Source organism: Urocampus carinirostris, chromosome 9 (genome assembly GCF_059441175.1).
Source record: "Urocampus carinirostris isolate Australia breed hairy pipefish chromosome 9, RoL_Ucar_1.0, whole genome shotgun sequence".
In the NCBI taxonomy this organism is placed as follows: Eukaryota; Metazoa; Chordata; class Actinopteri; order Syngnathiformes; family Syngnathidae; genus Urocampus; species Urocampus carinirostris.
The window spans coordinates 12,141,945-12,286,123 of NC_142357.1; the positions used below are offsets into that span (position 1 = coordinate 12,141,945).

At 40.2% G+C, this 144,179-nt stretch overlaps 2 protein-coding genes across 2 annotated transcripts; one reads left to right on the forward strand and one right to left on the reverse strand.

Annotated features, from left to right (window-relative positions):
• Positions 1-12,293: 12,293 nt before the first annotated feature.
• Positions 12,294-108,796, reverse strand: LOC148359330 (complexin-2-like). Its single transcript, XM_088344557.1, has 4 exons — positions 108,516-108,796; positions 106,441-106,545; positions 31,697-31,872; positions 12,294-15,043 (listed from the first exon to the last, which is right to left on the reverse strand). The coding sequence occupies exons 2-4, from the start codon at positions 106,469-106,471 to the stop codon at positions 14,849-14,851; spliced, it is 402 nt and encodes a 133-aa protein (XP_088200683.1). The 5' UTR covers positions 106,472-106,545; positions 108,516-108,796; the 3' UTR covers positions 12,294-14,848.
• Positions 108,797-121,789: 12,993 nt separating this feature from the next.
• LOC148359331 (complement C1q tumor necrosis factor-related protein 3-like) lies at positions 121,790-126,206 on the forward strand. The gene is made up of 3 exons (XM_088343991.1): positions 121,790-122,727; positions 123,739-123,873; positions 125,935-126,206. The coding sequence occupies exons 1-3, from the start codon at positions 122,553-122,555 to the stop codon at positions 126,204-126,206; spliced, it is 582 nt and encodes a 193-aa protein (XP_088200117.1). The 5' UTR covers positions 121,790-122,552.
• Positions 126,207-144,179: the final 17,973 nt, after the last annotated feature.

Here is a 144,179-nt window from a genome sequence, read left to right on the forward strand (position 1 = left end):
AAAGAAAACTGTCGAGACGGCTGAAAAGGCAAACATTTCCCAAGCTGGCTTGGATCAATTTTGATCAACGTGTCAGAAGTTCGTTGCTAATTAGTCCATCAGTGAGTAGCAAGATGGCAGCTGTCAGCCATCATTGTGGGCTGGAAGCAAAGAGGGGGTCATAAAGTTTCTTCGCTCACTGTACTCTTGAGAGTCTAAAACCGGAAACATCCATGCTTCAAGTGCTCCATCACATGTGGACTTAGTTCGGATGGGTGGATTTCCTTCAACATTTAATCACGTTCACTCTGGCTTTCCCGTGGTGCATTTAGGTGCAATCAAGAGAATCTGATTGGGACGTACTGTATGGCATAGAAAAAAAATGTTTTTATGTTCCCATATGGGCCATTCTGTAGGCGTGTAAATGTAGCAAAGACGTGGGTGGAGGGATTTGAAAAAAAAAAGTGTTTTGGGTTGAATGTCTCCGCCGGCGGTAGTGCGGAGGCTGAAACGGCTGCTGTGATCAACACAGCTATGAGATACAACATGAGGGAAAGTGCAGCAAATTAGAAGAAGCTAAAAGAAAAGGTTTAAAATGCAAGTTTATAGCACTAATTACTATACACACACTTCAATACATTTAGGGCTTTCATTTTTATACATGTCTTTGTCGCTTTCCTGTATATTTGCCAATTTAATTAAAATTGACAGTTGCTTGACCGAATGTCACAATGCATTATTCTTCTGCACGAGGCACACAGAGTACACTCAATATATTTTGCGTTTTGTACTCTTTTAGCAAATAATCTGCCACAAATTTGTTTCATAAGACCCACTATAAGAGACCTCTACAGCTGTAATCAACCAAACATAGAGTTTCCCCTCTAGCGTTTTAATATTCATTTTGTATTTTAAATAGCTACTAATGTGTGCATCTGAAATAAAGGCACTTGATAAGAATTATGGATGTATTTTTCTTTTAAAGCATGTTTTAAAATAAATATTTTACGGTGACACCTTGGTACTTGAATGACTGTAATCAAAGAAGTCGGAACTGGAAATTCCCAAACACCCAAACACAATCGAACGCATTGCCTAGTTAGATGAGCATCAATTATGTACTCTTAGTCAGGTAGTATAATTTCAACAATATTTTGTTAAGAATTTACTGTTTTAACCACTTAACGTTTCAGTGGGCCGTCAGACTGTTAACAGACGAAGTTGTGTCTTGACAATGTCACCAGTCACTGAAATATGTCATATCACATATCATTGGAATGCTTAAACCTTTTGGGATTTATATGATGAAGATTTAAAAATATACTTTCAGACACATCATGATCAGTTTCAAACAAGATACTCAAAAACTACAAAGCTGGTATAACTCACCCGAAAGTGCTGGGAAATTATACTCATGACCCAATTCCCTGCAAATATAGTCTGGTTACATTCACTAGAGTCCAATGAATCAGGCCGTGTACAATATTAAAAAAAAAAAATCCGCCTAAATGAATTCCTGCTTCTTGGACAGCTTTTTCCATTGTCCTTAGCTTCTGACAGCCTATGAGGGCCTTTATTGAAATAAAACACGTCATGATCTACTTCAGCTTTAAAAATCTCTAGCCAATAGTGTCCTATTCATATGTTGATTGACACATTGGTAAGCCAAAGAAATTCACAATGTAATTTTATGAGCTGTACTGAATTCAGACCCGAAAATAAACGTGCCTAAATGCTTCCCAGAAACCATTTTTACGCTTGATTATCACGCACAAGTGTGCACAATCATGTATTGACTTCTGGAAAGAAAATTCAAACATTTACAACTCTTTCACAATGTCTAAAAATGGCCAGGGTAAAATACACTCATGAAAAGTTTTTTGGGGTTTCATAGGAGTGAACTGGTCATCTCCAAATTGCCACTTTTGGAAACGCGTAGACCTACGTTTAGAAAAATGTGTAAAATGCAAAGTCTAGTTTTTCAGATTGCTATCAAACTTGACAAGGTATAAGGTGAGGCTTTAAGCTATTGTCTCACCTCTTTTCGAGCTAAGATACCCATGCTATACTCAATTGTAGGAGTTTAATGTCATGGTTGCCATGGTGCCTGTGTGGGGCCAGCTTGTCCCGTTGTTTAATTTCGGTTTCCAGTTTCGTTCCCGTCTAGTTTGTCCTGTTTATTTTCGATATCCTGTTTCGATATCAATCAAGTCAAGTCAAGTCAAGTCATTTTTATTTGTATAGCCCTTAATCACAAAGAGTCTCAAAGGGCTGCACAGGTTATTGCACAGACTATTATTTCAGACTATTATTACACCATCCCCTGATCTGAAACCAACATGAAGGCAAGGAAAAACTCAAAAACCTCAACATGAGGAAAATGAAAAAAACTCGAGAAGGGACTGCACATGTGGTAATCCCCTTTTCAGGATGACCAGGCTGCAATGGATGTTGCAAGTACAAATAGTACAGAGATATTGTCAACAAAAATATAGGTTATTCATATGCTATAGAGTAGAAGTTTGTTTTAAGCTTAGATTTAAACATTTCCACTGAGGTTGCAGATCGGATCTCAGGGGGACAGCCACCATGTCGTGCATGTATAGATTTCAGCCCTTTAATATGTGATGTATTAACACTGTCTTTAGAAATTTCTTACTGTATGCATTGAATCTTCCTATTAAAGAAGACAATAAAGTCATGGGCTGAATGGGTAGAACTATCTGGGATAATCTGTTGCCCTGTAAGCGATGCTTCAGTGTCGAAAAGGATTTTGGGGTTGTTCTTTTGTGACGCAATCACCTTCGAGAGGTAGGCTGATTTTGCAGAGGAAAGGGCTGCTTTATACTTTAACAAGCTGTCACACCAGGTTTGATGGAAAACCTCAAGCTTGGTAGCGCGCCATTTTCTTTCAGATTTCCTGCATTCTTGTTTAAGTTTCAACCGTAAACCAAGGCGTGCGTCTTTTAGGTACTGAATCCAGGACACTAGTCAGGGTAGCATTAAACTTATTCATGAGTGAGTCAATGGAGCCTTTGTATGAAGGAAAGGACGCAACTGCTCCTGAAGAAGATCGCAGAGCTCAGAATCTGTGCCAGTGCTTATATTACGTCCGCTAAATCCTTCAGTTATTTTAGTACTACATTCAGCTAGCACCTCAAATGTAACTAAAACGGGATCAGAAATAACGGTAGTACACGGTATCACCGTCATGTTTGAGGTTGAAACTCCTCGAGTCAGAACCAATTTTAGCGTGTTTCCATCTTTATGAGTTGGCGAATCAACCAGTTGATTCAAACCAAATATATCAAATAGAGACCAAAACGCAACAGTAAGTGAACTGAGTGGGGAGTTCTTATGAATGTTAAAGTCCCCCATAATTATTATTTTGTGTGTTTAGGTTACCAGGTCAGACAAAAGTTCATAGAATTCATCTAAGAAGGCTGAGTATGGTCCTGGTGCGCGATAAATAGTTACTACATAAATTGACAATAGAGAGGACCGCATAACTAGAGCTTCGAATGCCTTATAATTATTACAGGTATGAGGAGTAAATTTTAGTGTTTTTTCATAAATTAGCGCAACACTGCCACCCTTCTTCAAAGAGCGTGCTACATGGCTGCTCACGTAGTCTTGAGGAGAAGCCTCATTTAACGGTAAAAACTCATCCGGTCTCAACCAGGTTTCAAACCTGTTTGTCCCGTCCTGTCCGGTATCGACCCCAGCCGTCCGATATCTGCTCGGGCAATTGATATCGATCTTGTTGGCCTCTGGCTACATATCATTCCACGACAGACTACTGCCGAACGTGCATGACTCCCCATTTCCCGTAAAATAAAAGGCTTGTGTAAGAAACATCACGCATTTGGGTCCTGATCCTGTTCCGGTTCATGACAATAAAACCATGTGAATATTCTGCAAATTTCAAAAATAAAATCAAAAAATTGTGAAGTGAAATGAAAAAAAACTTTAACACTACATAAATGATAAATTGTATATATTTTTATCTTGTCACTCCATGCATCCTTACAAATACATTTCATTTTATAAAAAATAATTATTTACTTAATTTATTATGAATTAATTGCTCAATGCTTTTCTGCTTGTGGTATTATTTTAAACAAATATTTTGTATTTCCACATGTCTTGGGAACCTCCTGCGTGGGTTCAAATCCAGCTCCAGACTTCCTGTGCGGAGTTTGTATGTTCTCCCCGTGCTTGTGCGGGTTTTCTCCGGGCACTCCAGTTTCCTCCCACATTCCAAAAACATGCATTTCAGGTGAATTGGCCGGTCCAAATTGTCCCTAGGTGTGAATGAACGAGTGAGTTGTCTGTCCTCGTGTGCCCTGCAATTGGCTGGCAACCAGTTCAGGGTGTCCCCTGCCCACTGCCGATGATTGCTGGGATGGGCTCCAGCACCCCTGCGACCCTACTGAGGAAAAGCGGTGTAGCTAATGAGATGAGATGAGACATCATTACTGTTCACAACTGTCATGATTACTGGTTTGGGGCACCTGCGGCTACCCGGTTAGCGCCAACAGCTCCCTGCCCCTTTTTACACCCCCTCGGCTCCCTGTCACCAGCGTCAGACCGTCCTGCAAACCTACGCTTTCAGCTAGGCAAGCTCTGTACCTTCTGACATTCTCCTGCCTGATACCTGTTGCCGACCTGTTTCCGGACCCGTTTCTTCCCTGCCCTTCCGTCCCGGCCATCGACCCGATTTGCCCTGTTTCCTGCCTGATAACTGTTGCCGACTTCTTTTCTGGACTCGTTAACCGCCCTTGCTCCCCCGTCTCGGCTATCGACCAGTTTTCCCCCTGCTTAACACTATCCTCGCTCGACACGGAAGTGCCACTTTTGCGTTCCTTTCATTAGCTACCTTTGTCCGACGATCATCGGATCGTGGAAGCAAATATTGCTCTCTTTCTCAATAAAACTGAGTAAAAACGAAGGCTATTGGGTCTTGTCTCCGTTTCTGGCTTGTGACAACAATAGATAAACAAAATAATCCAATGGACACTTGGTCAAACACTCACACACGATGTATTAGTCACGCGATTTATTTGATTGCTCCTGTGATTCTCAATCATGCTGACTCTCACCTTGCGTATTAACAATTTGACTTGACTGGAGTTTAGCACAGAAATGGAACATAGCCTCAGATCGCTAGGCGATAGTTAATTTGGTCGTAATCGTGGCACCAATGAATATTGATGAGGTTTAAGAATAGAACCCGGTTCCGAAAATGCATAGAGAAGTGCGCAGGAAACGTGGCATGGGGATTAAATGAGCTGAATGATGGATTATCATCTTCGTGGAGGGAAACATGATCATTTAAATGCATAGCAAGGTGAATGGGTCGCTGCAATTTAAATATGCAGGCTTATTATCCTCATGACCAGGGGCTATTTTAAGTTCAGAGCTTTGGCGGTGCTGAGGAGTGTCTTATCTCTCTACCTGTCCACCGACAACCACATACGTACATCTTTCAGTCATTAAAAATATCCATTTAGTAATTTAAGTAAGTAATTGATCATAAAATATTAAGTCAATAATATACCCCCGTGGTCTCAAACATAACCTGTTTTTTTCCCAAGATAATAGTAACTCAGTATCGTAAAAATCAGTATGTTAGGAAGAAAATGGACTGAACCATCTCAAGGCAGTGGAGTATTTCTGACGCTGTGTTGTTCACAATTTTGTTTAGCTCTCCCTTTTTTAATCTAGTGTCTCTCATCATATTTAAGCCTATCCTGTCTTTTATTAAAGAAAAGGGTTTATTAAAAATGCCATATTTTTTGGGGGTGCTTATATTGATTTGGGGGTGTTTACCAAAGACTGACTGGTTACGCCCCTATCGCTCATTACGATTTTTATCTAAAACATTTCATCACTAATAATGTCTTTTACTCAATTAAGTGTATTTTTATTATTGAATATTCAACTACTAGAGTGAATATGGTGTGAATAAAATATTAATTGAATACAGTACATGACTATGCTGGAACAATCTACAACTTTTTATGTAATTACAATCCAATATTTTACAACTTAATGGATTTCCATGACCTAAACAAATTCTAATATGCTGTAATATCATACATTTGATATAATTTCAGCCATCCATTTAATAATAATAATAAATGTCCATTGTCAAAAAATGTAACTATTTGTATGGTGAGTTGGATAAAAATTTGTGGAAGTGGCTTCTTCACTAATATTATTCAATATCAATCAAAACATAATGTTTAAATAAGTTGGGACCAATTACATAGAACTGTTAGGAAGTCATTCTGGATGAACTCCCCAACTATTTTTTTTAAAGGTAGATTTCAGCGGTCCCCAACGTGGTGCCCAGCTGAGAGACAGCTGAGGTGACAGTGGACCTGCACACCAGTGCTGGGTCATTGTTATTTTCCAGTAAAACGATTTAGTCTATTTAACCCTAATTCCAAGAATCAATCTGGTAATAACATAGTAAGAACATGGTAATAACATAACATGCTGTTTAGAAATGGATATCAAACTGAGTGCCCTTTGCACAAGTTGGTAACAAAAAGTAGCTCACAGGTTGAAAAAGCTTGAAGACCCCTGGTTTAGTGTGTAACATTTGACCACTAGATGGCACTGTATTGTCTAATGCGAACAAAAAACAGTGCCAAATGATCACCGCGTAGCAGCTAGAGGCCAGTCAAACATGGCGGCGACTACTCCACTATGTAAAATAATTACATGTTTCTTGACCTATGAATATTTATAAACATTAACATTGGTATGATAGTAATGGATTTTGGCTTATTATTCAAATTAATGTTGACTGAACTGAATGAAGGTTTATTGTTCCACTAAGAGGCACTAAATATTACACACTACCCCTTCAGCTTATAATATAAACTATTACTTTATATCATTAGTTTTTCAACCTGACTTGTTCCATTTATTTACCCGATGATAAGCGTCTTGTGACGATAGAGAAGTTTAACTTGCTTAAAGGAACTGTATGTATTATTTGACCATGCAACTGAAAACAAGTGCTATAAAGCACAAGGAAGAATTCAAACTTCGGATACTCACAGAGACCAAAACACATCATTCCACGTTTACCTTTCTTGACAAGTCTTTTTAAGGTGTTTGGGTATCTGTAAGTTATGTATTATCCAATGTTATGGAAACTAAATACAAAATTCTGAACCTTCGAGTATTTTAGAAATGCTTGTTTTTATGATTTTATGATAGTTCATGTATCAATATTGTTTTTTTTAACAGATGATTTTTATTCCCACTATAAAAAGCTAAATAAAACACACTATCCTTTTAACTAGCCTGATAAATATGTTAGAATTATAAATCACATTTTTGAGAGTTTATGATTTATTTGCAGTATCAAAGACCAATGTGTTACAGCAGGTTGATGAAAACCTCAAAATGGCGTCCCTTTGAGTAACTTTGACCATTCGCTTAAGACGCAGCCGGCATGAGAAAGAGAGGTACGCATCTGGCGACCTCCCCAAGGGAACCTTTTGAGTATTTATAGCCAAGCAAAACATCCCGTTGACTCGAGCGTTATCCTGACACAGGAACATCAAGAATTTATATTTCCCTTGCCTGATCGCGCTATACATAAATCATGTAGAATAATACATTATGCACCATGAAGGCCTGTGCACTGATGGCAATGGAGACAGTTTCCCTCAATGAGATCAAAGACACAACTTTGCCTTTTTGACACTTAGCCAATCTGAGTTTTTCTGTGAATGGCTTAGCATAGCACATTACTCTCACAAAACAATACAAGCGTGGTTTTGTACTGTACACAACTACCATGTACAAATACTTTAATTCCAATGAATAAACAATACGATTTTGTCACACTGATGTATTTTTTTAATTAATCAATACTAGACCCAACACAGGAAACTCACATTAGGATTGTAACTTGATCAAGTATATTCCGTTATTGTGATATCAAGACCGGCGAAATATTTCACTGACATGTCGAGAAAAACAAAAGCAGCACATTTAGGAAATATTTACGGTTAATCTAAATTAATATTTGAGCCACTGTGACATCTATCAAACAAAAATTTTAATCATACAAGCGAATACTTAAAAATGTTCTCGCTCAACCTTATCTTATTTGGTCACTCACTTCCACTCACTTACTTGATGATAATCAAGATGGCAGCACACACCAGTGCAGCAGCTATTGGCTCGCCGGCTAGTTTTATATTTTTTAACCTTTTGTATTTGTCTTACTTTTCCTTTCGGATACATGCCTGGCTAATAATGCCTACAGTCGCCAGGAACTTGTGATTAAGGACTGAAGCTGCATTAGGACTTTTTGGATGACGACTATGACACGCACGAAATCTCAAGGGGACTGTCGGATGGCCTCGGGATCTCCGTAGGTTGCCGGGTTGTGAAAAATTAGACTCCCCTGCAAAATCCAACCCCCTACGCGTAATTGCGCACAAAGCTTCTTAAGGCATATGGATTGGCATGATTAAAACACACAAAAAACGATCTATAATCATTTTAATTTTAAAAGTAATTAGACATGCAACCATCACCAACACCTACAACCAAAACACGCTAAATAATATTCACGATCACTACTAATTGTACACAAGTAAGCTTTATTTGGTGCACTGTAAGAGCTTTGTTGTAATCTATGTTTATTGTATGTAGTTATTTACTGATCGTTTTAACCAGTTGACCATTGGGAAAGTGACACCTGTCAAAATCAGACTCCCCCTAACTCCAGAGAGAAAAGTCTGAAACACTTCCAAATCACTGTGGGGACATATTGAAATTACAGAATGGTACCCTAGAAGTCACAAGTCTGTAGCTTGAACAGGGGTCGCTTTATTAGGGGGGGTGATATTTTGGCAACACTTGCCGAAATCGGACTCCCCCCTAACTTCTGAGAGAAAAGTATAAAAAGTTCAAAATAACTGGCTACTATAGTACACCAGATAAAGCCAACTTGTGTACAACTAGTTGTGATCGTGCTACAGATCCTTCAAAACTAGGACAGACAGGCTCAGAGACAGCTACTTCCCCAGGGCCATCACAACCCTAAACGAACGCTCAAAACTGTTAAAACAAATCTTGCGACAATTTGAGTTTATTTCTCTTTTTGTTGTTCCCCAAAAATCCTGGAGGAGTTTTAAAGAATCTACCGTTCTCGTGAGGCTCCGTAAGATTGTATTATTATTATAAATGGGGCAGTTTTTCTTAGCAATATGTTGTATTCATTTTTTTTTGGGCCTTTTCATTCAGATGATCTTTTTTCTTCAAAGTCTCTGTATTACATGTTTTTGTCATGATTGCCAAAATGAAGACACCTGGGGCTCACTTTTTCTTGGTTTGCCTGTGATGACCTGTGACCTACCCTTGGATTACCTGTGACGAGCCTTGGATGAATTTTTTTGTGTTGGGACTTCTGGAGCCGTCCCTTGAGGGGGGGTTCTGTCATAATTGCCAAAATGAAGACACCTGGGACGATCGTTTGGCGTGCAGCAGCGCGCTCTCTGATTGGCTGGCACTCCCCTCTTAAGCTGTCAGCACCTAGAGGGGAGTGTCAGACCGTACTTGTGTCTTTCTGCGTGTTTCGCCAGATTACCAGTACCAAAGACTTCTCCTGCTTGATTCCTGCCTGCCTCCTGTTTCGACCTGTTTCTGTCCCACGTTTACGATCTACTCTCCTGCCCTGGCCACCGACCAGCCCCCTAAGCTGGATTGATTCTGCCTACCTGTCACTGAACTGCCATTCCGTCCGACACTGCTGATGACTGACAAACACTGGCGTCCAAAGCAAGCTCTGACAACTCTTTAAAACGAACGCAATTGGGTCCGAGATTCCGTCCTGGTTCCTGACAGTTCTACCCTGGAGTGCCATGTCGAATCTTGTTGCACACAATATTTCACAACGATTATATTAATGACAGTAAAGACAATTGTAATTCATTTTTCCTCTTTGCAGATGTTGTCACTTGTCTTGATACTCCCACAGTTTTTCCACTACAACGACACGTTCTATTTTCTTTATTAGTACTCTGTCCCCCTTGGTTCCATGCTAGTTTGTTTTCTTAGCACGTCACATTCCAAGCACTCCTGTCTCTGCGCTCTTGTTTAGACATTGTACCGCCTGATAACCTTTTGGACTATCTACTTTGCTGCTTGGAATCGCGGCATCTCCAAACCTTTTCCATGGTTCTTTGTTAGCACTTTTTTGCCTCTGGTCCTCTGGTCACTCTTGTCTTGCTGCCTGCTTCCCATGTGATGAACACTGCCTTACTTAAGTACAGTGGAACCTCGGTTTTCCACCATAATCCGTTCCAGAACCCTGTTCGAAAACCGATTCGTTCGATCACCGAAAATCGTTTTTCCCATTAAAAGTAATGTAAAATCGTTTTAATCCGTTCTAACACCCTGAATGGTTACCATGAAGCTAAACCAGGCTAATCGTACGTTCGCGTTAGCGTAATCTTCCGTAACATGAACGTGTACAACTAAAAAAATCAGGTCGTTCACACGTCATTTAGCACCCGGGTCTCCACAAAAAGTGGTGAGCGGTTAAAGGATAAAGAAAAGAATTATGAATAGGATTTTTTACCTTTGTGTGGTCTGCAGAAGCCATGCTCTATTCCCTCGAAAGAAGGGAAACTCGCACACCTTCTTCATATTTTGCTATTATTTCTTTCTCAAATGCAATAGTTGTACGCACTACCCTTCCTTTTTCACCTGTAGCAACTTTGCTGCTTGCACCGACCTTCTTCGGAGGCATAATTAGGGGCTAAAACACTCCGTTCACCGATATCTAAAGCGAAAGCGAAAAGAAGTGCGCGCGCACGTCATAACAGTTCTTCACGAGGGTGGGGGCAATCTACACCCGTACGGGGCTCAGCATCGCACCCTAGCATACCGGCGTTCGAACTCCGATTTTTTGAACGAAAAGCGAAGCAAGATTTTCTCTTAATTTTTGGTCGAGAACCGATATGTTCGAACTGAGAGGCGTTCGAAAACCGAGGTTCCACTGTATTACTGTTTGATTGTACTATTCTGTGCTTCTGCATTGTACATCAAACAAGAAAGACAGAAATGCCTCTTTTAACCGCAGTGTGAAAAGACTTCAAAAATGTATCCTTACTCAGAAACATAGCGACATTATTGCATACCGTATCTGTAAGAAAAAAAATGCAGCAATATCAGGTACAAAAAAATGTTGCTGTGTTTTCCATGCCAAAGGCAAATGAATATTGAGCTCAATTTGAGTGTTTTGCAAAGTGCATGTGGAAGGCACGTAGAGGTTAGCGCCAGACTCCCCCGACTCGACTCAGCTAACAGAAATCTATTTAAACTTCACTTTACTGCCGGTAGAATTGAGTACTCTTAATGAGCTAGAGTGGACAACGGCAAGCCTTTGGAATCAGTCAGGAGTCCTAAAATTAGAAAAAAAAATCACCAGCAGTCAAACAAATTGCACCTGTACCCGAGAATGCTACAATGTGGTATGAGTAATGTGATTCCTTGAGTTCTGTCTGCTTAACTTCAAACACTAACTACGTTTGTTTGGGGGGGATAGTGAGACTTCAGCGTTGGAAATTTGCCTCATTATTTGTAAAAATAGTGGAATTTGTGTTCAAACTTCAAATGTGTTAACTTGTGTCTGATATAAAGTTCAGTAGTATTTTCATTTCATGATTGCGCATGTCTGTTACTGAAGTTAGGCGTTTTGGATTCCATTTTAGATTCCATTACAAATGTAGTCAATTGAGAATTACAGGGAATATTATTACATTAATATTACAAACTTGTTTTGCTGATCATTTGGTTGTTTAAAAAAAGGAAACAAACTATTATCTCCTGTGTAAACTGCACAATTCTTTCATTAAAAATATTAAGAAGTGGATTTTATTTTCTTGATTTGGGTTGGGGCTTTTCAGTAGGTTAGGGTGGATGGTCCTGAAATCCGATAAATTGAGAAACACTGATTTAAGCGCCAAAATATATTCAAGCAGGTTATTTACTTGGTAACAGTTTGTAAAAAAATGCGCCATGGAGTAAGACTTTGGGGAACTTTGTCTTAAATATACGGTAGGTACGAGTCATCTAGTTTTTGTTATGGTAATGTTTTTTTAATACTCATGTCCATTGATAATTAAAAGTTGTCTTGAGTAACATATTGTTTCCCCTCCTTTTCCTGGTCCTGCAAAAGTTTGTTTTGTGCGTGTTCTGGATCTTGTTAGGGGCAATATGTTCATGTGAGGACAGACAGCAAGAATACACACAGAAGTAGACAAAGCAAAAGGTTGTATGAAATCACTTTATTCTCAGAGTGTGCAGTGATTCCATTTTCATCTTGTATTTCTATTTTTTTATTTTTTTTGTTTGATGGTTTCCAGATTAAAATATTTGTCTTGAGAGGGCATGCAAGTGAGGCTAACAGAGCAGCTCTTAGGCGAAGGCGGTTAAAACACACGACGAGACACATCAAAACGCTTTATAGTCGCACCATCACACACCAAGGAGCATGCAGACGTCCAGGAAGAAGAGGAAGGAAGATGAGAAAACTTTGCAATAAAAAAGATCAAATTTTTGAGCATAAAACAGATATTAAAAAAAAAAATCATCTACCACTGGCTACCAAGAGGACAGGAACAGGACCAGCTAGGGACAACACAAAAGATTAGCACGCTAACTTTGGCATCCACGAGTACAGACCACAGAGGACTACAAACATCATTTACATTCAAGTTACATTAAATTAGTTTTAGTTTTTAAATAGCCTCTTTTACTATCAGTCCTACTTATTATTTTTTATGAGCAAAAAAAAAAAAGGCGTTTGTATAGTAGTAGTGGTCTGCCTTGAGAAATGGAAAAATATTAAACTCTGATGAGATAGTGGCAGCTTAATAATTCATACAAATTGGTCTGGGCCATATTCATAGCCTGGCAAAATTTTGTAGGGGCTGTAAACAATGATTGTGCAGGATTTCAGGGCCCCTGGAGATGTAAGTGACTTACGCTACTGAGGCTAGTAGAAGAAGTCTAGCGAAGGTACAAGCAACCTGAGATATGCAGAACAGAAGTAAAAAAGAATGTTGTATACTACTGCTTTCCACAACTTCTGCTTTTATGAGCGCCAATCTTTGGTTGAACTAAACAATGTTGTTTGCGTATCCGTGCTTCTGGTCGCTAATTAGCCTATGGCACTCTAAACAGAGGCTAGGCAGGGGGCTTTTTACCAGCATGATGAAATTGCTGGATGTTATTAATATGTTGCAGTCTACTGTGTTTGAGGCTTGTGAAAAACTGTGTATGCAACATTCAGGATATATGTAGCTCCTAACCTCTATGATTTGTTTCTAAAATAATTGCAGAGTCACATTCAAATACTGGAAATGCGTATGTGTCCTTTTTCATGGCTAACGGCAGTGTAGGTTTTGCCTAAAAAGACAGCTAAACGTTAGCGGAATGTCTGAGATAGCTGGAATGTTTCGAAAAGACGTCCTGGGAATGATGCAGATTTAAAAAAATAAATATCCGACAACCCTTCACTTTCCCATGTATAGAAATACATTAAGGTCTCATTTTTGTAACTAAACATGAACCAAACTTAGCACTGCTTTCTGAAATAGCTGGAATGTTTCAGATAGGGATGGAGCAATGACACATCTGGTACATCATCAACCTTTTCTGCATTTTCCCCAATCAACAATAACCTTGACAAGTAAATTGGCAGTGTTGACTGAAAAGTTTCAAAAATGGCATTGGGTCATAAACACACAAAATAAAACAAGGTATGCCCACATTTCGTGACCCTCACACTTTGTGTCATTTTCCTGGAACGAATACTGGACCAGATCTAAAACTTCTTTCCAGGTTTGATTTTTACTTGGAGAAACTGGACAAGAGACAAACTGAAACCGCAAAGTAATGCAAAAAACATCATCCCAAAGGTGGCGACCTCATAACTGAGTCGCATTAAATTTCTCTGTATTTTAAAAGATTGTGTGCAGTTTTTACATTTTCCAGATGAATGCTATAATTACGATGCGTTAAAAGAATGTGTTACAAAGACCGAGGAGCCTCCATCTTCAGCTAAACACGCAACAACAAAGATTGTTTGTCTTGACAGATTCTGCCACCCGGTAAAAATAAACACGAGGCGAGCGGATGGTGTTGATTAATATGGCGTTTGCAACCGTTTGTGAAGCATTTCCTATTTTCACGTTTCACTTCACAACCATAGAACCGAAACGAAACATTAGCAAAACTCGGCAGCCACAGGAGACAAACAAACTTGTGTCCTTTCAAGGACGCTCTTCCTGGTGTGGAAGAACATTCTACACAAAGTTAATTTAATCTGGATCAATTAACTCACAAAAAAACTGTTATTGCCTCAAATATTTTGCTCAGTGGTGACAACCACATCACGTCACAACATCTCACAGCATGCTAAAAATGTATCAAATGAAACAAAATCGCTTTAAAAAAATCAATTACTTGAATACCTGACAGGGATGTCCTGTTTTTCTTTGTAGATATCAAATATTAACACGAAAGAACAAAAAATTGTTTGGATTTTGTCTTCAAAGATAAAAATATGGCTTGTACTCATCTATCCATTTATATACGTCATATACATGTTTCATATATTTAAATAGAACTATTTGTTTAATGTCAGGTTATTTACAAATCAAAGTGGGCACAATGGAGGGAATTATGTCTTTTTCAAGGAATTATTAAGTGGCAGACATTGAATGAGCCTTTTTGTGGCCAACTTAATGTCAGGCCGCAGCAGTGGATGAGGAGCGCAGGAGTGACCAAGAATAGAGGAGTTGGTCTTTTGCAGAAAACTGTGTTACTTCTTGTTGAACATATCCATAAGTGGCGCCGGGATGAATTTCATCACCGTGTCTACGATGCTTTCCTCCTCTTCCTCTTCACCGCATCCGGTGGGTACCGCCTTCTTGGGGCGGGTCAGGCTGCCCTCCGAGGCCTGCTCCATGGCAGCAGCTGCCTCTGCCTCCTTCTCCTCCTTCTTCTTGATGCCATACTGCACAAAGTGAAAACAATAGTAATCAAATTAAAAACAGTGGGTGGCAATGAATGTGAATCAATGATTAAACTATAATGGCCAACATGGATAATTTTGGTAAGGGTGGAGATTTTCTAAAACTGCCATATATATATGTATATATATATATATATATATATATATATATATATATATATATATATATATATATATATATATATATATATATATATATATATATATATATATATATATATATATATATATATATATATATATGTATGTATATGTATGTATGTCTGGAGCTGTAAAAAATTAAAAGCCCTGTGTAAGCCATATGAGAAAGGAAATACATGATCTATCCGTCTATATTCATTGGAAATCGTAAAGAATGGGTCCAGTTTTTCCTACAGAAACCATACATCTCTACACCATCAAACATTTATAAAAAGGTACCAGGTAGCCATTGGGGAGCACCAAAGACCTGCTTTGGGTTCCAGATTAAGTTTTGAGGGTCAAGAAGTCCTAGTGTGTTGGCGATAGAAAGCATCTTCATCTGCCATTTGGTGCTTTTGTAGATCCAGAGCATTTAGTTGACATGATGGCTTTTAGAGAAACTTGAAAGTGTAAAAGATTTGTCCATATAAGGTCCATCAAGCTGCTTTACATATGTGTACAACTTAGTCACTTGGCAGAAAAGTGGCGGGGCAACTGTTTAGCCAATCACAATACAGAACACAATGCACAATGAAATTCCACTAAGTAGCAAAACCACGATAAGTAAACCATGATACAGCAAGGGATTACTGCACTTCCAAACAGTTGCTTGATGTAGCAGCGAGTAATAGAGATGCAATCTGAAGTTGCAAAAAAAAGTGATTTTGATGAATATAAATTTCACTCTGAAATTGTTCTGGGGTTAGTCCTTTAGTAAGCGTGCATTTGGACGTTTTTTTTCAGACTAAAAAAATTCAGCCATCCAATGAGAAGCACGCAGAGGGCCAGCAGGATGGTTGATCTTGAAGCAGAGATGCGGAAAATGGGATGAACTCCGTCGTGACCTCGTTGCGGCTTCCCCGTAATGGGATTCCAGGGCCAATAAATATCCCGGAGAAAGACCACCGGTTCTGCTGCGTAGATGAGCGGTAGCGCATTTTGTTTGTTTTCACAGACGGACCACGGGGTCGTCCGGGGATCGCTTAGACTAAATTTATTGCTGGGGAAAACAGCTCGTCAGCTCTTCTTCTGCCGTTTGCTCGCGATTCGTTGGAGTCCCCCAAGGCAAAACTGCGCAATCTCACAGCAATACAGCGCATAAATATGCTTTTTCCTTTCTGGTGCATGGAGTTTAACTTACAACACTAATAGGCTGGTGGACTCCCAATATCCTTGTTTTGTTTGTTTTTTATGATTTGTCCTTCCTTGTTATTGTATTTTATGATATGTCACTGTGGCTAAGATTTCTGTGCCGATATATGTAACTGAACCTCTATGACAATGTTTGCCAACCTTCCAAACTAAGCCACATTTTTTGCTTGTTCCTCATATGCACTTTTGAAGTGAAGTCACTTTTGAAGCACTAGACCTCTTTATGACATTGAATTTGAGGCTAAATCTTGTTTGTTCGGTTTTCACATTATTTAGGACAATTCAAGACGAGTCAACGGACCAGCATCTGGACCTGAAGCATGTCAACGCCTGCATCAACCATCCGGCAGAGATGGAAAGCTCCGTCCTTACTTTTATGGACTTTTTGGAGTATTTTACAGGCTTGAGGCGTCATTGCTGTCATGCATTTTCTGAACAAATTTCAACATATTACCTATTGTGTTTTTTTATTGATGTTCACTATGTTTTGTGTACTGTTACTCAAGGCTAAATCTATTGCACCCTGGTCATCCTGATCATCCTAGTCATCCAAACTTGTGAGGCCCCTTCTTAAGGTTTCTTATTTTCCTCATGCTGAGGTTTTGAGTTTTTCCTTGCCCGCATGTTGGTTTCAGATCAGGGAATGGTGTAATTGTAACCTGTGCAGTACCTTGAGGCATTTTGTGATTAAGGGCTGTACAAATAAATGTGACTTCTGTTGTTTTTATTTGTAAAATTAATTATGCAATGCCTGGAGACAAAAAAACGTCCTGGCCAGAAATGGAGAAGGAGATCTTGGGATGGTTTGAAACTCAGAGACAAAATGGATATGGAGTGTCTCAGCTACTTGGTCATTTGCAAGCTCTCAAGATTGCACTAACCAAGAAATATGACGGGTTCTCTGCTTCCACCAGTTGGTGTCCACGTGTTCTACTACAGTATGTATTGTATTACATGGCTATTTTAAAGCAGTTTTAGGTGGTATGCTTCTATGGGAAGTAATTTGTATCGAGTTACTTTGAGAGTAATGCGCTACTTTTGGTGCAGTAATCTGGGGGCTAACTGTAACCGATTACTATTTTTCAATAACCGGCCAAACACTGCACGTGACTGAGAGGCAACAGTAGCGAAATGAAACTTCGTTTTGTGTTTTTGCTCCTTTCACACCTCATCAAGTCCTACCTGACGGCAAACTTTCCACCTCCCCAAAATTGGTTTCTTGACAAGCGACAGTGTCTTTGAGGCTTCTCTTCACGGGTTTGAACTCCTCTGTTTTCTGCCACAATGTTTGCGCTTTTCGCCATCCGCCATCTGTTTCGCTCTACAGCTTTTCAGTGTTTCAAAGCGCAACAAAAGGCCCGAGGAGACGTTGACTGCGCTCAGTCGAGCCCCTGACATTGTTTTAGGGATGTCGCTTTCTCTTGCCTTTTACAAAACTCAACAAGGGGAACAACTGTGACTCGGCAGAGTGACAAAAAGTCAAGATGACTGTTGCACTTTTGTGTCTTCTATTTTTTCACTCACTGTTAATTGAGAATAAGTGTAAAATGGTATACAATTGGCATTTATTCAAATGGGAAATATTTCTATTTACCATATTTTCTCAATCAGAAATTACACTTCTTATGTTTTGAGAGCTGTGAAATAAGCCTTCATCTAATTCATCATATATTGGTAGAGAGATGGTAGAGAGAGAGCAATAATTAAACTGTTGGAGCCCTGCAACTGGTTGGCAACAAGTTCAGGGTGTCCCCTGCCCACTACCCGAAGGTAGCTGGGATGGGCTCCAGCACCCCTGGAACCCTACTGAGCATATGTGGTAGAGATAATGGATGGATGGATAAACTGTAGCACAGAAAAAATAGTTTTATTGTTTTAGCTTTTAAACGAAGTCTATGCGCTGCTCCTTTTGAATAAAAACAGCAATAGATAGGTAATTCTCTAAAATGAAAAATGTCCATGCAACGAGAAAATAGCGACTGCATGGCTTGAGTTGTAATATTTCCATGATGACAAGTGAGGCACAGCCTTTACACCAGGGTCGGGAACCTTTTTGACCCATATACTGTAGCCATAAGCTGTAGTCTATATATACAGATATATATATATATATATATATATATATATATATATATATATATATATATATATATATATATATATATATATATATATATATATATATATATATGTAACCGCGTTGTACGTGTCCCACCAAAGATCCACATTCACGCTGGACTGGATGATGAGGTTTTTATTATTACAGTTCTGCAAATGGATGAGTCACAACATTAGCTTTTTCTGCTGGGTTTGATCTCTTTGATCTCTTTGTAGTACTCTGGTAAAAACTGACAACAAAGCATATCAAAGAGCTTTCTTTTCACTTTACAGAAAATACATTTTAGAATATCACAATACATTTGTAAATCTTTGCATTTTAACAAGATACATTTAACAAGAGATCGTATAGTGGATTTTTAACGTTTACAATGAATTCAACATGTTTTTCTTTACTCTGAATTTTAACCAACATCATCCTTTTTTTATGTATATGAAAAATAGGAATAAAAACAATAATGAGTATAAAATGGGTACAATTTACCTGCAAATGGATGAGTCACAACATTAGCTTTTTCTGCTGGGTTTGATCTCTTTGATCTCTACAAGGGGAATTAATATTTAGTAAAACAGAAACAAAACGAAAATAAATCAAAACAGCTTGACAATATCAATCACATTACTATGCATGGTGAGAGATTTGTCAGCTGGGGTTATAATGTTTAAAATTAACTTATTTTGTGGAGCACCAAAAGATATGTCTTACCTTTGTAGTACTCTGGTAAAACTGACAACAAACCCCGCCTCCTGGTCACATGTTAGAAGCCAAAACCAAACCCCACCCCATACCAGCAGATGGCACTGTTGGACTCAGCATTGCAGTACATTTACCAAAAACTATACACATATTTTAGCAGGAATTTCAATAAAATAAAAGTTATTATTACACCCGTTACATACACCCCCCTGAAATTCTGCTAAATATGGGAGTGCTACACTAAACAGAAAAAAAAAAATCACAGCCAAAACGGCAAATACTGATGAAAAAGACACGAAAACTGGTACAGTATTACAAGGAACAAACTGAAGTGCATGTCAGTTCTAAAACTCTCCCAAAAAAGGAGTGTGAAAAGAAAGGAGGCGATCAAACTCCTATCTAAGCACAGACTCAAAGATGCCTGTTACATCTCTGAAATATCAAACATTGTTCCTGTAGTTGTAAGTGCTCACATAGGCACAATTCTTGTTTCTTACTCAAGCTTTGTTACTTAAACTGAAAGTGTATCTCTACTGAACTTAAATTAGGAACTAGCAGATATTGCAGACAGAGGATTGTCACCTACCAACTGGTCATTCATCTGACAAATTAGACGACTAGGAGGCCTGATGGACTGGCGGACCCTAAGACCATAACGGTCAGGTTGAGCACAATTAACCTGAGCTTGAAGGTCTGGGACAGTCAAGTCTAAACAGTCAGTATCAGGGGAGTCTGCGTCCGGATGGTCAGGGTTCAATGGGGTCTCGTCTGGGAGACCCATACCCAAAGGGATCATGTTTTCAGAGCACTGTGATGGGCTTTCCGTATTGTCACTTGAAGTATGGTCAACATCTTGTTCGGGGATGTGCTGACTTCCTCGACTGGATGTATCAACACTGCGAGAGTCGGACTGGGCATCAGATCTGCTGTCTAGTGAGTTATCCTCTACCTCTGGATGAACTTGCTCTTCACCTGCCTGTATCACCCAGTTTACTGTACGGACATCAGTGTCTTCAACCGCGTCAGGTAAATCAGGGCATACATCACTTCCATGCATAGCAGCGTCAGACTCTGAGTGTTCAGATTCGCTGGCCAGATCATCCTCTAAGGGCAAGAAGCTAACAGAGAGCAGCAAATTCCTGTGAACTACCTTTTCTTTGCCCGTCAGACAATCCTTGACTCTATAGACATTGAGATCAGGCTTGAGTGATATGACTTCATACGGGGTCGACTCCCACTTGTCTGCAACTTTGCGTTTCCCCGGGACACCTCTGTTGGCGATCAACACCCGGTCTCCCACGACGAGGGGTGATCCTTTGGCCCTACGGTTGTACAGCTTGGCATGACGAGTCTGTTCTCTGAGAGTATTCCTCTGTACAATCTGAGCAGCTTCATGTAGATCTTTCTTCAGATGGCGTACAAAGTCAGAGTAGCTGACAACAGCATCATTGGTATTAGCATGTTGAAACATGACATCGACAGGGAGACGAGGGATTCTACCAAACACTAGGTAAAACGGTGCAAACCCTGTTGTCTCATGCTCTGTGCAGTTATAGCAGAATGTGAGCTGCTGCAGCATTTGTGGCCACTTTGCTTTGGGCTGAGGGGGAAGGGTTCTGATCATATCTCCCAATGTTCGGTTAAATCGTTCTGCAATTCCATTTCCCATGGGGTGGTACGGAGTCGTATGGGATTTCTCCACCCCTGCCATCTCTAGAAGCTCTTTGATCAGTTTGCTCTCAAAATTAGCTCCCTGATCAGAGTGGATACGCCGTGGGAAACCATAGACAAGGAAGAAATCCTGCCACAGACGGCGAGCAACTTGTTTGGCGGTTTGATTCCTGCAAGGGAAGGCATGCGCCATCTTGGAGAAATGATCAGTTACGACCAGGACATCTACAGACTTGTTCTCTTGCTCAGCAGTCCAAAAGTCTATACAGACCAACTCCATAGGCTCAGAGGTGACTATGTTCTTGAGTGGTGCACGGTTGTGTGGTTCCGGTGTTTTCCCTACTACACAGCGCTGACAGGATTTAACATAATTCACAACATCACGTTCCATGCCATTCCAGAAGAATCTTTGCCTCACCAGAGACAAAGTACGGTTCTGGCCTTGGTGACCTGCTGAGTCATGTAAACCTTGAAGGACTTTCTGTTTCAATGAATCAGGCACCACAAACTGGAAGATTTTCTTGGCCATGTGAGGATCTTTCCTTATTTTGTAGAGCATGCCATTCTGTATGGTGAGTCTGCTCCAATGCTTCAGTAGTTTCATCACACTAGGCGACTCGACCGCTCTCTCACCCCTGGTAGGTCTCTTGTGTCTATGCACAAAGTACATGGTTCTGCTTATTGTGTTGTCCTGTTCTTGTAAACCAACTAGCTGACTCTGTGGGAGTGCTGTTGACTGATCTCCCTTCTGCAGAAGATTGAAGTTGGCATCTGTTCCCATCACTTGACCCACGCCACCAGTGGACTGAGCATTGAGGACAGCAGCAACTTCTTCTGATGTCACAGAACCATTGGAGCCTGATGGAATTGCCCTTTTTACTGACTCGTCTGATGTCCCAGCACTCTCGTCTACAACAGCGTGACAATTGTTGGATACTCTGAACACCTCTTGCACAGTACTGTTGTTCACCCCGTTGACTTGGTCCAAGAGCGAGGTATAGGGCTCGGTAACAAGGCGGTGACCCACACATGACCGTACAAATGGCTCACGGCTCAGAGCGTCGGCTACGATGTTCTTTGGGCCGGGAATGTACTTCAGGTCAAAATTGTATGCAGCTAGCTTCGCTACCCACCGCTGTTCACACGCATCAAGTCTTGGTTTGGTCAAAATGTATGTCAGTGGGTTATTGTCGGTCCACGTGGTAAAGTGTCTTCCTTTCAACCAATGGCTGAATTTATCACATACCGCCCATTTCAAGGCAAGAAATTCGAGCCTGTGTGCAGGGTAGTTGAGCTGGGAGCGAGAGAGCGTCTTACTTGCAAAGGCGACTGGTCTGGCTACTTTTCCACCAGGTGGCAGCTGTGACAGGACTGCTCCAATCCCATCAAAGGATGCGTCGACAGCCAGAATAAACGGCGCATCAAAATCTGGGTGGGCCAGAGTGACACCTGTCACGAGGTCGTGCTTCAGTGCTTCAAAGGCGTTCTGGCATGCATCGGACCAATCTGCAGGCGTCAGCTTCACTTGACCTTTCTTGCGGGCTCTCTTGCGCTTATGCTTGTCACCAGATTCAGATGTGAGCCTGAACAGAGGTTTTGCCTTCGCAGAACATGCTTCAATGAAGCTTTGGAAATACATCACCATGCCTAGAAAAGATCTGATTTTACTAGGGCATGGCGTCTTGCCATCCGACTCCATTAGATCAGCGACTTGTACGTCATTTATCGCTCTCACCTTCTCGGGGTCAGTCCGAATTCCATCCTCACTGATGACATGCCCAAGAAATTTCACAGTCCGTCTGAGGAAAAAACACTTTTTGGGTGCGAGCTTGAGGTTATGTTCCTTGAGGCGAGTAAACACCATCTGCAGGCGTTGGAGTGCAACTTCCTCTGTGGGGGCAAACACCATCAGATCGTCGAGGTAACATAATAGGCTCATGAAATTCTGATCACCAAATATCGACATCATCATCCTCATAAATGTTGCTGGGCTGTTGCAAAGTCCCTGAGGGAGCCGGTTGTACTCGTGAAGCCCGAATGGTGAGGAGAATGCCGTGTACTTTTTGTCGTCAGGGTGCAAGGGGACATTGTAGTAGCCTGACGTCAGATCCATTGTGGAGAAAAAGGCATTTCCCCCAAGTGCGGCCAAAGCATCAGCTTGATGCGGTAGTGGGTAGGCATCCTTTATGGTTCTTGCATTAAGCCTTCTGAAATCAGTACATACCCTTAGTTCTCCATTCCGCTTCCATATGAGAACAAGCGCAGATGCATAGTCGCTAGTCGACTTCTGAATAATTCCTTTCTCTTCCATCTCGTTCAGAGTTGTCCTCAGTTTTTCATACTGACTTGGTGGTATACGTCTGTAGGGTAGACGGAACGGCTTATCATCAACAAGGTGGATACGATGTACAAACTCTTTGGCCTCTCCACAGTCCATCTTATGGCGAGAAAAGATTGACTCGAATTGCTCGATGATATGAAGGAGCTTGTCTTTACACTGCAGCGAAACCTCACATGACTTCAGGTCAATGTCTTGCAGTCCCAGAGCTTCCAATGTACGCATCATGTCCTCTTCTGACCTGGGTCGGACCTCTTTGCTCTGTACACTCTGCACGTTGCACTTGACCTCCTCTGCATTGGGCAGGTCTTCCGCTGCGATACAAGGAGACACATCTGCAATTTTCCTGTTTCTCCTCAGCACCACAACTCTGTCCGTGGGATTAAAGACTTTAACAGGCACCCATCCATCTCCCCAGAGTGGAGTAACAACTCGTCCGACAAGGACTTGTCTGGGCCCAGCCTTTGATTGGGTTGGCTCAACGACCACTGTACTTCCCGCAGACGTCCCGGCCAACTCAGGTAACTTGCCCCAAATAACGTACTCGGTCCGTGGATTCAGCGTCACGCAACTCTTGATTTTTACTGTCCCTACCTTGTCTGGAATGCAATCACCTCTCCATCTCTCTGTGTTGGAAAGCATTGACAGGAATTGACTGTGGTTATCGGACAGACCGTTGTCAGGAGTGGAAACTAATCTCCAATAGCCATCAGTACTTTTCAATTGAGTCAAAATATATTTGATGGCATTGCTGCCAAGGATCATCTGTTCGGTCTGGCCTGGCACAACCATTACTGGTATTATCATTTGGCACCCGTAAACTGTGATGTGAATGTCGTACATATCTCTGGGAGAAACTTGGTGTCCACCGCAGCCTAAAATGACATAATCATCGGCCGTGTAACTCATCATATCAGGGAATTGCTGCAGGAGGGACTTAGCCGTGTCCTCACTTACTGTACAAGCCATCGACCCACTGTCCAACAGCGCTCTGAAAGTGGGGCCTTCTTGCACAAGTACAGGTGTGTAAAACAGTTCTTCAGTCTCCGCTATTCTCTGAAACCCCTGAAAGATCAGCTTCTTCGATGGAGGTATCTTGTTGCTATACATCTCATAAATTGATTTATTATCTTGCATGTCAGGCTTCACATTAGTGGTGGGAGGTATACTCAGTTGATCTGCACTGTTCTCCCCTAAGCGCAGATCAGTTAGTTTCCCTGAGGCAGCGGGACAACTTTCGTCACTGGACAATCACGTCGAGAATGCCCTGGGGCATGGCAGTGAAAGCAAAGGTTTTTGTCTCGGCAATGAGAGAGAGCACTGTGTTCGACCTCTTTGCAAATGATACATGGCTTGGCAGTGAAACCATTGATTCTGGCTCCAGGTCGCCTGGTTGGAGCTCCCCCTCTCTCTTGAAACTGGTTCGAGGTAACACGTATCAGAACTTTCTCCAACATACTAATAACGTCCGTTAGAGAGACATACTGTGGGCTCGAAGTCTGAGGTGGCTCGTGCACGAGGGTTGGACCATGGTTCACCTCAGCTTTGTGTACTGCAATTTCCGCTCTATTCGCAGGTTGTTGTAGGGAATTTGCTTTGTAGCTCTTCTCAGCGTGGTATTCATTCAGCACCTCTAGTACCTCACATGCTGACCACTTTTCGATGGTTTTTGATCTGTAAGTGAGTGCCAGTTCCTTGCATGGGCAGTTCCTAATAAACATGCGAGTAACCTCTATTTCAGGGTTGTCAAATGTTTTGCCCTGCTCACTCAAGCACTCAGAGGCAAGGTCAGCTGCTCTGTTTAGTCTCAGCCAGTAGTCATAGGGGTCTTCCTGGTCTTTGGGCAAAGTTGAATAAAAGTCAGCTAAAGGGACAGCAGAGTACTTGGTACAGCTAAAGTATTTCCTGAGAAGACTATAAATCATGTCAGGGCGGGTATAGACGTCTATATTACTGTTTCTAACGCCAAACCTAACTACATCTTTAGCTTTTCCTCTCAAATGTATAAGGATTTCCTCTGCTTGCTCTTCAAGTCTCACATTACTCCTTTTAATAAATGTCCTCATTAGATCTTCCCACTCATGTATTGTTATTGAGTCTGAGCCATCCCCAATAAATGACGGCGGTTCCTTAACCTTTCTCTGCGTAACCACCTGACTCAATCTGTTTGCTACATCTTGTGTGGCAGCAGCGTTAGGAGCTACTATAGTATGTGACTGAATATTTGAGAATATGCTATCAGCCAATTTATGTCCTATCTCCTGAATAATATTTTTCATCTGATCAGCTACACCCTCAGAAATGTCACTCGTGCTCTGATTAAACATGTTTCGAATATGTAAATGAGTCAAAATCACAAAATAAATCAGTAGCCTGAGTAACACGTCACTGTATAGCAATTTTAAATACTGTGAGCTGATGACTTCATGAAACGATGTGGCAGGTAGGACAGTCCTCGGTTCGGAGAGTTTGAATGAAGTCACGGGTCACGGCACCAATGTAACCGCGTTGTACGTGTCCCACCAAAGATCCACATTCACGCTGGACTGGATGATGAGGTTTTTATTATTACAGTTCTGCAAATGGATGAGTCACAACATTAGCTTTTTCTGCTGGGTTTGATCTCTTTGATCTCTTTGTAGTACTCTGGTAAAAACTGACAACAAAGCATATCAAAGAGCTTTCTTTTCACTTTACAGAAAATACATTTTAGAATATCACAATACATTTGTAAATCTTTGCATTTTAACAAGATACATTTAACAAGAGATCGTATAGTGGATTTTTAACGTTTACAATGAATTCAACATGTTTTTCTTTACTCTGAATTTTAACCAACATCATCCTTTTTTTATGTATATGAAAAATAGGAATAAAAACAATAATGAGTATAAAATGGGTACAATTTACCTGCAAATGGATGAGTCACAACATTAGCTTTTTCTGCTGGGTTTGATCTCTTTGATCTCTACAAGGGGAATTAATATTTAGTAAAACAGAAACAAAACGAAAATAAATCAAAACAGCTTGACAATATCAATCACATTACTATGCATGGTGAGAGATTTGTCAGCTGGGGTTATAATGTTTAAAATTAACTTATTTTGTGGAGCACCAAAAGATATGTCTTACCTTTGTAGTACTCTGGTAAAACTGACAACAAACCCCGCCTCCTGGTCACATGTTAGAAGCCAAAACCAAACCCCACCCCATACCAGCAGATGGCACTGTTGGACTCAGCATTGCAGTACATTTACCAAAAACTATACACATATTTTAGCAGGAATTTCAATAAAATAAAAGTTATTATTACACCCGTTACATATATATATATATTTATATAATGGGAGCCATACCATAGGGTCTATATCTTAAGACACATTTCAGCAAAACCGCCAATTTTGCTCGACAGACAAGTTTTAATTTTTCAGTGCATTTCTTTTCACTGTGTGACATTCGATGATTTTATCAAATGTATTAATGTCATGATTACTGATATGCATCACCTGTGCCCGCTCCTTTGGCGGCAACTGCCTCTGACTCTGCTTGGCTCTCTGTCCCTATTCAAACCAACTCTTTTCTGTCCGCTGTTGTCAGTCCGTCTGTGAACCTTAGTGAACACTAGGCAAGCCTTTTTCGATCCTGACTCCCACCTGTCTTTTGCTCCTGTCTGTCCCCCGGCTTCGACCCGTTTTTGATCCTGACCACGTCTACTCTCCCGTCCCGGCTTTCGACCTTTTTTGTCCCCGACCACGTTTTTGATCTCCTGTCCTGGCTACTGACCCGTTTTTCCGTTCCCAACACCGCCACGCTCAACACGGAAGATACACTTCCGCACTTGGAGCGACCTGCTTCCTGCGTCCAGCAACCACCGGATCGTGGGCGCGACCTTTTCTCTTTCATCCAGTAAAACTTGTGAGAAACGCAACGCAAGTGGGGCCTGTTTCCGTTCTGGTCCTGACAATTTCATAATAATAATGCCAAAGCCAGTGTCCCATATCAATAAATATACAGATTTATACTTGTTTCTCTCCCTTAAGATTGCTAGGGCTCATTTTGACCTTCACTTTTTTTCATAAATAATGTTTTCAAAACAAGGTACAAGTAGACTTTTTTGTAAAAAAGTCACAAAATACTGATATATTTACCTTCAGTGCAGACGACACTGGGCAGACAATAGTGCGCTGTGTATATAGCTCCGCCCACCCCTACCCCTCACCCAATCAAATTGCTCTGTGTGCTTGGCTTCACCATTTCCTGTGGTGTGTCTTGGGCAAGTACAGCCTTGTGGCGCCAATCCCTCTCCCTCAGCCGAATTCCCTCTTTATTAACGGTTCTAATTTCCCTTGTTAAGCGATAATAAACCACGCAAAACACAGCGACAATGTTAGTAATCTACGTTGACATTGTCATCTTCTACCTGTGACCAAGATGATCCAGATTAGAGCCGAAATGGGCAAGACGAGATCCGTCTAATAAAACACTCATTTTTAAAATTTCTTTTACAAAAATTGTTATATGGCAAAAAGAAAAAACATATAAAATACAGAAAACATATAAGGCATGAAATTTACTTCAGTATGTCACGTCTTTGATGACACATGAATATATTTTAATGCCATATTCTTTTCTCTTTTTTGCCATCGATGCTGATATGGAGCAGCTTTGATGACTTTGATGACAGCGACCTTTATGAAACCTTGTCAGTCCTTTCCTGTTAATTAACCTTTATCAAATTATTCTCTGAGAATAAACCTATTACAAAACAGTATTTTGTGTCTTTGTTTATGTGATCCCGTTCTTCAGTCACAACAGAACCTGACAGGAGGTGGCTTTGTTTAGAATTCATTATTCACATTTGACACCTTCAATGGTAAATAGGAATCAGCATACCCTGGCATTCAAAGCATCTCGAATTTACCTCAAATAATACTATATTGCACACTTTCCTTTTTGCTTTCTCCTAAAACCGTTTATTCTGCTTGTTTTAAACATTGGACACCTGCAAAGGAAACTAAATGATTTTCAGATGCCCAACTCTTTTATTACAAGTAACATAGGGTTAATAAGTCCAACTAAACAATAACTACCCCATTCTTCTTTTTCTCCTTTTTCATGTTGGCCACGGACCCAAAACACCTTTTTCTTTTCAAAGACTCCAATTCTTTTAGTTTCCACTGGACTACCGGGTGACATACACTTTTGTTTTGTCAGGACCATCTTTTCTCCTTATATTTTTCTTTTCCCACAGGCAGAACTGAACATTCACATTTTACCCGAGTTCAAAGGACTCAGGCCTTTGGAATGGGTGGAATGACAGTGCCAACTCCTGCTCAGTTCCTGGCTATGTATTGATGCGATAAGTTACCATAATTGGAAAATGAGTCGCTTGGGGAACAGCTCGGGTCACTTTCCTAAATGTCCACCCATTGGCTTCTAAAACCTTCTTAACAAGGGCCCATTTACCTATCGTCAATTTTAAGTGTACAAAAAGATTAACGTCCAAGAAGGCCAGCGTCACTGCAACCAGAGTTTGTTCACTTTTTACAAAAGTCAATTCCATTGAAGTTGGGAAAAAGTTTAAAATGTCAGTAAAATTAGAATAGAATGACTTGCAAACCTTTTCTAACCCATATTTAAATGAATACACCACAAAGACAAGATTATCCATGTTCAAACTCATAAACTTTATTTCCATAAGCAAATAATGATAAACTTAGAATTTTATAATTGCAACAAGTGCCAAAGTAGTTGGGAAAGGGGCTTCTTCACCATTGTGTTACATCACCTTTCCTTTTAATAACACTCAATAAACGTTTAGGAAGTGAGGAGACTAGTTGTTGAATCGTTGATAGTGGAATCCTTTCCCATTCTTGCTTTATGTACAGCTTCAGCTGTTCAACAGTCCGGGGTCTCCTTTGTCTTATTCTGCGCTTTATAATGCGCCACACATTTTCAATGGGAGACAGGTCAGGACTGCAGGCAGGCCAGTCAAGCACCCGCACCCTCTTACTACGAAGCCACGCTGTCGTGAGACGTGCAGTGTGTGGCTTGGCATTATCCTGCTGGAAGAAGCAAGGGCGCCCATGGTAAAGATTCTGTTTGGATGGCAACATACTTTGTTCCAAAACCTGAATGTACTTTTCTGCATTAATGGTGCCTTCACAGATGTGCAGGTTACCCATTCCTTGGCCACTCATGCACCCCCATACCATCACAGATGCTGGCTTTTGCACTTTGCGTGCATAACAGTCTGGGTGGTTCTGTTCTTCTTTGGACCGGAGGACACGACGTCCACAATTTCCAAACACAATTTGGAAAACTGACTCATCAGACCACAGAACACTTTTCCACTTTGTATCAGTCCATTTTAGATGGGCTCGGGCCCAGAGAACCCTGCGGCGTTTCTGGATGTTGTTGATGAATGGCTTACGCTTTGCAACATAAAGTTTTAACCCACACTTACGGATATAGCGTCGAACTGTATTGACTGACAGTGGTTTTCCAAAGTGTTCCTGAGCCCATGTGGTGATGTCCTTTACACATTGATGTCGGTTCTTAATGCAGTACCGCTTGAGGGCTCGGAGGTCACGGGCATTCAATAATGGTTTACGGCCATGCCGTTTACGCACAGTGATTTCTCCAGATTCCCTGAACCTTTTCACAATATTATGGACTGTAGATGATGATATCCCTAAATTCCTTGCAATTGTACTTTGAGGAATGTTGTTTTTAAACTGTTCAACAATTTGCTCACGCAGTTGTTCACAAAGAGGTGAACCTCGCCCCATCCTTGCATGTGAATGACTTAGCTTGTTCGGGTCTCCCTTTTTTATACCCAGTAACAACTCTCACCTGTTGCTAATTCATCTGTTCACCTGCAAATAGTTGGTTGATTTCCATTCATCCACTTTCTGAGTAGTTATTGACACCTGTCCCAACTATTTTGGCACGTGTTGCTGTCATCAAATTACAGAGTTGATGATTTTCTCCCAAAACAATAAAGTTTATGAGTGAAGACAATAAATATGTTGTCTTTGCTGTGCATTCATTTAAATATGGGTTGAAAAGAATTTGCAATTTACTTGGATCAATTTTTATTTGCAATTAACACACTTTCCCAACTTCATTGGAATTGAGTTTTGTACTTCTGGATATGCTACACGGTAGTTACGCCAGCCTGTATTGCAGCCCTCTATCGTCACGCAGAGCACATGTTAAAGCAGTTTGGGGAACGAAGGAGAACAACCCAAGATGCAACTTCTAAGGTGACGGTTTAAACTAAACATACTACTGTTGGTTCTTGGGGAAAGTATTAGCCGAATCTTCTGTACAAAGGAATCTCCCCGAATTGATAAACATTGTAGCAGGAAACCTTTTGCTTAATTCTGCTGGTAACATAACCCTTTTACCGGTCGACTTTCCTAGTGTCCCTTGCATCGTCTTTCTCTTGTTTCATGTGGCTCAGGAGGTAGAGCGCTCGTCTTGTGATCAAGAGATCGCAGTTCGAATCCCGGCTCCTCCGTGATACATGTCGAAGGGTAAGACACTGAACCCCTAATACCCCCAATAAGCAGGTTAGCGCCTTACATGACTGCACGGCCGCTATTTGGAAAATGTGAAGCACATTTTAAAGCGCTTTGGGAAGTCTTGACTTGAAAAGCGCTATAAAAATGCAGATCATTTCATTTCATTTCATATTAATAAATCGTTTTGTTTTATATTACTCAGCCTGGTTCTTTGTTTTGATCTCTTCTGGATTAGTAATTCATGTCAGAATTCCAAGAATTCAAAGTAATAACTTAATTTAAAATTGAATGAATTTGTAGTGAGTTTCTGCTCCTTAAGACAAAAAAATCCTAAAACTAAACTTCATGGTGAAGCGGTAGTGACATCTAGAAGCAAATTTGTTGACTGATTGCACTAAAAATTAATTGTTTTCAACAATAAATATATTATAAAGCAAAATAAACCCTACAATAAATTAACTTTGAGATCGATTCCCACAATGTTATCTGGCTGGTAAATGATAGTCAGCAAATACAGCTTCAGTCGGTGCTTTGCAAGTAGTGCCTTGGTTTGGCGACATCCAGTGGACATATTTAAAACTGCAGGTCTTTGTTTGGCTCATTTTTCTCTCGTGATTTTCTCAATATTGTCTTGCGGGCCACATAAAATGATGTGGCTGGCCACATTAGGCTCGTGGGCCATGAGTTTGACACCTGTTTTGGGTATCTGCTTTTTGTATCCTAGAAGATTTAATAAAAAGAAAGGGCTCAAGGGAGAAGCTTTAGAGAAAATTGTAATCTTTGCATTTTGAGGATTGTTTGTACATTATTGCTCTCCATGCAAGTTCGTTAATGTTTTCACTACTCATTTCACGTGTCCACTAAGCTATAAACTTACTAAGCATTTACACAGATGTGAGAAGTTGTTTTTTCCACTCAATTGAAAATATGTTAAGGTGTCAGTTCTGTACCTTATCCCTGATGCCCTGTCGGATGTTTTCCCTCTCGGCCTCCATTTTGGCGTATTTGGCCTTGCGTTCCTCCTCCTGTTGCCTTAGCGCCTCTTGTCGCTCCTCCTCCTTCTTCTGGGCATCGGGGTCTTTCTCTTCTTCGCCACCCAGCATCTTTCCCATATCTTTGGTGGCCCCTAAAACACGTGCCAGAAAAACAACATGTGTTAGTTTGATCATTTTGTTCAACTAGGTTATAATTTTACTCAAAGGCCTTGTTGACTTTGACCACTGTTGCTCATGACCGATTTTGTATATGGACAGCTGCACAGTAATAAAACTGACTTTCAGGCATTTTAATTGGCTAAAAGTGGCTGTACACACAGGTATGAAAAGTACCAAGTTTTCCGCACCCCACAAAAAAAGTATTTTTTTCATATATTTTTCATTTCAAGGCACCCTGGACTGTAAAGGCGCCTACAAGTGAGACTGACAGTGCATTGATTAATCAGTCGATAAGCATATTGCTCGGTAAAATTGCATAACATTGTTTGCAACAGGAACTAAACTCGAATCGAGGCAATGAGGGCGTCAACATTTTACCACTAGATCACCGGTTACAGATGACATATGAAATGGCATTGGGGATTATCTCATTATCACACTATTTTTACTTGTTGTGCCAGAAATACTTGTTTGCCTAGCGCATTCTGATACTTCTGTATGACGATAACATCTCAGTTTAATATGTATATATGTATATGTAAAATAACTTAAATAGTATTTTGTTGAAAGACTTTCTATTTCTGTCTTTAGCGACGTAATCAATGCACAGGGAAGAAATCGAGAGACTGTTTAACCTATCGGAATGTACTAAGCAAATCAGGGTTTCCAGCACTAAGAAAAAAATAGTGTGATAACGAGATAAGCTCTAATGGCTTTTTATCTGTTCAACTGGTGGTCTAGTGGTAAGGTGTTGGTGCCCTCGTTGCCACAAACCAGATTAGAATGATGTTTTATACGATGTATTGCAATTTGGGGTCGAATATTTCCAATTTTTTTCACCGTATTGTGCAGTATATAAGGCACTTTCAAAATTCTGGCTAATTTGTAGTTTTTAGGTTTGCCTTATAGTCTTGCAAACACGGTTTATTAAAGAGTTTATTCTCGTACGTTTCGTAAGAAATGAATAAGGTGGACACTAACTGCCAGACGATTAAGCATCCTTAAAGTCAAACGCATAAAGCCGTCGCTTGAAATCAAAGCTTAAGCGCCCAACAATGGTAGAGAACAGCTCGGATGAAAGCGACGCCGTTAAATTAATGCTCGTTCTTGGGATCGCCTTTGTGCCTCCCTGAGGGGATTAGCATCTCTTCATGCAAAACGTCCACTCGGACTTTGTGTTAGGACCTGAGGACAAAAAGGCTGAGAGCAACTCTGATAATTGGGACAGAGAGACCTGATTGTGAGTGTCCTCTCGTCATCTCATCTCCATTCTTAGCCCTTCTGATGTGCTAAACATGAAATAATTTTGTCATTAACATCATAAGTCCTTAGATTGAGGCTGGGGCCAATGTCTCAGTTTTTATTCAACTTCCAACACCTGGGTTGGGCAAACTTTGTGGGTCGGGGACCACATTGCCTTAAAAACTTTGGCATAGGGGCCTTTCTAGGAGAGGAATAAATGTCTGACTGATTTCATACAGATTGTGGAATCCAATTCATCAGCAAAAAGATCTATTCCAACTTTTTTCAACAAATATTGTTGGCGTAGACACTCTTAGCCCCCTGCATATTCAATTAGACATCAGGGATTCTGACCAAGGATTTAGAGGAAAATACAAGAGCTGAAGAGAGCAGTTTAATTGAGGACTTTTATTACAAAGAAAGAAATAAGACATAAACAGAATATTCTGGGCTCGCGAACTGGACAAAATTCCAAGAGCATCGAAAAAATGGCTGAAAACTGTTTTTACAAGAAAGGGGCGTGGTATGACAAGAACCAAACTAATTTAAAAGTAGGGAAGTCAAAGATGTACAAAAGTCTTTTGTTAAGACAGCTCTGTCACGATCGGTACAAGCAGTGGACCCAAATGCGTAACGTTTCACGGTATGCTTTATAAAGAGATCTGGAAGGTCAGTGCGAGAGAAAAAAACAACAGCGATCCGGTACTCGCTGAGCTAGAGGAGCAGGAAGCCCTTGCGAACGAAGCGCGGTCGGGACTCGGAAGCATGTCGGGCAGCCGGGACGAAAGAACGAAGCGTGGTCGGAGATCGGAAGCAAGTCGGGCAGCCATACAAGAATTTTCAACCTGTTTACTGACACGTGCAGTTATTTGAAACCAGAGGAAACTACAGATCCATCCATCCAGCCATCCACACTGCTTATCCTCAGTAGGGTTGTGGGAGTGCTGGAGCCCATCCCAGCCAACTACGGGCAGTGGGTAGGGGACACCCTGAACTGGTTGCCGGACAGTCGCAGGGCACACTGAATAAGACAACTCACTCGCTCATTCACACTTCATTGATTACAAGTTCCTGATTGAAAAACTTGCACTAGAGGGCATCTGCTATTGGTTTCCACTACAATCACGTGTACAGAGACTGTACAAAAGGCTAATGTCAACACTAATGCTGATACCTGATATCAATATTTAGCCATGTTAATCTTAACCTGAGTGCTAAGATTCATCCTTTAATGGAAGTAATGTATTTATACTTCCTGTATGTGGAGCCTCTGAACATAGCACTGGATTAGAGGTAAAATCGCGCCTGAAAAAAGTCCATCCCGAACTAACCAGGGCCCACGGGTATTCAAGCCTGAACTAACCCGACGAGCATGGATGCTGCGCAGATCCTCCATGATGATAATGTTAAAAAAAAAGGTCAGGGAGAGAGAAGCCCGGCCCAAACCCAAACATAATAATTGGCATTTTGGACCCGATTTGAACTGAATTTTGGGCCAGGCTCGGTCCTAAGATTTTACCTTTACACTGAATCATGCTCAAGACCAATGACATTCATTTAGGATCTGCAGTCGCTGGGGTGTCAGATCACCCTAAAACCATAGGTTTTTAGCCCTTTCACCGTAGACGACCCTCTCTTGACTCTTTTCTGGTCATTTGTTGTTGTATTTTTTACCACTGGGATAACACGCACCATCCCTCTAACCTACATCATTTGCTGGTAGGTAAAGACGGCTCTGAAACTGTATTCCCCCAGACTTATCCAGATGGTCGGCATATGCAAACTCACATGCGCACGCTGTCACTGCAACTCCCCTTTCCAGTCCAACGCTTCCACAAAGGCAACGCGCCAACCTCCCACCTGCATTCTGTTTGGTTCTAAAGCACCGGAAACAAATTGATTTTAACCAGAAGCGAAACACTGGGTCTCACGAAGAAGAAAAGAAAAGCTAGGGAAGGCCCTCATTCTGTCTTTAGAGGAAATTAGGGCCGCGGCCATCTGCTCGAGGCGGGAAAATTGATGAGACAGTGGCAACCCGAAGGGTCCCGGCTGGCGTTTGCAAGGCGAAGTGTTGACGGGCCGGGACAAGTACCCTCCAGTCATGATACAGGCGGGTGACGGCTAATTAATGAACTTGGAAGATGTTGGCTTCGGCACGGGCTTATATTTCACGCTAAGTAATTTGTCAAGTAATGGCCGCAAACGACGGGACAAAATGCAGACGAGTCTCTCCATCTGTGTGCTAATATTAGTCCCCTTGAGTGGTCGACGGCCAATGTCAAGAAGAACAGTTCACAAATTAAATTTATGAGACTTCGATAAATAAAATCTCTAGGGCACGTGTGTCGAACCCCTTTCCAGGAGGCCAAAGGTGGCCTCTCACCATTGTTGGAAGTAGTGGTACAAAATAACACATTCTTGGAACACAGTTACTTTTCTCTGTGATGTTCTTGGTAACGAGTACTATAACGCTTTGTTAATGAAAATTTGTAACTCAAACATCGTTACAACATAGTACGTTACTCTGCTACTTATGAAAAGCAGTTTCAACGCCATCTAATCTGTATCTGTTCCCCCCTTTAACGGATTAACAGACCTTTAGTACTCCAGCATCACATGGCTAACCACGCCGTCAAAGTGGAGTTTGCATGTTTATATGGGCCTACAAAGTACAACACTCCCTACTGATATTCTCCCTAACATATATTTTCACATCTAAGATGTATTTACTACTATGGAATTGAATACTTAAATCATTGGTCATCTTAAATGCAAGATCTAGGTTGTGTTTCACCAGTAGCGAATGGTAGGCAACGTGTGGGGAAGGGCCGCAACACAACAACAGGAATTTAATGGGGTAAACGTAAGGGAAAAAGATTAAAAGACCTTAGAACTGTAAAATTAAATTAAAAAAATGAGTAGCCCGGCAGCGCAGTGGTCAGCGCATGCGCGGCACAGTTCTAAGGTCATGAGATCGAACCTTCCTGTGTGGAGTTTGCATGTTCTCCCCGTGCTAGCGCGGGTCTCCTTCGGGCATTCCGGTTTTCTCCCACATTCCCAAAAACATGCATGTCAGGTTGATTGGCCGGTTTGAATTGTCCCTAGGTGTGAATGAGCGAGTGAGTTGTCTGTCCTTGTTTGCCCTGCGACTGGATGGCAACCAGGATGTCCCCTACCCACTGCCCGAAGATAGCTGGGACAGGCTCCAGCACCCCCGCAACCCTACTGAGGATAAGCGGTGCAGATAATTAATGAATTAATGAATGAGTACGACACCCCTGCTCTTAGGGGAGGCAAAACATTTTTTTAGCCTCACATAAACCCAGAACAACCCTCAAAGGGATTTTCTATAATTACTGATTATTCTTCCCCTAAAGGCTTTTTTTTTCTCATATCGGATATTTTGTAAGAATTTCATAATACTCTGGCGATTCCTGTTTTACTCCAGGCCAAAGTTATTTAAGAAAGTATGTTTTTGCTGAACAGAACTGAAAAACTTTTTTTGTCTCAAGGCTTGTGCAGGAATCGCATGAATCATTATTCAAATTTTCAGTTGTAGATTTTATGAGCCTGAAAGTGCAAGAAGTCAGCTTCACATTTAAGCAGCCAACTCTAAACTCGTAATGGTGACATTTTCTCTTGAAAGAATGAGCGCCGCCAATCAGTGTGAAATGTCATTTAATGCCAGCATGGGTTCAGAAATGTCTACTGGCGTCGTAAGGAACCATTTATGACCATATGCTAATTCCTAATAATACAAAAGTGTATTTTAGAAAAAACAAGTTTTTTACAATTCCTCACAGCAAATTAATCCACTTTCCGTCACTCGAGAACCGAAACATCAAATTAGATAGAGTAATAGATATAATTATCCATCTTGATGAATTAACTGGGCTCCAGAGAAAACCATCGTTATCAAATTAAAGTGAAATTTTATACCAAAAAGTCAAAATCAGTTGTAAGTGCATTAGGTACAAATCAAACGGGAGAAATAAAGCATATTTTATAGGAACAGTGTGTAAGACGTGGTGACAAAAAACATTTGTTTTGAAAATCCACTATTCATTTTACAAAAAATGCAAAAAAATAAAAAATGAATGGATTATGACTAGCGTTACCTCTTCTTATGCATTGTATAGTTGAGACAGAAAATGTTTTCTTGTTTGGATATCTTACACCATAACAAAAATCCAGGCAGCATAAATGGAGGAATTCATCCTCTCAAATAATGCATCATGTTATTTTCTGTATGTACCACTAAAGTGTAGTAGTAGGACGCAGGTAAGGCTTTACCGTCATGGAAATTAAGAAATATCTCAATTGGGCAGGGTCATGATTTCCATTTTCAAAATTGCAAATTTTTCACATTACATTGTAAATGCTATTATTCCAATTATTATGTGATGTATTACTGTGGTGGGTGTCTGCAGATGCAGAGTGAGTCATGCAATTCTCCTGCCTCATGGCAAAAGGCGATAGTGAGACTAAGGATATGTATCTGGTGCACACCTCTGCCCCAAACATTAGAATTAGTGATAGTATTAGCAAGCTAACCCATCCAGTAACTTTTTTCTCATTTACTTTTTTGATAATGGAAGATTACCTTTTGATTTTTTAATTCAAAAGGAGCAGCGCATGGAGTTCATTCATAAGTTAAGGTAAGAAAATAAAATGTTTTTTTTCTATGCTTCAATTTATACATTGTTTTCTTCCTCCGACAATCAAAAGATTAATAAGACGTAAGTTAATAATTTTGTCAATCTGACTGCATCACCAGACACAAACTTCACAACACGTCACTACTAAGTGTCAAACACTAAAAAACACTGTACGGGAGCTCCAAGCTACTGCTACTGAGCTTCCCAAGCTACTGCAGCCTCCCTGTGTGGAGTTTGCATGTTCTCCCCATGCTTGTGTGGGTTTCCTCCCACATTCCAAAAACATGCATGGCAGGGTGTGAATGAGCGGGTAAGTTGTGTGTCTCTTTCTCTCCCGCAACTTGCTCACAACTAGCTCAGGGTCTCCCCTGACCACTGCCTGAGGGTGCGTGGGATGGGCTCCAGCACCCTCGCGACCCTACTGAGGATAAAAAGTGCAGAAAATTGATGGATGAATGTCTTGCCTCAAATTATCAAGTATTTGTCAAGAGTGTCTTATCAAAAGGTTTGCTCTGCCTATCTTGATGTTGGCAGTTAATTAGCTTGTAGTGAAAAAATTGCTGCGGTGTGAACAAGGACCTCCTTCACCAAAGACTCCCCTACGGACGTCCCCCGATCCCTTTTTGCTGGACCATCTAACTGCTACAGAATCTTCCAACAGCTGACGGATGAATAAACTACACCTTTCAAACTATGTACAGCAATTCCTCGCTTTATCGCGGTTTACTTTTCACAGTTTTGATACATTCCGGAATTTCATCATTTTTCCTACACCAGTTAAAACATTTCCTGCAGCTCACTAGATAATGTGGCAGACTGGTAAAGGCCAAAATTCCAGTGCATATACAGTAAGTCTGGTTATTTACTTTTATCCATTTACCTCATGTGCGGTCCCTTCTCAATATTTCTTCATTTTCCCATAGAAAGTATTTGAGTTTTTCCTTGGCCTCGTGTCGGTTTTAGATCAGATGGTGTAATAATAGTCTGGATTTTGCAATAGTTTGTGGTCTGTGCAATCCTTTGAGACTCCTTGAGATAAAGGTCCATACAAATAAACATGACTTGACTTGACTGCACACACACATAGGAAAAAACGCCAAGGAAATCTACTTTGATAGAGGCTAACCTTGAATAAGAAATTGCCAATGTGCTAGGACGTGGGTCAAGAACATTTTGATCAAGTCCTCTTTTTCTAAGTTGGTTGCTGAATGCGATTTTACGGCGCCATTGTGCCAAATAGGATAATGTAGGAGGTTGATGAAGCTTTTCGGGGACAAGCTCACAATAGATGGCCTTGAGGAATACTGTCACGGTCGCCATGACGACCAGTATGCCACGCCCCCGAACTCAAGCTGAAGCAGATCAGCTGATTGCTGTTCTGCTATTTAAGGCTGGATTTTGGGTTTGGCGGGGGCTGGTTCATTACTCTTATACACAATCCCGGTCTGTTATGCTTGTCCTGTTTTAGTCTGTTATGCCTTGTCATGTTTTAGTCTGTTATGCCATGTCCTGTTGAGTTCGTGCCGGAGGAACTCTGTATTGTTCTGTTTTGCCCCGGAGTATTGGGCGACTTTTATTTTATTAAATAAAAACTTATGGATCGTCAACGCATTTGAGTTCTCCCTTCATGCCTCCTGCCTCCGTTCTGGTCCGGTCACCTTCCACGCCACCACGTCTCGTGACAGAATACATGACAGATTTAAGGAATATTCCCAATGGAATTCTTGGATGGTTGGACGTTTTAACTCCATGAGTTTCTGATCAAAGTCTTTGCAATCTTACTCGACAATACGAAGGTTGCCATGACAACTACGTTCGGTCGCAACTAAACAGAATTCAGTCTTTGATTTGTAATCGCACTCAAAAGGCGGGAAACCTTCTAAAAGCAGCGTTGGTACCAAAAGCAAACGTCCAACCCATTCCAACCTTGTCCAGAAAAACAAAATTAAAAAAACAGACCACTAACCTTAGTGGTTCACACTAATCAGAGAAAACAGAACAAAATGGGCATCAATTTAGCAAGTAATATGGTTTAATTGATGTGACTCCATTAAAAGGCGAGTAGCCAATGTCTCTGCAAATGTCCATAGAAAACAATTGTACCTGCATTGCAGTAATCTTAACACGTCTAGTAATTTTGTGTCAGAGTGAAAGTGAATCAAGGTGAAAGCCCAGTTTAATTTCAAATTTGCCAGTCTTAAAGGGAAATTGTGTATTATTTAGCATCTCCCTGTGTTAAAAAAAATCATTGAAAATATTGATTTGGATAAACTGAAAAAGGCAGATATGCATTTTTTTAAGATTCTTGTTGGTCCAGCAATTTGTATTTATATTTCTTTTTTTATTTTTGTATTTTTTTTATTTTTCATGTATTTTACATAACATGAGGCTCAACTAAAAGGAGGTGACGTAATTGTCTACCATGTTGCTGGTATCCCCAAAGACCAAAAACCTTGTATATATAAATATATATATTGTAGCGAGCAGAGACGGGAGTCGTAGGCGGAGTGTCAAAAGAAGGTGCCAACGAAAGCTGCTTTAATGACATTTAAACTTGCAATAACAAAACAAAACAAGAGAGCGGCTCGAGCCGGCCGAATTAAGAGTCCCCCTAGGAACTCGCTAACTAAACAATGGTTCCGTGGGTGAATTATGTAAAACCCACTACAATATATATATATATATATATATATATATATATATATATATATATATATATATATATATATATATATATATATATATTGTCGCAGGAGGACGGCTTGGGCCAGTTCCAATGGCTTGGACATATCCATGTGGGCAGGCTTAACCCTGTCCACGGAGACAGTCTCTGGCCTACCACCAATGTCCACGACCATGGTCTTGTCACCATGCTGCAGGACCTTAAACGGTCCATCATAAGGAGGGCGCAATGGTCCGCGGTGGGCATCGTGGCGAATGAAAACAAAACCAGCCGAGCGCAGGTTGGAGGGAACCCGTGAAACTGGCCTGCCGTGTTGCGATGTGGGGATGGGCACAAACGCTCCTGCAGTGCCCTGCAAGATGGACTTCTCCCTTGATGCAGCCCAGGGTGTCGTTGGGTCTGGGATGAAATCACCTGGCACCCGCAGCACTTGACCGTAAACCAACTCAGCTGAAGAGCACTGAAGGTCCTCTTTGGGAGCGGTCCTCAGTCCCAGCATGACCCAGGGTAGCTTATCGACCCAGTCCCCATCGGTCAGGCTGGCGCACAGGGTCGCTTTCATCGAGCGGTGGAACCGCTCGCACAACCCGTTAGCCTGGGGGTGGTAGGCAGTGGTGCGGTGAAGTTTGACTCCCAGGCTCTCGGCAACCGTGTTCCACACCTCGGAGGTGAACTGTGCGCCCCTGTCAGATGAGAGATCTGCAGGGGGTCCAAAACGGGCGACCCATGTGCCGTTGAACGCCCGGGCCACATCGACAGCTGAGGTGGAAGTCAGCGGAACTGCTTCAAGCCAACGGGTCGTCCTGTCCACCATCGTCAGGAGGTAAGTGAAACCGTGTGAAGGGGGCAGTGGGCCCACCAGGTCAATGTTAACGTGGTCAAACTTCCGTTCGGGGATGGCGAATGGTACCAATGGGGCCTTGATGTGACGGTGCACTTTGGCGCGTTGACATGCCACGCATGAGTCGACCCAGTCCCGGACGTCCTTTCTCATCCCTTTCCACACAAACTTCTGGGCCACTAGCTTAATGGATGCTTTCCTGCCAGGATGAGACAGGCCGTGTATTGCCTCAAAAACAGCCCGACGCCAGCCAGCAGGGACAAGCGGCCTAGGCCAACCCATGGAGAGGTCACAACAAAGCTTGGCCCCTGAGTCTCCGACCGCAACCTCCTCCAGCCGCAAACCAGTGTCTGAGCTCTTGAGCGTTTGGATGCCGTTATCAGAAGCCTGGTCCACACTCATACTGGAATAATCAAGCCCCAATTGCACAGCGCTGATGGTTGCTCTGGACAGGCAATCCGCAACCACGTTGGACTTCCCAGCAATGTGCCTGATGTCAGTCGTGTATTCCGATATGAATGACAGCTGGCGCTGCTGGCGGGCGGACCACGGTTCGGACGTCTTGGACATGGAGAACGTAAGAGGCTTATGATCAACAAAGACGATGAACTCACGGCCCTCCAAGATGAAACGGAAGTGGCGAATCGCCAACCAGATGGCAAGTAGTTCTCTGTCGAATGCACTGTATTTACGTTCTCTGGGGACCAGCTGGCGACTAAAAAAGCCGAGTGGCTGCCAAGCATTGTCAACCCACTGCTTGAACACGGGACCCACTGCTAGGTCTGATGCGTCTGTAGTCAGTGCGACTGGGGCTCCGGGGGCTGGGTGAGCCAGCATGGCTGCCCGGCACAGCGCGGTTTTTGTGTCCTCGAATGCCTTGGTCCTCTCAGCGGTCCATTCAACAGCTTGATTGGGTGACCTACCCTTGAGGGCCTCGTCGAGTGGGCGCATGACATCAGCGGCTCGGCGAATAAACCTATGGTAGAATGTCACCATGCCGAGAAACTCCCTGAGGCCCCGTGCTGTTGGCGGCTGAGGAAAGGTGGAGACGGCCTCTACCTTAGACGGTAGGGGGGAAGCCCCATCCTTGGTGATGAGATGCCCGAGGAAGTGGATGGAGGGTACGCCAAAAACACATTTCGCGGAATTTATAATCAGGCCATGCTGACTGAGCTTGGTGAAGAGGTCTCTGAGGTGCTCCAAGTGTTCCTCTTCTGAGGAGCTGGCAACGAGGACGTCGTCCAGGTAGACGAACACAAAAGGCATGTCCCTGAGCACTGAATCCATCAGCCTTTGGAAGGACTGAGCGGCATTTTTCAGTCCGAACGGCATCCTGAGAAATTCGAACAACCCAAATGGAGTTATCACGGCCGTCTTCGGTATATCTGAGGGATGCACTGGCAGTTGGTGGTATCCCCGCACTAGGTCCACCTTGGAAAAGAGAAGTTTGCCCGCCAGGTGTGCAGAGAAGTCTTGAATGTGCGGGACTGGGTAACGGTCGGGCGTGGTAGCCTCGTTAAGGCGGCGATAGTCCCCACATGGGCGCCAGCCACCGCCTGGTTTCGGGACCATGTGTAGTGGAGAGGCCCAGGGGCTGTCTGATCGGCGAATGATGCCGAGACGTTCCATGTTAGCAAATTCGGATTTAGCAGCTGCCAGTCTTTCTGGATTGAGTCGTTGGGCCCTGGCATGAACAGGGGGGCCCTTGGTTTAAATGTGGTGCTCAACCCCTTGTCTGCTCGTGGAGGCTGAGAAGGTGGGCTTCGCCAGACTGGGGAACTCAGCGAGGAGCCGGTGGTAAATATCACCGTCCAAGAGAGAGCTGGACAGACCCTCAAAAATCCCTTTGTCGCGGACACACGCGAGAGAGGAGAAATTCAATGCGTCAACGAGGCGGCCATTTTTCACATCGACGAGTAATCCATTGGCACACAGAAAATCTGCACCGAGAAGAGGAAAAGCAATATCCGCAGTCCTATGTAAACTGCTGACCCCCAAAACACACGTCCACTGTCCGTGTCCCGTATGTGCGGATGGGGGTGTCATTGGCAGAAGTTAATGGAGGTCCATGTGTTCCCCCCCCCCACATCGTCCACAGTGGCAGGGAGGACGCTCCTCTGGGCGCCGGTGTCACACAAGAACTTTTGGCCGGAGATGGCGTCCCGGATGAACAGTAGCCGGTTTCTTGCGCCTGCACTCACGGCCGCAACAGAGTGCAGGCCTTGAAGTTTCCCGTCGCGTTGGAGGTGCAAGGGGGACGGCACTTCTTGGCCCTGGGTCCAAAACGTGCATGGCAGTAACACAGACCTGACACATTCTGATCGTCAGTGGCCGTGCGTGCCTTGCTGGCTGGGGGCGTCGCACTTGATGGTGTGTAGGTGCATGTAGGGGCCAGCACCTCATGTGTGTATCTATGTGTGGCCAGGAAAAACCGGTCCGCTTCCTCTGCCAGTGCACGCGGATCTGTAATGGTTGTATTCGCAAGCGCCGTCTGGACATGCGGCGGCATGTGACGCAGAAAAAGTTCAGTGAAAAGAAAATTTGGCTCTTCGGTGCCAAGCAAGTTTAACATCATTTCCATGTGATCTGATGGCTTACTGTCTCCTAAGCCCTGAATAGCAAGGAGGCGTCGAGCACGCTCAGAACGCGACAGTTCAAAGATTCTGAGGAGATATGCCTTCAGTCCCTTATATTTATCCAGTTCAGGAGGGGATGTGATGAAACTCACCGCTCTGGCTGCAGTTGAGCTCCCCAGAGCAGACACCACGTGGTAATAGCGAGAGTCATCATCAGTGATTCCGCGCAGGGCGAATTGAGCCTCTGCTTGTGCGAACCATGTTAACGCCGATGACTCCCAGAACTCGGGGAGCTTGAGAACGGGCGCGTATGCCATGTCGCTATGCTCAGTATTATGCACGGCCTCGGAAACTTCCACGAGACTAATGTCGGGGTCACCAATGTAGCGAGCAGAGACGGGAGTCGTAGGCGGAGTGTCAAAAGAAGGTGCCAACGAAAGCTGCTTTAATGACATTTAAACTTGCAATAACAAAACAAAACAAGAGAGCGGCTCGAGCCGGCCGAATTAAGAGTCCCCCTAGGAACTCGCTAACTAAACAATGGTTCCGTGGGTGAATTATGTAAAACCCACTACAATATATATATATATATATATATATATATATATATATATATATATATATATATATATATATATATATATATATGTACTGTCTGTTTGTCTATTTGTGTGTCTGTCCAGAGCTTTAGATATGAGCACCATATTTCACAGGCGGTCACGTAGGTTACCACAGACGTAAAAACTGCCCGAAGAAAAACAAAATCTGACTCGTTATTTTTTGTTTTACTGACTCAGCTCTTATCAAAGAGCAGAAAGACATTCTACTGTCTCAAGCCGAAACACGTTTGGCCAGCATCACAATTTTTTACAAGCAGGTAGGTGCTGAAACTGGTTTGAACAAACGGCTATTATGAAGTAGAGATTTCTTTCATTACCACGCTAACTTCTTAAGGTTTCATTGTCTTCTTTACCTGCCCTACTAGTATGAAAGTTATTGTCAGCCATCTTGGTCTATGTACTTGGGAATCAAACAGCTTTGTTGTGGGACATTTGTTCCCAAAATATTCTGAACAAAAAGCGAAACAGAACTGTTCATTCCCTGGATCTGTTCTACTCGTCTCATAACCCAGATGCAGAAAGAAGAAAATGCTATTTACTCGTCAGCAGCCAAACAGAGAGTAAGTAAGCACCCTTGTTACAGTTTGGCTTTTTTCCCCTTTTGTTTTAGTTGCTATGTTCAACACAATAACAACTTTTTTTTTTAAAGTCAAAGAGTTTTCGGTTTAGTTTGCCGACTTTCTATAGGCAAATGGTTGCATGGCGCGAGGACAGCACACACATTTCTAAGGAAATAAATGAATCGGATAAAGTCTCTTTTTTAAAGTGCCGCTTGCTTTGTTGCACAGTGAACCCAAAAAACATTACCGAAGAGTTTGCCAAAGTCCTAAAGCTTTGAATAGTCTCAAAAGCCTTATAACATGGAAAATTAAACTCAGGGCCCTTCCTGGTATTTAGCGTCTGCTGTGAAATGAGCAATGGACCTTGCAGCCTCAAATGGACTTTTGGTGGTCAACCGGGGATTCATTTGATCCAAAAGCAGGATATTGCTTTCTCTGCTTAGTTGGAAGCACAGCAGTACTGGAAAGCACCCGCGAAGAAATGTGGACGGTCATGGATACCCGCCTCGCTCTGCAGGATTAGACTTTATATAACGGGGACTGTTGAGTGTGTGTGTGTGCTAAATGCGGCCAAGCAAGAACAGAATGCCAGCCATTTTGCTCTCCACAAGAGGACACCTTACCCGGGGCCGGACTAAAGAAGAAGGTCCTTGGATGATGGAGCAAATCAGATTGTTATGTTTTAACTTAAGTAGACACCAAAATAAGAAGAGAAGACCAATGGATTTTGAACTTGCAAGGTGAAGGAGAGGAACCTTGTCATACCGTTTATGCATCCCACTTCCTGAGCCTCCTCTTCTTATTAAATCTTCAATGTTACAAAAACAGATCAGGCCTAAGGGGTCAAGTCATGTTTATTTGTTTAGCCCTTAATCACAAGGAGTCTCAAAGGGCTGCACAGACCACAGATTATTGTAAAACCACAGACTATTATGACACCATCACCTGATCTAAAACCTACATAAATGCAAGGAAAAACTCAAAAAACCTCAAGATGAGGCAATTTGAAGAAACCTTGACAAGGGACCGCCCATGAGTTAATCCCCTTTCCAGGTTGACCAGGCTGCAACGGATCTTGCAATAACAAATAATACACAAATATTGTCAACATGAAATATAGGTCATTCATCAGGTGTGGATATCAAGAACAGCAACATAATTGGCCGATAGGACAACAATGTCAAAACAACGAACAACAGAGTACAACAATAGTCAAAATAAGGAAATGGCATCCTATAAATCTACGTTACAAAAAAGGCTTAAATGTATTTACAAAGACCAAATGTATTTTTCCCTTACTGAAAGAATGTGTAGTGTTCCTCCCCAAAAATATGCAAGTATGTTACAAAATATCCCACGCACCAGGGGACTCGAGAAATCTTGTCTCTTATTTTGTGGTAGAGCTGTGACATTTGTGAAGGAACATAACACTTTCAAAATGACGAATCCCATTAAAACAACATGTGAGTCCACCTCTGATGCAGATAGTGATTGTAGTAAACAGTTTAAACTTGTTTTACACTTGTTTTACTCTTACTTTATTGTTGCGTCCTACTCATATGCACAGCAACCTTGGGTGTCCTTAAAGGCGCTTCGAAATACAATGTATTATTATTATTATTATTATTATTATTATTATTATTATTATTATTATTATAAACATAAACAGCGATTGCTCATTTCTACCTGTAGGTAGGCAATTGTGGCTTCTTGTTTGTGTTTTACAACGAGTGTGTTGCTGTACATATAATTTTGTTTGGCTAGCTCTCCATTAGGATTGGGGCTGTTGAAGGTTTTCATTGGTTTGTTTATTCCCGTCTGGCTTTTACGTTTGTCGCCGTAGCTGTTGCCGCTTTTCGTTGTTAGTTCCAGGTTAGCCTGACTGTATAACGCATGTTTTTTGGTCGGGCAGACTTACATTTTTTTGCCAATTTTGCAGCTGCCTTTCTTTAATCAGTCCCCGTTAGGCCCCTGTTGGTGACCCTTCGTGTCGTTTTTTTTTTTAGCTAGTTCGTCCCTTTTAGGATGCTCGCCCTTTGTTGTACCATTACGACATCCCCAGCGCCTAGGCATTCTCCACAAAAACTACCCAAGTCTCACTTAAAACACTAGCAACCTCTGCGGCTATTTGACGCATAAAACAATGTGGCGACTGGCTTGCTATAGAGCTCGTGTCCTCCTGATGACGCGAGAGCGCAGAATGACAAAGATAAGAAAGCTTTCTTTAAAATGCATTTTCTCTGAAAATAATTGGAATATGAAAAGGAAATATGCAAAAAACATGTACTATGTCCTTACATTTTCCATGTTTAATAATTATTGAGTGGCTCGGTGTTGTTTAATTAGGAAGTGGAATGTATAAAGCATTCAACTGCAATGAACCTCTGCTGCGATTAAAACGACAAAAAATAAGCTAGCATGTATTCACACTATCCTTAAAATAACAACACACCAATAAATAATAATTCAGAGATGTTATCGAATCGAGTTGTAACATTCAATGGCCAACTTCTACAAAGTCACGCAGAGGCTGCGGTAACTCAGCGCAGCTCAAAGTGATGCGTGGGTGACATTCAACTCCCGCGCCAGTTTTTTTTTGGAGCGTTGAACCTTTAAAAAGAGGAGAGAGAAAAGAGAGTTTTGAAAAAAAGTACTTTTTTTCCACCAAGCCGGGCTGTCTGTGCTGGAAGCTTTTTGGAACTTGCTCCTCCTCACTGCGAGCTAAGCGCTAACAAGGTTTCGGCTCAAAAAAGACCAAGACGGAAAAAGGTTCCTGTACTAATGAGCTTTTTTTCCCCTTTTAGTACTGATCTTACCAAAGTTTTTCCATATTTGATTGGATGTTCTTCTATTGTGAAGTCATTGTAAAGGACTTGTTTATCATTTTTTATTATTCAAACGAGGGCAGCACGGCGGCGCAGTGGTTAGCGCTTGTGCGGCACAGTTCATGTCATGGGAACCTGTCGTGGGTTCAAATCCAGCTCCAGACTTCCTGTGCGGAGTTTGTATGTTCTCCCCGTGCTTGCGTGGGTTTCCTCCGGGCACTCCGGTTTCCTCCCACGTTCCAAAAACATGCATTTCAGGTGGATTGGCCGGTCCAAATTGTCCCTAGGTGTGAATGAGCGAATGAGTTGTCTGTCCCTGTGTGCCCTGCGATTGGCTGGCAACCAGTTCAGGGTGTCCCCTGCCCACTGCCCGGAGATGGCTGGGATGGGCTCCAGCCCCCCCGCGACCCTAACGCCAGCTTGACTGAATTTCCGGCAAATAATTAGCCGCTATGATAAATAGATGAGTTTTCTTCATTACAATTAAGTTCGGAAAATAAAATGTAGCTATTTAATATTTGATATTAACTTCTTTTGCAATGAAGTTTTCCTTTTTCTATATTTGAATATGTATTTGTTTGATTATTTGTGAGAAGTTTATTCAGTTTTCACTCTGTGTGCCACCAGTCATAAGATTAGGGACTGTTAAGGGGCCGGTCACACAGACATTTACGGCTTAATCACGGCCAGAAATTTCTGGCAGTGAAGCAGATGCTGTTGGGCGCTGTTGGACGATTTGAGACCGCCATATAGACGAGATAGAGCAGTGCTTTACTCGCGGTCGGAAATTTTCACGTGGTTGGCCGCGTTCAAAACTTTTGAGCTGCTCAAAAGTTTGAGCACGTGTTAAACCGCGTGCCGCACACGTGGTCAATACGAAGTAATGACGCGGAAATGACGCGGAACGACGTGCTCTGGCCGCGGCCAGTGCGTGGTTACACATGGGTAGGACGGGAAATTTCAGCGGGTAATCGTGGGTGGAGCATGGTAATAGCATGTTCTGCGCCTGTATCGCGGTGTTATTACGTGAAATTAGCGTGTTACGCGTGTGACAGTCAAACGCCTTTCTCCCCGTATATACAGCGCGATTTGCCGATCACACGTCATTTGTGCTCGTGACGTCAAGGGGGTGAACATGGATCCCCGTCAGCGTAGTTTCTCTTCATTTCGAATAAATCTTTCGGTGCATTCGCAGCAAGACTATAATCCTGGGACCTTAGCTTGGCCTTTTGGTTGAGAGTAAGGGTCCCGGCTCCTAAGCTCTGTAGCGTATTATGAACTGATCGATAATGGATAATGAGTAAAAATGATAGAACAATCGCCCTTAAGCACGGCTGTGTGACCGGCCCCTAAAGAAACGGCAGGCTTTTCTGCATCATGCTGCTGCAGCTATTTGATCTTACTTGCATCCAGGACCGCCTGCTTTAGCAAAATTTGATTTATTTTTTGTTTTTGTTAAATACAAAGGGGAAAAATAATAGGTTTATTCTGTTTTTACTATCGGACAAATGCGAAGGAGATATAATAGGATGCCAGTTCTTTATTTTGACTTACTGTTGTTCATTGTTTTGACCACTATGCCATTACTTTTGGCCAATCATGTTGTTTTTCTTTTATATCCAAACCCTTTTTTGTAACCTGGGAGACTTAATTGGTTATATTCTTTAATATAATATCTGAAAGCCTCTCTCCCGGTCCTCCTTGCAAATTCAAGTCCATTGGTGTATTCTTGCCTTATTTTGAGTGTCAACTTAAGGTTAAACATAACGGTTTTCATTTTTGTTTTGTTTAAACCTTTTGTTTTAAACATAACACAATCGCATATGTAAGGTTCAGTAAATTAGATCAGAGTTAACTTCAAAGGTCAGTAAATGTCAAAAGGGGTACATACGTATAGCAATCGGAGGTACCTGAAGGTACTCTGGGTGTTAGGGACATTTAAAATACATTTAAAGAAGAATAAAGCACAGAATGATTATAAAATGAACATAAATACAAAACTTTCATAATAAGAAAAATTGTACATAAAATACAAAACTTTCAACTGAAACGTTTTGCGTGATTATTAATTAATTAGCTTATATTACTGTAGATGTAATGTCTTTCTGATGAGGCCCTGTGTCATCTTCTATTGAAGCCCTGCAACATCCCAAAGGGGCAGTACCTGCATTGCGACCCCTCAGTTCCTACAAAGGTTCCTAATGCTGAGGTTACTCAATTTTTCCGTTCATTTTGCCCTTAAATGGTGGGGCCCATTATGTAATGGTGTCCGTGTCAGAGTGGACGGTCGCTGACCCATTTCGGGTAATTTTATCACCAATTTTTTAATGTATTTTTATTTTTAAAGAGTAGTTATTAATTTTTTTGAATTTATCAGACGTCATTGGATCAGTTATTCAGGAAATGCAAGGAAAAAACACTGCTTAGGACCAGTAAACAAAGAGGGCAGTAAGAGGTATATAAATATTTGTATTATTTCCGATTATTTTACATTATGTGCCTCTCATTTTATGTTTATTTAGCGGTAATCTAATTCAAATATGTTTTTGTTTCATGTTCTGATTCTCTTTTGTGACTGATAAAAAAAATATCATACTTTCGTGGGGCTTGGGACGGATTAGCACATTTACATTCAAAATGCGTCTTTCCAAAAAATATTTCAAGTTACAAAGCCACTCCCCAGAACAAATTCGTAATTAGAGGTACCATTGTATTCCTCTTTTTTTAAACTTTCCAAACCAAAAAATATTAGGTACATAACTGGCTCCTGTCGTTCTCATTAAAGAGCTAGCTTTGCAAAAAGCACACCAGTATTTTCTGATCCAAAATCTTTTCTCTTGCGAGCATGTTTGCTCCCTTTTTTCCTCGTGCATACATGTGCCTGTATATTTGTGTGCTTCACTATAAATCGCCTTTTTTCTAACTGACTCAACGAGTCAGAAAACAAGAAGAGGTCTGTCTCTTTTGGTATTCCACGTTGCTCTCTGATGACTTCATCACAGAACTGGGTTTAATCGGCAAACAGTCTGTCATGTTACTACCCAAAAAAGCATACAGTCTACCCATTCCCTCAATTCGACCGACCATTAGCTGGACTAATAAACATTGCAAAATATGTAACTCAAGATTAGTGCAGTAAAAATAAATGTTTTAGGGGTACTTGCAATAATAATATTAATTTCCATTTGCATTATTTCCCGAGGGAAATCATCTCTGTTCAAAACTGTATTTGATTGGGGAGGATTCTTCACATTTTCTTTCATTCAAATTAAAATTTGAGGCAACGGAATAAACAAAGGCATGGTTTTTTTTTTACCAGCACGGGGAGTAGAGCTTAAAAAGTATGTGTTTGTATGTCTGCAGTGAATGAAAGAGGAGTCCATTAAGGACATAAAATCCTGCATGACCCCAAAATAACTTGCAGAATCTCATGGGTAAGAGACAACGGCCTCGCCAGTAGGTTTACAACACACAGATGCACTCAACACACAAACAAACAAACACACTCACACAAAAAGAGGAAGCCTGCATGTTTCGCCATGGAGGTCGTATCAAGGACGAGGCTGGCCTCACACAGACACACAAAGATGCATTCTGTGCTTTGCAAGCCACACAGCAATTTTAATGGATAGTTGAAGGACATGGTCATCAAATTTTCGACTAGTGATGTACCTGAGCCAAGACTAAGAAAAGAGAATGTATTTCTATTGATATTGTACTATAATGGTAATAAAAGTACAGTGTGTAATATTTAGCATCCTCTTGGGTGAACTAAAACAATGCCACACTTTTGAATGACCCGCATGACGTTTTAAAAGACTACAAGCATAAGTTGATTTAAAGTACAGTGCGTATAATTAGAGACTCCCAGTAGCAAAAAAATAAGATTAATTAGAAAAATCTTGATTTTAAAATAATCAAAAATACATGAAGATTGTTTTTGAAGATACTAATAGGTCAAGAAAATTGCATTTATCTGACATAAGATGAGGCTAACCAAAAGCAGCTGACATGATTGTGTCATGATTACCGATGTGAATCCCCTGTGCCCGCTCCTTTGGCGCCAACTGCCTCGAACTCTGATTGGCTCCCTGTCCCTCTTTAAACCCACTCCTATCTGTCCCCTGTTGTCCGTCCGTCTGCAAACCTCAGTGAACACTAGGCAAGCCTTTTTCGACCCTGACTCCCACCTGTTTTTTGCTCCCGTCTGTCCCCCGGCTTCGACCCGTTTTTGATCCTGACCACATCTACTCTCCTGTCCCGACTTTCGCTCCCTTTTTGTCCCCGACCACGTCTACTCTCCTTTCCTGGCTTACGACTTGCTTCCCGCGCCTAGCAAACGCCGGATCGAGGGCGCAGCCCTTCCTCTTTCTTTTAATAAAACTTGTTAGAAACGTTACGCAATGGAATCCTGTTTCCGTTCTGGTCCTGACAAATTGTCTTCCATTTTGCTTTTAAAGGTTCCCGGAAAAACACAAAAACCACGTGAAAGACTGACCCAAAAAAATGAATAAAAAAAAAAAAACAGAAGACGAGAAGAAAAGCAGAGCAGTTTGGTCACTTTCAACCTACATAGTCTGTAATCTTTCTGGTGCCTTGTGACACTCCTTTTTGGTTGCACTACACCAGGGATCTCCAACGTGGTGCCCACAAGCACCAGGTAGCCCCCTAAGAACACCCGAGTAGGACATGGACATGTTCTGAAACTATCTCACAAGTGACAGGTCATTGTTACAGTTCATGTCATGGGAACCTCCTGCGTGGGTTCAAATCCAGCTCCAGACTTCCTGTGCGGAGTTTGTATGTTCTCCCTGAGCTTGCGTGGGTTTCCTCCGGGCACTCCGGTTTCCTCCCACATTCCAAAGACATGCATTTCAGGTGAATTGGCCGGTCCAAATTGTCCCTAGGTGTGACTGAGCGAGTGAGTTGTCTGTCCCCGTGTGCCCTGCGATTGGCTGGCAACCAGTTCAGGGTGTCCCCTGCCCACTGCCCGGAGATGGCTGGGATGGGCTCCAGTCCCCCGCGACCCTAATGAGGATGGCTAATGAGATGAGATGAGATGGATTTCTAAGTTATAGTGGTTATATGAGCCTATTTTAAGCCTTCCTTTAATTATTTCAACCTGGTAATTAACATGGCAAGTTATTTTTGAAATGTGCATCTAACTGATAGTCAGTCACCCCTATTAGTAATAAAAAGTAGCTCTCAGTTTCAAAAGGGTTGGCACTACAATACACTGACATTTACAGAGTGGTGTGTCAAGCTCATTTTAGTTAAGGGGCCACATGGGGCTGGACTTGTAAATTGAGGGCATACGAATTGTCCTTTAGCTTTAGGGCTGAGGATCTTTTGGAGGCTCACAATTTAAATACATTTATGATTCAGGGGTGTAAGATTCAACTATAAAATAATGATTAGGTTTTTTTCCCCCTAAAGATTGTTTTTCCTTCACTAAGATTTAACCTCTTGTAGTGTACATTTGTAAAAACAAGGAAATTATCAATTCATTTTATTTTTGCAGAAGTTTTACTTAACTCCGGGAAAGCCACGCAAACTGGAAAGATACAAAAATAGCGCACCAACAAATTATTTGATGATTGAAATGTCTTTTTTTGGTTTTTATGTTTTTATGGAAATGTTTTTCTGAATTAGAGAACTTCGCTGTTGGATTTTATGTCTATTATGGGAAGGAGCTAAAGCTTCTTTACCATTATGCAAAGACACCCAAATGCTACTTTTTAATTTTGTATTTCTAATGCAGGTAGACCTGTTCATTTTCAATCACTCAGGATATAAACGCGTTATTCAGTTGCAAATGCTGCCGTTAAAACAGACATGCACACACCACACGTGAGTGCAATCATATTTCCTTAAACAGGTTGTCTGTGAAATATATTCTAAGTAAAATAACATTGGGCTTGGTGTTTTAATAATATTCTCTGATTATAAATGGTAGTAGCAAATACAGCTGCAGTTGGGGATTTGGAGTGGCGCCTGGCTCCGGCGACATCAAGTTGACATATTTAAACCTGAAGGTCGTTGTTTGATGAGAATACATTCTTCTCTTGTGCTTCTCTTAGCAATGTCTTGCGGGCCAGATAAAATCTGTTTGCGGGCCTAATCCGATCCATGGGCCGGATGCTTGACACCCCTGCTTTGAGCAGCTAGCACCTGTGGCTCAAAAGTGCAAAGCTGAGGGAGACATGCGTCATGAGGCTGGATATTATTGTGTCTTGATTATTGGAGCAAAACATTATGCAGTTTCTTTATGTGAAAATTAAGCCTGCTGTAAAGAATAGAATAGAATAGAATAGAATAGAATAGAATAGAATAGAATAGAATAGAATAGAATAGAATAGAATAGAATAGAATATACCTTTATTGTCATTTTTACAACATGGGATATATAGTGACAACGGAATTGCACGTGGCACTCCAGGTCCACATTTTACAGTGAGGACATAAGGAAAACAAAGAGATAAAGGAACAAAGAAGATGTTTGTACTGTCCTTGTTGTATAGGCTTTGTTTTCCTCCATAGGGGGGTTTATGAGGGGGTGAGGGACAGACAGAGATGGGCGGATCCAACTAGATGTTTGATCTTACTGTACACACGGTCCAGTGTTTTTTTTCCCTAATTGCTCAGTCCACGTATTGAATGGATTTGGGAAGTACAGTCCTTAAACATGCCCGATTAAAGTCGCCGGCGACGATAAAAGCTCCGTTGGGGTGTGCAAGCCTTATTCGATTGGATTTTTGGAAAAACATAAATAGTGCTTTTTTAGTGTGTATGGGTAACTTAGATATTACTTACATCTGATAATACTTATTTCATTGGTAAGGGTATTTAAAAAGAAACATAGCCACCTACTTCTTCTTTAAACAGAGCTCTTAAGAGAAGTATTATTGTAATTTTTCATCCTTGGGCTTTTCTGACAGCTGAGATTCAATTTGTAAGGAAATTAGATAGTACATCTTCCTACACACAATGTTGGACTTCTTATCCAAATAATTTGCAGAACTTTGCACCAGCTCTCATAGCGGACCTCATAAGATTGCTCAATATTGTACAAGTTAAGTGTGACAAGCTCTATCTTGTTGGAGCGTGCTCTTAACATCTCACAAGAGCTTTTATTTTTTTCACTACTTATCAGTCGGAGGCATACAGAGTAGCCGGCGGCTGTGAGATTTTCTATTTTGTACCATGAGGTCCCATTCCGCTCACACCTCGCAAATCGAACTTGTCATAATAAAAATCGAAATCAGGTATCGTGAAGCCGACGATTGGACGCCAAGCGTCTGTCATTTCCCTGCTTGTTGCCTCACGGCTCAGTGAGCCGAACCAAAGCTCGCCAGGGCGGACGAGCCTGGGAAGATGAGCCAGGGAAGACGAGCCTGGGAAGACAATTACCTTTAAGAAAAAAAGGAGAAAAAAAGTGGAACGCCTGAAGGAGTAGGCTGTTAACACACCACCTGCTACCTCTTCTTAATGGACTCCTTCAAGTACCTGCCACTGTATGCATTACTGCTTTTATCCCGGTTCAAAGAAAACTAAGTAGATTCACAAGAATATTCACATCACATCGGAGGACTTTGATTGGTGACCAACAAATACACAGTGCAATGAAAAAGTATTTGCCACCTTCCTGATTTCTTTGTTTTTTGAGTGTTTCAGATAATCATGCACATTTTAATATCACAGAGAGACAACCCAAGCAGTTAGAGTAATAAATTCTCGTGTTTACCAGAAGACCCTTAAGGAGAACGTCCAGCCATCAATTCTTGCCCAAAATTGTAAGTGCTTTTGGACCATGCAGCAGGACAACGATCCGAAACACAAGACTCATTACCAATTATGGTTTTGATAACTGATATCGCTGCCAAAGGCGTCCCAAATCGCTATCAGGGGCAAATCCTTTTAAAAAAGGACCAGATATGTCTAAATTATTTTTTGGGGTGCCTTAATAAATGTCAACATTTCAAATCTGTCTTTTGTATCTCCTTGTCTCTGTGGGATACTAAAATTATTTTGATGATCTGAAACCTTTATGAGTGATAAATATGAAAAACACAGAAATTAGGAAGGGAACAAATACTTTTTCATTGCTGTGCAAGAATCCGGAAAGTATTCACAGCGCTTCACTTTTTCCACATTTTGTTATGTTACAGCCTCTTTCCAAATTGTATTAATTTAATCTCTTATCTCAAAATTCTACACAAAATACTCCATTATGACAATGTGAAAAAGTTTTTTTTTTTTTTTTTACTTTTTTTGAATTTATTAAAAATAGAAAACTAAGAAATCACATTTACATAAGTATTCACAGCCTTTGCCATGAAGCTCAAAATTGAGCTCAGGTGCATCTTTTTTCCACTGATCATCCTTGAGATCTTTCTACAGCTTAATTGGAGTCCACCTGCAGTAAATTCTGTTGATTGGACATGATTTGGAAAGGCACACACCTGTATATATAAGGTCCCACAGTTGAGTGTGCATGTCAGAGCACAAACACCAAGCATGAAGTCAAAAGAACTGTCTGTAGACCTGCAAGACAGGATTGTCTTGAGGCACAAATCTGGGGAAGGATACAGAAAAATGTCTGCTTCTTTGAAGGTCCCAATGAGCACAGTGGCCTCCATTATTCGTAAGTGGAAGACATTTGGAACCACCAGGACTCTTCCTAGAGCTGGCCGGCTTCTAAACTGAGCGATCGGGGAAGAAGGGCCTTAGTCAGGGTGGCGACCAAGAACCCGAAGGTCAATCTGTCAGAGCTCCAGCGTTCCTCTGTGGAGAGAGGAGAGCGTTCTAGAAGGACAACCATCTCTGCAGTAATCCATCAATCAGGCCTGTATGGTAGAGTGGCCAGACGAAAGTCACTCCTTAGTAAAAGGAACATGGAAGCCCGTCTGGAATTTGCCAAAAAGCACCTGAATGACTCTAAGACCATGAGAAACAAAATTCTCTGGTCTGATGCGACAAATATTGAACTCTTTGGTGTGAATGCCAGGCGCCATGTTTGGAGGAAATCAGGCACCGCTCATCACAAGGCCAATACCATCCCTACAGTGAAGCATGGTGGTGAAAGCATCATGCTGTGGGGATGTTTTTCAGAAGCAGGAACTGGCAGACTAGTCAGGATAGAAGGAAAAATGAATGCAGCAATATATAGAGATATCCTGGATGAAAACCTGCTCCAGAGCGCTCTTGACCTCAGGCTGGGCCGAAGGTTCATTTTTCAGCAGGACAACGACCCAAAGCACACAGCCAAGATCTCAAAAGATTGGCTTCAGAACCACTCCGTGAATGTCCTGGAGAGGCCCAGCCAGAGTCCAGACTTCAATCCGATCGAACATCTCTGGAGAGATCTGAAAATGGCTGTGCACAAACGTGTCCCATCCAACCTGATTGAGCTTGAGACTTATTACAAAGAAGAATGGGCAAAACTGCCTAAAGATAGGTGTGCTAAACTTGTGGGATCATATTCAAAAAGACTTGAGGCTATATTTGCTGCCAAAGGTGGATCAACAAAGCAAAGGCTGTGAATACTTATGTAAATGTGATTTCTTAGTTTTCTATGTTTAATACATTCAAAAAAAGTAAAAAAAAATTGTTTTCACATTTTCATAATGGAGTATTTTGTGTAGAATTTTGAGATAAGAGATTAGATTAATACAATTTGGAATGAGGCTGTAACATAACAAAATGTGGAAAAAGTGAAGCGCTGTGAATACTTTCCAGGTGCACTGTATGCTAATGAAAATGATATAAAAAGACACGAGAGAAAATGACTCAAACGTCTTAATTCATCATTCCCAATGACGGCCATAGAAGTCAAATACAGTAGAGCCATAAGATTCAGATTCTCTGTCTTTGGACAATTTCACTTTCGGGTGTGGAATAAGGAGAGTTATTAGCCCCTCGTTACTGCATTTTCTCCACCATAAGACAACAAAAAATGATTTAATTGATTTTGGAAAATTCACACTGTTGTTTGTTCATATGACCAATGTCAAAGACGCCCGTCTGCTACTGGTCGATGTATATACTGTATGCTACGGGTTTGCTTCACAACATCATGAAAACGTCAACATGTTATTGGCTATAGGGAGAGGCAAAAAATGATAACCATGGAAACAAAGCTTCCGATTATCTAGACATACAAAGAAGGCTCACGAATATCTAAATTAGCTGCTATTAAGGAATAGACATTTGGGACTATTATTGAATTACCGTACTTTTTGCACTATAAGGCACACCTGTTCAAAAAAAAGTTCTACGTTGATATATTTTTTCATACATAAGGTGCATTGGGCTATAGATAATGTGCAAGGAATTAAAACTACAGTAAGCGCTAGGGTTGCATAAAAAAAATTAATAAATACAATTTACTTCAAATAATTTTTTTTCTTGAACGCAACACGGCGACTGAGTGGTTAGCGCGCCAGCCCCATAGTGCAGAGGTCCAGGAGCTAATTCCAGCTGCCGGTCTCCCCTGTGCAGAGTTTGCATGTTCTCTCTGTGCCTGTGTGGGTTTCCACTGGGCACTGTGCTTTCTTACCACATTCAAAATACGTGCACATACGGTCTTTTGGCAACTCGAACTTTTGGCCCGAAGATAGCTGGGTTGGGCTCCAGCATCCCCCTGCAACTTTGGTTAGGATATGCGGTCCAGAGAATGTATTGATGGATATTTCTTAGAACAAAGAATAACCCAGTGACATCTGGTTTTAGCACTAACATAAATTTTAAACAACAAATGACAAGTTAACCACAAGAGGGTAATTGACGACAACTCTATATGTTATTCAAAGGCAGAACAGTTACCATATGCATTATACTTTAACTGTAACAATGGATATCCAATTTCCAATGTATAAAGCGCAACCGGATTATAAGGTGCTCTTCAAATTTCTGGCCAATTTGGGGTTCGAGTTGCCCCTTATAGTCTGGAAAATGTGGTGATTTGCATTGAATGTCAAATGTAGGAAACATATTGTGTGTCACCTTTTGTGAAAATTATTCTGAAAAGGCAGCATAGGCTAAAATAGCTTCACGCTTAGCTTCTTCCATCGCATTACGTGTACACTTTGATCCCCTACACCTAAATATGAACACTCACACAAATACACGTCCACACAAGTACACAACACATGCACCCTTGCCCCCCTGCAGTTATGTCTTTGACTCCAATTTCAGCAGCAGCTTCTCTATGCTAATGCCGGCGGCTCACGTTCAATCCATCTTTGGAGAGGCTGGATTGGCGAATTAGCTCGGCGGATGCTCGGCTTCCCGCCATGCATAATCACCTGGGCTTCATCCCCAATCTCCTGTCCTGCCCCTCTCTCTGGGCGCAGATTCGCCGTGCACCATTAATGTGATTTTAACGATAACAACAGCGCATTAATCAATCATGTGGCCAACGGGCAGAGGCCGAACTGTGCCCCTCAAGGATTGCAGCCAGGAGATGAAGGACATACTGCATTTACATGGGATGGCTAAGCTGTCACGACATGAAAAAACAAACTTCAACTGCCGTATTTTCTGGACTATAAGGCGCACCTAAAAACATCAAATCGGACAGAAATTTAAGAGGTGTGCCTGATAACCCCGTGCGCTTTATATACACATCACACTGTCTATATGAGAGTATATATTGGTAATAAATCAATACAGACATGTTTACAGGTAAAGTATACAGTACTTTTACTTGTCAAAAAAATACTCGGGCCTGCAAAAAAGATTCGTTCTTTGGCTTCAATGTATGATCAAGTGTTTAATTGTATAGTAAATGTAATAAATGTTTCTACTTCAAAGATTTTGCCTATCAACGGTTATTTTTTGTATTCCATGATATATTGTGCAAAATCCAGCCATTGTTATCCCCTTCAGGCATTAGACGAATGCTGCTTTCGAAGAAGGTAGGAATTTGTCATTATCTACATTGGAGGGTCCAAATCTAAGCTAAAAAAAAGTCTAATTACATAAATTGTTCTATTACTAAATTAGCCGTTCCAAATCATTAAGTGCGAAAAGATAGTGTGTATTATTTAGTGCCACCTAGTGGTGGGAAAAAAACTTCATTCATTAAAAACATTAATAGTGATTTGGTTTATTAGCAAAATTAACTGTTTTCAAATACTTATAGTTGAGAAATCTGCATTTTTTTTTACATTACATGAGCCTCATCTAGAAGGAGCTTACATAATTGTTGTCCATCTTGCTGCTACTCGAAAACCTCAAAAAGGCTCAGCAAAAAATGTGAAAAAAGTGTGGTTTGATCACTTTGAGTCTTTGCAGTTTGTATAAAGGAATGTCTGAAGTCAGACTTTTCAAATTTCAAACTAGGATGACCCTAGAGATGGTTCTAGTCTAACCTGCTTTCCTTTTTAAATTGGGAAGAAAAATATCATTATTTTATCTTCTCCTTATATATTTATGTCTGAATAAGGCATAAAAATAATGTTTGGGTTTGTTTGGCCAAAAAGTTACTTGTATAAAGCTACAAGAACACTGATTACCTTTTACATGAAAGACCCCAAAAAATTCACAAGTGATGCAACGTATATTGTATAATGAACTACATAAAATTTCAGGACAAAATCGTTTTTTCCCCATTGATTTAAGATTTAGTATAGAGAGGTCCAGCTATACAGGAGTGTGAGGAGGCTTTACCTTTACACCTAAAAACAACAGCAATCAGATGATAGAGGTGCTGAATCTTACTCAGATCAGTAGGCTTCTCCTGCTACTGGTAACGATGGAAACAGGTATCAGTTTGATGTGGGGGAGTAAAGGCCTACTAAAAAATTCAGCCTGAAAAGGGATGGGTGCCATCAGGTTGTACTTTCTCAAGATACATCTCAGCCCCGAAGACCCTGGTGGTTAAAAGATCCGTAAACCATGAACCTCAAAATGTAATTAAAAGTACAGGTGTTGCCCATAAGGCAATGGTTTAATAAAAAAATGAATATTTTGAAAACATAGTGCAAGGCTAGCGACCGATTTTAATTTATCAAGACATGTTTTACATAAATATTTCCTGTTACTTGAGCTTTCAGTTAAAAATCTAGCAAAATAATACTACTTCCGGTTTTCCCGCGTCACTTCTGGTTCCTGGGATCTCAACAGTAAACAGAGCTATGGCTGACATGACGCTTGCATGTCCAATCTGTCTTCGTCCACATTGAAAGATTAAGTGTTGGTCGAAAGTAACTTTTTAATATATGTATATATGTATATATTATTTCGGACAGACGTTAAGTTTATACAGTTTATTTCCGCGAACATATTGGCATATTCTCTCAATGCACTGTATTGCATTGTTGCAGTTTTCACCATCTGGGGAAGGATATTAAAGCATCAATAACACATCCCCTGTGGTTACAGTCCTTCTTTGGTGAATTTATTTAGCAAGCTTCTGTTTGTCAACAAATTCTTTAACATTTGATGCCTTAATGTTGCCACGGTACCCCAAAAAAACATTTCCCAATACATAGGCCGACCGAAATTATGAAAGTGGTGTGAAAGAACTCGTAGAAAGATGACAAATATTTACAAGGGGGCGTCCTTGTAATAAAAACGCGCGATGAAAGAAGAGTAAGCGCCACGCGGCATCGCCTACCGCCAGCATGAACGTGATTTATCCCGCTTCAGAAGCGGCGTGACAGTTATTAGGAGGAATAACTCTTTTCTGTAGCCTCCATTTTAATGATGTAACAGCGTGTAATAAAACCGTGAGAGCCGGCCGCTTTTGTTCTCATTATCAAATACGTGGCGGTGTGTCGGTATTGATTTTTTTTGCTTGATTTTGGGATGGAGGGCTGGTTCTGCCATGCAATCGTGAACTTAATCAGCATTCACTGCCACAGCGTCTGCAGTGAACTCTAACCTCTTTGCCTTTTCCACAGCTTATTTTTGTTTGTTACCATGGCAACGGAACCTTCATTTGCATCGCTCGCTTTCTTTGTTTTTATCATTATTTATGATTTCATGTACTTGCTTTGGGAAAATATGTATTTTAAATGTCAATTCAATGAACAAAACAAAACTTATAACTGTGGTCACGAATACGCTGCTGACTATTGTTGCTGCAGTTCACAATTCACATCTGCAAAAATGTAGTGTGGATATACTTTTTTTTACAGTTTATGCATAAACCAAATGTCTAAATTGCTATTTCTGGGGGACAATTGCGTCTCGCAGCATGATAGTTTAGGCCCCCCAGCTTTTATGATTTATTCTATGAATATTTTTAGTTAAAAAACAACACATCAAGTGTTGTTTTTATGCTTTCCAATATTGTTAATTAGTTTAAATAAATAATTAAAATGAGGAAAAAATACTCAAAATGTACTATTACATATTTTCCTGAATTTCCTGCATTTTTGTGACTTTTTGCAAACTATGGTTAACATTTCATCTTTTCAATATTATCTATTCCTGTTTGTCCATTTGTTTTATTTGTCAAACATAAGATTCACGATTGTCTTTATTGTCATTAGACTTAAATACTAATGAAATTGTCTTTGCAAAGTGCGTGTACAGAAATTTAAAACAGGATACAATCAGATAAAATAAACTTAAACAATACTGATTGATACCATAGACATTTTTGGTTGTTTTTTACTTCATATTTTCATGGGTCAGTGCAAAACCCATCTAAGTCATAACTGAAGTTGGTTGGGTCTCATAAAAGATTGAAGTAGCCAAGCAAGGCAGAGAAATCCCAGCGTAGCATTCCCTCGACGGGTTCAGTCATAAGGCCCATATTGTGAGCAGGTTTCATGTGAGAGAATTGCTACAAATGCTGTGATGTTCTTGGGTCTCCCAGAAGCGCCTGTCAACACTCCAACATCACTTTGAAGCTCAGGCTAAAGCAGCTTCCAAAATAAGAAGAATCCATCTGGGTGAAAAGGGGGGCTAAATAAAAGACTGGCTCTGCATGTACAAGATTGAAAAATGACAATATTCCAGTACTATAAGCACGATACAGATACAACAATAAAGAGCATCAAATATTGTTTTTATGTTATGTTGGTCTGGAGAGGGATGGGCACCACCAGGCTTACTTGCCCAGGACACACCACAGGTGCCCCTATGACTCTAGTGGTTAAGGGATCCACCCAACCAACCAGGAATACGTATTACAGTTTATCTTATCTTATTACTTTTGCATGTTTATGCTTCATATTTATAATTTTCTATGTAGTGGAATATAATAGGACTATTTGTTCTTCGAGTATTGTTTTTTTTAAACAGTGTGTGTTATTTAACAAATCTTGGTGGTAAAAAAAGTGATTAATTATACTAATAAGCAAGAATACATAAACTATTATATAACCTTGTGTTTTTTTAAATACTCGTAGGTTAAACTACAGTTTATTTTATTTTACATGAGCTTTACCGAGAGTGAATTGGCATAATTATCCACCATCTTGTTGCTAAGGGTACCCAAAAACTTCAAAAAGACTGCGCAAAAACAGGATAAGTCAAATGTTTGGTTTACTAATTCTGAGTCTTTGTACTTTGTATTCTACCTTGTGCTTTTAATTACACTACACAATACTGCAGCATTTAGACGTCAAATAATACACATAACCCTTTGAGAAATATATTTTTACATTAGGTTTTGATATATTTTGTTTGTCCCGCATTGTATTTAATTGTTCACTTTGATTTTGCTCATTCTTTAGTAATACTGTACTGAGGCTGGCATGCGACTCGGTACTAGTAACCAATATTCATCACCCGAGAGCAAAGTGAGTGTGAAGATAATGTTTTTGTTTAGAATCACAGGCAATCATGTAGGTTACCCTAGATGTGAAAAATGCCAAAAAAGATAACTCCACACTTTTGGTTTTGTTGACTCAGCATTTTTTCCAAGAAAAACATTCCACTCTCCAGGCCGGAACAATATTGAATATGACACCATTGTAGGACTTAAGTCTCCATCTGGACTCAGTCGTATGTTTCAGGTTTTCCATTCTTATTTGATGACCCTGCCAAAAAGAAAGATGCCACCCGAAAATGGTTTCGTGTCTTTAGGCAGGTGATGCTCTAATAGGGCACAACCCTTCTGGTTTTCTTTTGGTCTTGTGAGACATTTTTTTGTAAGGTGACAATACTGATCATGTGGAATTCCAATTTTCTGAGCGTTTAATCTCTGGTCTGAAGGTGGCTTGTATCCAATATGTCCTAAGATGACCTCAACTCCATTATTAGATCCGCACTCTTCAATCAGACCAAGTTGAAGAGTGCACGGATCCGACACCGAGCAACTATAAAGTGAGGCTGGTAAGACAAGGTCAGTCAAGACACCGGCAGGTATTATTCCACTCACAGCCTGCGCTGAGCTTCAAAAGCAGGAAATGCAGGTCCAGTAAAGAGTATCACTATGATAACAAAAACGGGGTGTTCATCATAACTACAGCTTCTGTTTTTAATGAGCAAAGATCTATCATTTTCGGTGCAGAACACATTCAAGAAAGGTTAGTTCGCTCATTAATCAAACAAAAATGATGTGTTAGTGAATACAAATAAGGTCCGGCGACTTTAGGATTACAGTTTGCATCGTTTTATGAGGCACACTCGCCACAAGAAAGAAACATACCTACGCTGAGCATACATATGGTGCCTTGTCTTCAAGTCTATGCTAAGGATGGTCAACTGCAGATCTAAATTCCAAATTGCACCCGGCTAATTTTTAAGAAAAACTAAAATTAGTGAATCCCTCTCGTGTCCCCACAGTATGCTAGAAATCACTGATTTCTGATACCTTCAACCCCAGCACCTCTGTCCATCAAATGGACAGTAAAACACATATCCTGTCTTTTTGCCAGCACCCAGACATTGTGTTTTTTTTTCTTTGCTGTTGTTTTTTTTTGCTTGTTTCCCAGGAATCATTAAGTGATTGTTAAAAGTGCAAAGGAAGATACAAAGTTCTTAACATCTATTTATTTTTGAGGAATGGATTATTTCTGGAGTTCCCAACTATAGTTTTTTTAGATGGACCCCTAATAGTTTAAACAGTGCGTTTTAGGTTGGTCACGTAAGTTGTGAAGCCATATCTGGTTCTCCTGAGGCGGCCATTTTTAGAGTTCATCAGGGGATGTTAACAATTTTGCTCAGCTACACTTCATAACTAATCAAGGCTCTGTTTAAGAAAGCAGGTAAAGAATAATTGGTCTTTAACTGAGACTGACAAAAATAATGTCATCAGCCCTCAATACATACTCTTAAAATGACTGCGCCCAGCAGGATTAAAAACAAGTGAATTTTGCTTTTTAAGTAACCCAATATTAGTAAAATGAACGGGTTTAGAGTAATGGTGGCCCATACACAAACAGTTGTGTAACAAAATCCTTTGGGTTCACTTGCACTCTAAGGATCCAAATATCTTAAGATTTTGTCCAGGTTATTAGATAAAAATTACATATTTCATTTCAGTTACTTTCTTTCCCATATTTCTGGAGACTGAGTAATAAAACGATTGCTTTATGTTTCTATCCATTCGGCAAAATTAGTGTTGTTCCTATATTTACTTGCAAATATGAATCCTTATAATATATATAATATGTAATATATATAATATTTTGATTATTAAATGGTTGCAATATTTTGATTACTTACGCTTGCAAAGAAGAATACTTAAAATGCCAGGATTGTTCTGTTTTGATCATATATTATGGTCACTGTTTGCATCATTGTCACTGTTTGCCCATCACATTGCTGTTCCTTAATTTCCACACTCTTTAGGGCTGAACTATTTCATGTAACCTAGGAGAATCCATATAAAAGATAGGGGTTCGCGGAAGCGGGGTCGGGAGGACCTTCAGAACAGGCCGAATGTTGTACATCTTGAGGGTTTTGTACGCTTCTCTCCGATTCTCCTCGCAAGTTCAAAATTCAATCATACCTTCTCATTTTGTTTTGATAGTCTGTTAAACAATTTGGTTAACGATAAACTTAACACTAGCTGTAGGTTGCTATGAGGATCCTAAGCCTGGTTCATAAAATAACTGTTTTTGGATACATTTAAATTGGCATTTCTGGCAGGTACGTGTCTGCCTTTATTCATATGTTTCAGCTAGCATGAGCGACAATGCTAATAGTAGCATTGAGTTATTTTTAATATGACTAAATGTGTTTTGTGTCACAAGAATTGATCTGATTGTTTACGTCAGTACTGGACCTGGTCCTGGGTAATCATATGGTGACCGTTGATGCTCAGTTAATCACTTTTCTTAAAAAAATTCCATCATTCTCCAGCCAAAGAGACATGATCAGGGATAAATGCATTGAGTTCTCCACAAAACCACTTTTCACGCTCCATGCAGATTTCAAACCCATGCGTTACGTGCTACTGTCCTAACCTTGGCTATCCATGATTTTAAGGATTAAAGAAAACCGGAGAAATCGATAACTACACTATAAAGTAAATCAATCGAAGAGGAGGTGAAAAAACTGAAACCGTGATCAGTTAGCAATTACTGTGGTAACACAGCGCCTCTTTCTTCTCTGACAAGCAACAGATGTCTCACTCTAACACTTATAACTGCATGTCGCCACAAACACAAATCATTTTTATATTGAAAAAATACAAATAATGTTTGAGTAGGCTACTTACCATTTTTTTGGGGGGGGATAATTTTGTTCAATTATATAACCGAGTGTTTTCCTAAATTTATTGAAGCCCACATTTTTATGATAAAAATTTGCAAAAACCCCAGAATCAGTTTAATGTGTTTTTTAAAAAGCTTAAATTATCCTGTTGCCTAAATAGACATATTTTTTTATCATTTGTGGTCACCATGGCGAACGAGGTAATATAGGTTATTGCATTTTGTCTGGTAATTTTACTGGATTTGGGGGTTTTGTTACAGTTTTGAATAGAAAATAATTTATTGTCATTTTAACATGTGAAATGCACAACGAATTTTAAAAGTGCAATCCTGATGGACATTCACAAGATAAATAAAATACCATATATATATATATATATATATATATATATATATATATATATATATATATATATATATATATATATATATATATATATATATGGGAATACTACAAAATTACATACATAAATGCTGAGTACTACAAAATACTATATATAAAAAATACTATATATAAAAAATATATAGAAAAAACAGAAATACTACAAAATCCAACTTCAGAAATACTGCAAAAACACTAAAATATTACAAATACAGTAATACTACAAAAGTAAATATCAAATACAATTCTTAAAACAAAGACCTAATATTTATATTTCTGGTGGTGTCCAGCCTCTCCAGGCTGTTTTTTGATAGGGTTTTGCTCCCCAGAGTGAAACAGGAGGAGAAACCTTCTCAGCTGACTCAGCACCTTCATCATCTGGCAACATCAAATAAATGCCAAACCCCTTCTTTGAAAATGTTTTTTCCGTCCATTGTTTTCTTTGGAAGATTATAAACACAATGTATCCCAAAAGGACCATTATTTGTTATTTGCATATTAGCCCAACTGAGTGTTTTGCACAAATAAGTTGGAGTTGCTCCAAGCACAAGCCCACATGTGCTTTAGAACACATTACATGATGACACCCACAGCTGCCTGCTGACTTTGTCCGGCTCCATTCGTCCAGAACGGCATTTTTTGTTTGCAGCATTGAGTTGACAAATAGATCGCTCTACCGCGGATGTGAGCGCTTGTGACAAGTCGGAAAATGAAGGCTTTTGGCTGGCAAAGGTGGTAGACCCCGGAGCAGAGTAAGCGTGCCAGCTGTTAAGCAGGCTAGTTCTAACCTGGAAAGTGTCGCTCAACTTATGTCACTCTTGATTTAGTTTTAACAAAGACTGACATGTTTTATTCTGGCCTTCCCCTTAACCAACGCTTCTGAGCTAGTTGCGTCACTGAATTGTAAATCAGCCTCGCTTTTGATTCTAAATTCAACACGTTAGTTTTAATAAAAAAAGGTATTAAAGGTATTACCAAACAGATTTTTTTTTTCAATTAGAAACAAAATTTGGAGTGTTCCTCCTCACAATTATGCAAATTTGTCGCAAAACGTTCACACGTTGTTGTCCCAAAGTTGAACTATCTGGCCTGTTTGATGTAGAGCTGTGAAGTCATTGAAGGAACACAAGACTTTTCAAAATGGCTAAACCCATTAACAAAACATGTGAGGCAGCTCCGAAACAAAACCAATTGGAGTGAGAGCGATTGCATACCACTCATTTCTGCTTGGAGGTAGAGAATTGTGACTTTTTGTTTGTGTTTTTCGGCGCGTGTGTCGCTCTTAGCATCATTTGGTTCAGTTAACTCCCCATTAGTGTCCAGGTTGGCATTCTTTGGCCTCCCGCCCTGTGGTGTTTGGCCAGTTAGCCTGGGATTAGCGCCGGTTTTGCTATGTCCCTTCGTTTTTTCCAGGCTGGCTTCATGTTTATCGCTGTAGCTGTTGGGGCTTTTTGTCGTTGGTTCCCACATAGCTTGGCCACTCATTGCGTGATTTTTGATCGGCTAGTTTGGCGTTAACACCGGTTTTGCTGTGTACCTTGGTTTGTTTATTCCCGACTGGCTTCATGTTGGGCACCATAGCTGTTGCCGTTTGTCGTTGTGGTTGTGGCTGATCATTGCGTGTTTTTGGGTCGGCCAGCATTGCGTTATTTGTTGGCGGCTCTCCATGTGTTTTTTCTGCCAGTTAACACTTTTTGGCTGCTCGCCCTTTGTTGTACCATTAATCGAACCACCTGCAACAGAGTGCCTAGGCCCGTAACCTATTTAACTAATTAACATGTAAAACTATATGGCGACCGGATTGCTCGGGTGCTGGTGTTCCTCCAATGACATTACAGCTCAAGATGACAAAGACAAGACAGGCTGTCTTCAAAATGCGTTATCTCTGAAAATATTTGGAATATACTATCCATCCATTATCTGCACCGCTTATCCTCAGTAGGGTTGTGGGAGTGCTGGAGCCCATCCCAGCTGTTTTCAGGCAGTGGGTAGGGGACACCCTGAACTGGTTGCCAGCCAGTTGCTGGGCTGGAATATGCTAATGAAACATAAATAGATTGTATACAAAAACCATGTACTATTTCCTGACATTTTGCATGTTTAAGAGTTTGCGATTACCTTTAAATTCAAGTACATAAATAACATTGAATATAAATGTATCATAAGAAACACTCTGCTCTCACTTATGTTTATTACATCCTGTAAACAATGTAATTGTAGCCAGTTTCTGCTGCCGGTCGAGGCCATTTACCAGACAGGAACCTGGAATAAAAAATGTTGATACATTGCCAAATTAAAACCATAGAATATTAAGGGACAGCGTACATTATTTTCTCACTAGATATCGCTTTATGCTGTAGTGCAACTAAAAATGAGCACTTAAAAGCACAAAGAAGAATACAGACTATGAAGACTCAGAGAGACAAAAACGCACGAATTCACTTTTCGTTTTTTGGCCCCACCCTTTTGAGGTTTATGGTTACCCGTAGCAGAAAGATAGTGGACTTTAGGTGAGGCTTGTGCTGTTTTAAAATGAATACGAATTTATCAACCTAAGAATATTTAAAAGATAGTTTATTTATTCTTACTTATTATCTAAATCATTATTTTGTTTTGTTTTTTTACAAATAGTGTTTTATTTTTTACCACGAGGAGGTGCTAAATATTACATTAAGATTTAAAGGTTAAAAAAAGTCACTTTTACAGTAGGAAACAGACATGGGGACTTGAGACTTAGTGACTTGGACTCGAGTCGACTCGAGTCGCTGTTTTTATGACTTGTGACTTGACTTGGACTTGGCAATCTAAGACTCGGGACTTGACTTGTGACTTGACTTGCCCAAGAAAAAAATACTTGGGACTTACTTGGGACTTGAAGGTGAAGACTTGAGACTTACTTGAGACTTGCACATGTGTGACTTGGTCCCATGTCTGGTAGGAAATCAATTTCATGGCCTAAAGCAGTGACGTGTAGTTGGGGAAGGCAGGTGAGGCAAGTCTTTCTCATTAAACTTTACAATTTTGGGATTTTCTTTTTTATTATCGCAGATTTTTAACATTATATTTTAAATATATTTAGAATGTAATGGATTACTGTGCTGAGCATCAACAGATCAGAGTAAGGCACGCAATTATCCTGCCTCGTGGCAGAGGGCAATAGTGAGGCCAAGGATTCTGATTTGGCACACATCTCAGTGCCAAACAATAGAAATAGTAATAGTAATAGCAAGTTAACAGCAAGTCAAACCATGCAGTAATTTTTTGTCACGTTGCATGGATTTTTTTGCATAAAGGAAGATTTTCTATTGATGCTTTTATTAAAAATGAGCAGTGCATATAAATCATGTATAAGGTAAGGTAAGACAATGAAATGTTATTTTCTATGCTACACCTTACAGCATATAAACCTTTCTTGCTCAGCCTATCAAACAATGAATAATAGGTTAATTGATTAATTGATCACCAAACATGAACCTCACCGAAACGCCACTGTACTAAATATATCGGCATGTGGTATCGGCATCAGCAAATACTCAAAATTAGTGTATAAAAATCGATGACAAACATCCCTTGCATTCACGAGTATTCAGATTGTTTACTGCAATAAGAATCCTGTGATCATACAAGGACCAAGTCGATACTTCCCAATAGCAAATTACGCCTGAAGAGCGCTGACTTGTGAGCCGACATACTTTACAGTCAGTGTGTGAAGCAGAGAGCATCGCCACAATGGCGCCACATTGCCATTGTGTCTCCGCAGTTGAGCTCCGATAAGATGTTTCTTCACGGCTTTGTCTCGGCCGACAAAAAAGTGCCGTCGATTTCGGTCGCGTGCGGTGACAGTGATAACAGGGCAGGCCCCGCTCGCTCATAATCAGTGCTTCTGTCTCCCTGGTGCTACGGATGCCATCATTTTAACACTATGGAGGCCACATGTGGATTATATTGATTGCATGACATCACGATGATTCATGATTAGAATGTGCTGCGGGCTTTGACTTTGTGGATTATGCATGCTCTTGTTTAATCAATGAGATAATCGGTGGAACAATTTATTCCAAAAATAATTGATCTTTGCTGCCTATTTTGTGCTAGTTAGGCAAACTACAACGCGCGGGCCACATATGGCCTGTTAGGGGTTTTAATATGGCATGCTAATTGAAAATTTGAATGAAAATTGATTGGTAAAAGGTACGACAGGTAACATCTGACTTACAACCAGAAACCGGTCGTGAATTCATTGTAATGGCAACATGTATAAATGCAGACCGTTTACCACACAGGTGTCAAACAGGCGGCCCGTGGGCCAGATCAGGCCCGCTAAGGGATTGAATCCGGCCCGCAAGACAACACTCAGAGAAGCGCAAGAGAAAAACAAGCTGCAGGTTGAAATATGTCAACTTGATGTTGCCAAAGCCAGGTGCCTCTCACAAAGACAGTGTACTTGTATTTTTTTCTCTCTTTCTCTTTCTTTTCCACCCCTTTTCTCCCACTCTCTGTCTCTGTCTCTTTCACTCTCTGTGTCTCTCTTTTTCTCTTCCTTTGCTGCTCTTTGTCTCTTACTCTCTCTGTGTCTTTTTAACTTATTTTGCTCTAACTTCCGTTTTTTCCTTTTCTCTTTCTCTCTTCCTACCCTTCACGCTTTTTTTCTTTTTTCTTTTCTCTTCTTCTGTCTTTTTTTTTGTCTCTTTGGATTTCTTTCTTCCGCTCCCTTTCTTTCCCCCTCTCTCACGACTTTTCTTTTTATCTCTTTTGTTTCTCACTCTCTCTCCCTCTCTCTCTTTCTTTGTCCCGCCCTCTCTCCTTTTCCCTCCCTCTTTCTCTCATTTTTTATCTCTCTTTTTCTTTCTCTTTAATCTACTAGTCCGGCCCCCGAGAGAATGTTTGTTCTATCGTGTGGCCCCCGAGTTAAAATGAGTTTGACACCCCTGGTTTACCATATACCATCTGCTACTGAGAGGGTGAATGTAGTGGTAGTTTAATGCAAAAATGATTGGACGCATTGCTGGGCAGTTACTGGCTGCAATGCCAGACATTGGATTAAAAAAATAGCATTTGCTGACCATGAATATGGGTTGAGGTAAGTTGAGCAGGTTGTAAGTTGGATGTTACCTGAATTGATAATAAAGAATAACGTTGTTGGAGGACGGAAAATACATATGGAGAGTAATAAACACAGACAAGAAAATCATCGTCCGGTCTCTGCCCAGGTGGGTATTGCCGGCTTGCGATGCCGCGGCAGATCCATCAAAATGATAGTTGATTCTGCTCACACCGGCTACCACCTCTTTGACGTATTGCCCTCAGTTAGTTGCTACAGCCTCAGAAGGTCTAAGAAGTTCAGAGACAGTGTCTTCCCCAGAGCCATTAAAAGTCTGAACCGGCGCGCAAATCTAGAAAAAAATAATTTACATACCTGTAATTTGCCGGTTGCATCATAAAATGGGTATTCATCTCATTTATCAACTTATTTGGTAATTATTCTTGCTGCAAAATACTATTTCACTACTTTTCTTTGCTCTATTTCTAAGATGCTGATGACTTTCATCTGCCTCTAAGCTTGCGAGACATAGACTCGCACAGCAAAACTGGAAAAGAAAATCAAGGCCTTAGATGCGATGCCACAGGAAACTTCTAGGAATCAGCTACTTATCCCATGTGTCAAACGAAACCGTGCGCAACACCATCAGAGGGCACATCGGATCATACTAAGAACTGTTGCCAACTGTGCCGAGACAGGAACTTCAATTATATGGTCACGTCACAAGATCATCAGGACTGACCAAGATACTTCTCCAGGGCACAGTCCAAGGGGGCAAAAGAAGAGAAAGACCATAAAAGAACAGGGCTAACAACCTTAAGGAATAGACTGGTGCCAACTTTGCCACTACCCAAGAACAGGCCAGGGACTGTCAACAGTGGAGAAGGCTGTCCAGAGTTACGCCCGACGACCAACGCGGTTAAGGTATCCGACACCTAAATTGTGATTGTTGAGATGCACTTACAACTCTTGCCATACTCCAAGCACTAGTAAATAGTTTGCCCATTTATCCTGACATCCTTTTGTATCTTATTTTTCTTTTGAAGTCTCTATTGCGTGTTTATTCTGCAGTCCCATGTCTGACCTTGTTGCAAACAATCTTTACTAAGTCGTTATCAATATAATAAAGACAATCCAGTTCATCCCTATCAGACTGCAGGATTGGTATTACACATGCACAAACTGAACTACAGTGAGCACTTTTTCACATGCGTAGAGCCCATCATGCAGTTTGATTGGATAGCGAATCAGCAAGACTTCTCCTTTTCCTCACATTTAATTTTGATTTTAGTTTTAAACCATTCCATAAAAAGGATCACACTAAAGAAAAGGAAAGTTGTCAGTACACAGAGAAGACGTTAAGAGTGGTGAGAACAATCGTGGAAGGAATTAGCAACTACGATACATGTAATTTCCAAGAAGGTCCTAACTGTACATGGTCATAATTGGTAGCATTTTCCAAACTCATAAATAAATTTTGCTTATTTGTTAATGAAGAAGCAAGCGCTAGTCTATGAACAACCACATCCGTTTGTTGTTGTTTTTTGCCAATGTACAAATGAAATACCTCAAACAGAACACATGCTCATTTTGTATTATACCCTGTACGGGCAACACCAAAATGTGTGCCAATTTGTCCCAAGCGGTTCATTAATGTGGACTGTGCTGGAAGCCAACTTTCGGATAAAATAAAAAAAAACCGGCTAAATTTTTCTGAAGTCTTTTTTTTATCTTATCTTTTTATTTAGGTTGTAAATGAGTTTTATTTAAGTGAAAAGAACGAATGAAGGGCCAGGGGGCCTCAGTAATCTAGTAACTCAAAATTGCAATCAGAAGTTCATCAAACAGAATATTGTATGCCAGATAAAGCTTGGGATTTATCACCTTAAAATACTTTCTTTTCAGTTCTTTTTATCCGCTCACGCTCATCGCACATTCCGTCTGATGTGCTGATGAGATGTTGCCAGGGTTGTTGAGGTGTTTGCGCAAGTGAGAAGGATGCTTATTTTTAATCCTCTTGCAAGTCGGCAGTGAGTTTACAATGGTTACATTTAGCCAGCGGGCCGTGCATTTCACACCTAGGCCTTCGGTGATGGCCTTTACAGATGTGTCGCCCGGGAACTGGCTCTATGAGTGAAATTAAACGACAGCAATTCCCTTTTTTCAGTAGTAATTGGTCAAAATGCATGTTCCCCCCCCCCAGGGATTCTAAATTGTTGTCTTAAAATTTGTTGAGTATAAAAAAGTGGTTAAAATTGTTTTGTATTTTACCTTTTTTTAACGTCAGTACATATTTTTCCTGTGTTCTTTCAGGGATAATGTGTTATATAACACACACACACACACATATATATATATATATATATATATATATATATATATATATATATATATATATATATATATATATTTGTTCTTTTTCATTTTTGTATTTCGTAGTTCATTTGGTGTGGCACTCATTAGTCAATATTTTCAATTAACATTTTGTTGTGTGTTTTTCAGAGATTCTCTGTTGTTTTGCATTAAAGTTGCTTAGTATGAAGAGTTGGAAGTTTAAATGAGTTAAAAGTTTACTGTAGAATAAAAAAATAAATGCTACTATAATTTAGTAGAAAAATAGATGTTATACTTCACAGCCCCCTAGCTGACGTTTCCATAAGCGTGCAAGAAAGCCTTGATGTTGTCAACTTAAAATCTGATTGGCTAAACCAACAGTTTTTTTCAGCACTTTTTATGCCTCAGGAGAGCCTGGAGATCTGCTTGTGAAGATCTCCGGGCAGATTTCTGACCATGGCAACAATAATTACTGTAAGTGTGATTGGTTAAACGCTTGAATACAAAAACACACATCGGGAAGCAGAGCAACCATGGGATAAAGCAATGAAAGGAATCTGACAGACAATTAATTAGTATTAATACTATTAGGTATTCATGAACAGAATGAAGTAACATCACATTATTCTGATTTTTTTCAGGCCAGCAGAGAAGGCTGAAGGCCCTGACAGCCCACCATTGCATTCAGCCGTGCCACTCACTCTACCCCCTATCCAAAATGGAGGTCCTTCCCCTTCGCCTCTCATCTGCAAAGCAATAAAACCTCCATTGTGTTAGTTGGCACTGTTTCTATGTCCGAGCCGGTCTCTATTGCAGGACCTGGCACCTGGCAAAGGACGCATCACGCTCCGCCACAATTGAGCTTTAGGTTTTGTTCCTGTTTGGATGCACACACCAGAACAAAAAGGCGGGATATGAACCGGAGTTAAGAAGAAATCCGTGATGGAAATGTGAATTTATCCGACCCTCCCCTTTGCAGCAGCTTTCTGAGGAAACCTTTAATAAAAACCTGTTTGTGGGAATCACAGATATTCACAGCAACCGAGTGGTCAATCAATGGATTCCTGAGAGATCTTCTGACAATAAAGGATTGATCGTCGGTTAATTTAAACACATCAAGGCCTCCCACACTATTCCCACAGTTGAAATCTAGCTGTGGACTAGATTGGATAAATAATCAAAAGGAAAGTGGACTTCATTTTCATTGTATGGCACCACTTGTTATTAAAAAAACCTCTAATATCATATACTTTGAGTCCAAGATGGAGTGGTGCAGAGAGAAACTAGATGGTACTGCTGCATCTGCTCTTTTTCACTCACAAAATCGCCTCTTTTATTCAACTCTTTCCTGATGTCAATAATAGAATAGATAGCAGATGTTCTCAGCATTGCATCAAAAGTGCCGTTTATAAACAAGGTAACATGCTTTCCATTATAAGCTAAATGCAACTGGAAGAAAGGAGATTGCATAGGATGCCAGGTCATTATTTTGACTATTATCCCTCACTGTTGTTGGTCGTTTAGACTGTTATAAACTGTTTACATCATTGTCACTCGCACCCATCATGTTGCTGTTCTCTCATTCTATCACCTTTTAGGGCAAATCTGCTTTTGTAACCTAGGTGATTTGATTAGAGGAATAGGCTCAGGGAATGGCTTTTAGAGCAGGTTGGAATTTCGGGCATTTTCCTGTTCTCCTTGCAAGTTTAAAATACATTGATATATCCTCTCTTTAGTTTAAGTGTCTACTACATTATAGGGCTCGTTGAGAGAATTTTACAAATAAGTCCGAAATTAAACAAATATAAGGAAGATATCAAATGCACACTGTTATAAGAGAATGCACACATGCAAAAAATATTTTCCCTCTGAAAACTTGCCCTCTTTATCCTATGTGCATGCCACACTCAATATGTTAAGTGAGGACTTTATCCTCGTCTTTTCATGCATCGCAATAGTAAGCATTCAGTAAGCCATTGCCAAAGAACGACAACGATTTACAAAAAGACGTCATCTTCCAGAAGAAGAAAAAAGTGTTTGCAATCTTCAAGCACTTATGTACTATGTCCCAGTGCGCCAGTCAAAGAAACATGAGCTTAAAAGTTGCCAAAGGATATTGCAGCATTAGTATTCATGGTAGCATACACAATGAATATACCCATCCAAGGACATTTTTCAAAATGATAATTTTCTGAAACAAAGCCATCGTTTTTATCTCTTATTTTAATGACACCTGCGTTTTTTAAATGTGTTGCGGCACAATGTTTCCTTTACACTATATAAAAGAAATGATATTAGCAGGCAAAATAATAGAATAGGACTCGCATCTGTTTCTTACATTTTGGGCTTCCTGATAAAGTTGTGCTTCCCTACTTTACATTACTCATAAACAAAAAAAAGGGATGTGAGTGAGTGAGAGTTTTTTTCTGACAGTGGCTTACGAGCTGCATGGGCAAAAAACAACAAACAAACAAAAAAATCCTTGACAGCACACTGAGTCTTTGAAGGTTGGAATTAAGCCTCGGGAGGGAGTGAGTCATCTCCCCCGAAGGCATCACCTGAGCGCAGACGCATGCCGGGAGGGGAGACGGGCAAACTCCTGCCCAGGAATAATAAACGCCGTAAAAAAAAGAAAATGTAAAAGATGAAGTGGGTAAAACAAGCCCGACATTACTCCAGAGAGTAGAGCGGACCTTTGAAAGTAAGAGTGAAGCATGCTTCAAGGGAGTGACTGCCATAGCAACCAAGATTTAGGCCACGGAAACTATCAAACTGTGTCAGAACATCTGTTGAAGGCAGCGAGCGTGCCTGCATAAAAAAATGAGCACGGCTACTTCAAGCAAAATAGATGTGATTTCATTCACTGACAAAGAGAGGTTAAGACCAACTCCAGCAATTTGTAAAAATGTAATTTCAAATGCCAGGTTGCAAGTTTGATGCCCAGTACTTAAGTATTTCTCGTTAGAAACGATGTCTATTTTCTTCTTCCCTTAAGGCCCCCAACTGAAACTTGGGATTCTTTTAGAATACTATTTTCAAAATCCCCAAAAGCATAACAAAGGAAAATACTCTGTTGTTACATAAAGCAGCAGTACAATGGTCCTTTCTTTCATAAATGCACAACTTTTTCCATCCATCCATCCATCCATCATCTGCCCAGCTTGTCCTCACTAGGATTGCGGAAGGTTGCTGACCACCCCAAACTGGTTACTAGCCCACAGAGACGGACAACTCACTCGCTCATTCACACCCAGGGACAATCTGGAGTCACTAATTCAAATGCCTTGCATATTTTTGGAATGTGGGATGAAAACTGGAGTGCCCAGAGGACACAGTTGGAGGCCCGAGGAGAACATGCAAACTCCGCACAGGAAGGCGGGTATCTGGTTCTGAGCCCATGACCTCAGAACTGTGCCGCTGACTCTGCTGCCGAGCCTCCCAGTCTTTGGACTAATGCTATACAAAAAATACTTTACTGGAACACAATTACTTTTCTCTGTAATTAATTAGTATTATTACTAGAGATTGTATCTCTGTTGTTGTTACTACATGGTGCATCATTGCGTTATTCTGCTTCTTAGTAAATTCGGAACATTTTGCTGAATACTCCTGATTCACCTACATTATCACATACAACCCTCAATCCACTAGAAACATTATCTTTAAAGAAGTTATTTTTATTATTAACTGCAAATTAAACTTAAATATAGTTATTGCGGTGCCGTCTCAAGCACAGAGCACTGAATTCTCCTTACTTGGATATTCTCCCTACCGTATACACTCGCAAGCCAAATGATCAACTCTAAAGTAAAATACTAAAATTAGGGGGTCATGTTGTATGTGCTTTTTGGTTGTGGGTCATCGGGAAATCAACGGGGCAATTGTGAACACCGATTCTATGGTAAAAGTGTGCTGAATTTTGGTGTTTATATTTATAAAATTATTTTTTTAATACATAATACAAAAAAAAGCTTGGACAGCACCCACAAATGGAGAAATAGAAGGATATCTTAAAACCAAGAAATCTGAAGGGTTCACTGCTTCCTCAGGTTGATGTAGACGTTTTCTTCCAACCTTTTATTATGTGTCTATTTTAAAGCAGTTTTAGGGGATTGGCTTCAATGCGAGTATATACGATAATTTGTAACAAGATAGTTATTCCAGAGTTATCTGGTGCGTAACTGACTTACTTTTGAAAGGAATTAAATAGTAACTGTTCCTGTATTTCAGTAACACGCCCGACACTGCCCTTTTAGCAACACGACCTCATATTGTAGGAGCTAAGCATATATGGCCTCGTTTAGGGATAGAGTAAAATGTACTGCCGATTTCCATTATCAAAGTACTCAAAGAGCTTCAACATTGTATCGGAATGTAGGTAATTTTCAGATAAAAAAAATTAAATAGCTAGGCTGTCCTGGAGCAAGTCTGCCAAACACCAAATTCAGTAAAGGTTTTGATCATTGAATGTTTGCATACTGGTACATGATTGACTGAAGATAAACAGGAATACATGTAAAAAAGCGCCACTGAGGTGTCATTTTCACAAGACAGATGGTGTTTGATATCGCTGCCGTCTTAGCAGCACCCTTGTGGAGCCCGACCGCCTACTCCAACCACTTCCCCTCCACCACATGGCCCAAACGCACTGGGCCTCCAAAGCAACAGCCGGGTTTTTCATCTAAGATCGAGCGACATCACGATCACATTTTCAGCATGACTTGGCCCAGCGGGGATGGAACCCACACAACAGTCTCTTTGGGACACTCAGCATATGACAAGCAACGGGATTTAGGAACAATGCGTTGACGCCCTCGCCACGACATTGCCATTTTACGTCTATAGGATCTGGGTTCGGAGTAACACGGCACAACGCATTCCTGGAATGGAGTAATTCCATTCCATTCGTGTCTGTAACAGATACTGTAACGCATTATTGATCAAATGTTGTAACTCAACTGTCGGTAGAACATGGCGCGTTACTTCGCGAATTTTTAAAAGCAGATTGTGAATCCCAACATATACGACAAACTGACAGTTGCTCCTCCACTGATGAGGTCATGTAACACAACCTTCCTCTCCCTAGCAACACAACGTTGAATACGACAAATGAACAAGGCTGAGGTGTTTGGATCTGGCTACAAAATGATTACAGTTACTGTGGCGCTGTCTCAAGCACAAAGTATGAGGTCACGTAATTTCTCCCTACTGATATTCTGATATTCCTCCTACCATATATTTGGAATTGTTTTTATTGTCTTTGATATCAACATTGTGAAACATTGTATGCGCTGAGATTAAACATGGCACCCCAGGATAAAATTTGTTTTAAAGACTTTGAAGAGAAAAAGGATAATAAACTATCATTATAAATAGTCAAAACAAATAAGACTGTAGTGCTTAGAAAAGTGCCCTAAGTTGTGATAATGCAATGAAAAAGAATCGTTCATTGTAACAATACATATACTCCCATTGAAGCCGTGTTTCCAACTATAAAATACAATACTGAAATCATGGGGTCAGTTAATATACATGTACGTATTTGGATGTGTGCCACCAGCAGTGACTAGTAGGCAGTGCATGGGGTGGACGCTTGGCTTATAATGAACAACGATATCAATGGGGCAAACCTGAGCACAAAATTTAGGGTAAAAAGAGTGCTGAATTTTGTTCTTTTTATTTGGAGTAATGAATTTGCAATACACCATGCCCGTAGAGAAAAAGAAAACCTCTTGGACATTACTCAGAAATTGAGGAGGAAATATTCAAGTGGTTTGAAGAATGTCTCAACTGTTAGTTTGCAATCTCTCAAGATTGTACAAGTCAAGAAATATGAATGCTTTATTTCTTTCACAGGTTGCGGGGAGTCATCTTCAATGTGAGTATATACAGTTATTAGAAACTAGATAGTTACTTTCAGAGAAATGTGACACTTTTGGGTGTCAGTAATCTGAGGGTTTCACAATTTCCTTAAATAAGGTAACTAGTAACAGTAACAAATGTTTTTTTTTTTTCAGTAACGTGCCCAACACTGGGTAGGATTAGGAAGAGGAAATTTTGACATTCAGGGTTTAAAATATGATTCTGGGAAGTCAAGCAGGTTGTTTGATACTTGGTTCATTGCATTTTCCATTTTGTTTTTTTGTTTCTGGTTTAGACTTTTTGTTTGGACATGTCATTTGTAATGTGATTGTTTGTTTGCATCTTTGTTCAGGTTTTATTTTATTAAATACCATCCCTATTGTGAGCACCCATGACTCAGTTCCTCCTTCCCCCATGTGGGTCCACCCACAAAACCCTAATCAATCAAACAAATTAAATTTGGCTGTCGGTTCAATTAGAAAAGCCCTTGATTTTATGTTCTCATCAAGGCGATCGTTCGATCATCAATCTAGTTGCATTTTGCAGAAAATGACGGGGAAAAAATGTATGTTGCACTGTTGCACCATGTAAAGATTTAGCAAAGGTTTAGTTGTACCTGTAATTAGCTCCTTTAATGTAAATGCTAAATGTTTTTTTTTCTTTGAGCGATGTTTTCTGGAGATAGGCTTGAAAGAAAAGCTGAAAATGTCGCAATGCAGTTGCACGCCGCCTCACACAACAACCACATCTTGCGCAACGGATCCTGCGCTGAAAGCTAGCAATTGGTTACTGTCTTTGTCAAGGTAAAAAACAGTAAACGTCGGCGTTATCAGTCACAGTCCAGGGAGCGGGCCAGAGGGCTTTCCCCCCACCCCTTATGAGCGATATCTACCAGGCCGCCACCGAGATAAAAAGGAAATCACAGCGGCTCCGGCTTGAGCGATGGCCAAGATGAAAGCGGGAGGGTCCATCATCTCTGCTAAGAGCCAGAAACAAGACCCCGAGGGAGCAAGGGGAGAGACGCTGGTATCGTTTGTTTCTCCGTAGGCGAGGGAGACACCGAGCGTCATCGAGCGCAGATGGAGCGGGTGGGTGACGGCCATTTTGACCAGAGTTCAAAAAACACGCGGTGGGGATCGGCTCGACTGCCGGGTTTGAGCCCTAGCCAGGGAAAAGACATCCAGTTCTGGTGGCTCTGCTTAGCGAAAGGGGAACTGCCCACGTCACCCCAGGTTATTTTAGGCAACGGTGCTTCCTAAAGGACCTTTATCATCCCGGACTGGAAAACATTGGGAATCATGCCGGGATGTAAGAGATTGCGAATGGAAACTCAATATAAAGCTGTAACTTGCAAATGTGTTTAGTTGAAGAGTGGAGGGAAAAATGGTTTTCCACAAAAGAGATAACAACTGAACTACAATGATGATTTCTTATATGAGCTTCATCTGTTCAATAACCCAGCTTGTATCTCATATGTTTTGTATCTTAAAACCATTTTTCCCTACTAAATAAAATGATATCGAGTGGACCTATTTGGCATGCACAGATAAAACTCTAAGAATAATGCAGCAATTTTTCATACAAAACTTCAACTTTCTTTTTATTTTATGCCTATTTCCACTGTCAAAAGCTTTAATAGGTACACATGACAGAAGAACCAATTTATTTATCTTTCATTGGGATTTTACACCAATGTAGAGTGAAAAATGTTTCTGTTTCAGGTACTGTTGGCGTAAATATTGGTGCGTTTTTTTAGATAATTAATTTGTTTTTTTAAGTGTGCATTTGTTAGTTAGGATGGCTAATACGGCCCAAAATTTTGATTTTTATCAGTTGGAAGATTGCAATTTAAATCGAACATGACTTAGAACAATGTAGAGACTGCATAACGACTGGATAAATGTGTCGACAAGTGACCAAAACAAGTAGTAAATAAGAACATTCAAATATATGGATAATGATTAGGTGCATCAATTTAAACTAAATTATTAACCTGATTGAAATATTGATGTGATGATTAAAAGAATAAAAAGGCTCAAAATGTAGGAGTTACATTTTTTCGCTAGAGTGAAAAAATAAATGCTATTGTAATCTAATAAAATTGTAGATTTTAGACTTTGGTGCATTACCGCTCACTAGCTGATGTTTCCTTATTCTTCTAGCAGGCATCAGTGTCGCAACTTCAAACTACATGTATGATTGGCTAAACCAACAGTTTTATTGTCACTTATGTTAAGTATCAGGGCCTGCAAATCTGAGTGTGAAGGCCTCCGGGTATAATTCTGAGCCTGGCAACAAGTAATAGCTGAAATGTCATTGAAAAAAGGTTAAATATGAAATCATACATCGGGAATCAGTGCAATCAGAGGAAAAGCAAAGAAAGAAAGCTGACAGACAATGGCGAATTGTTTGATAATAAATCATGGACCAAATGTAATTCTATCACATATCAGATATTTTGGAGGGCAGCAGAGAAGGCCTCTCAGGCCCTGACGGCCCACAACTGCTTGAGGGTTATTGTTCAGTTAAAACAATGATTTGAAAACATATTGATATCACTTATTATACAAACAATGTGGGAAAAAATACAAACTTTTAAACTATGCTAATCATTACTTTATAATGTTTACTTTCAACTAGAAAGCTCTTCATCCATCGTCGCCGCTTGACAGCAAATCTCTGGATGCAGGCGTAGCTGCATAATGCAGGTGCAAATATTCAGCGCAAACACAATGACTCATCCCGGCAGAGATGGCGAGGAACCCCGTCTGTGCTGAGATGAATGAACGGCTGTCAATCACCGCAGCCCCCATCCACTTCTGCGGTGTGTTTGCCCCCCGGCCCAAATATTATTTTCTCTTGATTGACGTTTCCATATCAAGCACAATCATAGAAAAGGAAAGAGAGTCCCGATCTCCTCTAGTAGCTCTTTCTAGGGTCTCTTTCTCGCACAGACCTTGCATTAGTAGATTGAAACAAATATTCTTGCAATTTTGGGCTCCAGCACTCTGGTGGATGCTACAGGTGGGTAGATTGATCCAAATATTTATATTATTTATATTAAGCACGTATGTGGATCGGATTGATACGTTTGTCCGGGACTCGCTAATTCACTGTTCCACCAATTTTTTTTAAAGTGTCAACTCTCCCCATAGATATTACGGTACACTACTATGGCAACATTTTTGCCTATTTATCCTGACATTCTACTAACTTTATTTTCAAAATATTGTGTCATGGGAGTTATTTTAGTTGTTTTGTTGACATTGTTATACAGTTGTTTTAAAATTCTCCTCTCATTGCTGCTTTTCAGGCTTCGACTCTCTCAAATTGGTCTGAAACAGTTGTAAAATATAGTTTTTAACACACACATATATATATATATATATATATATATATATATATATATATATATATATATATATATATATATATATATATATATATATATATATATATATATATATATATTCTTACTTATTTAGCGCCTCTTACCAGTAAAAGAAACATAATTCATTAAAAAATATTTATAAATATATTTCAATAATAAGCAAAAATATATGAACTTCAGTGTACTCATGGGATAAGACATTTATAGTTAGTTTACATGACATGAGGCTCACCTAAAACATCGGTCTCAAACTCGCGGGCTGGGGGCCAATTAATCTAAGTTAAAGGGACAATGTGTATTATTTGCCCAAACTCAATTGAGTTTGCGACCCCTGACTTAAAGGGAGCTGACATGTCCTACCATCTTGCTGCCACGAGTACCCACAAAAAGGAAAACCTTTAGTCTCCGTTAATGATATTCTTCCTTGTGCTTTTCAGCACTCCTTTTTGGTTGCACTACACAATGCGGTGACATCTAGTGGTCAAATGTTACAGAATGTCCCTTTAAAACGTGTATTGGAGCTACTTAAATAAAAAGATAAACCATTTTTAGTGTTTGAATAGCTGTGCTGTGTTAACAAAGTGTAAACTAAGTCAAAGAGGAAGGGGTTCAACTATTCAATGATCATGGCATGTCCAACCAAAAATTAGTGTATCAGTTTTGATCAATACTACCCTGTATTTAATTGGATAGGATCGATACCGAAATTCCCAGTATCGCCAACCCCTGGTAGATGCTACTGGTCCTTTAAAACAGGGATTAAAAGGTTCAGGGACTTTCTCTTTACCAGGGCCTTCACCACACTAAAGACTTTATTACGTCTTTATTATTATTGAGAAACGTAGTTAATAATGATTACAACGAGAAACAACGTGGAATCCCAGGATAAACACATAATATAGACTTAATAGAGAAAAATATGCTAAAAAGAGTGTCAGGATAAATAGGCAACATATTTATTATGTGATTAATGATTGTTCAAAGGGCTGTAGTTGTCTTAATGGATTTTGAACTTGAAAGGGAAAACGGAAAATAAAATAAATCTTCAAGGTTACGAAAAGCGGATCAGCCCTAAGGGCTGGGATTGAAAGAACAGTAACATGACTGGTCCTTAGCAACAATGATGTAATAGTCAAAACAACAATGATGTCATCATCAAATTAAGGAACTGGCATCCAATAAAATCTCATTTGCAGGTGTCTAAGATTAAAAACAGAATAAGAAAACCCCAATCCAAAAAAATTCAGCGCCAGGCTGTACTTGCCCAAGACACACAGAAGGTGGTGCCCTGTCTACCCAAGTGGTGGGATCTGTGAAACCAATATCTTTAAGTAGCAAAGGCCATTTCTGTGTACCTTTTTATTTTATTTTTCACTTCAGTCTTTGATTACATACTTAATCTCGGAGTGCCAGGTTTAAACAATGCTCACTATGGTGTCATCACTGACAATAAAAACAAATGTTTTTTAATAAAGGATACCCTTCCCTAAACAAATTAGTAAAGAGTGATAAGCCATTTCACATATTTAATTATGATTTAAACGGTAAATGGTCTTCATTTATATAGCGCTATTCAAGGCACTGAAGACCTCCCAAAGCGTTTTACAATGTCCTTTAGCTGACACTCCTAAGTAGAGAAAACAACAATAACATTAGAAATGTGCCCTATTCTTACTTCTCTTGCTGCTTAGAATGAGGGCAGACGCTGTATTGATGCCAAAAACGGTGCTAAAACCGATGCTAAACTTTTATCTTTACACATTTTTACCTCTACATATAAATGTCTTTACATACAAAGGTTTCAAGTTACGGAGTACCTGAACGGCAAAATATTGCCTGTAGTTAGGAAGGATTTACAGGATACAAAGTCAAAAATACAATACATTACGTGCAGCCCTTCGTCGCTCCCAGGATTCTACCTGGCAACCCAATGCGTATGCGTGAATCCGGGAATGCTCTTGGTGTCCCCTTCCCACTCTGTAAATGGTCTACTGTATGGTACCGCTATGAAGAGTTATCATTCATGCAGAAAATTGAAAAGGAGAGAATAAGAGGAAGACACTTTTTCTGGACATCGAAACATCGCAAGAGATAATAGAAATAGAATTTAAGTCTGGGAAGCGGTGCCTGAAACCACATTTAGACCAACACATTCCTGAGACCAGATTCCACCAAAGCCAAGCCCTTTCTGGAGTGAAACAGAGTCAATATGTTAGACCATGAAGTATACGAGCCTGAAGCCCCCCAAAAACTAAGAGCCATGACAAGTTTAAAGGCTGTGTCCGTAACTTCAACATATTGTACTGGCACACCAGTATAATGTGCTGTGTGGTTGTGAACACTGGAGGTAAAAGTAATAAAAAAGGAAATAGGCGCGGTGGGGAAAAAAATATAAAGGCTCTTCGAACTCAGGTTGGCACGATTAACATTTACTTAATACATTAAACATTTAATTTGAAACTTTTTAAGGACACCTCAAAAAAAGCACCCCACCTTTAGATAGTTATTTGCCGTTATTATTTAGGCGATGAGAGGTTAGTTACACACAAAGTGAACTTGGCATTTTTATTTAATTTAGTTCATTTAAGTTTTTCTCCTCATTATCACGTTAATGAATGTGAACGATAAAAGGTCAGCAGCAGTCTTTTCTAGTCTTGAAGGAAAAATTCAGCAGGCCCCGGCGGATACCTGGCTTTATCCGGACGGTAGCGTTTCACGCAGTCAGACTGCAAATAGCTCATTAAATCCGTTATGACCATTACTCGGAATGTCTTTGGCTACTCTAGAGCTAATACATGCAAATGAGAACAGACCCCGAGAGCATTGATCAAACCCGAAACCCATGCTGCCCCTCCCCTCTCGGAGGATATGATAATGCAGACAAGGTTGTCATCGTTAAAAAAGGACCCTGCTACTTACCTTTTCTCTTATAAAACTGAGTCCAAAGAAGAGAGAAGTAAGCGATGGTGTGATAACGAGTCACTGTCTCGTTGCTTTTATTATCTAGTGAAACTGAACTCTCTTGTGTTACAAGGCTATAAATGAGCATTTTGAACTGTGAGCAAAAATATCGCACATTTAAAGAAGCATATTATCATATTTTCCTGGGTATAAGGCTTTTTTTTTTACCTAAAAATAACTCAAAGTTAGAGTCCGCGTTATACCCAAGGTTTCACGGTAGTATCTGTGTTCGTGCAATGATTGATCAGTCGAAGATTATTGCTGACCACAATTGACAAACATTGTATTCAATGAAAATCAACAGCACCAAATTCTAAACACTAGACCACCAGTGATATAGATAACATACAAAAAATAATTTGGTTTTATATTATTATCACACTTTTTTTATTTTTGGTCCCAGAGACGAATATTAGAGAATGGAGAAAACAGAAAGTGGTCCTGAAAGATATAAATACATGGAAAAAAGCATGATAAGGGAAACAACTTTTTGGTTTATTTAATGATGAATCCGAGTTTTAAGGATTATATGAATACATTATTGGTACATTTTTTATTGATTTTAGTCATGAACGCACGTATTCAACAATGTTTGTCACTTGCAATGCTAGGACCTGAAAAAAAGTGAAACTAGATTTTGTACTCATTTTTAATTGAAAAAAATAGGAGTATGTATTATTTGTGAAAGTGCGTTATACCAGAATAAATGCAGTAAATACAAGTCGTTAAGCAATCAACATTTTAATAAAATAATCTTTAGTTTTCAGACAGAGTATTGTAAGGTAAATTCCAACTCTTTCTAGGTGTACAAAACATTTTCGACAAACAAACCTGAACTATGTTTTTAAAGGCCATAATTTAGCAAAGAAAACCTAACTCTACAGCTAGAAATCGACGGACCCGATAAAGAAAAGAATAACCTACCAAATGCAGTCTATAATTGTGTTAACTTATAAACGTGACCAATATTGTTCCACTTAACGCAGTGTGCCTCAAGATTATGATCGGCATCATTATGCCTTGAAAAGTATATACTGTTTACTGTATACTCCGTTTTTTACCCCTTTTTCCTAACGTTCCACCAACCTTCTAGCAGACGCAGTCACGACTTCCTGTGGTTTGTCTTAGGCAAGTACATATTGGTGATGTCCATCGCATGCCAGGCCAGATTTTTTGGTTTGGTGTTCCCTCCCCCACATACACTCACCAAACATGACTTTACTAAAAGATAAAACATTTTTGATAATTTGTTTTTTGCACCCAACAAGTATATTTTAAATTTGCCGGCAATAAAAAATAAACGGACAGGGTGGCAACCAGTTCAGGGTACCCACTGCCCGAATATAGCTGCGATGGGCTCCAGAACCCCCGCGGCCCTGCTGAGGATAAGCGGTGCATAAAATTGATGGTTGAAAACCAGAAACGGTTTGTACAAGTTCTGCTCCACCTGCTTTTAGAAACAATGTCCGTGTGAAGATGATGGATGAATTGATGATGTGTGGGTCATACTTCATCTAACCATGGTGGCCATGGCCTTGCACTGCGGACTTGCATCCTCCACATCAAAACAAATGCGGTCAATGATAGCAGCTGACCTGAAACGTAACTCCATGACCGTGTTGCAATTGCTAAGACAAAGTACAAATTGTTATCATGCAGCAGTTAATCACTGATTAAAATGGAAACAGGCAGCTATGAAGCCTCTGTCAAAGCTAATCATATTTAGTTAATTGTGTATTTCTCTGTCTTCTATGTTACAAATAATCCAGATGAGCTTGACTTATATTACAACTCGTTTTCCACTACTGTACTATTTTTGAACCGAAAGATATATGACGTCGTTGGTTATTACTGCGCATGTGCGAACTTTGAACCGTAGACGTATGTGTGACGTCATTGATACTTTCTGCGCATGCGCACGCTTTTTGAACAAAACCCGAATGCACCGCGGGAAACTTGTGAGACGGTGAGATTTTTTGAATCCGTCTGCCCACTGCGCAGTGAAATAAATTCTAAAACTACATTTGCCTCCCTTACTGATCACTCCAGTTTAACCTATTACGAAAATATTAACCCTAACATTTTGTTGTCGAAACCCGGACGGTACGTAGTATTTTGAAGTTGAAAACGAAAACGAAAAAAAAAAACAATCAATTCTACCGCGTGGTCTAGAACAAAGGAAACCCTTCAAAGTCCGCGTCACCGTCAACGAACCAGGATGAAGTGATCGGTAAGAGATGCATTTCTAAGAACGAAGCCATTTTTTATAAAAAGATAAAGTTGAATTGGCCACAGAAGAGTGATCATAGTGTTGACGGGCGCCATATGTGGGCTTGAGAAGCCATTACAAAATCTTAGCTAAGTAAATACCCAAAAGGAATCAGAATAAAATACGAAGTATTTTAAATACTCAAACTTTTTGTTTGAGACGGTTGTATTGATTGCCTCGGGACGGAAATGTCGACACTAACCCCAAGGTGGGGACGGTGAATGGGAAAGAAAAGTAAGGGGGAGGGGTACAGAGACGACCCCCCACTTTTCCCATTGTCCTTTTTCAAAAAAAGGACGGATCCCTCTGTGGTTATATAAAATAAAATAAGGTTTAAGTAAACTGCATGGCTTCATAAAAAAGTGTACACGGTCTAAAATTAAACTAATTTTTTGTGGGCCCACTCTGTCTTGTCAAATGTTTTATGTTTGTTCAATGTGTAAATGTTTGTATTCTTTCCTATATTCTTATTCTTCCTGTCTTATATGTTTGTGCTGGCTTTTAATCGGCCCACGTAACTGAAAAGAAAAAAAAATATAGAAAAATACGAAGATTATTGCCGCAAACGAGAGAGCGCGCGCATTTTTAAAAGGAAAAAAAAAAGGAAGCGAAGTGCACATTGCAACGAGGGAAACGTTTTTTTTTAAGAGTAAGACCGGTTAAAAAAAATGTTGTTTTTGGGTGGAACCGAGAGCACATTGCGTTAGGAATCGAAAACGTTCGTTTTTTGGGAAATCGGCGTTTGACGCTAACGGTGTACAACATAACGCCTGCGGGCCTAAGGGGTTCCAAAAATGTTTTTTTTCTCGGTCCAAATTTTTTTTGTTTTTTTCAATTGGAAAACGATAAATTTAGGTGTGCTAAGTTTAGAAAACTTATGTTTGAGTTATTTTAGATGCATTAAATGAGTTAATGCCAGAATAACACTTACTAAAGATACAATAACAAAAATAAAGATAGAATATTCCGGTTTTCAGTTCTAAATTAGAAAATTAAGGACTGTAAAGACGGGGGAAAAATCAAATTGAGCCAATTGGAATGGAATAGAGATAAAAGGTGTTTTGTACAAAATTATCAAAATAGAGCGAATAATTATTTTCAATGAATATGGAGGGAAAATTCATTGAGGGGAATAAAAATGATAAAATGACTCGTAGATCAATACACGTCATTTTTACATTTAGGCTGGTAAGCTAAAAGGGGTGTTAGAAGGTGCAGAAGGAAAAAGTGTTGTGTAGGGAATGAATTGTTGGCAAAGCATGTAAGGAAGTTGTTGCGTGGAATATGGACAGTGAAAGTTCAGAGTTTTTGAAGAAAGGTTTTAAAGGAAGTAGGCACGAAGATCAGATTGAAGGCTGAATTAGTTCACGAAAGGAAAGAAAAGATGAGGAAAGGAAGAGACACAAGATGTGGACTGATCAGAGCAAAAAAAGAAGAAAGGATATTGCAAGTAAATAAGAGTTGGTAGAAGGTAGTAAAGGGTAAAGAAAGTGAATCGTTAAGGAGAAGAGCAAGTGGAATACAAGTAAGAGAAAGAAGGAATGTAAAAGGGAAAAGTTATTTAAAGAAAAAATAATTCGCTGAAAATTGGATATGAAAAACTTGAGACAAAAGTATGAAAAACATCACATTCGTGTTTTTGGAGTTCCTCTAGGGTCTTGAAAACACTATATAAATGCAAACCATTTATAATAGATTAGAATATACCTTTACCGACATAGTTACAAAATGGGTTGACATATTGTGACTGACAATGAAATTTGGCATAACAATCCATCTTTAGAGTAAGGTAAAGGAACAGAGAAGTAAGGTTATAGTTATAATTGATACAATATTTACACAAAAATAATTGCATGTAAGATGTTACATACAATTGAGGTTTGTGTAATATGCATTTGCTGAATAGACATCGCAGTAGAAGTTGTCAGCATTGTGCAAAGCATGTGACAGTGTTTTTATAGATAAGCTATACAAATTAACGGAAATTGTTTAGGGGATGAGAATCTATTTGAAGGCAAATGAACATAGATATACTATCGAACACTACACTATTTCGTTGCCATAATGTAAAATATTATAGACTATAGAAAAATAGTTGAAACCATCATGAAAACACTACAAAGGACCTAAGGTAAAGTATGATTTTACAGCAAAAGTGTTGCACTAACAATGTTTTGAGTTCTAGAATCTTGGTTCTTGTCTCATTTGGACTCAACAACCCGCTGAGGAGAAAATGGGATCAGCGAAAGGTAGCACAAATAACATGATGAAGATATTCCATGTGATGAACAATGGTAAGTGAAAAACCAATTTTTATGATATTAAAGGAATATGTCATCAATAAAGGTGTTACAGGTGAGAACCAGAAAAGTTTTGTGTTCATATTCGGCCGGTATGAACCATAACTATGACAAGTAGAACTCATCTTGTTGGAGTCAGTCCATCACAGCGACCATCGAGCAGCGATTGGAGGACACCCTGAACTGGTTGCAAGCCAATTGCAGGGCACACAAAGATACACAAATTCACTAGCTCATTCACACGTAGGGACAATTTGGACCAGCCAGTCCACCTGAAATGCATGTTTTTGAATGAGATAAGTAATCCGGGTAGCCGGACGGAAACAATGAGATCATGCAAGCTCCGCACAGGAGCCCAGTGGCTGGCTTGGAACACACACACCTGTTCCCAGGTCCTTAATAATGCCGCACACGTGCTGGCCAATGCGCCACCGTGCTGCACACACGTATATAATATATATATGAAACAATTTTAATACTGAACTATCAATAATGATAATATGTTAGGGATTTTGAATTCCCTGTACTAGCTTGCTAAAAGATTTATAGATCTTGGGAGAGATCTAATAACCCCTGAAATTAAGTGATACAAAGATATCTGCGTATTCATTCAGTTTTGATCATCAAATTATTAATTTATTTTCTGCATTTGTTGATGGTAATTGCAAATAACAGGCTTGTCTTTTTTCCACTTTTCTACTTTCTGTACTTCTCTCTTTAACATCTTAGTAGTACATAATTCGTGATATCAATCATCAAACCAAATGAGCCGTAAAAGCAAGCTCTCTTTGATGAATTGAACAAGGAAAAAAGCCGTTTGTCTAATAAAAAAGACTGACCTTCACTCGACAAGAATTACCAACAACAATGACGTAATCTCGAAGCGACGAGATCTCGTTAGCTAAGATCGGCGTGCAGGAAAACAAAAACTCGTACAGAAAAAAACAAATTAACGATTAGGCTTGTAATGCGATAAATCTTTGTTAAAGAGTAACTAAATGATAATGACAATTTAAAGGGAAAAAAGTTGCGTCCCCAGTATAAATAACGTGGGGAAATGAAAACAATGAGTGTATAATATAAGATAACTATACAGAATAGTTTAAAAAGAAAGAATATTTGAGTAACAGAACTAATCATTTCTTGTTGAATATGCGAATTGCAAAAAGGGTAATAACTTTAAGACATGTAGTTTTGCTCCTGATAAAGCAGGGACGAAAAAAGCAATGAAGATGACTGGAAAAACGTCCATAATTTTAGTGTTCATCTTCTCGTTCGTAAATGGACAAATTCAAAAGATATGTAAAGGTTATTTCCTTAGTTGTTCTCGTATTCAATAAGAGATTACTCTCAATAGGTCATTTGAACCATTTCAAATAATCAAAATTTTGAAGGAAGTTTGAAAATGACGACAAATTAACACAGAAAAGAAGAATTGGAGACTAGAAATCATAACGTAGCTGAAGCTATTTCAGTCACTGAATCTATTTTTTTTCTTTTAAACAGGAAAAAAAAAAGAAACAAGTATTAAGTCGGACCAGATCGTTAATTTGTTTAGCTTTAATCACAAGGGATCTCGAAAGGCTGCTTAGAACGAAGACTAGGGCGTAGAAACAAAGATTGTTGCGCAAAATAAAAGATAATGAATAAACAAAATAGATACACTCAACAAGATAATTGTATTGTTCTATATTGAATCAATAACAATAGATTGATTATGGTTACAGAGAGAAGAAAATACAATTAGAGAAGTTATGACATTAAGTTCGATTTGGCATTTTTTTGAGAAATTTTTTGTTGATCTTTTGAGATTTCTGAGGTTTAGTGTGAGAATTTGGAATTTTGACAAATTTAGCCCAAAGGAAATTGGGAGGACAATTGATTACACACTGAATTTTTTTAGAATGAGTGTTACGATTGACAAGTGATAAACAAATGTATAACAAATACTGACTTATGGTTTGGTTAAGTTAAAAGGAAACGGTTTCTATGGAAGAGCATTTTTAGAAGACAATGAGAAACTGATCAATCTTGAAAAGGGTCATAGGAAATAAAAGTAAAGGACTAGTTGATTTCGAGACATATCATGCTAATTTAAAAATAATTGCATGGGTAATAAATGGATAGAAATTGATTAAACTAAGATAATGTCTACTAGTACTTAAATTTAGAGAAAAATTTAAGACATGGAATAATCCGGCCAATTTACTAAAAAAATCCCACTACATAAGCACAATGGAATTAACGAGACTCTTAAGTGCCAGTGAATTCCACAAAAAGACTCTTTCCTTTCTTTTTGAAAGTCCATTTACTCTTCAAAGGACATACCACCCTGTCAAAAAGAAATCATGGACAAAAATCATTTGCTGAAAGAGCCAAAGACATCAGTCATCCATTATCTGCGCCGCTTATCAACAGCGAGGCCAAGGGAGTGAGATGGAGCACATCCCAGCTACGCTCATCAACAACGACATCAAGGGAGTGATGGGGCACATCCCAGCTGCTTTTCAGACAGCTAACAGGAGATTCCTGCAGTCGTTACCAGTGAAATTGACAAAAAAGTCAATAAAGTCATTTTGTGTTTGACATAGACACATTTTTGAAAAACTATTTTTGATGGGCCAAAAGCAACATTCAAATGGTGAATGAAATGTGGAATAAGCAAATCAAAAGACTGAAAGACAACAACATTCAAGAATGCGTCTGCTTGAAGTTATATAGAGTCTTGTTAATACAAAGTGTAAATGTATTTGAGGACGATTGATAAATTCATCTTGCAAATTTATAAATGTGTCTGATTTCACTCCTATTCATAGATTGTGAACTTAGGTTTTAACTCAGGGGGGAACATTGAGACATTCCGTAAAATATAAGTTAAAACCTAGTTTTTTCCGAAATTGATGAAAAATTGTCTTCTGAATAAGCTCTCCATATAACTGTTTTTTGAGATTCAAATTACGAAATTTGGACGGATAGAAAAATATTACACAAAAGAAATGTTGTAATATTTCAAAATTTACAATGTTTGTCAAATTGATTAACAAAAATCAATGAAAATAACCATTCACCATTAGAAAATCGCCCACATTGAGAAAATTTTGGGATGGTATTTTTCATTTTTGGCAAAATCATTCACTTTGAGCGTGAATTACCTGCTTTCTTTGCAAAATACTGTTATTTTGAACAAATTTACTTACTGAAAAGATAATATATAGGTTATGATTTTTACAAAAGGCAAAACAAAGGGTGAATCATAACAATAAAAACGTCTTTTCTTGGGTTAAATTGACAATTTAACAATCTATCCTGGTCATCTGCCTCGAGGGGAATGGCCAACAGCAAGATAACACATTGAAAATCAAAAGAAAATGCAAATAAAAAGTGCATACACATTTTTTTCTCGAATGTGATCAATCTACAAAAGAAAACACTCAAATCAGGGTAAATGATTCTGACAAGGATAATGGTTAAACTGATTCAGTGACTGGATTTAGTGAAAAAGCAAAATTTGAAATTTAGAACTGACAATTTAAAAAATAAATTGTTTATCTTCGAGTTAGCATTTTGGGATAGAACGCTCAAAATGGATAGGGCATCTTATAGTGGGGATTTTGATTTTCACTTATAATAATATAAAGACAACTTGAGAAAATATACAAATCTATAAATGAATTTTTTTTTAAATTTGTTTTGAGCCATGAAGTCTCAACAGGGGGGGAGAGTAAATTATGGATAGCACAATCTAATTAATAAAAAAAAAATTAATTAAGTCCTGACTATCCTTTTTTCCCCATCTATAGCTTTCCCTGAATATTCAGTTCTATGGTATTGATTTATGCTTCTCTCATCCATACAGAAGGTGACCCCTGCTGATCAGATGATGGAGTTCTGTCAGCCCACAGGGAGCGTCAAACCTAACTTCTTTCCAAGGACAGCGGTCAGGATTCTGGGGAGTGTGCTAGCACTCGCGCCATCAACTGTGTCTCCTACACACATCCGCCTCAACGCAGGAGGCTGTTGTCATCTCAGGGAAGAAGCTAACTTGCCAGATCCGAAAAGAGGAGCAATCCAATGTGGACAACTGGATGGTGTCACCTCATCTACAAGCAACACATCATCATCACGCCAGGAGGTGTGGGGATCCTTACGGTGCCCATGCTCATGAAAAACAGCATCAAAAGCTGCCAATAGTGCCCTAATCTATTCTTCCGAAAGAATAGGCATTAGATTCTACAATGATATCTAGAGAAATGGTCGTAAAAGTACCAAAATGAGAATCCTAACAACTGTGGGAAGAAATGAGATTAGGTTCAATTTCTTCTATCGTAATGTTGAAAATTTTGGACTTTACGGACTGCTTTGTTACATTGGTATCAGTTCCCATACACCGAATTTAAATGGACTTAGACTACATTGTCTAAAAGGACTTATCCCTAAAGGGAAACCTCCCCATTGCACACGCGAAGATCTGAGCGGGTAAGCTAATCGAGTCCCGCTCACCAAGTCATTCAGGCCCTGTGGAGACCAACGCACAGGCAGGGTTTTTTGTTTTGTGTTTTTAACCATCGCTCATTACTACTACTACGTTTTCTAGCATAAGAAACACTCTCGACCTCATGGAAATGAGGTGGGAGGAGGGGAATTTTTTCCTTTACGAAGGTTTTTCGCCCCTCCGCGAAACTATTAACCTGTTGTATTTCTTAATGATGTGTTAACTTGAAAATCTCTGGTATTATCACTGATATCCTTCGAAATCCACAACAGGGGGGAAATGTCAAAGCTAATCATATTTAGTTAATTGTGTATTTCTCTGTCTTCTATGTTACAAATAATCCAGATGAGCTTGACTTATATTACAACTCGTTTTCCACTACTGTACTATTTTTGAACCGAAAGATATATGACGTCGTTGGTTATTACTGCGCATGTGCGAACTTTGAACCGTAGACGTATGTGTGACGTCATTGATACTTTCTGCACATGCGCACGCTTTTTGAACAAAACCCGAATGCACCGCGGGAAACTTGTGAGACGGTGAGATTTTTTGAATCCGTCTGCCCACTGCGCAGTGAAATAAATTCTAAAACTACATTTGCCTCCCTTACTGATCACTCCAGTTTAACCTATTACGAAAATATTAACCCTAACAGCCTCGCTATCTAAATTCAGCCCTGCAGATAGCGCACATTGAAATATGTCAATTGTCTTGATTTTTTCTTACATGGTTTTTCTGTGCCCAACCACATGCTTTACAATATAAAGGTAAATAATATCACATTTTCAAGATGGATAAGTCAAATGTAGAGCAACAACAGTAGTGTCATGATCCTGCGTTCTGTTTCTCTGTCTGTTCTCTATTTCTCTTTATACTCTCTTGTTGGCTATTCCTTTACTTGATTACTCTTTTCTGGGCTCTATTATTCTCCTCACAGCGGTTGTCCCTTGCCTTGATTTCCCCTCAGTTTTTCCTCCTATCATGACTCTCCCTCATTCCCATTTCACTACTGTCCCCTTGGTTTCTTGCCAGTTTGTTGTCTTTCTAGTCAGGTCCCAAGCATTTAAGTCATAGCGATCGTGTTTAAAAAAGTGAAAGGCACCGCAGCCTGACCCACCGGATTATGAGTAACGCCCAACAAATAGACAGGAGCCTTCAAGCAGCAGCTCCTGTCAACACGTGAGAACAGATGATGCCAACAGGTCCCGAATGAGAACATGTTCTTCGTGTGGGAGAATATTTTAGCACAATTGTTATTTGAAATCCCATATAATTGCTCACACTGCCTGCCTTTCCGTGTACCCTAATAAAGGAATACTGTTTTACTATACTAATCTGTGCTTCTGTGTCATGCTTCCACACCATCCTGAGTGTGTTTATGACAAGCAGCTGGTGTACTTAGAACTAACTTCCAAATTCACAGCATGTTTATCTATTTTTTTTACTTTCATTACCTCAATCATTATTTTCCCAGTATTCTCGAAAGAACACCTATTATTCCTCCTCGCACTTAATTTGAGAACCATGAAATTAAATGTAACGGGATTCTCTATACAATGTTCTGCGCCTGAGTAATTGCTCAATGGCTGTGGCTGTGCAGCTAAAGCAAGACGATGACTGTTTGTGCAAGGCTGCTCCGCGATACCCGTGAAAAAAGTATGAGATTCAAATCAAACACATCTGCGATGCTGAAATGTGGAACATTGCCAACGTCTTCCTTCAGATTCCGATTCATTTTGTATAAAAGCAAGCAAACTACCAAAGATACAAGTACAGTTATGACCTAAGATATAACCCAACCAACTTTGGAATTGAAAATGGCTTTGCCTTAGGAGGGTTTGAGCTTTAGTAATGGCAAAAGGGCAAACATGTTTGAATAATTTGACTAAATTCTCTGATTATGCGACAATCATTCTGCTTTGTTCACGACTACTAAAATCTTACAAATTTGCAGTTTGGAGGTTACATTTTAGAGCATCCATACCAGACCTCCAAAATGATTAATCAAATGGCAAAACAGTTCAATTAATAATACATTTTGACCTAATTGATTGTTATTCCTAGTGCCGAGCAATGAGGTTTGTGTCCAGTGAGGCACAGTTAGATTTACAAGCTCCATATTTTTCATCATTTGATTAGCAGAGCAAGAACACAATATACTGTATAAACTGTCACGTAGGAGAAACAACTTTTATAGTCCTACCCTAACTTATAGATAAACTATATGTGCTGCTCCCTTGAAAAAAACATTGATTAAAGGGTAATCCCCAATTATTAAAAAAGTCCATGAAACGAGAAAATAATTACAGGAAGCTTGACTCTCTAAGCTTACTAACAATATCACTAATTCTATATTTGGGGAATGGGCTGTGCGTCAAATAAGAATCCTTGCTCTCACCATCAGCTTTTGCCATGAGGCAAGAGAATTGCATGCCTCACTCTACATCTGCAAATGATCAGCACAGTTATAGGTTACAAACTATTTGTATCAATAATCTTCATGAAAATATTTGAAAATTCAGCAATTTTGACATATTAAATACTGAAGTTGTCAAGTTACATGAGAGAGGAGCTTTAACACTGGATAAATATAACCATGCATTTCCGGTTTGCTGTTAGTTTAAGGTTTGGATATTGTCTGGTTTGATTTTGTTTGGACATATCATTTGTTTTGTGGCCCCTTGTTTGTTTGTTACTTTATTCCTGGTTTTGTTATTAACCAGACATTTCTCTCAAATAGGAAGAGCTATTACCAGCCATTTTTTCAGTTTTTGACTAATATTTGAAGGCCCATGTAGTCAGAAAACAAGAAAAAAAAGTATGTTTGTAGCTTGTACCGTTGTTTAGCAAACAACAGTTAAACATTGCTGAGTTTCTTGAGAACACTCATTTCTGAGATAAAAAAAAAAACGTCTTTTTGTGAAAGGGCGCTTCCAAGCAGAAGTTTCACTTTGGTGCTTTCTGGCATTTGGTATGATTCCAAATAATTACTTACACTAATGCTTTCCATAAATACAAGGGCACTTTGCTTGCAAAATAATGTTTTATGGCAAGAACACTGAACTTATGCATGAACGCTGCAAGTACTCTTTAGCGTCTAATAATTCCGGTGACGTAATCACTCAATTTTGGTCACTATGGCAAATGCGTTCCTGCAGACGTGCACAAATGATCATCCTTCTCTGCCCCGACGATGACGATGGGACATTGTGACCTTTTTAGAAAGAAATAACTTGAGGTGTTAACTGTGTGTACTTATCCATCCATTCGCTTCTCTGACAACACCGCTTACACACATTAGTCGCTGGATACAGGAAGCAACACTGTTTCCCCCGTCGATGAGTGGACAATGATATGATCAAATCATGCCATCTAACTTATCATACTGAAATCATTTCCAACAAAACAAAATAAAACATAATTTTACATCTTAACAGCCAGGGACAATGGTTCTGAAAACATATTTATAGCTTATTGCACTGAATGAGTTGAATACCATTCTTATTTTGAGCACTCCTGCTTCAGTTCCTGCTTCTCCTTATATGGGTCCATCCGCAAAACCGAACACAAACATTTAAAAAGTCAAGACTTCCTTTTGGACATCCGTGGCACGGTGGGCGTCCGATTGCATTACCGCGTATCGAGTCATCAGGATTAGACGGGCTTCCCGAGCGGATTGGAAAAGCTTCCCCTTCGCCGATTTGGCAGCCGCAAACACGATTCTCGAGAGCCGGCTCGGAGTGTGAAAAATCTCATTTGAATTCGTCGGCCGAGTTGGGCTTGGCCACCCAAGCGAACGCGTCTCTGGATGAAAGGCGGCGGAAAGCGTGTGTTATTTAAAGCCCATGTCGTGTTATCTCAGGAAGGTATAGGCGCCTTCGCGGCGTCACTTGGTCGAGACGGTGGAAAATTGTTTGTGAGAGTGTGAGCACGTGCTGAAAGGGGATGAATAACACGTTTCTTGTCCTAGGGCAAATCTCCTGCTTGAGTAGAGTGTTGCAAGAAGAGGCCAATGCATTTGTGTCGACGAATTAAAGCTCTTATTTTTCTTTCCTTTGCAATAAAAAACAAAACTCAGGTTATGTGTACGCTTAACATATGTTGCCATTACAGTGAAGTGGAATGAATAATGAAGCAATTATGTGACCTGGAACTAAACTAGGGGTCTTCAATGTAATTGGTGCCCTCCAAGCTAGGGTCTGGTTGACGATGGGCCAAATTGGGTTTCCCACAAATACAGCTCTAATAAAAACATTACACTGTTCTCAAATATGCTTTGTAATTTTCCAACAAAAAATATGTTCTAAAAATAAAAAATTGTAAAAATTGATATGAAAATGAATCAATCAAACAATCATAAATGAATCCTTAATTTGAATGGGCTGCACTTACATTAAAGGGACAGTGAATGTTAATTGACCACAAGATGTTAAACACAGGTGCTAAAAAGCACAAGGAAGTAGGACAGCAACAACAAATCTATAAAGTTGACTATTAAAAGTGTTGGTAATGAATTTTATCGTTTATTTTTTGTGTTGTGCGATGTTATATCGATGCAAATAAGCGAGTGTATCACATTCCCTCTCGATCCGCCCAAAAACTTGTAGTGTCACTTTGGTCCAGCAGAGGGTGCTTCGGAGCATAATATAATGCATGAGGTCATCTTGATCCAAATACAAATTTATTTACAGTATATAGAACTTCTCAAAATGCTGTATAAAAACATTCCATGTACGATAAGATAACGTCTTCATTCTCCTCCTATTTTGCCTCTATTTTTTCGCACTTTATAAAAATTTATCTTAAATGTATTTATATATATTTGTTTAATGTTAAAGCTATAAGACACACAATTGGATTTTTTATTATTTCACATCATATAATATTTTTTTGTTATATACATTGTCCTGTCTATTACAAACGTCAATATTTGAACAGAGGAGGAAATTAAAATGTGTTTTTCAAAAAATCCTTTTCGTAGATTAATTCAAATAATAATTGACCGATTCATCGATGATTAAAATAATCATTAATCGCAGCCATACAAGAGGAATACAAGCTACTAAATGACTAAATGAGTCATGTGACTTGGCTCAAGATGACAAATTATGTTCTGTCAAAGACTACTAATGGCAAAACAAAGAAGACAACGTAGAAGTACTTCCAGTTTAGGCAGAGAGAATTGAAAAGTAGCACGCGATAACTGAATACTACTTTGGAATTTTAAAAGCTAAAATCTCCAATGGATGACCACACATATTCCACTCATTTCAAATCACTCAAAAGAGAGTGTCCTGACCGAAAAAAGCGCAAAAGTACGAAGATTCACTTCAAGACTGCTGGTAGAAACTGGTAGGCCAATTTCCACCATCGAGCGCCAACCAGATTTGTAAACAGACACAGATGTGCCCAATCACCATACACATGTCTCTAGCTATCCTGAACCTTTATAATGACATTTTGGAAAGCACACATCGTCGGCTAATTTTTTTCCCCACTGTCATTGCTATGTCAGATTCAGTTTCTGTTTCTGGTTTCTGGTTTGGAGATTTTGTTATTCATTTAGCTAACAATTGTTTTTGTTTTTGTCTGTTACCTTGTTCCTTGCGTTTCCCCCGCCAAGCCATGTTTGTTTGTTTTTGTTTCTGGTTTCTTGTCAGAAAAATGGTCTTAGTAGTTTGTTCCTGCTTGTTAGTTACATTATCCATTGCATTTCCCATTTCGGTCTTTTTTTCTGGTTTGGACATGTATGGTTTTGTTTTGTTTGGACATTTAGTTGTTTTTTTCACCACTTTTTGGTTTGTTACTTTGTACTTCCTTTTACTATAAAATACCATCTTTCTTTTTGAGCACACCTGACTCAATTCCGGCTTCCCAGCGTTTGTATCCACCCTCAAAACCTAACATTGTTTTTACAAGATGGAGAGAACAACATCTGGGAAGGGACACTGCTTTCATTGGCTTTTAACTGGACCGGTAAGAGTACTTTGTGTTTGTGCTTTGAAGAAAAGAGTATGTCTCTTTGTGACTCTGTTTTATTTAACTCGTGTTTTTAGCATTTTTTTCTGACTGCTAGACATTCTTGTGCTAACCACATCTTTAGTTGTGTGCTTTCCGAAAAATGGGACTCACAAAAACTCTTGCCTTCTATCTACTCGGCTGATAGAAGTACTTTGTTTGTATATTGAAGAAAATATTATGCTACTTTATTTTTCCAAATTTTTTTCTCTTTAGTTTTCGATAGTGAAGCTACACAATTTGAGCTAGTTGTTTAACATTTTGCATGGTACTCCCTGATCCCGTATCCTTGCTCTGTCCTTCAGATTTACAGTAATAATAGAGAGATTGAGGTGAGGGAAAATGGGAGGGGTGGTGCAAGGCAGTAAGAAAGGCCAAGAGAACTATGAGTTTGGGAGGCGGTTGCTGGGGGTAGCCGGAAAGATGGATGTCACGGGACGTGAAAATCAAGACCGTAGGGGAGCAAAGGAGAAGGCCAGAGTGATTGACGGGGGAAGTCAGAGGAGAAGACGCATCCGCTGTTAAAAGCTTGTAAAGGACCAATTTGTCCTGTTTTGTCTCAGGAGGAAGAGGGGAAGAGGGGGGTGTAATAGAGTTTATGCAGGTTGCCCATGTTACAGATGCAAGCGGCTTTTTACTGGTAGTTTTGACGTGATGGATGATAAATCTTCACCACCACCACGGGAGCCATGAGCACCCTCTCAAACACTTTGACACAAAACACACAATTCGCACTTTACGCCAATACTCTTCTTCCCGGCTTGCAGATCGAATCTATTTGTCATTTGTCCACTTTCCACAAAATGAGTTATTTGGCCAAAGGCTTTACAAGTGTGAGAATGAAGAGCTCCACTACATAAGCACATTAAATGGAAAATGTTTCCAATCCACCTTCATGGTTTATGCATGTGGAGGAATCACCGTGTTTACAACAGTGATGGGCCTTTACTGGCGCACAACCTTCATTAACACACCGTTTACCACTGTTGGATTGCACAGCTTGAAACCATTTTCAGAGTTTATTAGAAATCATAACAATAAGTGAATGATACATCTACATCGGAAATCAGTGTGTCAACAAAAAATATGGCCTGCATTTTTTTCGGTTTTGGAGTGTCGCAGCGCTGCAGCCGTCAACGGTGTGACCGAGCGCTCGTTGCTTTACGTGCAAAATCGCACTCTCGGAATCACGGCTGCACAGGAACAAGAGACAAATTCGGCGGCATCGTGAGCGTCGGGCTTGGGTGCGAGCAGATGGAGTGTGACTGTGCGGCTGTAGCTTGCATGAAGAGGGTGAGATAATTGCCTGCGTCTAATCCGCTCGGCTCACCAAAGTGGTTAGTTAAACTAAAAGGATTTCAACTTCTCGCCAAATACTTCTCATCGGGAGTTGGACGGTAATTCATACAATTTATTGTCATTTGTCGGAAAATTGACTGTTAAATGTGGGGTGTGTCATTTAAGGAGGCCTTAAAAAGGTAAATATTTTCTGTATTAAGTATACCCAACTAAGTTCAAAGAGCCCTTAAGCTTTATTTTCCACCATGCTATCTGCTTTGATTGTACTTTTATCAGAGCTGTTCGAGGCAGAACACATTAGGTTCGAGAACTGGGGGCTGGGGACGTGCTGAAGAGTGACATCATGTTTGTCCCCGCAGCTTTTATTTTTTATTTCTATTTCTCAGTGTAGCATGAAAATAGTGAAATTAAAAAAAAGCCTGCTTCTAGTAGAGTCAATGTTATGCCAAGATCCCTTATCCCTCCTCACTTCTGGGCCAGCCTCAGTCAGCCCAGCAGCAGCCGCCTTCAATCAAGACAGCAACCTTCAACAGCTGCTAAGGACAAGCAAATGTTGCTTAAACGTTGACCACTGTGGTTTATAGAAGCCAATCTGTGTATTTAATCATCTTTCAAACCTGTATTTTTAAATTCCTTTCGTTATTGTTGCTTATGCCTCTTGTGAACCAAATTCCGGGACAAAAGCCTGTCTCCAGCCTCACGTTCACCCCACATACACGGACCCCTTCATTTAATCATTTCTATAAATCCTGAACTGTGACACTGGCCTGTGAACCTATACGTTGGGTTCCTGGCACATTTAGCTACTTGCACCAGTCAGGCCTAACAGTCCAAACGCCAATTCTTACCACAAAAAGGAAGAGTTTGTTCGAGCACTAAGAAATGCATGTACTTGCACACCCATCATAAGTGAGCTGACTGAGGTTGCAATTATGACTTTAAGCCAGAAGATGGCAGCGGAGAGTAAGAAAGTTCTAAATTCCATACAGCTCCCTTAAGAATTTACACAGTTAGTTAAATATACATTGTCGTATTGATTTACCTCCACTGGTGCTCGTCTAACAGTGGACAGAGTAAAAGTGAACAGAGTAATCTCCAGCGTTGGTCGAAAAAACAGAATTCACACAGGTATTACTCTGTCTCTCTCACATATTACTTTAGAGTTAATAGAACGATGGTAGGATTAAAATACCTCTCAAATGTAGTTGTAGCTGAGTTAAAATAGACTTAGTCAACTACCAAAACATCATGCTAGTTAGAAATCAAATGTTCTGAAAAAACACAGTGACCTTTTACTGGTGAGCTACCTTCAGAATCTGTCCGTGGGCTACTTAGGTGTTTTTAGGTGGGCTATGGGCCTGCGGGTATCAGGTTAGAGACCCCTGGCTCAGAGACTTGAAAAATGTAATCTTTTTTCCAAGAAGCTTACCGCTAAATGTCTTTTTTTTCTATTGAATAGACTATTAGTTGATTTCAAGCCTGCTCACGCTCAAACGGTCTCCAGAGTGCACAAAGAGCTTCTCCATCTACATATTCATACATGTATTTCATACATGGCGGGCAGTTGTCCGCCCTGAGATAAGGCGAAGTCCGGTGGAGCGATTGCATCACGTTTTCTAAAATGAGAAGATGGCAGATTAGAAGGTATCTTTATTAGGTGCCAGCTGAAATTAATCTGTTTCCTCCTCGATTCTATTCATAGGATGAATATCTCCTAGGCACCTATTCTGAGAGATGAAAAAAGTTTGGCAGTTTTTTTTAAATGCCTTTAATCACTCATGCACTTCTTCATCTTTTACTCTTTAATATACAATTTTGGGGTTTCATATTGACTAAAAGTAGAGCTGCAAAAAGGGTACATGTCCAAAAACTCCACAAGACATCTTCCACTTGGATTTGAATGAAGGATATCCCATTCTGGTATTCAAAATCAGTATCAGTTGCTGCATGGCTTTTGTGAGCATTGTTAAGAATACCATGAAATCACAGGCTGCAGTTTTCGATGTTTTTCCCAATTAGATGGGTGAGTTGAGTTACTAGGTCCTTTTTCAGAGCAACAATAACAATAAGGGGTATATTTATGTGCAATTTAGGATTTAACTTTATTTCAAACAAAATGTGTTCTATTTTTTTCTAGGAAAATAATTAAAATAATAATTGTTAGGAAGAAATATTATATTTTTTGTAAAATATGAACCTATTTATTATCATCAAAATGATGTGCAATATTTTTACCTTACTTTATTTTTATTTCATTTTTTGGCTTTGCAATCTTAAAAAGACTCTTTAAACAAAATAAGTTATGTGTCATGATTACTGATTCGGGGCCCCTGCGGCTGCCCGGTTGGCCAACAGCCACGGGACCTGATTGGCTTTTGGACTCTTTTTAAACTCCCGTCTTCCGAAAGGATCCTGTCAGACCGTCTGCGAACCTATGCTCTCAGCTATGCAAGCTTTTGTACTCTCCGACACGATCCTAGCCTGTTTCCTGCCTGATACCTGTTGCCGACCTTTTTTCTGGACCTGTTTCTGTTTTTGCTTCTCCGCCCCAGCCATCGACCTGTTTTTCTCGCTGCCAACGACTACCCTCACTCAACGCGGAAGTGCCACTTCCGCATTTCTGCTATCTGCTACCTGTGACCGACGATCATCGGATCATGGATGCAAGCACTGTTCTCTTTCCTATCAAAAACAGAGTAAAATGAACGCTATTTGGGTATCCGTTCCTGGTCTGTGACATTATGAATATATCTTCCCTGTACAGTAATCCCTTGCTATAACACAGTTGACTTTTCACGTTGTCACTACTTCTGGGATTTGTATTGTGCATTGTGTTCGGATTGAATTAAAATTCTCACTGCTTATATTTTTTTGATGATACAGTAGTTATTTGTGAAAAGACAAATCAAAAATGGTTTATACAATACTTTTATTTGTTAAACAAATGCTTGATCCTGTAAAAAGGGTTTGTTCTTTGGTTTCAGTGTATTATAGAGTATTTAATAGTGTAATAGTTGTAAAAAACATAAAGGTTTCTACATCTCGGATTTCGTCTATCACAAGTTATTTTTGGAACATAATCCTTGTGATATACACGGGATCAATGTACTGCTTCATAAGCAGATAGTTAGTAAATAAGAAGAAAAAACAGGACTTTTCTGCCACCTACTGATATGGATGAGTGTTACAATAACCGGGCTAATAACAGCAGGATAGCAAAGATACTGAACAATTGCATGCATTTTTAATGCAAAAGTGGGCCATTCCCTGTGGCACACTAATGAAATAATGGTTGAAAAGCAATGCTCTGTGATTTCCAAATAAGGAATTGCAATCCACAAAGCTCTTGTAAGCATTAAAGTTTCAGAAATTACTGATGGTAATATTTGCATACAGTCGAGGCACGGCTGAAGCCAATACAAGGGGCAACAGCGCAAAAGCTTGACAATAAAAGACTTTCCCGAAAACAAAGATGCTGACTCAAATGTATTTCTACTGCAACACACACACACAGACACACACACACACACACACACACACACACAAAAGTAGCAAAAGCTTACCTCCCAACGCTTGCTTCATAACAAAATTCATGATGGCTTTTTATTCCCTGCCCCGTCGAAGCGATGTCACATCCAACGGTGGCAAAACGGTAGGAATCCCGAGATCTGAAAAGAAGACGAGAATTAAAAAGAATGGATTGCTTTTTGGTGCATAGCATTCATGCCAAAGTTCGCATATGCACAAAAATGGTACACAAAAACCACAACAAGCACACAACTATGCATTATTGTTACACTTGTTTGCATAGTATGTGCGGAGTGACACGACTAGATAGGTTAAGGAATGAGGAAGTAAAGAGAAACACTGGCGTGGTGTGAGAGCTTGCTGAAAGGGTTGATAAAAATGCTCTGAGGTGGTTTGGACATATGGGAAAAACGGATGAAGGCCGTTTGACTAAAAAGAATATGTAGTGCAGAAGTTGTGGAAAATAGAATGAGAGGAAGGCTCATATGGTCGGATGGATGAGGTAAAACATGCTCTGCATGTGAGTTTTTTTAATAGATGCAAGACTGTGAGCAAGGGATCGATATGGATGGTGAAGGATAGTTAAGAATGGCTGATATAGGCAGACATGATGCCGAGCGGGTAAACCCATGCATACTGTCTGGGCTATCAACTGAAGGGTTACGTGGCACAGCAAAAAAACCTTGTTGTGCTATGGGCTTATTGTAAGGTGTCTGGTTGGAAAGAGCAAAAGGGGAATGAATGTTTGGTGAATGTGAGTACAGTCTTGACTCTAGCGACCTCTCACTAGGGGGATATGGCTTTGGTATGTGGATAGATAGATAGATAGAATGTCACACAACATTCTTATGTAAAACAGTGAACATTTTTTTAAAAAGAAAACAATCTACCGGGTTTCATAAAAAACAGCCAATTACCATACACAGGCGCTCCTCACATAGAAAAGCAGTAAACATTTTGCAAGAAAATAAAACCCTCAAATGCACACAATTCTGAAAAAGTCCTATCCATAATGCCTACGCAAAAACATAATACTTGTCACCACTAAACAATCCGTACCAGGATTACAAACGGCTATCTCATACAAGCAGTTACACGAGCATCACACAAAAAGCCCTCGTAACAACTCACACTTTATCTTTTGCGCTCAACACATTAAAAAAAAAAACACAATATACACTGTATTGTTTTTGAATCAGACAATGCTCACATCATTAACCCAAAACACACACACACAATGTTCATACAATAACCACACACCAGACTAACAGTGGACATTTTCCAAGAAAATAAGACACATACATTTCACAATTCAGGAAAAAGTTCCATCCATGAACCAATGCACTCGTCACTATTTGATCAGACTAATATATTATCACAAAAAACACAAACATGTTCACTCAATTTGCCGACATATAACAAAACATAGACAAAATGCACAAAAAAAATCTTTTATTTGCTTATTAACAACTGACACCCAAATTTCACACTTTCCCGAACAACAAAACAAAGACGCAGCTTTTAATGGAACACATAACGAGTTCTTGACACCGCCAGCACACAATCATTACGCTGCGAGTCCACAATTTCCAAACCACCTGCACACAGTCGGCATACATGAGCTACTCGCATCGATCCTCACACTTCCTTAGAATTGCATTCCTGACAAAATACACGACGCAATTGAGACAGACACACACAATAAACTGTGCGAGGTGTGTGTGTTATGCTCATTAATGCTGTGTGACCTCTGCTTGATTGTTTGTTTGAGTGCAAGCACACGGGTCACCACTAAGGGACTTGCAAAAGGGGAAAGGGAACGCTGCACGCAAGTGCGCGTGCGCGAACCCCGATCATGCGGCGAAACTTTCCATCCTATCTTCCTTGAGCTTCTTCACCTTTCCGGAAAGTGGCTCGTGCACGTTGCTTCCCGTCTTACCGGGCAAGCATGCACGTAGTGGCGTGCATGAAGGAAAAAAAAACCCGGCCGCATCTACGTTTCCCCCCTGTCTCGAAGGCTGTTTCAGCACCACGGCGAGTGGACAGCACCGACTCGTATACGAGGCGCCCACGCAACATCGCACTCGGCATCGAACGTCGACGTTCTTACCTGCGATCCGGACGGAAGAAGAAGTTGTCCTAGCAACTCGTCAGTCGCATCGTCTGGACAAGAGGAAAGGCAGATGGAGAGTAGGAAAAGAAGGAAGAGGACGTCCTTATTGCTGGCTGCACGAGTAAAGAGTGAAAAGGTGGAAGACGAGGAGGAAGACTAGGAGGAGATTGTGGAGGTTCTTGTGTTGGTGAGGTTGTTGAGTAGCGGAGGAGGAGGAGGAGGAGGAGGAGGAAGCTCGCACCGTGACAGGGATGGAGAAAGTGAAGCACAGGAGGGGAAACGTCCCGCTAACGAGCCTACTCCTACTCCTCCCTTCTTCCTCTCTCCTTGACCACGCCCCTCCCAACATGGTCGGGGAGAGCCATTCATCAAACGTTCGGGGTTTTGATCCTCCGTGATTTTTTTCAATACTTTTTTCCAAATCCTTCACTAGCGACGTGCATGCGCTGCGTATGTATTTAATGGCCATACACGAAAAGACCCGTCCGAGGCAAATCTTTTCACTGTCAATGGATGGTCAGTTATTGGTAGGTTTTATATACCTATATATATATATATCCATCCATCCATCCATTATCTGCAGCGCTTGTCCTTAGTAGGGTCGCGGGGGCGCTGGAGCCCATCCCAGCTATCTTTGGGCAGTGGGCAGGGGACACCCTGAACTGGTTGCCAGCCAGTCCCAGGGCACACAGAGACAACTCACTCATTCACGCCTAGGGACGATTTTAACCGGCCAATTAACCCTGACATGCATGTTTTTGGAATGTGGGAGGAAACCGGCGTGCCCGGAGGAAACCCACGCAAGCACGGGGAAAACATGCAAACTCCACACAGGAGGTTTGATCTCATGACCTCAGGACTGTGCCGCCGTGATGCCCATATATATATATATATATATATATATATATATATATATATATATATATATATATATATATATATATACAGGGAGTGCAGAATTATTAGGCAAATGAGTATTTTGACCACATCATCCTCTTTATGCATGTTGTCTTACTCCAAGCTGTATAGGCTCGAAAGCCTACTACCAATTAAGCATATCAGGTGATGTGCATCTCTGTAATGAGAAGGGGTGTGGTCTAATGACATCAACACCCTATATCAGGTGTGCATAATTATTAGGCAACTTCCTTTCCTTTGGCAAAATGGGTCAGAAGAGGGACTTGACAGGCTCTGAAAAGTCAAAAATAGTGAGATATCTTGCAGAGGGATGCAGTACTCTTAAAATTGCCAAGCTTCTGAAGCGTGATCATCGAACAATCAAGCGTTACATTCAAAATAGTCAACAGGGTCGCAAGAAGCGTGTAGAAAAACCAAGGCGCAAAATAACTGCCCGTGAACTGAGAAAAGTCAAGCGTACAGCTGCCAAGATGCCACTTGCCACCAGTTTTGCCATATTTCAGAGCTGCAACATCACTGGAGTGCCCAAAAGCTCAAGGTGTGCAATACTCAGAGACATGGCCAAGGTAAGAAAGGCTGAAAAACGACCACCACTGAACAAGACACACAAGCTGAAACGTCAAGACTGGGCCAAGAAAAATCTCAAGACGGATTTTTCTAAGGTTTTATGGACTGATGAAATGAGAGTGAGTCTTGATGGGCCAGATGGATGGGCCCGTGGCTGGATCGGTAAAGGGCAGAGAGCTCCAGTCCGCCTTAGACGCCAGCAAGGTGGAGGTGGGGTACTGGTATGGGCTGGTATCATCAAAGATGAGCTTGTGGGGCCTTTTCGGGTAGAGGATGGACTCAAGCTCAACTCCCAGTCCTACTGCCAGTTTCTGGAAGACACCTTCTTCAAGCAGTGGTACAGGAAGAAGTCTGCATCCTTCAAGAAAAACATGATTTTCATGCAGGACAACGCTCCATCACACGCATCCAAGTACTCCACAGCGTGGCTGGCAAGAAAGGGTCTAAAAGAAGAAAAACTAATGACATGGCCTCCTTGTTCACCTGATCTGAACCCCATAGAGAACCTGTGGTCCCTCATCAAATGTGAGATTTACAAGGAGGGAAAACAGTACACCTCTCTGAACAGTGTCTGGGAGGCTGTGGTTGCTGCTGCACGCAATGTTGATCGTGAACAGATCAAAGCACTGACAGAATCCATGGATGGCAGGCTTTTGAGTGTCCTTGCAAAGAAAGGTGGCTATATTGGTCACTGATTTGTTTTTGTTTTGTTTTTGGATGTCAGAAATGTATATTTGTGAATGTTGAGCTGTTATATTGGTTTCCCTGATGAAAATAAATGATTGAAATGGGTATACATTTGTTTTTTGTTAAGTTGCCTAATAATTATGCACAGTAATAGTCACCTGCACACACAGATATCCTCCTAAAATAGCTAAAACTAAAAAACCCCCACTCCAACTTCCAAAATATTCAGCTTTGATATTAATGAGACTTTTGGGTTCATTAAGAACATGGTTGTTGTTCAATAATAAAATTAATCCTCAAAAATACAACTTGCCTAATAATTCTGCACTCCCTGTATATATGTATATACACAAAAGTGATACAGACTAACCCCAGAGCAAAAGTAAGATGCGGAATACAGTAACAACTCAGTGGCTCCGTACTGTACAGGAAGCAGGAATCACTTATTTAAGTAATACTAACGGAAATAAAGTAAGCATGGGACCATTGTGGATAAATGGACTTTTGTGTTTTTCCACAATATGTCTGCTTGGGCAGGCGCTGACGTTGACTCTTTTCATCTTTCCTCCTCCATTGCTGCCTCTGTTGGCCTCCATTGATGAAGGGGCGACGGTCAATACTAATTCACATTAAGTGATTTTCAGAGGGCTTGCAGGCAAGCCAGGCGCACGCCCGCACGTTTGATGATCAATTGTATCGATCAACAGCTTTCTTTGCTGCGGGTTAGAGTTAGGGGGTTGGGGAGAATATTGTTATCCTAATGGGTCTTGTAGGACACTTGTGTTCATGATGTCATTGGTGGAGAGAAAAAGCATGAATACCTCTTTGGAGGTCTTAGGTAATAGTCTGGTTTAGTACGCGGTTCCCAAGCTATCGAGCTGGATTGAAAACTACAAAATGGTATGCCCAAACAATAATGTCTGATTCTTGAAAGAGGTGAAGACCTAAGAGGGGATATCTCCATTTAGTTCCAGTTGGACCATGTAATAAAATACGGTATGTTACAGATTATAAGGCGCACCTAAGACACAAAAAGAATTGCAAATATTTCAGAAAGTGCCTTAGACTGTATATCAGAAAGGACTGTAAGTTTAATGGAATTGTGTTTCTTCTCATTTTAATATGTCAAATGCGCAACGAAATTGAAAACTGCCATCTTGATCGTGCAAGAAAACTAACAAAATGATAAAAGTTAAGGGTTGTAGTATAAAAACAAGTGATATCAAATTGAAAAAAAAGATAACTTTATCATCCATAAATCAAATTGGAAATGCATCATTACAATGAAATGCTAGGATTTACAGTAACCCTTTATGAATTAATAATTTTATGAATCTTTTACGCAACCGTATTTCTTAAAGTAGTTTTAATTCCATGCACCTTACATGTGAAATACATTCTTTGCAAAAGGCTATTTTAGAGGGTGTGCCTTATAGTCCAGTGGACTTTATAGTTTGGAAAGTATGGGACATAAAAATTATAGACTTCCAGGTTCTATTTTCTCCTCACAGCTGTGGTCACTTGTATTGATATCCCAAGGTTTTACCCTCCTATCATGAACCATCCTCTTCTCTTTGTTAGTACTCCGCCCCAATGGCTCATTTGCAGTATGTTGCCTTTCACCTTAAGTTCCAAGTACCCATGTCACAGCCCTCTTTTCTACCCAGTCTCCCAAACCCCTACCTGACCTCCCGGACTATGACTTATGACCTTATAAACTTTTGAACTGAATCACTGGATCTCTGTACCTCTCTCCTGTCTATTTGTTCATGTGTGTTTGCCTATGGGGCTCTGCACACTGTTGCCTAGCTGCCTGCTTGTCCTTGCGACGAACACTACCCTAATAAAGGACAACCATTAGTGTGTACTAATCAGTGCTGCCGCACACTCCCAAGAGAGTCCCTGACCCTATGAGCCCTGACCCCCTAGAAATTCTGCAAAGGGAACACACAATATACGACAAAACAACAACAAATCAAAACACAAGGTGTCACACATGTACCAATACAACACCTACACATACTTGCAGGGACACAGAAACATACAGAAAATGCATCCAATGGGACGAATGACTTGAAATCAATAATCAAAGTGAAGCAAAAGCTTGCAGTGGCAAGTGATCAGTTAACTGGATCCTAATTGGTGAACATCCAGCCATCAGGTCTCAAAGTAGCACTTTGGTGCATCAAAGCGGTCCGCCCAAAGGCCTCGTTTCGGACACCCTGTGTGCTGCCTGGCCCTGAAAAGCAGTGGAGGACGCTGTTAAACATGCCTGTTTAAAGTACAAACACCAAATGTTGATAAAATGTAGATAATAATTAGTAAAGCCTATCATTATGGGCCATTGTTGATTTAAGGATTACCTTCCTTAAAAACACATTTAACGGCTGTCGCAGTAATGTGTAGTGCAACTCAAAACGAGTGCAAAAAAGCCCATGGAAGAATACATACTACGGAGACTTAAAGGGAGCAAACCGCGCCATATTTTTTTTGTGTGTGCAGCCTTTCACTTGTTTTTTGTTTTTTGGTGCTACCCTTAGCAGAAAGGTCCCGGTAAGCCTCATATTATGTCAAATGAATACATATTTATTTTCCGGAGACGGGAACCCAATTGCGTTAGTTTCTTAGTTTTATTTGAAAAGAGACGTAAGCTGGCACCCACGATCCAGTGATCGTTGATTGTGGGGAGCAGGTCGCTCGGGCCGCGGAAGTGGCACTTCTCTGGCGAGCGATAGCGGTGTCGGAGAGGGAAAAGCAGGTTACCGGGGCACAGGAGCAGAGACATGATTAAATGGAAACAGGTCGAAGAAACTTACGGGAGTCAAAACTCTGGTTCGGAAGGCTTGCCTTAGTGGGAGCTGAAGGTTCGCAACGATCGGACAGGGAGTCGGGGGGTTTAAAAAGTGGCAAGGAGCCAATCATCGACTAGGGCTGTTGGCGCCACCGGGGCAGCCACAGGTGCCCCGAATCAGTAATCATGACAGAATGAAGATTTTTCCCACTAATAGGCAAGAAATAACACTCAATGTTCCTTACAAACAATGTTTCTGTACACTATTTTTTTACAAACATTACAAGCTACAAAAAGCTCTCATATGTTTTTGAGATGAAGTGTTTGAGGAGTATGTTAGGAGTGACAAGATTGGATAGATTGAGAAATGAAATTGTGAGGGACAAAGCTGAAGTAGTAGTGGAACTGACCAAACGTGTGGATAAGAGATTACTCAGTTGGTTTGGACACAAGGAGGTAATGGATGAGGAGCGAATGATCTACAGAGCAGAAGTAAATGGAAAGAGACCAAGAGGAAGGCCGCAATTGACGCTGATAGATGGTGTTATGAGTGCACTGCAGGAAAGAGGGCTAAATATAGTGGAAGCTAGAGCTCTTGTAGGCGATAAGAAATGTAAAAGGATAGTGGGATATTTAGACGTGTTCTAAGGGATGGTCAGGGCACCCGTATGATGCGGCAGGGGTAAACCAGTGAAAGCTGTCGAGCCCTGCTGTTGAACAAGAGTGTGTTGTGTCACCCTGACCCAAGTGACATGGCTGCTTTCTTGTGTCCCATTGTATCTGAAGGGACAAAAGCATGACGAACTTGGGTGTCGAGGTACTTAGCTTGTTTGGGTGTTGGGTCATTTAAGTTGGCCATGGTCCCCAAAAAATTTTGTGTGTGTTTTTTACTACTTTTCCCTTTTTTTCTTTTCTTTTTTTTATGTTTGTTTTGCTGTCGGTCACCCCTCTTGAGGAATATGACCTGGGTAGATAGATAGGACCTCAGTAAGTTGCTCTCAGATTTTTAAACACACCATTGTATTACACACATTCCGCAGAAATACACACCATGCTTGAAGTAATACGACTAATATGCCTACCTGCCTCCCTAAGGGGCTGGTCACACAGACATTTGCGGCTGAATCACGGCTAAAATTTTGCGTTTTTTTTTTTGCCCGTGGTTGCCCGCGATGGAAAATGCGCAAAATTGGCCAACCCGCTGTTCATCGGTGGTATGCCCGCAAAACATGCCGGCGACTGTTCCGCTTCCTCATCGCGTCATTTCTGCGTCATTTTCTCGTGTGGACCACGGGTATAAAAGCTCCCGAGCCGGTGTTGTGCCCAAATCCGACTCCTACGCAACATATCCACCCCCCCCCCACCCCTTCGCGTGAACGCGCATTCTGCTGCGATCACTTTTGTGGGAAGCGTGCATTGACGTTGGTGACTTTTTCATCCGCGTTAACAAACGCATTTTGGAGAATACGATCGCACTTTATTGTTTAAATAAACGCGTTATATAGACTAGGATCTCCCAATTGTTATAATTAGCTCGCTTTATTGTTTTAATAAGCGTTTTATATAGAATACGATCGCTTTTGTTGGAAGCGCAGCAGAATGCGCGTTCACGCGAGGGGGGGGGGATTTACCGTTCGATTACGTTCACAACAAAAACAAAGACGGAATGGTTTAAGTTGTATTACATTTCCAACAAATGCAAGACGAAGTGGTTTTGGTTATATGTTCGCCATTACATTCCCTAAAAGTGAGATAAAACGAGGTAAAAGTGGGGATGCGAATCTCGACAGGGATGCATTTCTCGGATAACACCGGGCTGTAGAAATCATAACCGCTCAAGACACAGTCCAGTGAAGATCAAGATTTCAAGCTATGGCATCATTTTTATTTTATTATCTTGAAAAGAAATGTCAAGAAATAAAAATGGATTAAGACGAGGTCACTACGCTGACGGGGATCCATGTTCACCCCCTTGACATCTCGAGCACAACTGACGTGTGCTCGGCAAATCGCGCTGTATATACGCGGAGAAAGGCGTTTGACTGTCAACACGCGTAACACGCTAATTTCACGTAATAACACCGCGATACAGGCGCAGAACATGCTATTACCATGCTCCACCCACGATTACCCGCTGAAATTTCCCGTCCTACCCATGTGTAACCACGTTCCGCGTCATTTCCGCGTCATTACCTCGTGTTGACCACGTGTGCGGCACGCGGTTTAACACGTGCTCAAACTTTTGAGCAGCTCAAAACTTTTTCGCGCGGCCAACAGCGTGTGAATTTCCGACCGCGAGTAAAGCACTGCTGTATCTCGTCTATATCGCGGTCTCAAAACGTCCAACAGCGCCCAACAGCATCTGCTTCACGGCCAGAAATTTTGGCCGTGGTTCAACCTTGATACGCTCGTGAAAGGCTGTGTACCCGCGCTCTGAAGAATTGAGCAGCGCAAAACTTTTTCGCGCTGCCACCCGCGCGCGAATTTCCGACTGCGTGTTAAGCACTGCTGTATCTCGTCTGTATGGCGATCTCAAGGCGTCCAATAGCGTCCGCCTCACAGGCAGAAATTTCTGGCCGTGATTCAACCGCAAATGTCTGTGTGACCGGCCCCTAAATTAATGGAAGTCTCTAGGCCAGACAAATTATATATATATATACTGTATATATATATATATATATATATATATATATATATATATATATATATATATATATATATATATAGAGGGCAGCACGGCAGTTAGTGCGTGTGTGGCACTGTTCTGAGGTCATGGGATCAAACCTTCCTGTGTGGAGTTTGCAGGTTTTCCCTATGCATGTCAGGTTAATTGGCCGGTCCAAATTGTCCCTAGGAATGAATGAGCGAGTGAATTATCTGTCTCTGTGTGCCCGGCGACTGGCTGGCAACCAGTTCAGGGTGTCCCCTGCCCACTGCCCAGAGATAGCTGGGATGGGCTCCAGCACCCCCGCGACCCTACTGAGGATAAGCGTGCAGATAATGGATGTGTGTGTGTGAGTGTGTGTATATGTTTCCCCTGTTTGACGAACGCAAAGGTTTTTTTTTTCATTTCAAACCTTCTCAATGTTTCGACTGTACTGTTTATGTATTTTGCAACTTATTTGATTAACAAAAAAGGGTGACTTTTCATGGTTACCCCACGCATTTTGCCACACACCAACTGTACAAATGGTTTCCTATGTTGCATGTGCATTTGATTTGTGTATACCATATTTGTCATTTTGAAAACAAAAACAAACTCACATAATCCAACAAGATGTAAGTCAAGCCATTTGGAGAATTTTGCTTTGCAGTCAAAACAAACTAAACTATAAGTATGTTTTTGTCAATCTGAGAATAAGTAATTGAAATATTCTAGCTCTAGAATATTTCTTCCAAATATTACTGCTCATCATGGTTAGACCTTGAGTTTATACGGCACAGACACGTCATAAAACGTTTTTTTAAAATTTATTTTTATTTTTTTTAAATCCCCATTGGTGTGAAAAAACAAGTCGGTTCATGAGTGATTCATGTGGGCCGGTTTTGTCCCTGAGCCAGTTTAATTAAAACGATCAATCTGGAGCACAGCGCCTATTCCTCATTTTGTATTAATAGAACACTTGAACGCAGCCTGTGTGGCTTTCTTTCGGGAGTAGGAGGGGGTTGAAAGAGGAACCACGTTGTTTTTGTCAATGCCAGGGGTCCGCCAATTTTCTTGTTTGAAAGCAACAATCATTTTTCAACTCCTAAAAATGTCATTGACCAAATTTCTCATTTGACAAATGTTTTTATTCTTTATGCACTGCAAAATAACTCTTAATGAGAATAACAATAAATACAGTAAATAAAAATAAAAAAAAATCTGTTGTCATGTTAAATAATATTACTTTCTTTTTTGCTACATGTTATTTGACAATATTTTATTGGATTTTCTTCCGTTTCTGATACCCCAAACTACTAAAAGTTCAGTTTAAATTTGGGGAACAAAAAATCAATAAAAATAGCTAAAATGAAATTACAAAAACTTAATATTGGGAAAACGATCTACAAACAGAACAAGATTGATTGATTGCTTGATTGATTGATATCTCACACATTTTAAAAGCTTGCACGGTTAGCTTTTCGGAAAGCCTAAAATTATTACAGTTGTAAAATATTTTGTTCTCAATTTCTCTTGTGATTGGTTAGTTACCAGTTCAGGGTATACCCTACCCACTGCCCAAAGATAGAAGGAGCTTTTTAGAAAAAAAGAGAGTTAAAAAAATAATCAACTCGTTATTTTTAAGTCAAAATATTTTAAAAACTAAAAACGTTAAACTAATACATGTTACAATAAATCATTTTGAAATACCCTAGTGAGGATAAACAATGCTGATCATGAATGGATAGATATACATTTCCAAAACTTTTTGATCCTACAACATTAAGAAATGAACATAAACTTTAACTTCCTCACCAATTTTTCCTCTACATGAGTCTTTGATGTTTACAAAAATGTTAGGAACCAGAACAGGAAACAGGAAGCAGAGCCCAATCGCGTAACGTTACTCACAGTTTATTGTGGAGAAGAGGAATGAGCGCACACTCGATCCGGGGATCGTTGGTCGCGGAAGTAGATTGATCGGAACGAGGAAGTGGACAAAATCAAACCGATCGGGCGAGAGCAAAACAAGAGCAAAATCACAGGCAAAAACGGGGATACACAGGGCTTAATTTATCACAACAGAGTTTAGCAGGAATTTCGCAGACGCTTCGACAACAAACGACTCAAAGGACAGCGTTTAAGTAGTCAGGGAGCAATCTGTCAATGCGTTTCAGCTGGTGTCCATGGGCGGGGCCAATTGAGCGCCGTGGCAACCGTGACAGGACCTGGCGCCACACGGCGGGGACCAATTGGGCGCCATGGCAACCATGACAAAAAATGCTTTATGTAAAACAAGATTTTAGATGTAAGGTCAGGTTCCTGGACAATTCTCAATTATCTGTTATTTATTTTTACACAAAACTAATGTCTCCCTAGATTTTTCTCAAGAAATTCGCTAGGTATCTTTACAAGTAATCAGAAAATGTTCATTTGATTATTTAAAATTATTTGAAGTTTAAAAAAAGCATGGTCATAAAGCTATGAAAGAGGATAGACTTTTTCTTCCTTCATGTTTTTAAATCAACAATTGGGTCTTGAGACGAGACAGGTTAAAAACAAGCGCTTGACTTAGCAGATACTGATATTATTACTGTTAAACAAATAAATGAATAACAATACATTTTATGGGCTTGTGAATGCAGAACAAAGCTGTATTCATTTTACAAGTGACCTTTTGAAGTGGTTGACAATCATTTATTTACCAAAGGAGCCAACCCCAGTTGGCTATAGCAAAATCGGAACAAGTCAGTCCAGACGGAGTCGTGCGGGTAGCCAGATACGGCTCAAGGCCTCCCATCCCAAAAGCAAATCAGAACACCACCTAGAAAAATGGAGATACTCTAAAACTGAATGAATGGATACAGTAAGACAAAGAAAATAAGTAAATGACTACATTTGGATACATGAATAATCATAAAGTGCACGAATTACCATTAAATGATTAACTCTATTCAAATAATGTGACGATTAAAAGAATGAAGATGACAGAACTGGAAAAGTCACACGCTTATGACTACATATATCCATTGACACATTTCAAGTTTACAATGACCAGCACAGTGGACGGCACATAAGAATAAACTATCCATGGTGAAATCATTTTTGAGAAATAGCTGTATTAGCAATTTAAAGCTTTGTCTACCTTGCTTTGAAGACGAAACCTTCCAATTATTATTCTCAATGATCATCACCTACCACAGGCTAGTCAGATATCCTGCGTACAGCTGGCAGCTTTTGTCCTTGCAAGTGGCAGAAGAGGACAAAAACAAGGCCAGTAGTAAAGACCTCTCAAAAAGTCTAATAAGGTCCATGGGATCTTTGCAACGCTCCACTACTTCCTCAATTTAATATCACCCCAGGTCTGTCGAGCCCCAGTCGTCATGGTTACTTGAATCAAGCAAACCTAGACAAAATCATGTACCCTATCAGGAAAAAGTGGAGACAATTACATTCAGGAAGTAGTTGCTCTGTCTAAAGGTACATTGAGCCAACAGTAATGGTCAACGATGGTGCTTGTATTGTCTGCAAAATAATGAACTCAGGTGACTATTGGGTTAAGAAACTGAATATTATTGGTCACTGTTTAAATAAATAAAGAAGAAATCATTGTTCAGGGATCCTTTAATCACCTGGGTCATAGCGGCACAACATCCTGTACTGTGTCTTGGGCAAGTAGAGCCAACCCTCTGCAGGCCGTTTTTTGGGTAAAAGAGAATGTTGCACAAAGCTACGTATTTGAACATTACACGGATCAGCATTTAACAGGAAAACTCTACATTTGGACAATTGCGTGCAATAAACATTTTTCATCCTGTCAAAGATTTTTTTTTTACGGGTGGTCAAACAAACCTTATGTTTTCAAGAATTGTTATTATTTCACTTTTGAAAGTAAAAGAGAGAACGGGGAAGAAAAACAAATCACACACCAGAATCATCTCTCACCAGACAATAGAAACGCAGCTTCCCTGTGTGGAGTTTGCATGTTCTTCCTGTTGCTGCATGGATTTCCTACGGGCACTCTGGTATCCACCCAAATTTCAAAAAACATGCATTTTAGGTTAATTGGTCGGTCCAAATTGTCCCTTGGTGTGAATGAGCGAAGGAGTTGTCTGTCCCTGTGTGCTCTGTGACAGGCTGGCAACCACTTCAGGGTGTTCCCTGCCCAGTACCTGAAGAAAGCTGGAATGGGCTCCAGCACCCCTGTGACCCTACTGAGGATAAGCAGTGCAGATAATGGATGGATGGAGGGATAATAATAATAATAACAATAATACTAATACTAATACTAATACTAATACTAATACTAATACTAATACTAATACTAATACTGATACTAATACTAATACTAATACTAATACTAATACTAATACTAATACTAATACTAATACTACTAATAATAATAATGATAATAAAAATAATAATAATGCATAAAGCCAGCAACAGGAGCATAAAAAGACATTGATACTTGACACATATACACAAATACTAAATTCTTAGACAGAAAACAGGAAAAAGAGAATTTAATATAGCTTCTCTATACACACTTGTCTTACAAACATCAGGTCATCAAAGTCTCCAGATTTAGAACCTTAAACAAGTCCCAGGCAGCAAAGTCAAACACAAATACTGCAAATATTTTTGTCCATCACATGTTATGTGGAGCACTATGTGTTTGTACTGACTATTTTCAGTGTGTACCTGTAGCTAGTAGTCCAGAGTCCATATGGTCATCTATAGTCTGCTTGCCATCACGGTCATTTGGGCTTCTGTGTGTCCGTAACGAAGTAGCATAGCAGCCTTTGTAGGTGTCAGGCAGCTTTTATGTAGCAGCCAGCAGACTTAATTACGCCTCCGTCACAATGAATGAATGAATGAACCGGAATGGATTTGCCTCATCTCCCCCGGCACGGGGCTAATGCAGTTGCTGACGACGGGCGCTATCTCATTCTAAAATCTGGATTGCTCTTGCAATTCCGGAAACACATCTCTCATTTAATTGGCAGTAACCCACTGGGCTCATTATTTTGTCTGTCTTCTTTTAGTTTCTTTACTAAAACGCCAATGAAAATTTGCATTTGACTGAACAAAAATTGGGTGTCATTTGCAAGAGTTATGGGTAATGACAGTACGGACCTCCACAGTGTTTTACTGTGAATTCCGGACAGCAGAGCGTACCTGATTAAAAGCCCCATAGGCGAATTTAAGGAAGAAACTCAACTTTGTTTTTGTACAAGCCAGATCCAACATTTGGCTGCAGACATAAACAGCCATAAAAATGACACTTACTTCCATTTTTTACATTTGGAAAAAAAAAATCAGTGGGGAAATGTCTAGTGCAGAAAAGTAACACATTATGCCACGATTAGACATTCGCTTGACTGTGTCTGCAGCTGTCGTTTTCCATCAATTAGGGCAACAGTCTGTATTAAATAAATTGGTATCAAAATATACTGAACGCATGAGTGCGGCAAAAAACATTCACAAAACAAAACTGAATTTACTGTTCTGACTAAAATTCAGAAGCCCGTATAATCACAACAGCCTGTGAACAGTATGTATCAAAGGGGCACATGACAAAGTAATAGAGTGAAGTATTGCTGCTACTACTACATAAAACAAATAAACTTCCATAAATGCTTGGAATCTTTATCAAAAGTAGTGTCCGCTGATTGAATATTTTAGTATGAAAGCAGGTGTCATTTAACGGGTGTATTTTTCCTGAAAAATGTGACATCATATAAGGTTGTATATAATTATCAGGTACTCGTCCTTCGCTAGCAACTACCGTTGGTGCTAAGAAAGAAAGAAAGGAAAAAAGAAGATGCCGCATCATATTGTAATACGCAGAAAAAAAGGAGCAGGTTGTCATCTAGAATTTGCAGTAATCCCTTTTACCATTTTTTGAACATCAAATGAAAATCAGAACAAAAACAATAACTCAACAACAGAATAACGTTACATAATATGTTCGAAAGGGGGTAGTAAGAAGCAAATGCTTATATTACCTACCCCTTCATCTTCCCCACCAAATATACCAATGATGTAACAACAATTGTAATGATATTAATAATAACAGTTTTGATATAAGAATGAATATATAATGTATAATGTATAATATAGAATGTATAATATATAATATAAGAAGAACCATTAATTAAAATAAATGCATTTGACTTATAAAAGGTGTAAAATGAATAGGTGTGTATAAAGAATGGAACACTTACTTAGGCCCATTAGCATTTGCATACAGGCTAACTACTAGCTTGAAGCCATTTGTGCTAGCTACCTGAATGTAAATGTTTATGGCCAAAGTTCACATTCTATAGGTGAACAAACTTTGCAGGGAACACAAAAGCAAAGTTCAGGTCGAAAGAATAAAAGGGTTAACTGACGGAGAAGATTTACCTCTGTGTCCATTCCAGTCATGGCTCCCTTCACCTCTACCACCACGGCAATGTTGCTAATCGTGTTCACTTTAAGCAGCGTTTGGGCTCAGTCCTTTTTCATGGACAAGCATGGATCGGAACAGGACCAGAGCATTCTCGTGCGCCACCTAGCAGAGCACATGGACAAGCTAGAGAGGGACGCAGCCGAAGCAGGTCGGTTGTTAAAATGACACAACATGATATGAAGCGATGAATTTGGGCTTTATGGCATCACCACTTTAAAATTGCACTACTCCTCTCAGGACTTTTATGTCCCTGATTTTCCCACTAAAATATCTTTTTTAAAACTGTTTCCATATTGAAATGTGTCACTGCATATAAAACCATGGTTATCTATGATTTTTTTTAATGAATTCAGTCATTCATATCTCCTTCATTTAGTCATTATAAATGCACCTTACAATCATCCGTATAATTGTATGTATTTATTTACGTATTTACTTGTTTTATTCACTTGACGTCACAATTTGTTTAATAATATACTTGTTATACAGTCTGTAGATTGTTCTAATGGGTGTTCCGATAAAGTGTTGGATCGGTGTCCATGAGCCTTGCCTTGTATCTGATCCAACTACCTCCCCAAATTAGTCTGGATAAAGGACTGGTGGTAAGCTGGGATTTGGGGAATTTGTTTTGTTTTTGGCATAGATTTCAATAATTGTCAGCCAATTTGATAGCGCATGTGAAACAATTACTGCATTGTGCTGTACCCACAAGCCCAGAATTTTCGGTTTTATCTGTTTTTATAGTAAAGACATCAACAGAACTGCTTTATTCAGCATTTGGCCTGTAACCCAACAGCCAAACAAGCTTGTGGGCAAAAGAACGTCTGTCTTCCTTCAAAACATACACAAAGTACAGTAGGTCTACATCCAGAGATGCTGTGTTTAGAACAGAGCTGACACCGTCACCTAGCAAATACAACTGGACGGCAATGCAGGCTCGCAATCTGTGTCGTCGGGCTGTCGCAACTTGCACATCCGGTTTTATGTGCTACATGTCTCATCTTGTCTGGTCTCATCTCCATGATTTAATTAACAAAAGAAAAATGCCAATTCTCCTTATGGGAGGTATTAAGTTAAAGGGAAAACAAAGAAGAAGCGTCAGTAAAGGAAAATACTCCATTTAATGTAAATCCATTGTTATCTTGTGGTATGTGTGCAGCCAAACCAGTAGCCTTTGCGGCAGCGCTCATCGCCAGGTCAGAATTTACCTACTTGGGGCCCTTCAGCACTGATTCAACACTGGTATTCAGGAGAGTCCTCACCAATCTTGGGAATGGCTATGACACTGACACAGGTAGGAAGCACTGTATTGCCTTGTTTATCAAAGCATACTTCATCTTACTCTGTCATGGAGGATCGTGTTTTATTTCTGCCTGCAATATGGGAAAACCTAAATATAGGGACCATTGATGTTTGAGAAATGTGTTTTCTACACTGAACAGCTTATATTTAGTATCCAAAGTCATCTTATTTTTATTCATTTAATATTTTTTATTAAACGCAAAACTAACTTTAGAAAAAAAAACATTGGGGTTCCTTCTTCCAAAAACACAACAAAATGGGTTTACAAATCTTGGTACAGCTGAACAGATTTTCTAATGCAGTCCTTGTATTTTTCAGTATTTGTGTAACTGCCCTCTATAGAAAAAGTTTTGGACTGCCCTTACATAAAGACACCATATAGCAGAGGTGCCAATTCATCCATCCATCCATCATCTGCACCGCTTATCCTCAGTAGGGTCACGAAAGTGCTGAAGCCCATCCCAGCTATCCCCAGGCAGTGGGCAGGGGCCACCCTCAACTGGTTGCCTGCCTGTCACAGAGCATACACAGACAGACCACTCACTCACTCATTAACACCTAGGGACAATTTGGACCGGCCAATTAAGCGGATGCGCATGTTTTTGGAATGTGCCCGGACCAAACCCATGCAAGCATGGGGAGAACAAGCAAACTCTACACAGGAAGGTTGGTAGCCGGATTTAAAGCCATGACGTTAGAACTGTGCCACTAACCACTCAGCTTCTGTACCACCGTGGCATTAAGGGTTGGAATTGGGGGGTTTGGTCACCTGATGACTAAAATGGCTGCGCCCTGTTTGGCTGCGGCTGCATCGGCTCGCTACAGTTTAACTGTACGGGTCAGGTGTATCAACATTTCGTTCTGTGTGCATTGTTACAAAGAATGACAATAAAAGTAAATTCTATTCTAAAGGGGCGGCAGTAGCTCAGGAGGTAGAGCGCTCGTTTTGGGATCAAGGGATCCCAGTTCGAATCCCAGTTTGTCCGTGTTACATGCTGAAGTGTCCTTGAGTAAGACACTGAACCCCTATTACCCCCAATAGGCAGGTTAGCGTCTTACATGGCTGCAAGGCCGCTATTGGGAAACATGGAGCGCATTGGGAAGTCATTGACTTGAAAAGCGCTATATAAATGCAGATCATTCACTTAAACATTAAAATATCTATTTTACATGTTTACCTTATGTAATACAACTTACCTCAAAGTTTTTATGTGCCGGTAAAATTGATATAGGCCTAATAATGCCATCATAAGGGCACCATTAAACTAGTTTTCTATATTTGAAAACGAGATGTCACTATACTGTGCAGTGCAACCGAAAACAAGTCCTAAAAAGCAGACATGGGACCAAGTCACACATGTGCAAGTCTCAAGTAAGTCTCAAGTCTTCACCTTCAAGTCCCAAGTAAGTCCCAAGTATTTTTTTCTTGGGCAAGTCAAGTCACAAGTCAAGTCCCGAGTCTTAGATTGCCAAGTCCAAGTCAAGTCACAAGTCATAAAAACAGCGACTCGAGTCGACTCGAGTCCAAGTCACTAAGTCTCAAGTCCCCATGTCTGCTAAAAAGCACAAGGAAGAATTCAAACTAAAGGGACTGAAAGTGACCAAAACGTACCATATGTCCTTCTCACTTTCTGGCCAGCCTTCTGCGAGATTTTGGGTTTTTGGGAACCTGTCCCAGAAAGATGAGAGGCTCATGTTGAATGAAATAAATGTAAGTTTCTCAACTTACAAGTATTTAGAAAAATGCACGCTCTGTAATCTTGTTTTTCATTCAAACCAATACTGTTTTTTAGTGACTAAGCTTTTTCTTTTACCACTAGAAAGCACTAAAAAATACACATTGTCCTTTGAAGTAAAGAGTTATGAAAATTTGAATTGAAAGTGAAAAAGTTGTTGAGGGTTGTTTTTAACACAAGCGTGGGTCAAACCAACAGAATATGTTCCACAAAAACACTGGGGACAAAATGGCAAGGCACAGGCGCCGTATACCTAGAACTTGAGTTTTCAATTCCTTATGTTAACCCTGCGGTGGTCCTCAAAATCTTCCCCATAGGCATCTTTACAGCTCCCGTCAAGGGTCTTTACTTCATCCTATTCAACGTCAGCGTGGGCCGTTGGGGGTCAGTGAACGCGGCTGTCACAAAGAATGGCGTCAACATGTTCTCCATCTACAACACTCGAGGAACCTTTAGCAGCGACGCCAACGGGATGCCACTGGAACTGGAGGCGGGTGACAAACTGTCCGTCACCCTCCTCAAAGGAAACACCATCTTCGACCAGAGCCAACTCACCACGTTCAGCGGCTACCTCATTCAACGCATGTAAACTCCATTTTAAAGAGACAAATAAAATGTGTCAGTTACCTTGAGTTTGTGGATTTTGTGATAGTGATTGGAAATCCGACTCCTCATTAGAAAATGTGTAAGAATGCAATATTATAATTGCTTCCACTCAATTTACACTTTCAAATTGTTTAGCCTATACTAAGAAAACTACACAGAGATGACACCACTCATTGACCAGTCACAAGCACCTTTGATAGAGAGAGAAAGAGAGAGAGAGAGAAAAGGGGGAGGAGAGAGAATACAAAAGATAGAGAAAGAGACTCTTGCTTCACTTACATGAAATTACACTAACTTTAAAGACAAACCCGAAGGGTGTTTACATTTACCTACAAAATAAAACTATATAGAATTATGGTGGCGCAGTCTCAAACACAGAGTAACCAGATGCTGAATTTCTCTCCATGTAGATATTTAACTGTCACGGACCAGAAACGGAGATGGGACCCAATCGCGCTCGTTTACTCAGCTTTATTTAGAAGGAGGAAAGGGCATGCACCCACGATCCGGTGATCATCGGTCACGGGTAGCAGATCACTTGAAACGCGAAAGTGGCACTTCCGTGTCGAGCGAAGGCAGTGTCGAGAGCGAGAAAAAACAGGTCCAGGACAGAGAAGCAAAAATGTTAAACGTGTTCAGTAAAGGGGTCGGCACCAGGCAGCACGGGAAACAGGGCAGGATAGAGTCAGGAGTCAAAAAAAGCTGGCCTTGCTTGTAGCAAAGGTTCGCAGACGAACTGACAATCGATGACAGGAAAGTAGGGGTTTAATAAGAGGTCAGCAGCCAATCAGCGTCCGTGGCTGTGGGCGCCAACGGAGCAGACTCAGTTGCATGACATTTAACCTACCGTGTTTACTAACATCTAATCAAAAATTACAACCATAAAATGAAATCCTGAAATCAGGGAGTCAGCTTGCAAGCACATATTTTGTTTTGTATCGCAACGAATGGTAAGCAGCGCGTGGGGAGGCGGTGTGGTTTATACAGGAGCAACGAACCAACGGGAAACCAATGGGGCAAACTTGAATCCAGAATTTACAGTAAAAGTGTGCTGATTTTTAGTATTCTTATTTGTGAAATTATTTTTGAAGTACGCCGTGCCTGGAGAAAAAAAAGATACCATCTTGGACAGTACCCAAAAATTAATGAGGAGATCTTCGAGTAGTTTGAAACCCAGAGACAAAATGGAAATGGAGTGTCTCGGCTAAGTATTCTTTTGCATGCTATCAAGATTGCACAAGCCAAGAAATATGTAGGCTTCACTGTTTTCACTCTTTGATGTACACGTTTTCTTCTATTTATTTGATTATGTGTCAGCTTCTATGCAAGTATATACTGTAATTTGTAACTGAATAGTTAATTTCAGAGAAAGGTGCTACTTTTTCAGGTTTGTAATCAATGGGGGGATAATTAAATAACTTTTGGAAATAAATAACCTTTAAATGTAACTGGTTACAGCTTTACAGTAATGCACCCAACATTGGCTATACCTCATCCTTGTGCAGATAAGATTCCTTCTGTAGCTATTTCAAAGCTGTCAACAATGGCTTCATGCCTTCCTTTGGCACCCTTCCTCCTGTAAGTACCGAAGGAAAGGAAGATGCAGCGAGACGTCAAAGGGGGAGAAAAACATTACTGGCACGTCGTGACAGAGGCTTGCGAGAGGATTGTCTTGTGGGGGTGGAGGGCGGCGGGGGGTGTATTGGAATAAAATCATCCACGTTGTGTTGCAGCAGCACTGATGAGGCCAAATATTACAGAGCGGCGAAACCAACAAATCCATTACAAAAGTGAGAGCGCGGGTTGGAAATGACAGGCCGTGATTGCGCCTCTGTTTGCGTATAGCGTCCGTGGCACTTGACAACAAATCATTCCAAGGATTACCACAGCAACCCCAATAAATCTCTGCAATAAAAAAGCTCTTTTGCGGGAATTTCTAGCTGGAATGCTTTGCTGGAAATTAGAAAATAAAACCACAATCTTGATTTAAATTCTACCGTTTAGTCCTCAAAATGAGGAGAGAAGACATCAATTATTTTTAGGTTTGCCAGGAGAACAGGAGAGGACTGTGTAAAACCCCTCAAGATGCTAAATTTCCAATCTGTTCTCAAGGTCCTCCCCTAAAGCCTTTCTTTTTATTAAATCTCCTGGATTAAAAAAGGTGTGCAAGTAATGGACAACATGATGAGCCAATAGCGACTGGATTTCCTGGTGGGCATTTTGTGGTTTAGTCTCCATTTCAGCCTCTGTCTTATTCTTTGGGTTTCCCATTCTCATGTGACAATGACCCTACCAAAAAAGGGAAATGCCACCCTAATGAGTGCTCTAATGTTGCACAACTATTCTAGTTTTATTTACTTCCAATTGAATTCTTTATCTCTTACGGCATCTTTCACTGGTACTTTTTATTTAAAAGCTCATCGCCGACAATTTTTTGGCATTACTTCATGCTTCACCACAGACTGCTAAAAATAATTTAGGTTCCACAACTCAGCTTCCTGGATGGATTCTATTCTTAGAAACTAGTATTTATTATATATGATAGGAGCGGGCCAGGAGACATTTTGACAGAGAAATGAGAACCTGTGGTCTTACCTTGATGCCCTTTAATATCAGGTAGCCCATCCTTTTTTCTCTGTTGTCTTTCAGTAATGTATATAAGCTCTAAACTTGGGTGTGTGTCAACTTGTTAAACCAAATATGATGGCGCTATAAACCCTGAGTATTCACGAAGGCACAATTTATTCATTGGTTACCATCTTCTGATTTCACTTAAATGTGTGTTAAATAAATAAAAAGGTGAATTACAGTAAATCTGAACATGCTTACATAATGCACATGCGTGAATCTACTAAGTACTTGTCTCTTTATTTTTAGCCTCTTTGTACAGTGGACCGATTTGGTACATGTCCCTGCATCCAAGAAGTCTGATAGATCTTCTGGTGGGATCTTGAGAATGCGCCTTGGAGATGATAATATGAGTATACAATATTTATGGTATATGTCGGGTTTGTGATTTTTGACACTGTGCATGGTGTGTCTTTGAGGCCTCAGTTTAGGTCACGCTTGAGGTAGTTTGGAGCCTCTCACATAACTGTGTTCATGACATGTCTTTTGCAGTATAAGTATGAGTTAATGCAATTTTTATTCTGAGGGGATGTATGTACTTATGTACCTTTGTACATATGTACATATGTATGGTAGGATATGTTCAAAGTGCCCCAAATTGAGTGTGCATCTACAAGCATATTATCTATCTTGGGTATTGAAGACTGTAGTCTTAGGTGGCCTAAGAGGATGTGTCATTTTGTATGCCTTAATGAGGGTGTTGGTAGTATGTCTGAGTGTGTTTTTGATGACACAGTTACAGTCGTATAAAAAAGTCTGAGCACTCCTGATCATTTTGAATATTTACCTTAAATAACATTGGTTGTTCGGATAAACAATTTCAGTTGATAATCCAGGCAAGTGCATATATTTGGGCAACCCTTGATGTTTTATTGATTTTAATATCTTCGGCACTAATTATTGGAACACCACGAGGAGGCCCTAAATATTGCACCCTGTCCCTTTAAGGTGGCTAGTTGCAAGTTGTTCTTCTCTTTGCAGTTTCTCTGAAGAGTGGCAACATGGGAGCCTAAAAAAAACTGTTGATTGACCTGAAAATAAAGATTGTTCAACATCATGGTCTAGGGCAGGGAACGGGAACCAATGGCTCGCGAGCCACATGTGGCTTTTTCACGACTTTTATAACATTATAGCATAACAGTACTCTGCCTATTATCATACATTTGAGGCCGAGACATAAATACATTTTCATAGGACGCAATTTGAACTACAGTTTACAGTCAGGGTCTCAAACCAGCAGACCCCATTTAGGCTGTAAATCGCTAAATAATGCTTCCCATATTCCTATAATTGGCAGCACGGTGGCGCAGTTGTTGGCGCGTGTGCGGCACAGTTCTGAGGTCATGAGATCGAACCTCCTGTGTGGAGTTTGCATGTTTCCCCCGAGCTTGCGTGGGTTTCCTCCGGGCACTCCGGTTTCCTTCCACATTCCAAAAACATGCATGTCAGGTTAATTGGCAGGTCCAAATTGTCCCTAGGTGTGAATGAGCGAGTGAGCTATGCGCATCTGCAACTGGCTGTCAACCGGTTCATCGTGTGCCCTGCCCAGTGCCAAAGATAGCTGGGATGGGCTCCAGCACCCCTGCGACCCTACTGAGGAAAAGTGGTGTAGATAATAGATTGATGGATGGATATCCCTATAATTAGGTTCACTGTTGAGACACTTTATGATGAATGAACTCACAGAACAAACTTTAACCCAAAACAAACGTTTTACCCAGGAGCTCTAGCAAAGCACCAAGATCAATTTGACTGGGTGACAGGATGCACACACTCTATCTCCTTTGCCCAGCACCGTCTGCATTGACAGGCAAAGTAAGAAGGCAAAGGAGGCAACATAAATACGTTGGTATCCTCGTTTTTAGTATTTTGTGACATTTTTACACTATTTGAGAACCACTGTGTTATGTTAACATCAAGGAGTCAGTGAAGGTGACAGCATGACGGTGCCTGCACTGTTGCTGTGGTTGCGGCATTTCTCAAAGTCACTGTGCCAAATGTCAGCTTTTTATAACCTTTTTTACATACATGCCAACATATACAACGTATATATATATATATATATATATATATATATATATATATATATATATATATATATATATATATATATATATATATATATATACATATATATATATATATATATATATATATAGAGAGAGAGAGAGAGAGAGAGAGAGAGAGAGAAGAGAGAGAGAGAGAGAGAGAGAGAGAGAGAGAGAGAGAGAGAGTGTATATATATATATATATATATATATATATTTATACATCCATTATTTGTACCGCTTTATCCTCAATAGGGTCGCGAGGGTGCTGGAACCTGAACTGGTCGCCAGCCAGTCGCAGGGCACACAGGGACAGACAACATACTCGCTCATTCATACCTAGGAACAATCTGGACCGGCCAATTCACCTGAAATGCATGTTTTTGGGATGTATATATATATATATATATATATATATATATATATATATATATATATATATATATATATACACTGTATTTTCCGCACTATAAGGCGCACCTAAAAGCCTTTATTATTTTCAAAAGCTGACCATGCGCCTTATAATACAGTGCGCCTTATTTTTGGATAAATATTAATTCGCAAAGTCTTGCAACCAAGGCAAGCAGCCGGCGACTAGATTTTCCCCCAAAGGCGAAGTAGTCCGCGGTGTATACTGGGATTTATATACCGGCGTTTCATTTCCTAACCAATGTGTCAATCATCATTTGAATCAGTCACTATTGGCTAAAGTTATTCGGAGGTAAAGGGAGCGGATCCTTTTTATCATTTACAGGCTCGCATAGGCTAAAGGGGCAAAACAAAGCCTGCAATTGGCCGAAAAAGATGTGTCAATCATTATTTGAATCAGTCACTTTTGGCTAAGGTTATTCTGAGGTAAAGGGGGCGGATCCTTTTTATCATTTACAGGCTCGCATAGGCTAAAGGGGCGAAACAAAGCCTGCAATTGGCCGAAAAAGATGAATGTGAATCACACGTTGGGTTGCACTACGGCAAAGAGAAAACATTTTTTACTATTCTGTATTTGTAAATATTTTACTCTCCTGGATTTACTAGACCCATGGTTGTAAGAAGACCATGGTTACGTATCATTATTGAACGTGATGGCTGCAAGAGAACTTAGGTGAGCTATGCGGCTTTATATTTTCCCGGTATCTTGTTTTAGAACGATCTTGATGTTTCTGTGATGAGTCTATTTTTAAACTAAATTCAATTGAAAGTGTTTATTGTCATATGCACAGTAAAGAACCCCGTTTCCCTGCACAATAAAATTCTTACTTTGCTGTCCACACAGTTGCCAGCAAAAAATAAAATGGAAACTAAGAAATGTTTGACATTTCTTGAATTCCAAGACTTTAACCTTCCGAATGATATTTGAAACGATGCATTTGAGTGATTGGTGACATCGTACATGTCTGAGACACGTCTTTGCTTCTTTGCAAGCTTTCGGAATGTTAAGGGGGTAATTAGTTTGACTGAACTATCTGACTGTTTTGTCGACGTTCCCATTGTAGCGCCTTATAATCCGGTGCGCCTTATGTATGGAAAATATAGGACCTAAAACTATTTTTGGGGGGTGCGCCCTATAACCCGGTGCGCCTTATAGTGCGGAAAATACGGTATATATATATATATATATATATATATATATATATATATATATATATATATATATATATATATATATATATATATATATATATATATATATATATATATATATATATATTCATTCTGTCATGATTACTGATTCGGGGCACCTGTGGCTGCCCCATTGGCGCCAACAGCCACGGGACCTGATTGGCTGTTGGACTCTTTTTTTAAACTCCCGTCTTCCGAAAAGAACCCATCAGACTGTCTGCGAACCTATGCTCTCTCCTAGGCAAGCTTTTGTACTCTCCGACACTATCCTGCCCTGTTTCCTGCCTGGACCTGTTTCTGTTTTTGCTCCTCCGCCCCGGCCATCGACCTGTTTTTTTTGCTGCCTACGACTACCCTCGCTCGACACGTAAGTTGTCACTAGCCAGAAACAGAGACGGGACCCAAAAGCGTTCGTTTTTACTAAATGTTATTGAAAAAGAGAGCAGCGCTTGCTTCCACTATCCGATGATCGTCGGACATGGGTAGCTGATGGCAGGACATATATATAGATATATACATTCATACATACATCCATTATCTGCACCGCTTATCCTCAGTAGAGGCGCGGGGGTGCTGGAACCCATCCCAGCTGTCTTTGGGCAATAGGACGGGGACACCCTGAACTGGTTGCCAGCCAGTCGCAGGGCACACAGAGACATACAACCACTCACTCATTGACACCTAGGAACAGTTTGGACCGGCCAATTAACCTGACATGCATGAGAGAGAACCGGAGTGCCCCGAGGAAACCCATGCAAGTATGGGGAGAACATGCAAACTCCACGCAGGAAGGTTCGATCTCATGACCTCAGAACTGCGCCGCACACGCTTTAATCACTGCGGTGCCATGCTGCCCTATATATATATATATATATATATATATATATATATATATATATATATATATATATATATATATATATATATATATATATATATATATATATATATATATATATATATATATATATATATATATATATACATATATATATATATATATATATATATATATATATATATATATATATATATATATATATATATATATATATATATATATATATATGACCATCCCAGCCATCCTCGGGCAGTGGGCAAGGGACACCCTGGTCTGGTTGCCAGCCAGTCGCAGGGCACACAGGGACAGACAAGTCACTCGCTCATTCACACCTAGGGGCAATTTGAACCGGACGATTAACCTGACATGCATGTTTTTGGAATGTGGGAGGAAACCGGAATGCCCGGAGGAAACCCACGCAAGCACGGGAGAACATGCAAACTCCACACTGGAGGTTTTGATCCCACAAACTCAGAACTGTGCCGCACACTCGTTAAACACTGCGCCGCCGTGCTGCCATATATATATGTAAATTCGTAACTTGTTCTCAAAACCTGCTCTTTTATTTACAGTATACGCATGCACATATACGTATACTCTACATAAAAGATACAAAATGAGGCGACTTGAACCTGTTCCCTGGAGTCGTTTTTACTCAACAATTTGTGCAGTACACATTCACAATCCACTTGAGGAATTTTCTCCATGCAACACAAGAAAAATGAAGAGCGGTTTTACTGTCGGTGGACTCTAGTGCGTCTATTTCTAGATGACACTACAATGTTTTAACACTCAATACACTCCCTGGCTCAAACAGCCAATACGCATACATCTGTAAGATGATGGTACTCATGTGAAAAGGTTATTACATATTGGAAAAGCAATACGTCATATTGCCGCAAGACAGTCCGGATGGCAAACCGTCGCTTCAATAACGAGGAAAGGGGGTATTGTAAACAATGCAGACATGACACGAAAGCACAATTAAAGTTAGAAAGCTGTTGATACGCAGATAAAACAGACTTCACTATTTAGAACTGGAGACATTGCTTGTAAAAAAACGGGAATGATTTATGAATGAATACACTCTTCTATGAGATGATATTATTCGCAAGTGTAATATCAGTTTCAATTGCTACGCAGATGACACTCAACTATATCTTCTGATGGAGGAATCGACCCCACTAAACTGGAAATTTGGAGGCCTGTCTCACTGAGATAAAAGAATGGATGTCACTCAACCTCTTGCGCCTTAACTCTGAAAAGACCGACATGTTAGTGATTGGTCCATCTAAATTCCGTAACTTGTTCTCAAAAAACTGCTCTGAATATTGACTAATGTAATATCACCCAGAGTGACTCAGTCAAAAATTTAGGTGTCAAATATGACAACAAACACACGTTAAGAATATTAATAGAACAGCCTTTTTGCATCATCGCAACATTTCTAAAATTCATCCTATGCTTTCCCAGTCTGACGTGGAGATTGTAATTCATGCATTTGTTAACTCTTGTCTCGATTACTGTAATGCACTACTCTCCAGAAGTCCAAAGTCAAGAGCCTTATGCTGGTACAAAATGCTGCAGCGAGGCTTTTAACTAAGACAAAAAAGTTTGATCACATTACCCCGATTTTAGCTAACCTGCATTAGCTCCCTGTTAGCTTAAGATGTGATTTTAAGGTTCTGTTGGTATTATACAAAATCATGCATGGACTTGCTCCCTCATATCCTTCAGATTTAATTTCCCTCTATGTTCCGGTCCGGAGCCTCCGCTCTGAAAATGCTGGTCTACTAGTGATCCCAAGTGCCAAGAAGAGATCCGCAGGTTCAAGAGCGTTCTCCATTCGGACCCCGGTGCTGTGGAATGCTCTTCCCCCTGACATTCGATCTGCAACCTCAATGGAACTGTTTAAATCTAGGCTTAAAGCCGTCTTCTATTCTCTAGCTTATGAATGACCTACATTTCACGTTGACAATATCTGTGTATTATTTGTTATTAGAACATCCATTGCAGCCTGATCCTCCTGGAACAGGGGATTACCTCATATGCAGTCTCTTCTCAAGGTTTCTTCATTTTCCTCATGCTGAGGTTTTTGGGTTTTTTCTTGCCCTCTTGTAGGTTTTAGATCAGGGGATGGTGTAATAATAGTTTGCAATCACCTGTGGTCTGTGCAGCTCTTTGAGACTCCTTGTGATTAAGAGCTATACAAATAAACATGACTTGACTTAAAGGGACATTGTATATCATTCAGAGCCCCATAATGGTAAATAAACCTTAATTTATTTAAAAAAATAAAATATTGATTTGAAGATTAAGCAAGCTGGAGCAGTGTTATTCAACGAGTGAGTCACGAGCCTTGGTCCTGGCAAAATAATGGTAATAAAAATAAAAATAACTGAAGGCCAATTACACTGTTTATACATTTGAAAAGTAGATTTGTTTTATCAATTTGGGTCGCGGCTTTTTATTAATGTGGTATGGTCGGGCCTGAAGTCAGATTTTTGGAGAACCACTGACCTAAAGGCAGCTGACGTAAACCTACGCCATCATGCTGCTATGTGTACCCCCAGAAAACAGGTTTCACTCCACAAAACAGTGGTCAAATATTCGACAGGAACCCAAATAACTCTTGAACAGTGTTTCTTTAATATTGAAATTGTATCTGGCTTCTAAACTCCTCCCTATTTACACCTATCATTCCCCACCCCCTTTATCATCTTGTATTTGCTTAACAAGCCCATTTTGGGGGGTTCTCAAGCAAATTCACCCCTAAACATTCTAGAATCTTAAAACTCTATTTTCATTAATAAAAGGCATGATAGGCTTGAATGTGATGAAAAACGCAGGGTCGGAAATATTCCATTGCCTTGAAATGGTTCATTCCATTTGATTCCTTTTACCATGCCCGCCCCCCTCACCGCTCCTCTTTCGCTGGGCTAGTGTCACTTGCGGCATAGCGGCAGAGTCTGTGAAGACTCTGGGGTATTACGATGAGAGTTCAATGTTATACGCGATCATTTTACTGCCCAATACCATTAATTTGTTATCATCAACAAATATTGGTCCTCATTTTAGCTGCATTGAATCAAATGCAACAATGCCTCACATAATTGTTGCGTGCGTGTAAGCTATGTGTGTGGTCATCCTCCACTCACCAGATTGAACATTTGTAGTTTTTTCTGTTAAAAAAGCACCATGTTCAGGTTAGAGTCCACAAAAACATCATTGGTTACCATCTTCTGATTTCACTTAAATGTGTGTTAAATAAATAAAAAGGTGAATTACAGTAAATCTGAACATGCTTACATAATGCACATGCGTAAATCTGCTAAGTACTAAGTACAAAATCTACCCCTTGATCTGTTTGTAAATGGTTGTCAGTGCTAGGAGACTGAGGAGTGGAAACAGGGGAGAGGGACTCTGGAGCCCCGGAAAAGACACGGAACATACTCACGGGGAAGCCTAATATGAGCAGTGGCTGAAGTTAAACAGCTCCCATCCAGAGTGAAATTGAAGATCTATTCTGATAATTTTGTCTTTTCTCCTCATCAGTTGACCACAGTATCATCACATTTTGAGGAATAATCTATAAACCCTTTAGTACTTTAAAGAATTCTTATGATACGGAATTCTTATCTCGTTGGTAAAAAAACAGCTTGTGTTTGAGAATATGGAGGTCGATTATTCATTTGTTATTTCATTATTGATTACTAATTTAAATAACTGGCTTGGAGTGGGATGGGCCCCACCAGGTTGTACTTCCCCAAGACACCACAGGAAATGGTGCCCCTGCAGCTCTAGTGTTTAAGGAATCCAACCAACCAACCAACTATGACTTAAAGATGTTTGTATTTGGTTGTTGCTTGAAAGGGAGATAAGACACGCTGGGTGCTCAGCAACCTCAAAGCTCTGAACCTAAAATCTCCCCTTGTGTCAACCTTTCAGTCACCCTTAGCGAGCCCATAAGGTTGTGGTCCAATCTCCTTTCTCTTGCTTGACCACCTCCTCCCCATTTTCCTCCACACTTCATTACTCTGCTAACGCCGGTTTTGTGAAAATCAATAACATTCTGACACTTGTGCAGTACGTTGTGCTCACACAAGGAAAGTCTCAGAGCGGCTTTGACAAGCGACTGTTCACACGCATTGCTGATTTATTTCGTCATTAGTCATTTTTTGACAATCATGGTTAGCTTTGTTCGTCTAATTTTGGTGTTAGCTGTCAGAAACTGCCAACTGACTGCTGTGACGTGTCTTTTCTACTGTCAGTTGATTTTCTTGGCTCCCCTCAGGTTCTTGGTGCCTTCTGGAACAGTGAATTCCAAGTGTGTAAAATCAATATGGTTCCTTCATCTCTGTTCACAGTCTGTGTTGTGTTTGTTGATTTTTGCAACGTCTTTCATCCATTGTTTGTATTATATATGAGAGGTCAGATCCGGCCTAAATAATTTAGCCCGACTCAGACCCAGGCCGGCAGGTATTAAAGCCTGACCCAGTACGAGCCCAACCAATCAACCTGATTTGCATGGCTGAGCCCAAAGCAAACCTAAAATGTAATATTTTGTGGGTGAAGACTTGGTGATTACTGATAAAAAAATTAAAGCCTGTTTGTTGTCCTGGAGAGCGGTGGGCACCACCAGGCTGTATTTGCACAAGACACACTGCAGGAAAAAAAAAGACAGACAGACAGACAGACGGACGGACGGACGGACGGACGGACAGACAGACAGACAGACAGACAGACAGACAGACAGACAGACAGACAGACAGACAGACAGACAGACAGACAGACAGACAGACAGACAGACAGACAGACAGACAGACAGACAGACAGACAGACAGACAGACAGACAGACAGACAGACAGACAGACAGACCGACCGACCGACCGACCGACCGACCGACCGACCGACCGACCGACCGACCGACCGACCGACCGACCGACCGACCGACCGACCGACAGACAGACAGACCGACAGACAGACAGACAGACAGACAGACAGACAGACAGACAGACAGACAGACAGACAGACAGATAGACAGATAGATAGATAGATAGATAGATAGATAGATAGATAGATAGATAGATAGATAGATAGATAGATAGATAGATAGATAGATAGATAGATAGATAGATAGATAGAAATTAAAGGTGGCTTTTTGTACAGCTTGAAGAACTTAAAACGTAATGAACCTTAATGCAAAACTTGAATAATATGTAAGATCTAGAGTCTAAAACTAGACCTGTGCCTCTAAATTATTTTCAGTCGCAACCCCCTTGGGAGAAGAAATCCTCTTCTTTTTTCTTTTAGCGATCACATAATATTGGTGGGCATGAAAACAAGATTGCTCAATATTTATGGTTAAACATCACATTCGCCCATGCCAAATTTACTTTTTTTGGCGTATTTTGATGAAGAAAAACGTAAGCATCTTATCAGCGTGATTGAGTTGTAATGTCTTTAAGTGACAGCCTAAGTGATTTGGGTTTATTCTGTCCGCTGCCAACATATTTAACATAGCAAGCACACCGGTATTTGCTTGTCTCCCTCCAAAGTCGCAGAGAAATGCTACGGGAGGAAAATTGTTTGTCTCTTTACCCTGTCTTTCTTTGCCTATCTCTGCATCCGTGTTAAATACTTTTTTCATAGGGTCACTTGTAGGTCTGCCCCACGTATCTACACTTCATACTCAATGCTTATACTCTGCGCTTAATGCACTGCCTGGAGGCTAAACGTTAACATAACACTCAGCCACTGAGGACGCCACTGCCCCCTAATGTAGTGGAGGTGCACATGCACTTCATCCTGGGAAAGCTAAACAAAAGTTCCTTGAAATCAAGCCCGGTCCACTATTTGAGAACCACTGATGTAGACGAATGCTTATTATTTTAAATAGTTCTATAATCAACCTTTTATCTGAAAGAATGGTTTGTTTGGTCCTTATTCATGAGTTAAAAGCATGGTCACAGAATGAAACTAAGCTCACACGTAGAGGCTCTGCTGCAGGCTCTGCTGCATGTGTTTTCTCTGACATTTGACTAGATGTGCTTTAAGGAAGGATTGGATATCCTTCTTGGCTTAATGTGGCAAAACCTTCCCCGTGCATTTTCCTCTCAGAGCTCCTACGGGGTGGCCCTGGGAGGCTAATGCAGCGCTAATGTGGTTAGCAATTGTTTTTTTTAAAGGTCAGTCGGCAAGTGCTGGAGGGCGATCATATGTCGCCCGGCTTCCAGCATCAAAATATCAGCGGGCGGCACCTTCATCAACGCACCAGGGGTAAAATATCAACTAATTCATACATGATTTAACACAAGTACATGCATTTGTATTTTACGGCGAGCAGTATGTTGACAATAGCTGTGTATTATTTGTTATTTCAACATCCATTGCAGCCTGGTCATCCTATTTATTATGAGACAAATTTACTAAAGCTAAACCCGCGCCCCAGACAAAAGCTTAGTCTTCAGCACATTTATTTTTGATGATTTGATAAAAATGATGAAAAGAGAATAATGCCAGAGCCGTGTCCTTAAATCAACAAACATACCACTTTAAACTTGTCTCTTTCTCGCAATTACTCAAGATCAGTTAAATGTCACAATCACCCGGATCGGGAACACCTGTGTTCAGGATTTGGCGCCAACAGCCAGGACAGCTGATTGGCGCACCCTGTAAATTTAAATCCCCAGCTTCCGGTAACACTTTATCCGATTGTACTATGCAATCTGTTGCCATCTGCTCAGAAAGCCCGTACCTCCGACTCTTTGCCTGCCTCCTGTTTTTCTACCTGATCTCCGTTGCCGACCCGTTTCCGAATTTGCCTACGACCTGCTCTGCCCGCCTGACTCCTGATCTCTCTTCCGAACACAACGACGCCCTTCTTCTCCATCCCCAACCAACAACTTGACGACTACGCCTGTCCGCGATCATTCCCGCCAAGCCTTCACCCGCCTGTCAAGTCTCGACAATCCGTCAAACAACGGATCGAAGATTCACGTCTTGTCATTCCTTCCTTCCAATAAAAACCAAGAAACGAGTGGAAGTGATCTCAGTTTTCCTTCCGTCCTGCCTGACATTAAACTCATTTTGACCCTTTTTTCATACATATTGGTGTCAAAACCAGATGCAAGCAGTTATTTTGTAAAAACGTCACAACATTCTGCAAACAAGGAGCGAGAGATGAGAGTGAGTGCTTGCACTTTTTGCACAGCTCCACGCATCCCTCCCACTCACCCAATCAAATAACTTTAAATTCTCTTCCAGTGTTTTGGCATATTTATAGTCTGTTCTGTGGATTTCATCATAAGGTATCTGAACACTGAACACAGATTATATAGTGAGCTTTTATATAAAGGATTCTTTAGCGTTGTACAGCCAAAACGAGTTTTTTTTGTGTTTTTTTTTTTGTGGTGTGACACCTTGACTGTAAATTGTAGTGAAAAACGTGCCCTGTATTTTCAGCGAAGTACTGCATTGAAATTCAGTTTTGGTTTGGCTTTGCGTGTATCTGAACAGGATTAATGGCTCAAGTTTTGAACGAGAGGAGAAAATTTGCATGCAATCAAATTTGTCTCTGAGCCACAGGTACTCATAGGAAGAGCCATATATGGCTCGCGAGCCATAAATTCCCGACCCCTGTCCTCGACCAAACCGTGTTTTTTTTCGGATCGTATCTGCTTTGTATGTGCCACAATCCATTGAAGCAATCCATTGTAAAAGGCCCCTAGTTTTAGTCAAGTCAAGTCACATTTATTTGTATAGCCCTTAATCACAAAAATGTCTCAAAGGACTGCACAGGATTACAATGACACAATTACCTGATCTTAAACCAACATGCGAGCAAGGAACAACTCAAAACCTAAGCGTGAGAAAAAAGAGAAACCTAATCCCCCTTCCAGGATGACCAGGGTGAATTAGATTTAGCATTACAGTACACAAACAAAGTAACACTAGGCACTAGTTAATGTGTGAGCCATATATGAGCCAACCCTTGAGATACAGCATGTTTCCTTCCTTATAAGGCAGTAGCTCAGGAGGTAGAGCGCTCGTCTTGGGATCAAGGGATCCCAGTTCGAATCCCGGCTCGTCCGTGTTACATGTCGAAGTTTCCTTGGGTAAGACACTGAACCCCTAACACCCCCAATAAGCAGGTTAGCGCCTTACATGGCTGCAAGGCTGCTATTGGGAAATGTGGAGCACATTGTAAAGCGCTTTGGGAAGTCATTGACTTGAAAAGCGCTATATAAATGCAGATCATTTCATTTCATTTCATTTGTTTTTTTGCGGCACCAAACATATGTTTTCTTTTAGTCCAATCGGGATCTTTCGACATTTTGGGTTGCCAACCCCTGGTCGAGCGCTATAGTGGTCTAGAGAGTAAAGCACAGTTCATATTCCCTTCTTCATCTTCATCATTTTGACACCTATCATGACTCCCGCAGATACTGAAAGGTCAGCCACCGCGCTGACATTATACACATGCACAGCCTTGAATGAAAGATGTGTGTGCAACTTTATAAGAAATGTATATGTCATGAAAAGAATTCACATTCTGCTATAATTGGCTCCTTGATGTGAATTGAAAGGTGCTGACATTTCTTAGAGAATAGAGCAAAGAATCATATTGATACCATTTTTTTAAAGTGACAATATATCGTATTTGACCACCAGATGTCGTTGTATTGTGTAGTGCTACTGAAAATGCATGCTACAAAGCACACAGAAGAATACTGACTATGGAGACCCAAAATTACCAAATTGCACCGTTTTACTTTTTATTTACTTTTTTAGATTTAGGGCAGGGGTATCAAACAGGCGAGACAACGGTGAGGGAAGTGCAAGAGAAAAAACAGCTGCAGGTTGGAATATGTCCACTTGATGTTGCCAAAGACAGGTGACTCTCACGAAGACGCTCTAGTTCTATTTCTTTCTCTCTCCCTTTCTCTTTCTCTCTCTCTCTCTCTCTTCTCTTTCTTTGTTCCTCTTTGTCTCTTTCTCTCTCTGTGTCTTTTAACCCTTTTATTCTCTCATTTTTTTCCTTCTCTCTCTCTCTGTCTCTCTCTCATCCTCCTTTTTCTCTCACTCTCTATCTCTATCTTTTTTACTCTATTTGTCTCTTTCTCTTTCTTTGTTCCTCTTTGCCTCTTTCTCTCTCTGTGTCTTTTTACCCTCTTTTTCTCTCTCTTCCTCTCTTTTCTCTGTCTCTCTCTCTTTCTTCCTTTCCTTGTCCCACACCCTCTCTATTTCGCTCCCTCTCTTTCTCTTATTTCTTTCTTTTTTCTTTCTTCTCAATCTACTAGTCCGGCCCCCGAGAGAATGTTTGTTCTATCGTGTGGCCCTCGAGTTAAAACGAGTTTGATACCCCTGATTTAGGGTTTTTTGTGTTAAATGCACCAAAGTTTTAACACTTTTTTATTAAGCATCATTACAAACAAAGTTGTCATGAGACAACCAAACAACAATACGACATTACAAAAATTCAAAAGAATAGAAAGTGCTGCAGAAAAACACAGTGGACAAATCAGAAAACAAAAACAAAAAAAGGAAAAAGAAAGAAATAGTATTTTTGATATGTTTAACTTAGCACGGCGGCGCAGTGGTTAGCGCTTGTGCGGCACAGTTCATGTCATGGGAACCTCCTGCGTGGGTTCAAATCCAGCTCCAGACTTCCTGTGTGGTGTGTGCATGTTCTCCCCATGCTTGCGTGGGTTTCCTCCGGGCACTCCAGTTTCCTCCCACATTCCAAAAACATGCATGTCAGGTTAACAGGTCCAAATTGTCCCTAGTCGTGAAAGAGCGTGTGGATGGTTGTATGTCTCTGTGTGCCCTGCGTCTGGCTTGCAACAGGTTCAGTGTCCCCTGCCCACGGCCTGAAGATAGCTGGGATGGGCTCCAGCACCCCTACGACCCAACTGAGGATAAGCGGTGCAGATAATGGATGGATGGAAGAACATATGGTCAGTGGTTTTGATATCGTGCTGCAAAATGAGCAGACATTCTCTTTGAATTCAAAACATGATTTTACTATATAGTTTGATAGATTTATATTCTTTTAAATAATTTTAAGTGTTTTTCTCTAAATTTGGGGGCGAGAAGTCATTTCACAAGTAAGTTTAAGATTGCCCTGCCTTGTCTGACTTCCTAATAACACAAGGATTGTTCACCAAACTTATGTTCTTCTTTTAAAAAAAAAGGTCACAAATATGAGTACACGATCGTACACGCACATCAACACACAGAGACCAAGTGTGAATGTCACGTATGTTAGCCAGAATGACCATGGCCAGCCAAAAGTGACACGAGGCGTGCCGACAAAAGGTCAGACTGTCAATATTAGGGAGACTTGCTATGACGTGCGAGTTTGATTCTTTCTTTAGGCAAATATCTTAATGATGTTTAGTTCTTTTTATTCAGGAGATGGGGGCGCTGTTCCAATGGAGTACAATTACGTCACCGTGAAGCATAAGGGAGAATCAACATCCTGCACATTTTATGTAATGAGTGGGGTGTATTTTAGATCCAGACCATTCATGTTGTGACATTGAAGATTATCTTATGCTTTTTGGGGATGGACCCAAGTGAAGGAAGCAGGAACTGAGGCAACAGCGCTCAAAATAAGGATGGTATTTAATTAAAAAAAAACAGGAACAAAGAAACAAACAAACAAGGGGTCACAAAACAAATAACAAAAAAAAATCAAACCCTGACAATATCCAAACGAAAAACTGGGAATGGAAATGCAATGACCCGACGCAGTGTGCTGTCCAAACAGGAAATATAAAGTCTTCAGATAGTTAGGCAAATATATGGAGATACA

Coding starts and splice junctions, on each gene's coding strand:
- LOC148359331 (XM_088343991.1), top strand. CDS start 122,553: ATGGCTCCCTTCACCTCTACCACCACGGCAATGTTGCTAATCGTGTTC. Junction 122,728..123,738: donor GAGGGACGCAGCCGAAGCAG/GTCGGTTGTTAA, acceptor GTATGTGTGCAG/CCAAACCAGTAGCCTTTGCG. Junction 123,874..125,934: donor TGGCTATGACACTGACACAG/GTAGGAAGCACT, acceptor TCTTCCCCATAG/GCATCTTTACAGCTCCCGTC.
- LOC148359330 (XM_088344557.1), bottom strand. CDS start 106,471: ATGAATTTTGTTATGAAGCAAGCGTTGGGAG. Junction 31,873..106,440: donor TATGAAGCAAGCGTTGGGAG/GTAAGCTTTTGC, acceptor CACGTGTTTTAG/GGGCCACCAAAGATATGGGA. Junction 15,044..31,696: donor GACAGGGCATCAGGGATAAG/GTACAGAACTGA, acceptor CACTTTGTGCAG/TATGGCATCAAGAAGAAGGA.